Source organism: Notechis scutatus, chromosome 6 (genome assembly GCF_049901735.1).
Source record: "Notechis scutatus isolate UNSWTSFEM ecotype Mainland chromosome 6, rNotScu1.2, whole genome shotgun sequence".
Classification (NCBI taxonomy): domain Eukaryota; kingdom Metazoa; phylum Chordata; class Lepidosauria; order Squamata; family Elapidae; genus Notechis; species Notechis scutatus.
This window is the reverse complement of record NC_142014.1, coordinates 58,208,169-58,323,575: the sequence shown is the minus strand read 5'-3', so window position 1 is coordinate 58,323,575 and position 115,407 is coordinate 58,208,169. Positions and strand designations below refer to the sequence as shown.

Sequence of the window (115,407 nt, the reverse complement as noted above, 5' to 3'; positions counted from 1 at the left end):
GTGTCTCATTATTGACTCAGAAGGATTAAAAGCACCATCATCTAAGACTAATACCAGTGAGTTAAGTGTTTGAGAACCAAGAAAGGTTATGTTAAAATTGTAGCTTTTACCATTTTAAGAAATACAGTTCCATGTTTTCCCCATTGTACTGAACCATAGTTTATTAAATAAGCCACAACTGGTCCAATTTGCTCATTGCCAACACATTAAAGTATGGTTTCAAACCAATAACTAAGTCTGCAAAATACTTCCATGCAGAATCAAGCAAACTGTATTATGGTTACTATGCAAATTGATCTATTTATAGATGCAGTTTCTTCATCTATCCTTTGTTTCTATTATTTTTTAGCTTTTCATTTTTAGTATTACTAACACCGTTTCCAAGTGGCACTCAATTAGCCTGGATAATAGCCTCATGTAATATTCTCCCACTGTGCGATATAAACACCACACAACTGAAATAGCTGATGCACTTATAATGTTATCCAGTTTGGTAATGAAACGTCTGCAAGAAAACTATCAGAGAACATCAAGGACCCCATGGCTAACACTCAGCCACACATGCTCTAGCCACATGCAAGATTCAACAATAGGACTTACTTTCAATTGCAGGCTAATTTAAATATATATATAATTCAGCTAAACAAAAAAGTTGAAAGAACAGAGGATCCTAAATCATTGCTTTTTATTTTTAGATTTCTCCACTGTTTCCTATATGTAATAGCCATTGCTTTCATGGGTATCCATGAGGGACAATAAAAACCATCAAAATAGTGGCAAACACGTTCTATTTAAAAAGGAGTCTAGTTTCCGCCACCTTCCTAAATCCTGCCCCCTCTCCCATGCTATATGGATATTTTGTAGGAAGTTACTATTCCTAATTTAAAATATATACTTTATATATTTGCCAAACAAATCAGTTTGTTGTAGTGGTTAAAAATGTTGGGTCAAATCAACCATCAACCATGGAAGTTCAGACTGGATAGCTTCATTTTGAATTCCTAGAAAAATTGCAAAATATACCGAAAGAAACTTCAGTCGTCAGAATTGTTTTAGAACCGAGATAATGGATTTGGGAAAACTTGCATTTTACACCTAGAATGATTTTCTTCAGGAAGTATGAATATTCTTTCTTCATAGGAAGCATGGTGGCGCAGTGGTTAGAAGGTAGCGTTGCAGGCTAACTCTGCCCATAGCCAGTTCAATCTTCACTGGTTCAAGGTTGACTCAGCCTTTCATCCTTCCAAAGTGGGTAAAATGAGGACCCAAATTGTTGGGGGAAATATGCTGACTCTGTAAACTGTTTAGAGGGGGCTGTAAAGCACTTTGAAGTGGTATATAAGTCTATGTGCTATTGCTATCTCCAGTGCCAAACAGTAGCTGGAGAAAGTGTATTTGCCCACTCAAGAAAAACGAGTAAGACAGGTTAATGGAAACAAACCCAGAATAAGAACTCCCCAAAGCTGCACATAAATTAACACAAGTATAAAAGCACGGGTATCAGAAGAATTGCATTTTTGTGGTTGTTGCTGCACCTAATCTCTGCAAGTAGTCTTTAAAACAGAATGTTTATCCACACTCGTATCTCCACTCAAAACAATGTATGTTTTAATAGTATTCTCGAGTAGAAATCTGAGGATGGGTAAGCTTTTAATCTGAAATGTTAGTCCCAGAATTTAGATATCTCAGCATGTAGTTTTAGTTGCAGGAAGTATGGCCGTGCAAAATGTTAGTAAATATGTATTTTAAAATACTTGATAGCATTCGGTTTCATTTTACAATAATGCAGATTTAGGCAGAGCAGGTAGGAATGGCTTATGGGTTAAACCAGGGGTTTCCAAACTTGGGAATTTTAAGACTTGGGGACTTCAATTCCCAGGGCTAGAGAATTCTGGGAGTTGAAGTCCACAAGCATAGCTGGCTGGAGAGTTCTGGGAGTTGAAGTCCACAAGTCTTAAAGTTGCCAAGTTTGGAGACCTCTGAGTTAAACCCATGCAGGGAACTAAAATAGGAGGATTCTGCTGTCCTGCTCCTGTTGGACAGTTCCCCCAGCCTGCGATACCAATGAAGCAACGATGTGTGGATACAGTGCTGCTCTTCCCATGTCCTTTCAACCCACAATTATGAAAAAAATACGGTCTGGGGTTTTCCAAGGAAAGAGAATTATCAATGGTATCTTTTGTTCCTTTTGGGTAACGGACAATAAAACCTTACAGAAGCAAAAAGAGAATCCAAGGTTGGTCCTGGCTCCTCCCCACCAAACATTACACATGCAGCCATGGTTTACTACAAAATGTGTACAGGTAGTCCTTGACTTACAACCGTTTGTTGAAGTTGCAACAACACTGAAAAGTGACTTATGACCGTTTTTCACAATTACGATTGCTGCAGCATCCCCGTGGTCACGTGATCAAAATTCAGAGGCTAGGGCCGCTACGCAACTGGTTCATGTTTATGATGGTTGCAATATCCCAGGGTCATTGATCACTTTTGCAATCTTCTGACAAGCAAATTCAATAGGGAAGTCACGTTCACTTAACCATGTTACTAACTTAGCTGCAGTGAATCACTTAACTGTTGTTGCAAGAAAGATTGTTAAATGGGACAAAATTCCCTTAACAGCTGTTTCACTTAGCAACAGAAATTTTGGGCTCAGTTATGGTCATAAAGTCAAGGAATAGCTGTATTTTAAATACTGGAATGCAGAATACAATAATTCCTCTTTAGCTAAATGAAAGATGTTCTATGAGTGGCTGGTATCCAGGGAAAAATATCTGGATTCACATTTCTTATTAAGTCAGGTTTTATTCTAAGCAGTTTTAAATAAGCCAAGGAGACCTCATTCACACACTGAGCCATAAACTATGGTTCAAATGCATAATATGTTCACCAAACATATAAAACTAAAGTTTTAAAAATATGTCATAGTTTAGCTCAATGTGTGAACTGCCTTGAACTGATCTTCTGTATTTCATTACCCTCTTTACTAGCTAACTAATCCATCCCATGACTAGAGATATAAAATACTTTATATTCTAATATATTACATTCTATTTATTTTCTCAGAATAATAATCCTGCAGTCTAATGCAATCTATTCTTGTAGTATAAAAATGCTACTGTTGGGTTTAGCTGTATGTGATGCTGCTTTGCAGACAAATAACGTAAAAAAAATGATGAGTAGGAATAGATGTATGAATCCCAACGTAGTCCGTGACAGTTTAAATAGTAGCAGCTATTTAGTAAGCAAAACTTAAGGACTCAAATAAATTAATACAAATTATTACGTCTGTTTTGACCCTTATCTAATTACTGTTTTTTTCAAAACTACAAAAAATTGGTTGACTGCAACCAGAATAAGTATTTATTTATTCAAATTACACATACCAAGAAAGTTATTTCACAGCCAACTACAGTCATTCAAGATCCACAAAAAAGACAATAAAAGCACTCCCAAAAAATAATGATCTCAATACAAGGCATAGTTCTGGTTTTTAAGGCATTTTATCTCTACAGAAGCAGTTATTGAATACACTGCTTATGTTATAAATGGCTACTGTACACCTTCCTTCATGAGGATTACCTGTTACATCTACTACTGATGCTGCAAGCATTCTTTGTACAGTCATCTTCTGTTTATCTTTCTCAACAATTATGTATAAAACAACAGAAGAACCAGAGTGATATTTTCTAAAGAAGATAAACAAGAATCTACCCAACTGTAAAACTCAGTGGTTCTGTAAAATGAACATTATGAATATCTCTTCTTTGAAGAATTACTCAAATCCAAAGGTAGTTTTTAATTTATTGTGGACTTTTTAAATAATCAATCTTAAGTCTAATTTTGTTTCATCCAAGTCAATAATAGGAAAACCGTAAGGCACTTAACACTGGATGTCACAGTTGCATGTTATATCATAAGAAAAATGTTATATGCAGTGAACAATTCTGTTTTTATTGCCCTTTGTTCTGGGTGGGGTATGGTCTATGCTTATCTTTCCTCCTGTTTTTATTATTTCCCTACCTTGACCCCATACATCTTTGCACCAATGAATTAGGCAGAAATAGTAAATGCAAATTCAGTTGACATCACAGTAAACTGTCCCAAAAGAAGGCACTACTATAATGGCAAAGTTCTATCCAATATTGCCTGTTTACTGCCTCTGGACACATCAAAAGCACCTTTGGTTTGTTGTGGAATGGTTACATTTTGTTGTGGAATGGCTATGTTGACGAGCATGGAATATGGAAGAATCCAAACTCAAATGTAATTATTCCATACAATAATTTTCATATGAATACTCTATATATTATATATAATTACACCCCTTTGTGTATTTTAATACATAGAACCTTCTATGATTGCCTGCTTTATTTCAATGGTAGAAGACTGATGTATGCAATATAATGCATATGTATATCAGTTTTCAAAGGAATGGGACAGCTTTTGAGTATGATGGAGTCCCATGTTTGTTAAATTAAGAGGACAATGGCCATCATAATTTGCTTCTTGGGTTCACACCCTCACCCAGTGCACTACAGATTAAGCTGCATAAACAAATTAATTTGTCCTAGCAATTAAAGTAGTAGAAATAATAGGACCTACCAAACTGGATTGTTTTAACATTTTTTCCAGAGACATCAATAAGCTCCTTTTCCATTCCACCAACTTCCCCAACAACAAAACAACAAAGCTCCTTTGGATAGGAAAATAATTTCTTTTCTTTTTTTTTTTTGGTAATTCAGAGTTAAAACAAGCTCAATACTCAAACTATATCATGTATATCTTCCATTTTCACAAACAACCTATCCAAGTCATTCCTTATGTCATCTAAGGAATCCTTCATTGTCTGCACATTGTTCTCGTTGGTTTCGATTTTCACTGAGTAAGCAACTAAACTGTCAACTGCCGTCCTAAGCATTTTTAAGTCAGATTCTACCTGACCAAGAGAAGATCGCACTTCATCAACAGAATCTTTAACAGAAGAGAGTTCTGCCTTATTATCTCCAGACTGCCCTACATTAACTGAAGACTTTTCTTGGTCCAGCAAAGCAAGAACTTGTTTCTGGATATGATCGAGTGCATCAGCATTATTTGGTAGATCATTCAGACTTCTCCTTAGTTCATCAACATCACCATAGATTGAGAGCTGTGCTTCCCCAAGACTCCTCACAGTATCGGTCAATGATCGTATATCGTTTTCTATAGTACTCTGGACAGAACCTAGACCTTCTTCCAACGCAGCTAGCTTTGTGTCATATTTGAAAATAGAAGGTTCTGTTCCTTCTGTGCTCTGTGCAAATGATGATGTTGGAGCTTGAACATTCTCTTCTATAGATCTGAGCCTGGATTCCAATTCTTTATTGCTCTTCTGCAGACTTTCTATGTCATCTTTGGAGAATGCATAGCTGTCTTCTATACCACCAGAAGACTTGATGTGCATCAAGTCATCACTGAGTTTCTTCAGCTCCAATGGAAGATGAGAAAGAGATTCTTCTGCTTTAAGAACTTTCTCTTCTAAAGCCTGTAACGAAAGGTGCTCTGTATCAGCTACTTCTTTAAACTTCTCATGTTCCTGTTTAAGGCTGAGAAGTGCTTTAACTTCAGACAGAACATCAGATTCCATCCAATCTAAGGCACTTTGCAAGGTTTCTATAGTTTTCCCATTGGCTTTCAAGGATCTCTGCATCTCATCAACAGTGCCTTTCAAGATCTGAAGGTCATGTTTGTATGTTTCTGTTTCACCAAGTGAAGCCACCTTTTTTTTAACTTCATTGATTTCGTCTTGGCTCTGTTTCTGGATATGTGTGAATTCAGCAATATTATCGTTTATAGATTTTGTGAGCTCTGTCAGCCTTTCTTCCACAGTGTTTTCTAGTGATGTGAAGTCTCTTTCTCTGGTATCTTTTACAACATGAATACCATCTGATAAATCTTTAAGGATTTCATTTTGTAGTTTCTGGAGAACTTCACCAATGCGATTGATTTCACTCGCCCCTTGTCTGACGGTCTTCTCGGTGATCTCTTGTTTTTGCTGAGCATTTTTCAGTGTCAGTTCAAAGCCACCCAAAGAAGACTGTAAAGACTGCATCTACAGAAGAAATTGAAAGATAGAAATACATTTAAGGTTAGCCTAGTGAAATGGATCATGTTCTACATAGGAAGATCAGTAACTAACAGCAGAAGAATCAGACAACATGATGCATAATTGACTTAAATACATATATAATAATATTTATTGTATAAGATGGTTTAGTGATCTGATTAAAAGTTTTGGTAACTTTCTACTTGTGATATTATTATTTCTTACCAATCTTGTATTTTTTATACGAAGCAGCTTCCATTATCAAACATTTTGATGGAAATAAAAAGAAGAATTTAAAAAACTGCAGTTTTTGAAATGGAGTCTAACATGTTTGTAATCCAATTTTGTACCAATAGCTAGATTTTATGCTGCAGATTCACATGGAATATGCATGAAAAGCACATACTACAATACAATGAAAGTATTTCAACATTAGGATTACCAGATCTGGGCTGAAAAAACATAACCACCTCTAGATGGCAGCACTGGGACACAGGAAACTAACTTTTCCTCCTACTTGCTGGTTGTCGATATTATTAGATATGGTATCCCTTTAATTATGCAACTATTGCATTTGTAATTTCAAATAAATTGCCACATGTATATATGTGCTCAGGATGCTTTTCTGTTGCAGAACATAAATATTATGCAAACTACAAATCTTATTTTCCGAGTAGTATAAATTAATCCACTGAATTATGTGTTCTGTACTTAAGCACTCTACTCTCCAATAGCTGTATATATACGGTAGCAAAGCATAGTTTTAATTTGTTTTTGATTTATCATTAGATTTATATGCAGACTTTCTGCTCATCCAACAACCAAGATGGTATTTAGTATTGTGGCCAATGTCTTTCCTTTATTAAAGAGCAAAGGGATATGCTATAGACTTCCCTGTTGTAAGGCTTCTAGCTTCTAGTACATTAGTTCCAACAACATTATGGCTGATATCAATTACAAACATATTGCTTTGTAGGAGATAAATATAGAAGGTAAATACATTCACATTCACTTTCACAGCCAATATAAACCCATTCTGTACAGAAAATTTGGGCCGTGTCAAACTTTGCCTATGGGGGCAGGGGTTGTACGCATTTCCTTTAACCATTGCAGATTCTAAATACAATCTAACCCAAAGGGCAATTTCAACCACAGAGACACAAGCAGAATGGTATACCTTGGTGCTACTGAAAAACCTTATATTTGCTTTATCTATTTAGTACATACACCACAAATCTGGGCACATAATTCTTAAATTAAAACCCTCTGTCACACAGATTAATCACCACAGATTAATCACAGAGCACCCCATTTCAAATCTACCTGTGTCATAAATTCACTAAACCAGTGTTTCCGCAACTTCAGCAGCTTTAATATGTACTGTGTGGACTGCCCAGGGAATTGTGGGAGTTGGAAGTCCATAGTAGGTTAAGAAACTCTGTACTAGATAGAATTTAAGAGAGTTTTCAAGCCATGGAAGTATCAGGTAAAAAAAATTCTTGGAACTCCTCATTAATAAGAGATAGAAAATTGGCTCTGTTTAAGTGAACTTTTAAAAAATGATCTTACAGAAGGGTATAATGGAATCTTAAAATTCTAAAAACATTAAAAGAAGTAGTTTGGAAAAAACCCTAGGAACTTTGATTTTCTAAGTCTTATACCTTAGTTGCAAACAGAACAGATTGAAAGATAATTCTATGATTACATAAAATAACTGTCCTCAACTATATGAAGCTATGCCCTCCTCATCCCAAAACTACAATTCCCAGTGACCTTTGAGCAGAAGTTTAAGAAGCCAATTACTGAAAATCCAGCACCTCAAAAGAACCACTGATTTAGATTACTTAAAGATGAAACTTTACTGAACAGAGCAATCTGTGCCCCACAAACTTCCTCTATAGGTTTGCTGAGCAATCTGCAATTTGTTCATAGAAATCTTGGAGACTTGTTCTTAAAAAAAAGTCAAATGTGTAATTAAATATCCAAATACTTAAGAGATAATTCATATTCTAATCCACTTTAGACAAAATGGGTCACTCCCTAGTTAATGGATTTCAATTTATTCCTCAATAAATCTAAGTATTGGAATTGGTCCAATAACTCCCAAGGGCACCATTTTGGGAAAAGCCGGAATAAGCATTCAATTATTTTATGAATGCATCTTCACCCAACCGAAAGTACTTATTGCAAACACTGCAACATTAACTTTTGTAGTTAAGATTCAAGTATGACTCACAAAAACTTAGGTACATTGGGTGGTTGCAACTCTGAGGGCAATTCCGAAAGAGTAAATACTACTTGACTGGCTCTGAGAAAACTTGTAAATTTTTTACTACCCGATTTTTTACGACAAACGGGAAAAACTAGAAAAGCCAGCGACCCCCAACTGCGCAAGGCTCTGGCATCCACTCTCTCTCGCTCTCGGCCATACTGTCTGGCGAAGACTAAAAAGATATTCCAAATTATCAGAAAACAATCCGTTGTTAATCCTCAGTAGTTGTTTTTCTCTCCCCGAAAACTTCAACTTTATTGGCCAGCTATTCTCTGCAACGCCATGCTGGGCATAGCGCGCGGCGCATGGACCACACGTGCTAAAACGTGGCTTGCAAGAAAAAAAAAAGATCACTGGGAGGAAAATATGCTTTTTTTTTTTTTAACTGGCAAAAGCGAATTCCGCCACTCTCAACCCAAGTAACAAGAGGGAGCCCATCAGCAGCCTCCTCCGCGGAAAGACAACACTCAAGTGCCACCCGCTTGGAGATACAAAAAGCCTTCCTCTTCGGCGCTGTTGCGTCAGGCGAGCAAATTTGGCGGCGTTTCAAGCAAGGCGAAATATCGCCACACAGTTCGGTGCAATCAAAACGGGGGCATAATGGTGGACGGCTTCCGACTCCCCACCACCCACTCACCCGGTGGCCTTGAAAGGGCTGCACTCGGCCCTCCGTAGGGTAATAATGTTTATTTCTTTATTATCCTCCCCAAGTACCTTTTGCACGGCGCCTTCAAAGGAACGGGTCAGCTCTTCCCGCTGCCTGGTGCAGCTTTCCTGCCTCAGGCTGATCTGGTTGACTTCCCCCAGAAGGTGGTGGATGTAATAGCCCGAGGCTGCAGCGGCTGCCAAGAAAGTCGCGGACAGGAGAAAGTTCAGGATGGCGCCGCAGCTGCAGAACGAGGCAGCTTTGCCCCCGCCAGACGGCGGAGAGCCCCCTTTGCTGCCTTTGGAGTGGGCCGGGGGCTGCGGTGGCGGCGACTGCTTCTTTGCCACGTCATCGGGTTGGTTGGAATGGGCCCCCTTTTCGGGGTTGCCGCTGTTCTTGCTGCTCCTTTGTTTGGCCGCGGAGGATGACATGCTTAAGCTGAGCGAGGCGCCCTTGACCCCCTTGGACTCTGAAAGCGTCGGAGCGAGATGGAGTCTTCACTGTGGCGCGCTTGGAGGCCGCCCGAGGAGAAAAGCGGCTGGAGCTGGGAGAAGGGTCTGCTTCCCCATTCAATTTCGGCACGGAGAGACGGGAGGGAAGGCACGGAATTCAGGCGGGCTTCATCTCAGCCCTGCCCAACGGCGAGCGCCGCCTCCCGAGTTCCATAATGCAGGGGTGGGAAGGGTGACTGCCACGCACGCTGATCGAGGAGGAAAAGGATGGCCCGACAGCGCAGAGAGAAATGCGGGGTGGGGTGGGGAGCTACATTTCCTGCCCCTGGCGCTTTGGCAAAAGTTTGCTTCGAGGTCGGGCAAAGTGCTGTGGAATCTCCCCAAAAAAAAACAAAAAAAAAAAAAAACACCAAACTTCACCTACGTTTCTGGAGTTACTAACATGTTCCAGCCTTACAAGTCTCTTCGTTGCCTTGAAAGCAGCCGCTTAGATGTTTATTTGGGGAAAACCCTTCAAATCCAACAATTTTGAACTTGAATGATATCTAAGCGAGAACCTGTTAAAATTTGGCCCAAATGACTGCTTCTTTTGTTCTTGTTTAAATGTTGCTTTTAAGATGAATAAAATGAATATAATTAATATTAGAATTGCAGGCTACAGGCCTTTTCCCATTGGTACCTAGTCATGCCATAAACAAGCCTTGGTAGCATTTTTTTTGTCATAAATTTTACTATTTTGCTAATGCATCCTTCTCCATCACATCACTTTCTTCCTTCTCAAGCCCAACAGGTTTTACATACCTTGAGGTTGCACTTGAACCCTGTTAGAATAAGGAAGAAAATGCTAACAATAGTTTAACTCCAGAACAGTTAAGAGTGTCTTGAGCCTTTCTGATTTGTGGGATAAGATGAAAGTAATGTCAAGGAGACTGGACCCCCCAAAAATGTGTGGTTTTTGTGCTGTGATTAGGTGCAATTTGGGGAAAGACTTACTCAGCAGGAATAATCGCTTATACAAGGAAATCTTTGCTGAATTGGTGCATGTACAGTAAAAAGAAATCCTGTTAATTTCTGTGGTATGATCTGCTAGTGCAATTCATGGGTTTTCAAGAAAAAGCCCCACCTTTTGTAGAAGTGGGGAAGAGATCATATATGGCCGTGATGGCGAACCTATGGCAGCCATTTGTGCTGGCACGCAAGCCACAGGTAAACTTACCTCACTGCGCATGTGCGCGCTTCCCAGCTGATTTTTGGCCCATTTGAGGCCTTTTTCGTCCTCCCAGAGGCTTGAGGACAGCTTCTGCAGTCTTTGCAGGTCGAAAAATAGGCCCATTTTGCTTCTGCAGTCTTTGCAGGCCGAAAAATAGGCCCATTTTGTCGAAATGGGCCTATTTTTCGGCCTGCAAAGGCTGCAGAAGCTGTCCTCAAGCCTCTGGGAGGCCAAAAATCAGCTGGGAGGCACAGTGCAGGTAAGGGGGCGGTGGGGGGGGGATTGTGCACAACTGTGCAGGGGGCGTGCACATTGCCTTCTGAGTGCCGGCACGTGAGCATGTGTGCGGAAGCGCGCGCACAATTTTTGGCACAGGAGCCCAAAAAGGTTAGCCACCAGTGATATATGGAATATGTACGGGCAAATTGTCTTCCTGAAGCTGTAGCTTTGCCTGTCTGCATGTAATACTATTTCATAGGACTACAGTTTAAACATTCTTGGTCGTAGGAATAATGATACTCTATAATGGAAAGTGCTGAATCCTAGTCACTCATAAAGGTCAGATTTCAGCAAAACTATAGAGAAGGTCAGATCTAAAGAAGCTGCAGATCTATACTAGAACCAAATTGACACCTCTGCCATCAATCAGGTTGATGCCAATGTTGGGTGCTTTCCATGTGCTAGGTTCAAACACCCTCCTGCACTGAGGGCATAGTTTTGTGCACCCAAGATAGTAAGGCTCTGTTCATACAAAATCTTGTTATTTCAGCATGAAGCAACTGGAATTTGTTGCAATGAATGTGCCTAGTGATGCAATTGATCTTATTACTGGAAAGTTTGATCTACTTCCTACTCAAACCTGAAGCTGTATACAATAATGCTTTCAGATATTTTCCATTTGTATCCTAATGTTTTACTACTGCTTTTTCTACTTTTTTCAGAAAAAAGGTTGTAAGGAAGGAAAAGATAGCACAGCTGCACAACAGCTTTTGACAGGAACATTAGAAGTTTTTCATGTGGAAGCAGTTGAGTCTTTAAACAAAAACAATTTATAGAATGGAGGAGGGTTTTTGTGAAATGATGAGAGTGATACACAGCAATTGTGCAATGAAAAAAAAACTAAGCATTTCTTAAACTTATTAAAAACTTTTTTCACATATAAAGTTTGTTAAGGAGGGATAAGAATTTGATTCAGTGATCCAGCTGCAAACTGCAGTAGTGTAATTATATTATTGTCATTGCACTCTTTAAGTGGTAACTTTGCTACAATAGAAAAAAAAGGCCAACGTTGCTATTTCCGACTGCTGTGGCAATAAGATAGGTGAATATAGATGTTTCACCAAATACTTCTTTTTCTCTAAAAGCAAAATATGTTGAGTCTGTTCAATTCTTCGCTGCTAAAATGTAAATGTCTCATGTTGTTCCCTCCTCCGCTGCTCATTTCTCAGCTGCCCAACTTATTTCTGAACTTGGACTAGTTTTCCATTTTTAGATAACTGTTTTCCTTTCCATTTCCATAGATAACTAATTTTAAATTACCTTGCCCAAATAGACTGGTCTGCATAAGAAAATGGGATATATGATATAATTCAGATATTATTGAAGGATGAATACACTAGAATAGAATTCTTTATTGGCCAAGTGTGATTGGACACACAAGGAATTAGTCTTTGGTGCATAAAAATATTATAAATGCAAAAGTAAAGGCTGTTCCCAGTGCTGAAGAGAGAAAGACATAATAGTACCTGAACTGCATGGCAAACACTTGGCTGGGAACTCAATATTGCAGTTCCAAAATATGTCTTTGTTCCTGGAGCCCAGGTATAGTATCCTTAATACAGATGAGCCTCTGAACAATTCTCCATTTATTTATTGAGAAATAAATCCCACTGAGTTTGATCAAACTTATTCGCAGAGATATGCAGAATTAAAAACCTTAGTTTCTAACTTTGAGATTGAGTCAATCTCAAAGTTCTCCAACTTTCCAGCTTTGTGGACTAGCAGGGGTTATGGAAGAGGGGATAGTTCCGGCTGGCAATCCACACTCATGCAAATGGAGCATGCATGCACGCACTCACCCACTGCTTGTGCAAGTGGAGGTACATATGTGCTCGTCCACTGTTTCCATGGCCTGGATGCAAACAAATCGCAGCCCAGAGGTTGGGGATCCATGGTCTAGATGGCAACCTTCCCAGCAATTTCTAACAGGAGAAGTTTGCATGGTGTAAATTCGACCTTCATCTGTATAATCCTTATGCACCGAATAGGTTTTGTAAAGTTTTTAGATAACTAAAAAGACATGGCACCAGCCTAGCATTTGGAAATGGATTCAAATAATCCCCATGAACTGTGATTGACCTTTGTAAGGGCAGAATTCAAAGAAAAATCTGAATATAAACTTGAAATACTTCTGTGAAAAATGTGTTACTTAGATAATATTTAGACTTTTACCTTGATCAAGGACTATGTCTTCCAAGTTTCGAATTCTAATTTCTAACTTCCCATTTGCTGTTAATGTACCATTACATGGAATTTGATGCATCCGCAAAAGAGTAATTATCCAGGGGTGTCTAGATAGAATGAATACACCAATGAAATCAAAATTTACAGGCAGTACACAACTTACAACTGTGTTTAGTGACCAGTTACAATGGCAATGAAAAAGTGACATGACCATTTGTCACATGACTGTTGCAGTCATGTGATTAAAATTTGGATGCTTACTGACACATGATATGCAGTGTCCCAAGGTTATGAGATCACCTTTTGTGACCTGACAAGTCATTAGGGTAGCCATATTACTAACTTAACAGCAGTGATTCACATGACAACTGTGGAAACAAAGGTGGTAAAATGGGGCAAAACTCACCAAACCATCTTGCTCAGCAACTGAAATTTTGGGTTCAACTATGGTCATAAGTCAAGGACTACCTGTGCATATCTCCCTTTGAATAAAGATCTTTGAGCTGTACCGTTGGATAGAGAGTGCTTAACACTTGTTGCCGAACTGTTTATATATTATGGGCAACATAAAATTTGCAATCAGAATCTTTACAGGTTTGACTCCATATGAGCTTTATTGGATCCACATAGCTAGAACATCAACTTAGAAAAAATGTAATTGGATACTAGGGATCATTCTGGCAGAAGTAAAGGGGAGCTTAAAGGAGCAACCACTTTCTCTTTTAATAAATGGCGGTTACTGGCCACACCTACCATTGCAATTGTTGTATGAATGCACTAATTATATCCTCTCACATTTCCAAATGTACTTTCTTAAGCAAAAGAATTTTCTTGTGGCATATTTTTATAACTACAGTCCATTTAATGAATTGTATGTTCTACGGTGCCAGGACCATGTTAACAATATCCAAGAAAAACTATTTGACAACAGACTGAACATGTTTGAAGAAGTCAACAGTAATCTTGCTTTGTCTTTGTGCCTAAACAGAGTGTATTTTTTTTGGCAGCCTGAGGCAGACATTTCCTAAGGGCCTTCCTTCAGCGATATTGCTTTTTTCCATCGGGATATTATGCCCTGCTGCCCTATTTCCTCTCCAGAAGTCAGCTATGTCAAAGAGAAAATGATGTATCCTATACAGCCTTATTCAAATAAGAAATAAACAGCTCACTGACCAATGACACTTAGATTGTATTTGGCCACCTTAGAAGTCAAACCCAATCTCAAATTCTGACAGATGATAGTTATAAAAATAAAGGCTGGGAAAAGGATAATAAAACAGCATTCCTAAATCAAATGTTCAGCCTATATGTCCCAGAATCCCCAGGCAGCTTATTGTTGTGTGGGAATTGTAAGAGTAACAGACCTAAAACATTTGAAGCCAGACTGGGCACAGCTGGAAGAAACTAAAAATACTGGGAAATGGCATGCTGAAATCATTTTGTCAGCTGGTAAAAGATGCTTTCAATTCTCTGCTGGTGGGATAACTAAAACAAATATTTTATATTTTATTTGTATTTATAGAACTAAACAAAACCTATATCTTTGTATTGTTAGTAGAACTTGAAGAACTCCAGTCTTCCACAATTACTGTAGCTTCATTTTAAAGATTTTCTGAATAATATATTGAAAAGATAACAAAAATCAGTTATGAATTTCTGATTAAAGTGAAATTTTGTGTGCTTCTGTTTCCTTCTCATTTTTCTCATTGCTGCTATGATAAAATGTAAACAAGGATAAATGTAGATCTGTAAGTAGGGTTGCCAACTACTTTTGCTGCTGGTGATCCTGATCCTGCTGACTTTAATGAAGAGTTGGAAGAACTGAGCTTTGCCAGGAGAAAAACAGTTGGTATAAGTACATACCCATCACACCGTTCACATTTAGCAACCAGGTTAAATTCATTTCTGCCTTGCAAACTGTAATTTCTCCTATCATAACCATATCTCACTTTGTATATTGATCTTTGTTCTTTAGACTTATCTCCACTTTTTCAGGATCTTGTCAAATCCACCCAACCAGGAATCAAACTACATTCAATCAAACTACATTCATTACTGTACAATATAATATGACAAAAGTATCCCAAGGTATTTCTTTTGCACTGCTCACTCATGCATTTGGTCAATTCTCATTTATTCAACCCAATCATTCTTGACCCTACCTATTTTATTCCACACCTATGTATCCTATTTCCACTGCATTTAAATTATGGTATGTTTCTTCTACCATAACCAATTTTCACTTCTTTATAAAAGAAACATGATCTTACACACACCCTTAATTTCTTTTATCAAGCATTCATTCCTCACAATAGACTATAGTTGGCAACTGTCAACTGTATTATATGAAGCCATGGCAATTTTTCTATATTTGGAGAATTACTTTACACTCTAGACTGAACAATGATATTTCTTCAGCTTCTAAGAGAACTGGGCAAATAGATTTTGTATCAGTGTGTGGATGTGAGTGTTTAGTCATGGGGAAGAAGAAAAAATAATGACTACTTAGTATGGGAGTGGCTTGACTTTATAAAGCTGGGAAAAGTGTAGCATCACCTGCCCTCCTAACAGGTGGAGTTCCATATGATTCAGAGTTGGTTCTCCCAAGAAATGGGGTGGGTCAGTTTAACAAATACAAATATGTACCTTAGTCTCTTCAAGATTTATTAACCTTTAAATCATTAATGGAAGAAACTGCAGTATACATTTTGAAATAGCTTGGCTAGAATTTAAATTTAACATTGACTTTCAAAATTTTAATCTTTTCAAGCCAATTTTGGGGGCTAAACGAATTGTGATCCACTTTAAGACAGATCATTTTGTTACTGTAAAAACTGGTTTTGGGAAGAACTTAAAATATACTTTTTATTATCTGCCATCAAGTTGTGTTTGACTCCTAGTGACCACATAGATTCACATAGATTTTTTTTTCATGACAATCTGACTCTAACCAGATCCTTCAGGTCTTCTAATGGTGCACTCATCACCACCACATCGGAGTCTATCAAACTTAACTGTTAGTTATCCTCTTCTCTTTCCTTCAACCTTTCCAACATTAGAGCCTTTTCCAGAGAGTTGAGTCTTCATGTGTCCAAATTAGGATAATTTGAGCCTGGTCATTTGTGCCTCCCAATGAGAGCTCTGTTAATGATTCATTTTCTTGCCTGTCCACAGTATTCTCAGGAGTCTTCTCCAACACCAACTTTCAAAAGTGTCAATACTTTCTTACTTGTTCCATAGTGTCTCACAGTAAAACAGTATTGCTAAATAAAATTAATATGCAACTGTATATTGTTCACCTTATTTTCCATAACAATTATGTCTCCAATAACTACCAAGTAGATCACAGGACAGCATTCCTTTATAATTGTTACCTCCAACTGCTTTTCAGTTGCCTTTGAAAATGGAAATTTCCCCTAATGTCAAGGTTTGTAAAGTGCCCCAAGGGATGATACCCACCAAATGAAGGAACAAAACCAGCTTTAAGGCAAACCCTTCCATGAATTTGTCTAATTCATCTCTGAATGAATGGAACCCCGTACAAAGTAATTTAAATTTACCACCCTGAGGCGAATAATTTACTAGTGAGAGCTTCGTGACTCTTGCCTTCTTTTCGCTTCTCTTCTACGAACCCCCCTCCTGCTCCCATCTTCCACCGTCAACGAGAAGCTATTTTATCACATACAGGTGGACAACTCACGCAGGCAAGTATTATGACAAAGTCGGGGCAGAATCGACAATCTACATTCCTGCAGCAACGTAAACCAACCGCCTGAGAGGGCAGGAAAGAGCCTTGTTTTGGCCCCAGCGCTGGCGCGTCCAACCACGTGATCCTCCAGAGGAGGCAACCTCCGACCCGAGCAAGCGGGGAGAACTGGGGACACCCGCTCGCTTCCGTAAACATCGCTCAGCCCCGCCCCTCCAGCCGGGAGAGAGCATTCGTACCCAGGGAAAGGGGAGCAAGGCTCCTGTCATGGAAGGACGGATTTGCCTCCCTTTTTTGGAAAAGTACCGGGCAGCCAGCTTCGACCTGTCCGGGCTAAAACTTGTCGCTTCGCACTCCGAGTGTCGTTTCCCTTGCCTGTCGTGTTGGTTAACATAGGAACGAAACGTTTCCCCCCCCTCTCCTCACAGAGAAGTGGGAGCGTCCAGGCAGCTGCTAATAGACGGCCCAAGACTATGTATAACCAAACGGGGGAGGCGGATGGAGAGTTAAAGCCCGAGTGACAACAGCTGAGGGGCAGCCAAGGCAGAACCGGTGAGGGGGAACCGAGGACTCCTCTGCTTGGAAAGGGCTATCTTGCGGTGAGTGGCTCTCGGCTTCCCTTCCTCCTCCTCATGAGAAAGAAGCGCGCTTCCCCAACCCCGAGAATCATACCGACGATTGAACCCCGGATTGCCTCGGGAGCCCCCTTTTAAAGGCTCGCTTGCACTGGGGGAGAAGAACCCCGGGAGCGCGGGGAAAGCGGGGCGGGTGGGTGTCATTCTGGGGCCGGATCCTGACGAGAAGCAAAGCCCGTGTCGGACTCTGCGGTTCGGATTGCAAACAATGGCTAATGGCTTACGCCGTCTGTCGCACAAGTTGGCTTGTTTAGCCCCCCTGGTTAAACAAACATAAGGCTCGATCTCAAGGTGACTCCTCTCGTCTCTCGACCACAAAGCGCGCTTTTGCGGTCGGGCAAAGCTGAGGTGGGGGGCGGTAAGCAGCAATAATTCCCTTTTGGGGGGACGTGGGAGGGGGGGGAAGGAATCTGTCGACAATCCAAATTATTTTGTCCTTCCCTTTTTTTTTATAAACGACCCCCCCTTCCCCGTAACTTCTCGGATGCGGTTAAAGATCCGGAAGCGTTGATAGAAATTGCAGAGATCGTGAGGCGAGAAGCGATCTGTTGTTTGGAGATTTTCCTTGGAAACGCTGGTTTTGTTTGGACCGGAGGGTGCTAGGAGGCTTGAGCCGCTGAGACGGCGCCAAAAATACATCTGCTGGGAAGGGAATCGGCCAAAGCGAGGAGGAGCTGCTGTTTTCGCCCTCCGAGGAGGGGCGTCGGGTTACTCGTTTGCTCTTTCTTGCAAATCTGGGACGGTACAGCGAGTCGGCGGAGGACGCTGCTCTCGTATTGACTGCTAGTAGAGGTAGTCCTCGACTTACGAGCACAATGGAGCCCAGGATTTATGTTGCTGAGTGAAACCTTTTGCGACCTTTTTTGCCACGGTTGTTAAGTGACTCTCTGCAGTTGTTAACTTAGTGACGTGGTTGTTAAGTGAATCTGGCTCCCCCATTGACTTGGCTTGTCAGGAGGTCGCAAAAGGCGATCACATGACTCCCGGACACTGCAACCATGGTAAATATGAGTCAGTTGCCAGGTGTCTGAATATTGATCATAGGGATGCTGCAACTGTCATAAGTGTGAAAAAAAATCATAAGTCACTGTTTTCAATGCTGTTGTAACTTCCAGTGGTCATTAAATGAACAGTTGTAAGTCAAGGATTATCTGTCCGTCCTCTTACTCTGCCAATTGCATTTAGGCTTATGGAAATTAAGTCTCAGGTGTGACCACCAGAAAAATCTGGGTAACCACTACATAGGAGCCTACATAGGAAAGAGTTCTGTATGTTGGCATTGCATTTTTATTATTATTTTAGTCAATTTCCTTATAACTACATTTGAAAATTAAAAAGCAAAACTTCTATATGGCGGCTGTCTAGATTTCTCCAGCTTAGATCAGGTAGCATATGGTTCAGATGTTCATAAACATTATTGTACTTAAATCATCTTAATTAACTGTTGGTTTTTCCCCTAATTTGACAAATAGAAAATTACTTAAATGTTTCTAAATGTACATTAAAATCAATAATAATTAACTGTCAAATCATGTCTATTAGCACAGAATACACTGTAACACTTGCACATCTCATCATTTCTATTTCTGCACAGATTCTCTTGATTTTTCAGCATTTTTCCATGAGATCATGTGAAACCACCTTCAAATCATAGCACGCATTTGCCAGCATTCAATGAGGCTTTTTAGTCATGAGTCCTTTTGATCCCATTGCAGTACTAAAACATAATTTGAAACCTGGATCTTTACATGGAACCTATATGAAATCATCAAGAAATAAATCATACTTGTCAGATCCATACAATTGGACAATCATGGATCTCACCACTTTTGGCTCTCACATGACACAAAAATTGGATTGGGGAAGAGATAATTTGATTTTGCATCATTTTTAAAGGGAGTCACATGAAATCATTCTAAAGTCACAGAATACTTTTGTCTATATACAGTGAATTATCACAATATATCTATTCAACTGATTGGATACTTGGATTCAAGGCATGAATCTGTGTCATTTTATTTTACCTTGGCTCCAGTTGAGATAATTGTCAAAACACTGATCACAGATTTCTGCATAAAGCTAAACATCAAAACTACAGATCTGAGGATCTGGGACATAATGCAACAAACTTCTGTTTGAAACAAGAATCGTCATGAATATTCATGATTTTTACACACAGTGTGTCTGAAACCTAAAGTGATAAATTGTTTCTACTAAATAGGCAAAAAAACCCACAAAACTAGTAATTTTTTGCTCCAGTGTATTACAAAAACAAAAAGAACGTACTTTACATTTTACCTAGCAATAACTCACTTATAAAATTCAAACAGGCAACATTAATCTGGAAGTAAACCTACAGAGGACAATAGAACAATATTTGTAGCTCAGGGTAGAATTGTAGACTCTTTGGTGCTCTCTGAGCATGACTGTTTGCAGATGTTTCATTATTCAGTAAGAAAACAACCAAGGTCAGAGAGTAACAAGGATGCACAATACAGAGAACATACCATCCACAATAGTGATGATAGGTAGATAGATAGATAGATAGATAGGTAGGTAGGTAGGTAGGTAGGTAGATAGATATAGATAGATAGATAGATAGATAGATAGATAGATAGATAGATAGATAGATAGATAGATAGATGATAGAAGATAGATAGAAGATAGATAGATAGATAGATAGATAGATAGATAGATAGATAGATAGATAGATAGATGATAGATAGATAGATAGATAGATAGATATTCTATGAGTAGATACAAAAATCCAAGGGAAGTGCATAAAAGTGATGACAGGTATAAGAAATATTTCCTACAAATTCTCAGAAATGATAACACCTGCACCATGATAGGAAAGGAAAATTATATTTAATAAATGACTCACTTTAAAGGGATGGCAGAGTAGACTGTCTACTGTGGCACTTCAATGCAGATGAATTAGAAATGGAAGTCAGAAATGCTCACCATCTTTCCTCACTAACCCCTTTGACTTAAGTTCTGTGAATTCTAACTTTGCAGTATTTTAAGAATCCTAACATTGATAGAATTGTGGCGCAACCATATTTTTTCACTAATATATTTTCTTAAGTTTTATTTTATATAGATGTGCAATAACATTGCCACCATTTTGTTCAATACCAGGAAAGAAACCTCCAGGAAGAAGACTTGCATTAAATAAACCTGCAATAAATATGGATGATTAAATGAATAATATTTTCTTCAGGGAGGGGGAGAGACTCTGCATTCTGAAGACTTCTGTAAATTCTGTCAGCTTTTGTCTCTTCATCTTAGTAATGGACTGTAATTTAACTGAGATGCACTTTCTCTTTTCCCTTTGGGGAAATTCACTTTAGTTTTAAAGGAGTAACTTAAATGTGGAAAGCAATATTCTGAGAGAGTTCAAGCTGCTACTTCATAGACTAGCATTTAGCCTCTTAAATTAATAAGCTAGGTGTGAAATACAGATACTGCGGGAGGGGGAAGAAGAGAGTCCATTTATGGATTTTCCAGGTCATGTTTGTCTTAGTCTTAAAGAAAATGCTAGGAGAGCTGAAGCATTTAGTAAAAATGCAAGGGTAGGAAAGAACAATAGGTTGAAAGGTCACTAAAGCACTCGTAATTCTTGGTAAAAATTATGCAATCTAAATGGTTAGCTAATGCTAGAGTCTATGCAGAACCTACCTCTGTAAGTATTTATTCTTCTCCACTTGATCTCTGAAGAGAGTTGTCTGCCCCTTTCCTACTAGCATGCAGGGAAAAAACAAAAGAAAAAGGTTGCTGCTCCAAAGACTGAATTTAGTTCACAGCAGGAGAAAAACAACGAGTTTCTGTCTTCTGGATTAATGTTTGCAATAAGTCATACATAAAATGAAATTCATGCATGAGTTAATGTTATGTTGGCCCTTGCCACGCTACAAAATTGCTCAAAAATGAAATTGCAGGAGTTTGACAACTATGTAAATGTTGACCGTAATGGAGAGTGAAGAATCTAAACTGCTATGCAAACTCCGTTTTATTTCATTTTTTCTACCCCAAATAGGCACAATCGGGTGGGATTCAAATTTTTTAACAACCAGTTCTGTGGGCGTGGCTTAGTTGTTTGGCATGGCTTAGTTGTTGGGCATGGCTTGGTGGTCATGTGACTGGCTGGGTGTGGTCAACTCAACATCACTTACATCGAGGCATGCATCTCCTCACCTGGCCTCTCATGACTGTGAGGATGCTACAACAGTCGTAAGTGTGAAAAATGGTCTTAAGTCACTTTTTTCAGTGCCATTGTAACTTTGAATGGTCACTCCACACAAGCAAAGTACCAGCAAAGGAGGAAAAAAAACTCCAGAGAAGTTCCAGAGACAGGAAGTCTAGTCCTGCCAAGAATGTAATAAGGGTTAACGGAGAGGCAGTTTCTGTAAGCAAAACCAGAATGTTTCCTTCCTGCCTTCCTTACAGGATTAGGCCAGTAATTTCTTCTAACAACCGGTTCTCCGAACTGCTTAGAATGTTAACAATCGGTTCTAGCGAATAGGTGCGAACCTGTAGAATCCCACCCCTGGGCACAATACATACTGATATGTTGGCAACATGCTATACAATTATATTGGTTTTACTCAAATGTCTTCTTTTCTGTGTCCCAGTCTGCAGATCTGCTACATAGTTCTTAAATGATCTTCAGAATACATGTTGAAAGTGTAACTGCCAATGAACTGCATCAAATCCCATATAGGGAGCAACTCTTAAACAGGTAAGGATTGACCAGGATAGGAAAATCTAAAAGTAGTGGAGTAAACATGGTAAGCAGGGTGTTAATAGGTCACATATATGCATTTTATTTTTAAGATTCTTTGAAGCATTTAAATACTATCTCACGTTTTCTTATCCAGTGTCATTTGTAATGAAGCTTATTTTCCATCCAAAATAAGGCTGTGGAGTTCTATTTTATGTTCTGCTTTTATTTGTTGTATATGCATGTACTATATAGTTGCACTTAGGACAGATAGATTTACTATGTGCTTTTCAGAGGAGTAAGTGAAGTGTGTAGCGGTCTTCATATTTATTTTTATTTATTGTCTTTTCCTATCAGGCTAATAGTAGTAGCTTTTCAGTTCCCCAAGATAGCATAAAATATGCAGACTGCAACTTTATCCACTCCACAATCCTGTCCACTCCAGTGATGCATGGATTCTATCACTCGATTTCTGGTTGGTTGCATCTATATATAGTTGCATACCTACTGACTGTCCTTAATTTTCTGAGACCTACATGTTTTTCACATGGTCCTGCAGCAAAAAGTTACAATGAAAACCTTACACCAAAATATCTGAACATCAAAAATTTTCTACCAGCAGCTCGTTCCATTCTTTTCAGTTTCTTATTGATTTAATTTGGCTTTTGTCAGCATGCTCATTTAATGTCTGCTTTATCAGTGGAAGGGTTGTATTCTTATAAACATGAACTTTTAACAGTCAGTTAAGGGAAAACCCCTTTTATAACGTGAAATGACAAATTAACAACATTATCCAAATGCTTCCTATTTGCAATTTAGGGCTGGTGAAACCTTAGAAATGTATTATTTGTTTAAGCAGTGGAAGAAGTAGAGGAGAGAGAATAGTGAATGAGTCTAACTCACTTTAGTAAATTTCTTAAGTATGCAACTTGAAGAATAAATTAAAAAATATTTTTCTTCATGCTTTGTATCTATATTCTGAGTAGGCTGATAAGAAAACTATTTGCAACTACTACCCTTCCTTGCTTCTGAATGTGATATAAAATCAGTATCTAGATAGGTGGCTTGGCTTGATCTATGTAAAGATCATCCCTTTAAGTTTGAGAATCAGAATATATCCTGGGAATAATAGCACACAAAATAACCATATCCTCCTCTCTACTATATTAGTAAGTGGTTAATTGGTCTTTAGTATATCCGGGTTCTGCATTGATGTACAATGTACACTCTGTCTGCATTGTATGCACAAACATCTTTGATGTGTGCATTTTTAAACTGCAACTTTCTGTAGCTGATTTATTTTTATATAGGATTATTTTCCTAAAACTTTTTCTAGAAAATGGAAAAGCGTACTTTGATGATTGCTACATCACAAAGTCAGAAAGAACATCCATTTCTAAATGTCAGTACGGTAATATCTGAGAAGCAGAATGTACTTGGAAAGGAAGCCTACTTATATTAGCTATTTTAAAAAGACCACAGATGAGAGAGTCCAAAGAAAGAAAATATCTTATTTAATTGCCTGGATCAATGACTCATCTTCTTGTGTACTTTATGCAATATGACATAAAGTTTCAAAATTTTAAAGTATGTGTCATTATTGTGTCAGTTTTCTTCATTGGGTCTGATATTTGTAATTAGGTAAATTGTTCCTAGACTGTGTCATTCGTATTTTATTCACATGTCAAGCTGAACAATAGTGTAATTTATTTGATTTTGGCTTAGTGAGCTAGGTAAACTCAGTCATTGTCATTGATACACAATAGTTTATAGTCTAACTTGTTCTTCAAATACACACCAGAGTGTTTTTATTTGCTGTTTTTGAGACTATGCCTTTGTTTATCTTGTCATATGTTTTCTATAACTGCCCAAGAATAAAATGTTTTAGGGTCTTTGATATCATGATCATCAAGATTACTGTATAGCACAAGGAGCTTCACTTGCAAATCAAGGGTTGGCGACTACAATGCTACTGCTGTATAGTATCTTGCACTTTTGAGGACAAATATTTTTAGTTGACTTTGAATGGAATCATTCAAACAAATGACAGCTGTGTTGTGACTTACCCTTTTGATATTAAAAAGTAAAGAATGCCTGTTACATGCAATTATGTTTTAGTCCCTTTTCCCAAAAATCTGTCCTTTTGGTTAAAAAAAATGGTTTCTATAATTCCTTGCCATATGCTAACACATCTTAAGGACACAAAGTTAGGATGGCTAGTTTCATTCTATTTATTCATTATTCATTCTTGTATGTAAACTTAATAAGTTTACATACAAGAGGAGGAATGAAGGCTAGCATACTAATCTCTCTCTCCTTCACCAGCTGTAGAGCTAATTCTCAAGTCCACAAAGTGGGCACCTTCTCTACAATTAATTGGCTTTCAATTCATTGATAATTTTGATTAAGAAGATTCCTATGGAATCAACGAACATCTGGAAAATGTTCATGTTGTAAACAAGAGATTCATGCTTGCATGAAGTACTTGTTGACTCATTACCAGAGCAGTTTAATAATTGCATGACTGTAAATTCCAACTATAGTTTTTAAACTGTATGATATCATGTTTATTTCCTGTTCTGCACATGTGCCTAGATATGATTGGTGGGATTATTAATCTATCTGACCAACATTAGAAATGGTTGTTGGCACAGGAAGTATTTAATTGCATTAAATCATGAGAATTATTGATGGTTCACTACAAGAGGTGTTATATGTTAATAATGGATTTTCAGTTATGAATTTTTCAAAAGTGAATAGGGGTATTAGCATAATAATGGATAAAGTATATGAATTGGGTAATGACTGGTTTAAATCTCTTATCACACTGACCTCAGTGTTAGGTTTCATATTGCATAAATTGGCACATTATTTAATCCACTAGACAAATATTCTAAGTTGATCAGTTGGATGATCGCCAATTATTTAACTGGTTAAATATTATTGAATATTCCAAGAAATCAAAGTGATTGTTTCTCTTTTTGTTTTAGTAACTCTTTATTAACAAGAATAGAGTAAGGATAATTTGTCCTAGAAAATGAAGTAAAACTTCTCTAATTTTTCTAGTAGTAGGTAATAGAATCCATATCCAAAAGAGAACCCTCCCCACTTAAAATTACAGTGAAAAATGGAACTTCAGTTATGCAGAGTTTAGATAATTAGCATCTTGATAAGGACGAGCATATCAGTTTCTAAGGAATCCAGTGGTCCATAAAATGCTATCCTACATTTTATAGCCTAAAATGATTTCCATTATTTAACATTAAACATTAAATACCCAGACTAGGTTTTTATCTTAGAATATGAATCTGTCTTATACAATTCCTATAAAGACTGATAAAATTATATATGTGGAAAATCCTTTGAAGTATTAGCTAAATTCTAAGTGTTAAATTAAATATCTGTCTTTTTAATTTTCAAGAGGACTGCATCTAGACTACCTCTAGACAATTCTCATAACTTCATTTGGTGCTTGCTTACACAGGTTAGTATACAGTTTTGACTAACATTCAGTAATTTACTTGTCCACAGTTTTTCATGATCATCAGCTAGGAAAATGGCCACATCTGGAGGTCACTAGGGTTGGGAATAGTTTTAATAAAATTGTATCATAGAAAGAACATAATCTGTGATTATGAATAAACATGTCTAGGTTCGGTGTCTTACTTTAATTATTTTTCCCAAACTCTCGGCATTACTCTGTACACCATACAGCTTAAGCCAGGTTGGTATAAAATCCAAAGACATTTAATAATACTGTCTAATTCCATTTTAAATGTACAATAAAATGGATGTTGTATTTAAGATAGGCAATATTTGTATATCAGATTTATCCAAAGGCCAGATGACACCATCCCTCTAAGGAAGCTTATAGGGAAAAAACCCTCACCTACTTCCCATATGTTCATTGAATCTATGGATATCCTTCCATTTTAAAGATAAATTATTTGGAATAAACACTACTCTTCATTTCAATTCAGTATTATTGCTCTTCAGTCAGTGGTAACATTTTTAAAGACTTTCTTACAGCTGTAACAAGCAGATTTTAATAAACCCCTTTTTAAAAATTTGGTAGGTTCTATTTACTGGATCAACAGAAGTGATCCAAAATGCCTTTCACTGATGAGCAGAGCAGTGACTGTGATTCTTCTAGATCTTCAGAAAGTGCAACTTCTTCATCTAGTGACTCTGAATACTCAAGGCAGAGTTTTACCAGTGATTCTTCAAGCAAACCCAGTTCTCCAGCCTGTAAGTAAGAAGCACATACCAGGGATATGTGCCTCTGAATTGCCAAAAGGGTCTGGGATAATTTCAGATTGAATATGCAGATCATCCTCCACTTTGAGGAAGATGCGGATCTTCCAGCCTTAATTGGGCATTTGTAGGATTTTTGTCAAGGAGGACAGTGTAATGTCCCTGACGCTTCTAGATTGTGTCCTCAGAACAGTCAAAGTAACTTCCCAAATTGTGCAAAATTTCAGTAGTTTCCTGTGGCAGTTGAGGCCGGCCACATTTTAGAAGGTTTTTTTTAGCTATCTTCCATAACATCATGCCAAATCTTGTGGGTGAAAGAGATTGCCAGAATATGAGATTATTGTTAATTTATGACCAACACAGGTTTGGATCCTAGCAGTTGCCCATCTATTGATGGTAGGCATTAGTAAAAATATCATGAAATACTTCCTTGAATTATGTTTATAATTGCTGTCTGCAGAGATATGCCAGCCATATCCTTAGGTACCTTCTGAAATTTTACAGAATGCTTGTGTTGTCCTCCGGCTGAACTAAATGATCACCTTAGAACAGGTCCAGAACATTCTATAATTTATGGGTGTGCTGGAAATGTAATTTTGTGCAAAAACATTTCACTAAGATGCTTGAAATTTTTTACTTTGAATAGAATGTGTAATTTCCTCATTTTAATTCACTTCTGCTTAGTATTTATTTACTCACTGATTTTATTAATACATTCTCAGTTGGATTTCTCTAATAAAATATCTTGCAATTGAGTAAAAGAGGAAATAATAACTGTTGTAAAAATAGAAACAAATAGCATGCCAATAAATAGAAAACATTCAGTATCAAACACCTATATTTAGATACATTTTTAAAGAGATTTTATTAATTGACTTCAAAGAGCAAGCAATTTCTGATGTCCAGAAATCAGAGTTGGCCTTTTCACTAGACAGAATGGGCCAACTGAGGATAAAACTTGATGCAGTAAAAAGCATCTTGAATCTCTGATTTCCCAAAGGTGCTTTTTCAAGAGGCAACTGTGCAACTGAACTTTCTTGTAACAAGAAAATCCAGTTGCTTCTTGAAAAAGTACATTTGGGAGAACTATGACCTGGATGACTGAGGATCTTTATTTGATCTTTACTTGAATCTCTGGTGTTAATCTGCTTCCTTCAAGTAAAGTTACCATTCTTGTTTTATTTTTGTTGTCAAAATAAAGTACAAATGCCAGTTTGATTAGCTTTTGTATAAAAGCTCAAGGAGAAAGGAGAAAGGAGGATTTTTCTGGGCAGCACATATTAACCAGGGCTTGCTGAATAAGGTACAGTTGGCTGATTGATTCCATAAACCATGGTTTCAGCCACAGTAGGATACCAACTGAACATGCAGGCCAAAACAAAGTGTACTATGACTGAGTATGGTATATGAACCCAGCTATAGGATGGTGGGGAGGCTCAATTAATTTGTCCTAAAGTTAATTTCTAAGTTAGCCTGTTGCTCAGGAATAAGCACTAACGTCCTGTGATAGGAACAACGATAGAGCAACAAGGACTGACAATTTTTGAATTGTATTTTGGGTAACAAAATCTCCTGGCTTGGAATTTGCAAAAAAAAAAAAAAAAGATATTTAGTGAAAATACAGATTCAAGGTAAACTTTTTTTTAAACACTAAGTAAAGAACCCGCTCATAAATGTAAAATATTTATCGGTTTGCATGTCAAGTCAATGTGTCATATGTTTTATTTCTTGATTCCAGCAACAAGCCCTCCCAAAATGGTTACGTTTGATGAAATGATGGCAGCTGCAAGGAATCTGTCAAACCTGACTCTGGCTCATGAAATTGCTGTAAATGAGAATTTTCATTTGGAACGCGTAGAACACCCGCAGAACAGGTAGGCTCAGGTTTTTAAAAAGAGGGGGGGAAAGGGGAGCCAGTTTTTAAACAGATCAACAAGCATTCACAGATGTTTTGCATAGTTTCAGGGGTCCTTTAAAATGTTCATCTTTTGGTACAGAATGTGTTCTCAAAAAACTAAGCAAGGTTGTTTTTTTTTTCAGGCTAAGCTTGTGAATCAAACTGATAAGCCCATGAGACTTAAACATTGCTACTTAAAAAAGAACTTGAATTAACAATATTCCTGTAAATACTGGCTAAGGTTACATATAACATAAATCATGGCCTCTGTAACAACTGCAATGGCCCATTTCACAAATAATTGAGCCCTGATCTTTCATTTATAAACTGTTATGGCTAGGATCAGGGGTGGGATTCTACCAGTTCGGACTGGTTTGGGCGAACTGGATGTTAAATTTGATATTTGAACCAACTGGCTGGCCCCGCCCACCCCTCCCCTCCCAGGAGTCTCCACGTGGCCCATTTTCGGTGCAGGGTCCACACGGAGGCTCTGGGAGGGGGGAAAACGGGCCTTCTGGAAGTACCGGAAGTCTGGAAACGGGCCTGTTTCCAGCTTCCGGAGGGTCTCCAGAGCCCAGGGGAGGCTGTTTTCGTCCTCCCAGAGGCCCAAAGGAAGCCTCCAGACCCCTAGGAAGGCGAAAACAGGCCCTCCTGGAAGTACCGGTAGGCCACACCCACCATGGCCATGCCCACCCAGCAACTGGGCAGTGAACCGGTTGCTGGGATTTTTGAATCCCACCCCTAGCTAGGATCTTTCTAGTAATGAAATGATAAGTCATTTCCTCTTAAGCAGGAACTAGATTTGACTTTTGTAGTTTTAGCGCTTTGCTTTCTTTGAATGCTTATACCTTCCTGTCTTTCCCATCTCACATTTGACAGCTTGCCTGGAAGGGTTAAACAAATTGTACATAAAGCATTCTGGGATCGCCTGGAAGAAGATTTGAATGAAGACCCTCCAGAGTATGAGCATGCAATCAAACTGTTTGACGAAATTAAAGAGGTGGGTTTTTGATCCTGCTCTCTCAAGCTAAGTTTGTTTTTGTCTTGTTGATAAGCAACCATGGAGCAGGTTCTGTACCTTGGCATTCTGCAAATCAAAGCTGTAGATATAAAATGCACAGCCTCTCAAGCTATCCCTGGTCTAATTGTCCTTCAGGTGTCTTGACCATGATGGTTGGGAGAATGGTAAAGTTGAGTTTGAGCACACCCGAGAATGCAACCAGAGTGGGGAAGTCTGCTGAAAAGTTTTATAACAGACGGAAAGAAATGATAAGAAAATTTTGTATGTAGATACATTGAAGCTTGGCGTGTTTTTTTCTTTTTGTTTATGATGGCGGCCAGAGGCAGAATTATACAAAGATTGATGGCATTCGTTGTAGCACTTCTTCTCTAATACTTGTTCTTATATACAAGGAGGCATGGTAGGGACCAGCATTAATGACTAGCAACTGTTAAATATTTCAGTAGTCCAGCTCTCAGATGAAAAATGATGATTTGGCCAACTCTTTCAATATTTCCCTACAGTGATGTTAGACTCTGATGTAGCATTGGGATATATTCAAATAACTGCTCAGCTTATCCTGTCAGTGCTGAAAACCAGTTAAAAATGTGTTTGCCTGGCAGGCTTTGCCTGAAAGTTATGTGTGTGAATATTTGTATGCTGAGTACTTAAACAGGGCCTGCTGATATGACTACAACATTTTACCATAACATTAGATAATATCATAACATTATTTTGTAGTTTTTAAAGGTTTTGCAGTGGGTGGAGATGGGGTGTCTGTGTACGAATGCATATCTTTGATTCAGTGTTGCCTCCTGGCAACTGCCTGGGTTACTCCTTGTAGTTTTGTTGGCAAGGTTTTTCAGAAGTGGTTTGTCATTGTCTGGGAGAGAGTGACCAGCCCAAGGTCACCCAGCTGACTTTGTCCCTAAGAAGTAGAACTCATGGTCTCCCCATTTCTATCCTGATGCCTTAACCACTACACCTAACTAACTCTCTTGTTGTTAGTAGAACTTGGATGTATTAATTTGTTACATTTTTGAACTTCCAAATAGTTCAAAATTGCCTCCATTGTGTCCCCCCCCCCCCACCATGAATTAGGTGGCGGGCAGAAAAAACTGAACCAAAATCACTTTGTTGTTAGCTTTGTGGCCACTTAGCTCCTCCAAACAACTCATTTGTGAAATAATCTAGATGTAGAATAGCATGTACTTGTTTTGCATCTAGGTATAGCATCCCCCATCATTTGAATTAATAAGTGTATAGAGTGACTTCAAGTGGCAAGATGGGCAGGACTCATAATTGCTCTTTAAGAGGGAAGTTTGGCATGTGCAACATAAAGCCACAGTTGTTGAAATTCCTCCTAACTTATAGTATCAATTGGTTCTTTCCATATGTTTCTTTGGCCACATGATGGGTCATTAATTGCAATTTAGTTGACTCCTGGTTTTAATCTTGCAGATCCTTCTTTCTTTTTTGAACCCGGGGGCTAACAGGATGCGCAACCAAATTTGTGAAGTCCTCGACACGGACCTTATAAGGCAGCAGGCTGAGCACAATGCTGTTGATATCCAGGGTCTTGCAAACTATGTCATTAGCACCATGGGGAAGCTGTGTGCTCCAGTAAGGGACAATGATATCAACCAGTTAAAGCCCACTGGGAATATTGTAGCATTGTTGAGGTTGGTATGTGATTTGCTTTTTAACATTATGTGGTGGTTAAAAGAATGATCTGAATCAATCCTTCCCAAAATTTCAGGTGTCTTTTATACCATTTAGAATTTCCAGCTAACATGGCTGTAGAGTCTTTCCATTTGTCTTTTACTGTGGATAGTCAGAAATCAATAATACCTACCATTGACTAAAGCATTGCTAGTTGAGGAATTATGGGAGTTGAAGCCCACCCAACCTAAAGTTGCTGAGGTTGAGAAGCCCTGGACTAAAACATCCCAAAGGTGCTTTTTCAAGAGACAACTGGATCAGGTAAATGGCTATGGAGATTCTCAGTCATCCAGGTCATGGTTGTGCCAAAGATGCTTTTTCAAGAGGCAACTGGACTTCCTTGTTTTTCTTTGAAGATGTTTTGCTTCTCATCCAAGAAACTTCTTCAGTTCTGAAAGCCCAGTTGCCTTTGAATGAATCTCCATAGATACTTACCTGGACTAAAACATTCCAAATGCTCTCACTATCTTGAGTCTGACTTTAAACTGTGAATCTTTGGCCGTTTTTTAAATTTTGTTTTTTCCCTATCCCCTACCTTTTGTAAAAACAACCATTCACTTCCATATTACTTTGGCTCTTGTAAAAGAAGCACCCTTTCATTATATTCAACTCAGCTGTCAGTGTTGTTGTTTTAATTCCAGTGGGTATCTATTCCAGCTTGATGGCTATTTGCTTGCTTAAGAGCTTAAAAAATGACTCTTGACACTGCCAGTTTTCCACAGGCATCTTTGCGTTTGCAATAGCTATAAGTCATATAAAGATGTAACTACAGGAACATTGCAAAACAGCTGAAATTCTGCTCAGTAGCTGTATGATGTCATGCCTTATCTTTGAAGCTTGGAATTGGATGTAGTTTTTGATGAAAACTAAACTCTTGGGAAATTATCATAAAAGTACATATTGTGTTCACGTTGTGAGAAAGGATGACCGATTAAAAGTATGTAAGTAACAATGTTTGAACATACTGCAAATTTGTCATTTCTGTATTCTTTCAGGCAAATATTCCATGTTCTGGATCTCATGACAATGGATATGGTTAATTTTACTATCCAGAGTCTTAGACCTCACGTTCAGCGCAACTTGATAGATTATGAAAGAGCAAAATTCCAAGATATACTTGAAGAAACTCCAAGTATGTTCTTTGCTTACATAAAAGGGAATAGACAATGAAGTGGCAACAAAGGCAATTGTATGAGATCTGAAGCAGTTGAGCAAAAAGCTGCAACAGATTTGGGGAAGGGAGATAAATATTCTAAAACTTTTTGATGATTACTATCAGGTAAAAAATCTTGAGTTGCAAAAATATTCTGGCTTACATGTTTTACTGTCTGGATATTTTTTTACACTGTATGCTTATGCATAATTATATGTTATTTTGTCATGTTGTAAGCTTAGTTTTTAAAAACTTTCTCTAGTTTTCAATATTTAACTGTTTTATTTTCTTTTGGTGATTAGGTCCTTGAGTTATTCTCTTCCATAGCTTATTTACTGAACTGTGTACATGCCTTTGTAAAACTAGCAGTGCAAATCTGGTCTCTCTTATCTCTTCTCCAAATGTTCAGGTGCCCTAGACTTGACAACCGAATGGATAAAGGAATCAATACAAGATGAGTTGTCTTCTATTTCTTGTGAAATGTCATCATCTCCTGGTGCTAATGGGATCTCAAAACCAAATGTTAGTCCGATTGTGGTGTTAACAAACAGCTACCTGAAACTGTTAGAGTGGGATTATCAGAAAAAAACAATTCCAGAGGTAATTTGCTTTCTATTTCAGAACTTCTAAATTTTTTATTCTCCTTTTTCTATAATCCATAGTGGATAGCAATTTACATTTAAATCATGGTTGGCTTTATGGAATAAAGCAGAACACACTAATAAAAAAACAAGTCATATTATAGGTTAGCATGTTGCCTGATTCTGGGCCAATAGATTTTTCAACAGTTATTAACCATCCACAATGTCATACTTTTTCAAGAACAAGCTTGAATAAAGATTGACTCCCTGTTATGATGTGAACAGATGGCTTGACAGCCATGTATTTCATTGTGTTATAATTTTATGTCTTGTATTCATTGAGGCCCTGACTCTGTGATAACCTACTTACTTTGTCCTATAGGAATTAATGGAACAACTAACTCTGCAGAATATGCTGCCATCAGATGTAATGACAATCATTGTTTTAATAATTTTAAGACACAGAAGAAAGTCAAAGATTATATTACCTAATCTTAAATACTGTTTAGCACCTCCAGGCTCTTAAAATTTTACTTTAAATAGCAGTTATTGGGGAGCAACAGCAAAAGAAGAGTAGATCCTCCTAGTCACATTTGAGAGCTTCTAAACGAATCTGATTGGTTAATGTGTGATATAGAAAGCTGGGATCAGCCTTGGGCTTTAACCAGTACCTATGCAAGCTCCATTTGCTCTTTAATCTAATTTACACTTAAATGTTTACAAATATTTATAAAGAAATTGAGTGTGGACATTTTGCATTTGTATTACCAGCAGTATTGAATATAATGAAAATATGGTGGTGATTACATTTCTCAGGAGACTTTTTTCTATCCTGGAGCGGATGAAAAAAATGTTAAGTATGGTCAGATATTTGATGATTGTCCATAAATGTTTCTCTTCCAATTGTTTCAGACATTAATGACAGATGAAACTCGCCTTCAAGAATTATCCAAGAAATTGAATCAGTTGAAGATTGTAGCATGTATTTCTCTCATAACAAGCAACATGCTGCCTGCAGTTATTGAGGATATTCCAGACTTCGTTGAGAAACAAAAAAGGATTTCTTTTGTTCTGCTCGAAGGAATGCATAAGGAGTAAGTAAACACATGAATTACTGAAAAATGATTTTTAAAAAGGCAAAAGCATTATGTGATAGCATTTTGTTTCTAATCTCCTCCCCTCTTTCTTGCAGGACTTTTGATTTAAAAGAAGCTCTTAATGCAGTAGGTATTCAAACATGTAGTACAATAAATGAATCACTCACAAAGAGAGGCGTTCAGCTCTTAAATAAAGAAGTTCAAGCAAATGTGGTAGGTCAGCTCTGCAACATTGTTGAAGAAGACAATGCTGTCATCACCTTAATTGGTTAGTGATAAATTACTTGACATATCCTTAATATGAAATGTATATTTGGTTCTTACATTTAATAGTACATTACTGATTTTAGATTTAGATTTCAGTTGCAGAATCCAGAAATCCTAGCTTCACTAAATAAAGGTCCCATTTTTTAGCCAGATTGTTATTTGAAAAGAGCACAAGTTCAGGAGGTCAGCTAGTTTTGTCTCTCCTATTTAAAATCTGCATGAACCTCGTCACTAGTTTGCAATAGTTTATGCAGATAGTTCTTCCAATTGAATATTTGTGACCTTAACTGTTGAATAAATCAGTTGACTGGGTTTATCACATATTTTACAAATCAGTGCTGAAGTTCGCTAAACAAATTACTGTAAACCAAGCAAACATTATGATTTGTGAATCTTGGCAGATATGGCTGTAACTGGAGACCTGTAGTTTGCTAAGGCATTGGGAGCAGGAATTGGAAACCTATGGCTCTTAAAGTATTACTAAATTATAACTCTCATATTGTCCACACTGAATATGACTGCCTTGTAGACTTCCCTGAAAGAGAAAATATTTCCTCTGAATAGATTTCCAATGCATTTTGCAGTCTATGTGCCAAATCTTTCATAGATTAGATGTCAACTTCTAATGCATCAGTTATCAGTCAGGATGCTATCTGTATAGCTATACTGCCTTTTTTGATGTGTGAATGCTTTGCAGTTAATCAGCATGTTAGTTGATCAGTTTTCATTCATCATGAGAAATTAATGCTGTCCTAAATAATGACAGGAAGTCTAACTGTATATGTATGTGTGGGTATTTCTTTTTCTTTTTCAGGTAAACGAATTCATTTGTACATGAAAAGCTTGCTTGCTTCTCCATGCTTTCAAAAATCTATGCCTACAGTTCCTGGAGGTCTTGGTGTGATTCAAAAAGAGATAGAGACTATTGGATCTCAGTATGCTAGCATTGTTAACCTTAATAAACAGGTTTATGGACCATTCTATGCAAGTATCTTTCGAAAACTGCTATTCAATGAGACAGAAACAAACAAAGCAGAACTTGAGACTTCTACCAACTGAAATATGTACAGCTTCTTTTTTGGTCCCTCCTTTTCACAATATTTACATTGTGATTGGCATTCTTCTTTTGACTATGCATAGTTTGCAGTGATGACTGTTAATGGGAGACAGAGAGAAATGTGTTTATATTATACAGATTACAGTCAAATAAATAAAAGTTCCCTCCAAATTAAAGCAATTACTACATTTTAAAAAGGTAACTTTTGAAAGGATTAATTATGTTTGTAGCAATTGATTATAATATGTGGCACTTATTTACTGTAATTTTCTTTTTCTTACACAAATATTTCAGACATGTATGATAAATGCCCACAGTAATATAAATCTTCTAAATGTTTAATATGCTTATGTGAATGACTATGGTGCAATAATATAAAAAGTATATTTCAGATTTAATCTGAAATAATTGTAGGGCTTTTGCCTTTACCCAAAATGGATTGCTCAAGGAAGCCCTGTCCTCCACCCCATTTCTCTCTTCTCACAAGTGAGATAATAAGGGAAGATCATGTGTCAAATTTGTTCAAGAGTGTTTCCTTTTTTGAGCTTTTAACGTATGCAGTCTTCATAATGATCTAGTACAAGTTGCTTAGAATTTAGTAGCTTCTGATTTCATCTGGAAGAATAGTTCCTTTTTTAAAAAGGTAATTCATGATAGTTTAACTCACTTGCTTAATAACTTGCTATATTATATACAAGCTGTTTATTTTTATTTTTCTCAATTTATGGAAGGGCTAAAATACATTGAACATATAATTCTCTGTTTACTATCAACAAGAATCAGAATTTGAAAATGGAAAGCTCAAGAAGACAAATATATGGTATTAAGCAGCAAATGCTGAACATGCTTAGTTGGACACCTATTGCAAGGTGCCACTAAATAGTCCCAATTGATATTTTACTTGCTTTTTTCCTAATAAATAATGAGAGATCATCATTTTGGGATTACATCTCTTACCTAGGATGTAAAATATCCGGAAATTTTAAAGCCATGAGAAAAAACTTTTTTCCCTGTTTTTTTCTGGAAAAAATAGAAATTTTGGGAAAATTGAAAAAAAAAGTTCAGTGTGGAGTAGTTTTACAAATTTAATGAATTGATGTGTGTATAAATGTATTATGCTTGCAATAAAACAGGTAACCAACCCCTTTCCCCTCAAAAGCAACAAAAAAGCAAGAAACCATCAACATAAAAAATAATCAGATTTGCTCCTTAGCCAATAGCAAATAAAGTTAAGGTTCACCTCGATATTTAACCTCCATAGAAGGTTAACCTTTTCAATACTTAAAAAAAGAAACAGAGGACAAAACATATATATGCAGTTTATTCTATCTCATTTTCTGAACCACTATCATTTTCCATTTTTTCTTCCTCTTCTTCTTTGTCCTTTTTCTCATGGACTTCTAAAATCTTTAGGGTTGCACGATTGAAACAAGCTTTTCTACCCTTCAACAGGTCAGTTTGTTTCTTGATTTCTTGGTATGAATATTACCATAGACCAGATTTTTTCACATGCAGCAGAAGATACAGGAATATGCAGTAAGCGAGCTACAAGAGCTGCCAGAGGTTGTGTGGTGCAGAAACCTTGCTACCATGTTTCAGGAGGGATATGTTTTGTAGAATCCCAGGATGCATTTCTGGCCCAAATCCCTGAGGATGTTCTATTCTGCAACATTTGAAAGTACTTTTCCAACATCAAGTCCTAAGTGCCTAGCTTGTTTCAAAATCCAGTCAAATGCAGCAGCTGTGTTCTCATCACTGACACCACACTGCCTTTGAATCTTGGATCCAGTAGATTTGTAGCAGCATATATTGGATGGTAACAAAAATATTCCCGTTTCTTAATAAAACCTTTCACTTTATTTTTTTCAGCAGTTGTAAGTTTTTCAAAAATGGATGTTTTTATCATAGCCATGTGGTTAGGAATTTTTGACAAAAGTGCAGTGTCTGATGTATGGATTGCTGAAAAAAATGGCATTAACATATGTAAGGAGTTCTGCAGGTGAACCCAAAATACATCCTCATCAAGCACAGTATTCCTTATATTTCTGGAATTTTAAGATCCCCAAATATTACTGTTGCTTGAAGAGCTTCTTTATCTTTTAGTAAACTTTCACTCCAACCCAATGTGTTTTACTAGAGCTTCAGCGTCACTATTTTATTCTGTGCATTTTCTTGTAGACTAGTGACAACATGAGTAGCTTTTACATATTTGAGAACTTCAGCGCTTCTATAAATCCTTTGAAGGGTGTCCAATTTCATGAAGTCAGTAAGGAGTAAGTTTAGTCCATGAAATGAACATCCTATTGCAGTAATATGTGGATACTTGTCCATTATGATTTCCCCATGCAGCTTTCATATTGCTCGCATTGTCAAGTCAGCAAAGCAAATACTTTATCACTCCCAATTTTCTCTAAAATGCACATATTTCACTGCTGATACACTCTGCAGTATGTCTGTTCTCTTCAGTTTCAATGCTTCTATAAAAGACTGGTTGAGATGTTGTTAATCACAAAGTTGATGATTACTTCTCCCCAAACATTTGTCCATCCATCTGTAAGTTCTGCAAGACATAGTACTTCACTGATTTTTCCTTGTACAGATTCCATCACATGCTCATATTCTGATTCCAAAAGAGGCTTGCTCAAGGAATGTCTGCTTGGCAAATGGTATGGTTGTAATAATGTAAAAGTTTCCTGCCATTTTCAGTTATTGACAAAGCTGATCCAGAGGCATATATTGAGCTTGCAAGAACATGATCAATTTTCTCCTGATTTTCAGGTGTCATTTTATCTATAAATGAAGGTATTGTGTATTTTTGTGAGGCAGTGGTTTGCAACACTTCCTTACTTGATGCTACTGGTGAAGAAATACTTTGTGATGATCCAGAAGCAGCAGAATGAATGTTTCTGTAATTAGAACTCTGGAAGGAAAAACAGTATGTACTTTCATTCTGGTCCTCACCATTTAATTCCATAAAGTATTCTTTAATATTTTTATGGCACCTCTGTCATGCACAGATGTGTTTTGTCATCCTTGTAGCATTTGGAAAAGTATATTTCTTCCCATAATATTTGCAAATTGCAGCTTTGCTTTCACCAGAAATTGCATGGTGGAAATGTTTCCAAACTCTCACCATTTTACTGAGAGGAGGAAAAGAAAAACCAATTTACTGACTAGACTATAGGTAAACATTATGTTGTGTTGGTGGAGAACATTAATAGGAATCATTTAAGGGTTACAAAAGAGAAATGAATTTGTCAGACAATTTTTTCCTCTGATCTGTCAGTTAAGGCCCAAAAGGAGGACAAAAACTATCATCTATGTACACCCAAAATTATTCAACTGAAGGAGGTCTGCTCTCTTAGTGGCACAAATGCATATTTTTCTTGTTTCAGAACTGCATTGAGAAATACCGCATTACTTGCATTGTATTCTAGAATTTACTTGTCTTCAACTGAGAGAACTTGCAAAAGGTCTCAGAAAACTTTTATTAAGGTCTCAATGTTATATAGTTTGAATACCATGTGATATAGTTTGAATACTATGTCATAGAGATATTATTTATCATTGGAAAATAACATATTCCACACTCCTTTTTTTCAAATTTTCTGGAAAAAATGGCTTTGGAAAAAAACTGTTTTGTTCCCCATTTTTACAGTTTTTATTCTGGGCCTTCCCATCTCTACCCTTACCATATGATGCTTCTAAAGTGATTGTCACAAAGACTTTCAAGAAGGAACCATCAACCTGGTGACAAGGAGTTCTGAAAGTTAGAATCTCTACAAAATCAAAGAGATTTCAGATTAAGGAAAATTGATATGAATTCTTTTTGTAAAAAAATCTCTATGATGCTATTTTAGGAGAGAATCATCTTGTGTCAATTCCACATGGAATCGAACAGAAAATTTCTTTGTGATATTTGTTCAGCAATCCAGAGGTGCTTATAACAGCCACTTTTAATTTTACAAAGCAGTTTTCTTAAATTGCTCAGTATCTTAATGTTTTTAGAAGATCTTCCTTGTTCTGGTATCCCTTGCTCTAAATATTCAACTTTCATTCTTCTAAATAAATTTTAGCAGGTTTGAGAAGACAGGATGTGAGAGAAAATTGTGGTAGCTATCAAAATATGTATATAGCTAAAGGAAATATGTATTGAGACACAATATTTGTTGACACTAGTGACTTGTATCAAGAAATAAATATGTGAATACCTAATATAGTGAATAAAGTTTGGCCCTCTTGATATAGCACTATAATTTCTAGCATTCTATATGTTGGTCATATTAACTCAGGCTGTTAAAAACTATAGCTCAACAAATGGAGGACTATACTTTACTAACCCATGCCATGTACTGAAAATGCAATTATCTAATTCTTAACCTAGAAATTTAAAAAGTGTAAAATATTTTGGACCTATAACTTTGATAAGTTTGTGAAGTTATAATATCTACTAAAAAACTTTCTGTAATCATGTTATGGTGTATATATATTCTGTTTTTAAGTATTTTTCATTATGCATGGTGATCAAGTGGTGAATATATCGCCTCAAATTTTTAATTTACCTAGAGGATTAAATCTAAATTAGTTTAATCTGGATACCACTGAAAACAATGGAAAAATTTAAACAAGTCCCATTTATTTCTGTGGGTGTTAATTGCAGTTAAGTGTATGAATCCAGCCTATATATATTGTACAATGTTCATGCAGAAGATACTGTTGTGCTTTTTTTATAAATGACTAAAAGGGGCATTTTAATATAGCATGATATGTCCATTCAACAGTTTTTGACTATCTTAAAACTAACCTTCATAATCTCTTTAATGTTCAGAATGCTTGGCTAAAAACAGTTGTTCCTCTTGCATGTTAGTTACTGATATTATTGAAGTACATTTACTTCGTTTGGCTATGTATGTAATTGGTTTATTAAGTGGTTTTTGTCTTAAATGTTTTGAATAAATGTATTCATTAAATTTGGTTTCATTTAAAATGTGCTCAGATTCTCTCTCCTTTTAATCTATAAACACAAAAACATGAAGACAGCAGTATAGATGGTTGCTGGATCTACAGTAATTTTTGGTATTTTGAGTGGATAGTTTAAGGGTAACAACAATCCTTAGTGGCGAGGGGAAATGGGGAGGAAGAAAAACAAGTGAAATGGCAATAAAAGTATGCTATATCAGAGCCACTAAATTAGGCTGTACTGTTGTATGTATGTATGTATGTATGTATGTATGTATGTATGTATGTATGTATGTAATTTATTTATTGCATTTATGTTGCTGCCTATTCGCCCATGATGACTCAAGGCGGCTTACAGAATATAAAACCATATTTAAAACAATAAAAACTAACAAAAATAATCAAATAAATTAATATAGTACAATATAACAAAATCACTCTCCAACTCCCATCCCTGCCCTGATGACAGATCACATGAGCCATTTAATAGGTTCCATCCCACTCTGGGTTCCCAAGGCCCACTGGCAGAACCAGGTCTCCAGTGCCTTCTGGAAGAGTATTAGACTGAGGGCCATTCTACTCTCTGGGGGAATGATGATCCAGAGAGGGAGCCACCGCTAAGAAGGCCCTTCTGAGTCGCACCAGGTGTATCTCGGGTATGGGACCCACAACATTCCCTGCCTCCACGCTCTGATGGGTCAGGTAGATGTGACTGGCAAGAGACGGTCCCTCAGATAACCTGGTCCCAAGCCATGAAGGGCTTTAAAGGTGACAACCAGCACCTTGAATTGCACCTGAAGGAAATCGGCAACCAATGCAGCTCACACAGGAGAGGTGATACATGTGCACACCGGGGTCTGCATAAAACCATGCAGGGCCGCTGCGTTTTGCACCAACTGAAACTTCCGGATGCTCTTCAAGGGCAGCCCCATGTAGAGCGCATTACAATAGTCAAGACAGGAAGTGACTAGGGCATGGGTGACTCTGAGTAGGGATTGTTGGTCCAGGAAAGGGCGTAACTGGTGCACAACCCGCAGTTGCGCAAAGATCCTCCTGGCCATGACCATTACCTGCTCATCGATCAGGAGTCATGAGTCCAGGAAAACCTCTAGATTATGTACAGGGTTTGTTTGGGGTAGTGCCACCCCATCCAAGACCAAAGATGGTAATTCTCCCTGAGCCAACAAACCCCAAACCCAGAGCCACTCGGTCTTGCAAGGGTTTAGTTTCAACCTATTGCTCCCCATCCAGCCCCTAACAGCTTTCAGGCACTGCAAGAGGGAGGACACGGCATCACTTAACTTACCACAGGCCAAGACATACATCAGCATATTGGTGATACCTCAGTCCATGGTGACGGATGATCTCACCCCAGCAGCTTCATATAAATGTTGAACAGGAGCAGAGAGAGTACTGAGCCCTACGGAAGCTGGTAAAGCAGTGGGCGAGGGCTGGATCTCACCCCTCCTATCAACACTGACTGAGGGTAGCTGCAGAGGAAGGAAATGAACCAGGACAGCACACTTCCATCCCCCGAAGCCGCCTCAGGAGAATACCATGGTCGATATTTAGTCAGCACCTAGAGCATGTTGAGATGCACTGGTGTTGCTATGTATATGGCAATTGACATAAACCCTTAACATAAATATCCAACATATTTCAGGCTACATTATCTGCTTCTTTATGCCAGGCCCAGCTGCCCATTTCAAGCTTAAACCTCTTTTTGTTTTTGCTTACCTGATACCATCAGACAAACTGCCTCTATATAATACACTCAACCAGAAAAGTTGAAGACTTGGCTGTGAAGGAAACAGGGAACTTGATGGATTGCAGAGGCTCAGATTCAATTGTATCTGCTTAGCTATGGATGCTTGGCAGATGATTTGAGCCAATCATTTTCAGACCTATTTCACAGGGTTGTTACTGAGGGGGAAAATAGAGGATGGAGTACTATTATAGCTGCTTTAAGATCCTGGAGAAAAAGCAAAATACAAAACTTGCAAGTAAAAAATAAACTTGAAATTACCACATTGAGACTGAAACTAGAGGTAAGTCAACTGCAGATTGCAGACAATAGAACTTCTATTTTATTATTATAAAAATTTGTATAAAATATATATTTACATACCTGTGTCCAAAGAGATACTTAAGAGGATTTTGCAAATATAAATGTATTACTAAGCATAAACATAAAAAGATACCACTGCTACTTTAAAAATGGGATTTTTTGATTCTCTGAAACCTTGCAGCTCCTTTAAAATGTCTGAATCTGTCCACACTTAATCCATACACAAATTATTTCAATGGGTTTAGAGTAGGCTTTGAAATAAATGTGCCAGCTATTTTAATAGTTATATTTTAATCTATAAAAGAAATGTACAACTTTATAAAGTGGATAAAAATGCTGAACTTTACTTATGCATACACCAAGGAATATGGATTTGCTACTGTTGAAAGGCTTGGAAAATGCCTTTCTTCTGAGGATTCGATTTTCCTCCTGGGAGAGCTCCGGTGCAAGGATACAGACAACTGCTTGAAAGCTGGATCTTTTTATTTTCAGGAAGGCGAGAGATAGCAAGAAGTCTGCGTTCCTGGGGCTAGCTAGCGCTGTATGATAAGCCCCTGATTTTTTTATACCTTTTCTCCTTTTGTGTGTGTGTGCTTGTGTTTGTATTTCTTAATGTTTTAAATCCTGTCAGGGGTTGTCTTCATTTCCGCCGGAGGATAAACTCCGCAGGGTGGTTTGATTGGATTATCAGTTTCGTCCTAGTCTTTTTTTTTTTTTTTGCTTAATGGTTTCTTATGTTTGTTTTGTGGCAATCTCCTGTCTGTCTCCTTTGCAATATATTTTGTGTCTTTTGTCTGTTTGTTTTGCTGATTTGGCATGTCTTGTGTTTGTAAGGGTTTTCTTTTCTTGTTTCCTTAGTTTTCTTAATTATTTGGGCTTTTGTCTAAGGGGCTTCTTTAATACCTTTTATTTGATTCCTTTTCCTATGCAAGTTTGTTTTATGGCTGGCTTGATGTTCCCTTTGGGCTTTTCCTGCTTGGGTGACACCACTGTCCTTGTGAAGTTCCCTTTCCACACTACTATATGCCACATGATGATAGAAATGGGACAGGCACAGCACATTGTGCAACTCAATCCCTGGGTACCTTTTGCTAATCATTGTAAGTTATTTGCAGGGTTATGCACTTTATATGCATTATATAACTGAGCTTCAACAATCTGGGCAACCATCTGATAGCACATAGAAACACAGAATATGCTTAACTTTCTGCTAATGATTCTTCAGATTTTTGCATTCAGACATTCAGGCATGATCTAGTGGTACATCTTTTTATACTTCTGAAGGAAGCCTATAGACTCTTAATATTTATGAAATAAACAAACCCTGGCTATTACGTGTCACATAGAGCTGGCACATACATTTTAAACCCTAAAGCAGTGTTTGTCAAACTTAGCAACTTTTAAGATATGTGGACTTTAACTGCCAGAATTCCCCAGCCAAACTGAATCAAAATCAACACAATTGAAAGTTGCCAAGTTTGAGAGACACTGCCCTAAAGGATGTTCTGTACCAAGCAGTTTCTAATTATTTTGACTTATCTATTTAATTTCTTTACAATGAAAAATAGTGAGCTGGGAGGATTAATATGAGGTAAATGAGCTTTGCTCTGGGTGAAAGAGTTTTGTCCAAGGAGCCTGAATTACACCCACGCACAACAGCAGACATCTAACTCTGATCAAGTGGTTACATTTTCTAACGACATATAAGCTTTTTAGTAGAGCACTGAATGGAACTTCTTTTCAGTTGGTGAGTTGCAGGAAGGACAGATTTCAAGGATACACGCATGCGCTATACTCAGGAAACGCTGGGTCTGCAAGGGGAACGTTGTGCAGCATGAATGCAGCAGAGTTGGGAGCTTTTACTCCCGAACAAGCGGCGGCTCCGGTAAATACGGTGGAGGTGAGTCAAAGCAGCGGGACCAAAACAGAAAGCGATTGTAGAACCTGAAGCTTTTTAAACTTGCTGACAAAAAAAAAAAAGAGAGTGTAAATCTAGTTTCAGAGGCTTCTGATTACAGTTTCATTATATTAGTCCTTTTCTAACCCTCTTTTTACTATTGGAGGTTATAAAAGAGCATTAATCTCTCTGTAAGATGAAGCATAGAATAAGAAGTTAGAGTGTTCCGGTATGTATATATAGTATGTATAATACTACATTCCCAAAGCAGTAGTTTTTAATTCATCTCTGCTTTTGACCGTACTTGTGGGAACCAGGTGCTATTCTTGTCTCCCATATTTCTCTTTTGAGAGATCAGAAGCTCTGGAAACTTGACGTTGTTGGAGCTTGAGGAAGCCCAGATAAACCAGCTGTTGCTCCAGCCCGTTTCGCTATTTTCTGTTTGATCGAAGCAGCTTTGTTCCACCACTGTAGAAATATGCTGATGGGTGCTTCAATAAATTTAGATGCTTGTGCATCTCTCACATACATGCACTTTACCTATGACCTTTTTTGACAAATTCCTACCAAAACAAAAAAAACTTAAATGGTATAGTACAGGGGTCAGCAACCTTAAACACTCAAAAGAGCCATTTGGACCCGTTTCCCACAGAAAAGAAAATACTGGGAGCCACAAAATGGCTTTTGACATCTAAAATGAAGATAACACTGCACATATAGTCTTTTACCTTTATGCTATGTATAAAAAATATAGTGTGCTGCATTTATAAAATGAATGAACTGCTACAGAGAAAACAAATTTTTATTTCTGCATGCAACAAAAACATTTTGAACTCCGAAAAAAAAGAAGGGTTGAAAAGCTCAATAAATCGCATGCTGGCAGGTGTCGCATATTGGAGGTTGTGACGCATGTTTGAGTAATAAGGAGCCGCAGCACAGGGATGAAAGAGCCACATGTGGCTCCAGAGCCATGGGTTGCTGACCTCTGGTATAGTAGAGCATTATTACTTCTATTAATGGAAGAACCTAATGGGAGACTTGATATGCCAAAGTAGGCCAATATTTCCAAGAATTTTGGTTTAAATGAGTCAGTATGTTGCTTAATCACTTCTGCTTGATTTTAGGTTTCTGATTCTAACCAGAATTTTTGGTTGACAGTTCATGATATCTTCATGTTTTATTTAGCCCTCTGTTTGACAGTAGGAGCCATTTAGAAATAACTAAGAATTTGAGTTCAACATGCTGGCTCATTTAGAGACAGAAACTTTATTTCAGCCATTGGCCAATAAAAATCATTCAGTAAAACAAAACCTTTAACATCCATGAGTATGGCAACAATTTGTGAGTCCCAGTATGCTAGCTTATTCACAATAAACTGTTAGCTATGTATATAAACAAGATCATCTTATATTTACATTGGCTTTAAGGTCATGATTTAACCAGTTTGCTAAAGTAGCCAGGTTTTGAAGATCCCTACCCACCATACTAAATAGGGAATTCTAAATTTGTGGGAAATCTGAATGAGAGACCTATTAGGAAGTCCAGTTCTTCTTAAATTATGTGAAATAAGAATTAAATAATAAATGAGCTAAACTTGCAATCTTATGTACTAGTATTCATCTAAATCAAATCAAAAGTTCTAGTAGACTGTCTAAATACATGTAGTAATAAATATATCTTAGTACATATTACTATGGATAAAACAATAATTATAAAACTTGATTTTTAAAAAATAAAATATTTTTCTTGAACTTGTGTTCCATATATTTTACTGTTTTGATCTACTTTTGTTTTCAGGAAAAATGGAGACTACTTCCAGCTTTTTTGAAGGTTAGTATAAGTGCAACCAGATTGGAGAAATCTTTTCCCCTTTTTTCACAAAGTAATTACATAAAGTTGCTGGTTTTACTCCGATGTTGTCTACAATAATGAGAAAATACATTGAACATAGTATATTCTTGGTGTGCATTTTGTTATTTTTTTCATCTGGACTACTAATTTTTCTTTCTGTAATATTTTGCATAATTACATCTTCTCTCAAATATATTTTGGAATTAAAATTAGAATGAGTTTGTGTGGGCTGAAAGGTAATTTAACTGCAGCCAATAGAAATAATGTAGTTTGGGTACCTTCCTAGTTTGCATTATTTGTTTATATTATTAGCCATATCTGTATTTTAAAATATTTATTGGTTCAGAAGGAAGATCCATTTTATCCTCTTTTTTGGGGCCAACTAGTTCATTATAAGCAGGGCTTGAGCATACTGTAAATCTTTTCATGTTATTGTACCTTAATAAACAATGTTACTACTCTCCCTGACTCTGGAAGATACATTCAAGTTTTCTTTAAGAAAGGTTTATTATACTTATATGTTGTCCTCAACTTTTATATTTTAAATGTATACAAAGAAACCTAGTATGTGAAGTAATCTAATATGTAATTGTACATAATAGAGGTAAAAATCCATATACTATAATGTACACTATAAAACTAATCTTTACATTGTCAGGATGGCGGAACTATTTATGCAAAACCAAATTCATTTTTTAAGTAAGACATTACGGAAATCCTTCAAGTAAAACTTCAAAGTATTAAATGAGTTTATGCAATTCAAAAGTCCTATATTTTCCTTCACTGAAGGTAATCTTCCTATTTTAGGTAAAAGGACTTGTAAAGCAACATATAGATTCATTCAATTATTTCATCAATGTAGAGGTAAGCAATTTTGTTTTACTGAATATTAAAGCCTATAATATATAGTAGTTCTTGACCTACAGCCACAATTGGAGCTGAGTTTGTTATAAATCATTGGCGTCATAAGTCAGGTTAGATCCAATTTTACAGTGTTTATTGTGGGGTTTAAATGAATCACATTGTTGTTAGAGCCGTGGTGGCACAGTGGTTTATAATGCAGTACTGCATGCTACTTCTGCTACCTACCTGCTGTCTGCAATTTGGCAGATCGAATCTCACCAGGCTCAAGGTTGACTCAGCCTTTCATCCTTCTGAGGTGGGTGAAATGACCCAAATTGTTGGGGGCAATATGTTGACTCTGTAAACCGCTTAGAGAGGGCTGTAAAAGCACTGAAGCGGTATATAAGTCTAAGTGCTTAAGTGCTATTAAGTGAATCCATATTCCCCAATGGGTATTTTTTTGCCAGAAATTGACAAAAGTCTCAAATCATAATCATGTGACCATAGGATGCTACAATTGGTTGTAAATGTGAGCCAATTGCCAAATGCCCAAATTGCAATCACATGACAGCAAGCATGTCGAAACAGTTGTAACTCCAAGTACAGGTTGGAAGTCACTTTTTTAAAGACTGTTGTAACTTTGATTTTACAATCATAAGTCAAGGACTACCTGTTAAGCATATCCTTCAACCTTCTTTCATTCTCAGATAAAGAAAATAATGAAAGCCAATGAAAAAATTACAAGTGATGCTGATCCAATGTGGTATTTAAAGTAAGCCTAAATTTTATTCTGGTTGTAGCTTGAATATCCAACTTCCATGGAAGCTTTTGTTTTATCCATAAAGTCTGCTATGAAATGCTGCAGATGTACAGATGTAATATAATATAATTGATTGAGCTAGGATGGATTAAATGGCAATATGGTTTTCCTACAAATAATGGGTTTTATAAAAAACAGCTTTTTTCTTGCAATTTATAATTTATAAATTTCTTTAAATATTCATAATTAGTTTTACTAAATAGAAATATAATAACATAAAAACATGAACTATATATTTGGCAATTGATTCATATTCTATTTATAATTATTTTTATTGGGTCTTACCTTGCAGATATCTCAATATTTATGTGGGTACTCCAGATGTTGAAGAAAGCTTCAATGTAACAAGACCGGTTTCTCCTCATGAGGTATGTAGTTCTATTCCACACTTTACTTTGGAAATTTTTTGACAACTAGCAAATTAGAGTGAGTTTACAATAAGTTCTCAGTTAAGGGGGTTTGTCTATTAAAGTAGAATGATAGTGTACATAAATGTATGTAACATATTTTTATGCATATATTTCCACAGATTTTAACCATTACGTCTGATATCCGCTAAACCAATTCTACTATAATACTTAGTTTAGTATAATAGTATGGATAGCAATATAGCTATCTATTTTGCTATATAGCAATATAGCTATCTAAATCAATATAGATTATCTATAACTATAGATAAAATCCTAGCCCTTAAAATATGTCTCTGAGAAAAGCTTTGAAGGAGTGTTGAAGACTTTCACATATGGAACATTTATTTATTTTTCTTTTAAGTGTCGCCTGAGAGACATGACTTACTCTGCCCCAATTACAGTGGACATTGAATATACTCGAGGCAGCCAAAGAATTATTCGTAATGCATTACCTGTTGGCAGGTAAGTAACTAATATTTAGTCTTACATAACACATAACAGAAAATAGTTAGGAACTCTGCTGGATAATGCGCACGGCCTTGATCTGAACAGCCATCAAGATTATAACTAGCACGTTTATGGACAAGTACTGTAATACTAGTCATTTTCACCTGAATGTAAAGCAGAGGCATTATATTAGTGTAGCACTTTGAATTTAATCTATCTTAGCATTAGAACACTCAGAATAAATCTATCAGATGAAACTTCTGTCTGTGGATGGGGGTAGTAGGTTGAATCTGGCAAGAAATGCAATGGTGGGTCTCTACCCCCAGGAATAGAATCCCATAGCTAAGGCCGTCTGTAGGCTTGAACTATTCTTTGTGACTATCTTCTTAATCACAGAAACAGTTGTATTGAGCCAGGTTTTTTTTAGAAGTTGGTTACCTTGTGGATGACAGATCCTTCTCAGCCTGACTTTATGTTGAAGCCAAGTACCAACTATAGGCTCTGTTTCTGCTATAAAGAAGTTAGATTTTATATGGGTAGATTTGAATTCATATGGCATGCCGAAAAAGAAAGGGAAAGAGAACCAGTGTGGTGTAGTGATTAAGGTGCTCTCCTAGAAACCAGGAGAGTGCGTTCTAGTTCCACCTGTGACATGAAAGCCAGCTGAGTGACTTTAGGCCAGTCATTCTCTCAGCAAAACTTGCTTCACAGATTTGTGGGAAAAGTAGCAACAAGAAGCAATATTATGTATGTGTACAGCCTTGAGTTACCTATAAAGTAATAAAGGCAATACAGAAAGTGATTAAATAAATGAAAAAGGTGTGAATGTTTCACACACAAATTTGGTGAAATTTTGGTAGTAGATTCATAGACTACTAGTTATTGGCCAGTATGTTATCTATTCAAAAGTTCTTCTCTAAGCTAATTTTGGTGAGCTTTTATACTATTAATGTGGATCTTATGCATTTTAAAAGGCAAAAAAGACTATGCTGGTTTGGTCCTTGGTCTTGTTAGGCTTCAAGGCATACAGTATCTAAAGAACTAAAAGAGTATGCCAGTTTGTACATAGTGTGTTGCCTATTGTGTTTTGTTGATGAGCTGCTAGTACATTTAAAAGCGATATTTATTATACTGGAAAAATACTGGTATTGAGTGGTGGTCAGAATTTTTCATTTTGCTTTTGTAATGCTAATTTATCCTATTCATGCAATTAAGCAGCAGTAGCAGCCCTTCCTTGTTTGCAACCAGCAGCCGCCTTAATGCAATCAGAAAATCAAGGGGCAACAAAGCACAGCTTAGACACTCACTTTTTGTTGGGTCTTACGCATAGTAGAGAGGTAACAAAATCCTCATGTCTATCTGCTATACAAGATTGATAGTGATTGGCTGTGCAACCCAATTTGCATATCTTGTGCATAGTACTTTTGCATCATGTGGTTTGATTGCAAGCAGCAATTGGAGTAATAGGTCTCAAGCTGGAGATCATATCCCAGTCTAGTATGCATTAACATCAGTGGAGAAGAAACAAAATACAATTTGAAAACTTTAGCATGAGTAGGGTTCTCTGATTTGATTAGCATTTTTGGATCTTGAGCTTATGTGAATTGATGGGTAGATAATTAGACCTAGAAATACAATTAAAATTTTTCCTGCAACGTCAATTCTAATATCAATTTACCATGTAGCATTACAAATTTGTTTATCATCAAATCAAGAGTAAATGATTACTCTTGATTCCTACAAATTACTTGCATTTTCTTTCTAATTTTCATATCAGGCAATTTAGGTTAATTAGGTTAATTAATTACTTACACAGCTTTGAATGTAAATAATTTTTTTAAATTGCATATAAAAACAGTTTTTTCTGCTTTCTCTAACTTGTTTCTCTGACATTCTAGTGCCAGATTTGCATATACATAATTTGATTTTTCTGTATTAATTGAATGAATCTTCTAAATTAGCAACTCACTAATTAGGTTACAGATAATCTCATTTATCAGTTGCCTCATTTATTGATCATTTGCAGTTATGACAGTGATGAAAATTTACCTCCATGATGAATCCTTGTGTTTATTACCTTTGTGGATCTATAAAGGAAAGGATAGCTGAAGTAAGATCACAAGCAAAGTTATGATTTCACTTAGTGACTGCTTCACTTGGTGGCCCCAATTGTCACTAAACAAGCACTACCTTTAATTATGTTGCTTCTCTAAGATGATTGGCAATTAAGCTATTTATCTCCAGCAAATAAATAACCATGCTGTCTCAAGGGACATCGTTGAATACCTGAACTGAATTGCAAAGATACATTTAAGATGTAGAAATCAATTCCATAAAGGGTTTTAGGCATACTAACAAATATTTTTAAACTGCAAATAATTATTTTTTAAAACATAAAGTGGTTGACACAGCATATAAAACAACTCCTGCAATTAATGTTAGCAAGTTAATTCAGGTTTTATGATGTGGTAATTTTTTGTATTACTATTGGTGGCGTTACAGGTAAATAGAAACCATACTTGACCCTTGCTTACTTGGCTAAAGAAATTCCTATATTTGCACCAGTGGTAGGATTCAACTGGTGTTACTACCAGTTCATTGACTATGTTTTGCTATGATTGGCTGCCCACTAACATACATAATGTAAACGTAATCCAAGTCATAGCTGATCTATGATAGTTCTTTGCCTTGGCAATAAAATAGAGGGTGTCTCTGTTCATATATAAAAACAAAAATGTTTGTTTATTATCTGTAACTATCAAAAAAGACATTGGTTACCACCATTACTATCTGGCTTACTATTTTTCCAGTGGTATTTAGGTAACCTGTCTGCAAGACGAGCTGATAGACTGTTTAACCTATGCTATTTTTCTTCCTATAGGATGCCAATAATGTTACGTAGTTCCAATTGTGTTCTCACTGGGAAGACTCCAGCAGAATTTGCAAAGCTTAATGAGTGTCCTTTAGATCCAGGTTCCAAATTTATTTTCTAATATTCTTTGCTATTTTGATTAAGCATTGATTCATTTTAAGATAGTAATTACTAAGATTTTGCAATTATGAATTAATGAGTAATCTGAGATTTTGCAACTCAATGTTCTGACCCATGCCCTTTTCCAAAAACTCAAACACAATCCAAAAGGAACAGAAACCTTGTAATGCTTTTGAAAAATAATTAGCTGTGATAAGCACAAGCCTTGTCAACTGTGCAAGATTTGCCAAAAGATAACAGACAAGAAATAATTTGCAATACAAAAATCTTCAAATACGAATTCAGGATACTGGAATGTCCACAAGGCTGGAGTTTTAAAACGTCTTTGCCTTCTGCAAAGTACGTTCGTTTCACAGCTGGCTTTTATCTTCTTGAAAGAGGGGCCATTACCTTGCAGCCTTATTCCTGAGTCGCCCGTGCTGTTGTAACTGCTCTTTCCTACGAGCAATCCTGCGCACACGCGCGTTTGGCAAAGGCTCCTTGGGAACCTCCTCATCACTGCTGCCAGCCCCCACAATCTCTGAAGGCAGCAGTCCACTCCCTAATGGTCCTGGTCCCTCATCTGAGTCCTCGCTTTCCTTAGCCGTCCGCACCTACTGCCGGTTAACCACAACACTCAAAGCTGCAGTAAAAACAAGTATTAAGTCTCCCTTCAAGGAAAAAGCAGCATCATTGGTAGTGGTATTTCATGCGTTTTGCTTGACTGAATAGATTCTGAATCTGAACAGATTCCTGATATTCCTTAAATTTTAATTAGCATATTTATACAGCTGTTCAATCTCACAAACATGTGACTCTGGGCAGCATACAATACAACAATAGTGGGCTCATGTAGGTGTTAAATAGAAATGAAGAGGGTATTGAACCCTGCAGAATCCCATAAAATAAGGGTTAAGGATGGGACCTCTCACTCCCAATTGATTGACTGATACTGACCCCACAGAGAAAGTAAGCGAACCAGCACAATACTCTGTCACCCATTCCCAACCCATGGAGTTGGCCCAGAAGGATACCATGGTAAACCCATGATAAATGCCACCAGTCAAGTCAAGAAGAGACTCTAAAAGAGTGACCAACACTATCTCCATCTCATATCCATATCCCGACTGAAAGGAGTCCAGGTTTATCCAGGGATTTATTATCTTGCTGAGGGTTCAGGAAATTCCAAATGCATATTTCAAAATTGTACAAATCTTAATTAGAATTCAGCAACTGAATAAATGTTCATCTTCTATTTGGTAGGTGGCTACTTCATTGTCAAAGGAGTGGAAAAGGTCATTCTTATTCAAGAGCAGTTATCGAAAAACCGAATAATAGTGGAAGCTGACAGAAAAGGAACAGTTGGCGCATCAGTTACCAGGTAGATAAAAGAATGACTGAATAACTGTCTCTTAAGCTTGATTGGAATTCAGAAAGTTGTTTAAGAATTATTCAAGAACTTGGATATGTTGGGGAGGGTTCTTTTCAAATACTTCCCAACATAATATCCTGTCAAAACTGATAATCCTCAATGTCTTTCATATCCACTTTCATCCTTCAACCCCCCATTTAACATTCACTCACATTTCTCTCTCTGCACTCAATCCACTATCTCTGTCCCTCATTCACTTTTCTTCTCTTCTTCACCACCATTCTCTTTCCTGTTCTAATCAACAAAGATCAGTCCCCTCCATCATCCAACCTCCGGCATGATTATTTCAAAATCCAATTTCGTCACATAGTCTGCCACCAGCTTCTGTTGCTTGGCTTCTTTTTCTGGCTAACCACTGGCCAGTCTCTGGCTGACTATGATTTTTCCTGCTTCCAATCAGTCTTTTTGGCTATTCTTGGCCTGGCAGCTATAGTCAGGAATAGATGCTTGATATGTCCTCTGACTGGGTCATCCTGTCATTGAGCACAGCCAAAAAGAGAGAAATGTAGCTAATTTTCAACAAGAACATATTCTGGGGCTATGAAATTCCAAATACAAGAGGTCTTGACAAGTTTTCCTCTCTCTGAATAAAAAGTATAAATATTAATGCTATATTCCTTTTTTTCTAACCAATACCTAGCTCTACGCATGAAAAGAAGAGCAGAACAAATATAACTGTGAAGCAAGGAAGGTTTTATCTGAAGCACAACACCCTTTCAGAAGATATTCCAATAGCAATAATCTTTAAGGTATTCTTAATAAACACCATAGTAATAATGTTACTGTTAAAAGAACTTCAGAAATTTGATTCTGACTGCAGTTTTCAAAAAAAAATCTGGAGAATGCCTGGATGGAAAGGCTTTCTTAGCAGTGTACTCCATATTGTAGAGTTTGCAAAAAAAACTTTTGTTTCATTGGTTTTGAACACTTTGTACTGTATTTGGACATTGTCAAAATGTTTTCTCCTTTTGTTTCTATAAGAGGAGAACGAAAGTGCAACTGAAAGAAAAAATATCTTGGGTAGATGGAAAAAAAGATGTGAGTGAGAAAGGAGAAAAAATGTAAAGGGATGTGGCATAAGAGTGGGAAATATGATACTCTGATATCTTCCTTGTTGCTTGCCTATGTGTCTTAAAAGTTGACTTACTAAAGCACCAGATCTATTTGCGGTCCTAAAAAGGTGGTAGAGAGTACTACTGGCCTCTGTTACAAGGGTAATTTTTGCCTTTTGACCCATCGGGGCATCCATTTTATGAAGAGTAAAGTCTCCATTTTGTGAATCAGAACAAAAAGGGTTTCCTTTTTCTATTAGAGCAAATAATGACACAGAGGATAACAAATGTTGCGAATGCCAGTACACATTGACCAGATTTTTCAACCCTTTGATTGGAAATTTGTTATTCACTGTTTCTGAGAGAGTTTTAATACTGTTCTCCATTAAAAATGCACCTAAAAGTATATCTTCTGGAATAAAATATATACAAAAAATATTTGAAAGAAAATGAGTATTTTTGTAAATATTTTAAAGGCAGCCTCTCAATTAAATTGAACTTTTGTGGAGCAGCTGCTGGCCACTGGATCCTTCTTAAGTTCATTTATTGTGCCTTGGGAATTCTATAAGGCTTATAGAAATATAAGAAAATTATAGAAATCTTCCATAATCTTATATCCTTTAGATGTGTTCAGATCTGAAAATCATTGCCAGAAGAGGGCAGTGCTTGATTGCAATACAACAACCAAAAATGGATTGGAGTTTGGGAATGCTTTGAAAAGTTATCTTTAGGGATTAAGACTTTTATATGTTTTCTGGTTTTAATACTACACAATTCATTCCTGATAAGAAAAATCTTCCAATTCATTTTGCCAGATCGATTATTTGTTCATATCAGAGAAGGAAATCACATGTTTTGAAAAACATGTAACTTCTTTGTCTCATGTGTCAGTAACTATGAATTTAAATTTTACTTTTGTGCCACATGCTTTATTTTTCATGAAATAAAACATTTCTTAGAGTAGTGTACATGCTTAGAGGATCAAACTCTAGCTGTCTGGATAGCATTTTTAATATAGGAAATTGATATTTTGCTGGCAATAAGTATTAAGACAAGAGCAAGTTGACTGTAGCGTTTGAATGGTACATTATAATAATATAATCCTAGTTATACTGTCATGCTTTGGGTTTGACTTTGCAACACATTTGCCAAGAAATTAATTGTCATTACATTCAGTAATTATTTGAAATAAACGTTGCTGTTTATATTTATATGTGAACTAGAACTAACCTTTAGATAGTAATATTTTTGTATATGGTGATTTGCAGACAAGTCTGTCTGTTTGTCTCTGTTGATTTGTTGATGTAGTGTAAAAACAGGTTACTTGTACTCATAAAATCTCAAACAATCCTGAGCTCTTTGGGGAAATTTGTTAGCAACAGCCCATGTTTTTTGGATGAGTATGAGATACAAATGCTCTACCAGCAAATAAGGATGAAATAATGTATGATAAAATAATTTACTCAAAATTACTGTTACCTGGCACTCAATATGTAGGATTTTTTTAAAAAGAACAATAATACACCTTGATAACTCTTAGAAATTCTTTGAACAATTGGAAGTATTCTCTCTCATACCAGATATTCGCTAATAGTTTGTTGGGGACTAGATAAAAATAACTTTCCATGTTAGGGAGTTTATTTTTAATATGAGCTCTGCCATATTTATTTATTTTATTTATTTTATTTTTATTTATTTGATTTGCCAATTGTTTACAAGATAATAAGTATAAGTGTATACATAGTTGTGAATACATGAAATGGGTACATATAAGAAAAATAAAAGAAGAATAAGAGAAACAATAGGACAGGGACGGTAGGCACGTTGGTGCGCTTATGCACGCCCCCTACAGACCTCTTAGGAAAGGGGTGAGGTCAATAGTAGACAGTCTAAGGTTAAAGTTTTTGGGGTTTGGGGAAGAAACTACAGAGTCGGGTAGAGTATTCCAGACATTGACCACTCTATTGCTGAAGTCGTATTTCCTGCAATCAAGTTTGGTGCAGTTAACTTTGAGTTTGTATCTATTGTGTGCTCTTGTGTTGTTATGGTTGAAGCTGAAGTATTCATTGACAGGTAGGACATTGCAATGTATGATTTTATATACCATGCTTAAATCAGACCGAAGACGGCGTAATTCAAGGTTTTCTAGTTCTAGAATTTCAAGTCTGGTGGCATAAGGTATTCTACAACGAGTAGAGGAGTGGAGAACTCTTCTTGTGAAATATTTCTGGACTTTCTCAATTGTGCTAATATCAGATACGTAATGTGGGTTCCAGACTGATGAACTGTATTCGAGTATTGGTCTAGCAAATGTTTTGTATGCTCTGGTTAGTAGTGTGATATTACCAGAGAAAAAGCTACGTAGGATTAGGTTAACAACTCTTAATGCCTTTTTGGCTATGTAGTTGCAGTGGGCTCTAGCACTTAGATCATTAGAGGTGAGTATTCCAAGGTTAGAGCTTGGGTCTTCAACAAGATCTTGACTATTCAGCTTGTATTTTATTTTCTGATTTTTTTTTGCCAATATGTAAGACAGAGCATTTATTTGTTGAGATTTGAAGTTGCCATTTGTTTGACCATTCTGATACATAGTCAAGATCTTTTTGTAGGGTAGCAGTATTGTCTGTGGTATTGAACAGCTTTACATCATCAGCGAAAAGAACGCAATTGCTCTTAATATGATCACAGAGGTCATTTATGTAGAGTATGAAGAGAGTTGGTCCTAGAACACTGCCTTGGGGGACACCACTATTGACAGGTACAGAATTTGATAGGACGCTCCCAATTTTGACCATTTGTTGTCTGTTTGCCAGGAATGCTTCTATCCAGTTATTCAGTTGTCCAGAGATACCATAGGATTTTATTTTTAGGAGTAGTTTGTCGTGTACCACTGAATCAAAGGCTTTACAGAAGTCTATGTAGATTGCGTCTATTGCTTTGCCCTGGTCGAGTTGTGTTCGCTAGCAAATCATATGAATCATGGCTTGGTGGGTTTTCAGCTACAGGCTGTCCTGAGAGTAGCAGATTATCATGACCATTTCAAACTAGCTTTAGAACAGACTCCAAAGTTGACATTACCTAGGTCAGCTTGATCTTTGAGGATCAATAATGAGAATCTGTTGCTTCTCATAACTCTTTTAATAGCTTTGGGTAGTATTTTTTTCTGGATAGACTGAGACAATTGGAAATGGAAATTGGAAATGAATGGCTTTGTAGTTATTCCATTCCTATCTCACAGGTAAATTTTAGATGGTGTTCCTTAGAGATAGTTGTTCTTCTAAATGGAAGCTATTATATGGTTTGTGGTAATCTCTTCTGTTGCCAGTGCTTTTCAAAATAACACTGCTGGGTATGATCAACATGACACCGAAATCTATTTCTCTGTAACAAGAAATGATTTAGCTCCTCTAAATGCCTATCTGTAGTTACTAATGTGCTGGGCGAGGGATAACAAATTAAAATGGAATCCAGACAAAATGTTGCAAGGAGCCATAATTGTAGGGGCAGGGTGTAGATCTGCTTGTAACTGGGTACATACTTTGGGTTGCTTCTGGATGCAACTCTCCCTGGTTTCCCTGATTGATGAAATACAGATGTAAGATAATTTTTACTGTACCCTGCCAAGAAATAAATATTTTCTAAATTCTGAAGTCTAGCCTACATTGTCAGCAACAATTCAATATTTCAGAGGCTAAATGTAAACCTGCAGGAAAAGAGAAATACAGCTCAGAAGTCCTCAAATGCTAGAGGCTATTATCTCCCAGCCCATGTGGTGGCAACAAACAAAGTAAAACCTAACAGCCTGTAAAAGGAAATCATAGCAGAATCAAATACATTTTAAAGAGAAGTAAACAACAGCATCTAATATCTTGAGGTAGGTGGTTCTACTTACTCAATTGCCACCAAGAAAGCCCATTTCTTATATTACTATTTGAAGTCAATGCTGCAAACAAGAGGGACTCTTAAGTGAACAGCTCCAAAATATTTAGACCCCCTCAATGTTGTTGAATCCTAACTATTGTTGTGTTTTTAATATGCATTTTGATAGGGTGTAATTCCAAGAAGATAGGTGAAAGCAGAAGCTTTAACATTATCTGCAATTCACAAAGATCTGCACTGTTGTCTGCCAGTTTAAAGCACTATTTATAGAGAGATTGGGGATATTTAAAACCTGAAAAGCTCATTTATATTGTAAGCCCTTTTTTCACTATAAAATATAATCCAGTGCTTACGAACATTGGGGGGGGGGGGTTAAAATAACACAATTCTAAGGATAGCACTATGTGTGATATCCCAACCATATATTTTTATAAGATTTGACTCATTACCAATACTCATTACCAATACTCATTAATATTGCATCACAAAGAAGTAAAGCCGACTCCACAATACATAAACATGGCAGGCGACAGTAAAGAGGGCAGGTTATAGTTCACTATCTTAATTTCCTACCATACTGTGGAATGTTTTTAAAGTTTCTGGTTTGGGGGCTGGGTTTTTTTTTTTGTGGTTTCCCATGTGTATCCTGCATTCTTCATGGGAGCAGGTCTGTGCTTGTTAAATGCCGGTTGTGGTATTTGTATGCTATGCACCTACACCAGGGGAGACAAACTCAATTTCATTGAGAGCCGCATCAGGGTTGTGTTTGACCTTGGGGGGCGGGGCTGAGGGGGCATGGCACAAGTGGGCATGGCCAGCTTGACGTCACTTGTGTCGGGGGGTTGTGCCTGTGGTGGCCCCCAGCAAAAACAGGTTCCCAAGCTCTGTTTTTGGCTGCAATGGTCTCCTGCAACCCTCTGCCAGCGAAAATGGTGCTTGGGGGACTGCACACAGCCCTCGTGAGTTCCATTTTTTGCTGGAACAGCCTTCTGCAACCCTCTGCCAGTGAAAGCAAGCTTGTGGGGGGCATGCGTAGCCCTCCTGAGCTCCATTTTTCCTGGCAGAGGCACTGCAGGCTGGTCCTTTGCTATTTCCAGGTCGGCCCTGTGGGCCGGATCCAGCCCGCAGACCTTGAGTTTGACACCCCTGACCTACACAGTGCTGTGTAACAGTCCAGGTTCCTCTTCTAATATGCAGCATGGTCAGAGACAAAATTTGAAAGTCTTCAGTAATCCCACCTTAAATGCAGCTACTCTTGAGAAAAGGAGGTGCATATTGAGAACTTGATCAGTGATAACATTATACAGCTTTACTGGATTGTGTATATACAAGCCCCAATTCCTGTAGCATTTCAGCTAGTTTATTCTGCTGCAGTTGTCAGTTGCTATTTATTGAGAAAATGCATGAAGTTTCTTCTTTATACATCAGCCAATAACTTTGTAGTAAAAAATATACTGTCTTGCCATTCATCCTTCTTGCTTTCGGTGCTGCTCATCAAGATTTCCCTTTGATGAGGAGGTGCTGCTGCCAATGCCAGATGGTCCTATTTCTGAGCGAACTCGCTTTTGCTTAAGAGTTTACTGACTACAATACCAAATTAGCATAAGCAAATGTCAGCGAGTTAACAGAAAGCCAACATTCTTTCTCTCCCTTTTCTACCTTTTATTTCTCTTCCTCCCTCTATTATAGGCCATGGGGGTTGAGAGTGACCAAGAGATTGTGCAGATGATTGGAACAGAGGAGCATGTGATGGCTGCCTTTGGCCCCAGCTTGGAGGAATGCCAAAAAGCTCAGATTTTCACACAGATGCAGGTGTGTGATACTCAAGCATCCATCTATAGCGCATTTGTAATGAAACTGGGCCTTTTACCATTTTAGAAAACAGTGAGTAGCAAGAAGATGCACCAGTATATCTTTTACTTGTCACCCTTTTTTGCTTAATTAGATCAGGAGAGTAAGCCCATATCCAAGTAATAAAACTCTGGATTGCTCCACTAGATGGCTAATGAAGTTTATACTTTGTTCTAGAATAGTAACATATTAAAGTTGTATCATATAAGTGGTAGTAGGGAAAACATTTTAAAATATTGTACCAAAATTTGAAGGAGCACAGTACATAATTGCCAAAGCATTTGTCCCATCAAATTACTTTGATGGGTAGGACAAACCTAGCTCTTATATAGCATTTTGATCACAATGGGACTTTTAGCAAATTTACTGAAATATATCTGAAATGAAATCAGACAAGCAAAATAAAAGCAAATATTCTGGTGTTGCCTTATATTTCAGATTGCAATTTTTTAATATCAGAAAGAGCCAAATTAAAATGAGCCTTTTTAAACAGAAGCCATCTATTGCATAGCTAGAAAAAGAGGTGCTTACCCATTCAGTGTCATATAAGTGGTTGATATAGCTGATATATTTTCTTAGTTGTAAGGGATTAATTTGAAATAACAAAGAGTGTAACAGAGTAATTGACCCATTACCTGTTTAAAATAACCTTGTCCTGCTCTCTGATTTCGCTTTTAAGCCAATCATGTTCTGGTTTGTTGGCTTCCTTGTAAAATAAAATCTCAGTAAATACTGAACTTCTCCAACTGGAAGAAGTACATTGACAATGATTTGTGACAATAATGATGAGAATACTGATTTTCAGTACACAGTCTTTTCACTTTGCTTTGCAGGCATTGAAATATTTGGGAAATAAAGTCCGAAGGCAGCGAATGTGGGGAGGTCCAAAGAAAACCAAGATGGAGGAAGCAAGAGAGTTGTTGGCAACGACTATTCTTGCCCATGTGCCGGTAAGTGTTTGGGTCTTAAACTACCAGATGCTGTTCCTACTTTGCAGGAATAACTACAGAATCATAGATGAAATTGAATGCAGGAAAAACTGCTGCTCAATTTATTATTATTAGTTTCTGGTGATAGTTTATATATACAACCACTTATATGCTACCTTGCTTTATAAAATTCAACACAATATCAACTATTGTCAGGCATAAATAATAAGAAATAGGTGTTGAGTTCAAAGCACTGAAAGTTTATTCTTATCATCTCTACCCAAGACTCTGAGTAGCTAACAGTCCAAGCTAAATTGGCGATAAACGTAAATGGAATTCATGGGTGGGGGGGACTGGACCTTGGCCTCTTGTGGCTGCGCAATGACTCCAAACTCATACATTTAGCCCTGCCCTCCAGAACAGCCTGTTCACTCCTACATCTATAAATCAACACGGCAAAAAGTAATTAAAATAAATTTTATGTAATTTTAAGCAGGAGTAACATTTAAATTATATTAATTTTCCATTATTCATTCAATGTCAGTATTAATTGGTATCCTCATTTATAAATGCATGCAACAACCTTATTGCTTTACATGCCTATGCAGATGAATTTGTAGTCTATCCTGCAGAATAGATTATTGATCCTGGGTGAGACACAAGGCAGTCCTACTCAAAATGTTTGAGATTATATATATATATTTGCCCATTAAATAAAAACTATTTGCCCATTAAATAAAACAGTATTCTCCTTCCCATATTATATGCAGTAACCACTAAATTGTTATTTCCAGCAATAGCAATAAAACCATTCATTGGTTCATTGGAATGGTTTTACTTTAATGATACACTGATCTCATAGCTGAGCTCTTTTCCCTCTCTGTCTCTTGTGGCTTAGATATTTTGAATCCAGAATCAGCACTATGCTCTGCAAAACGTTAGATATATTGTACTGTAAAAAGATATAATTGGCCATATGTAATAACAGAGTTAAGCTAAGTTAGCCATAAGTTAATGATAAGGCAGTTATCTAGTTGGTAGTTTACATAACAATGAGTGTATTGCTCTGAGATGGCGTTTTCTCCAGTACTCTTATCTAGCTATGGATAATATTGAGAAGTAATATGGAGCTTTATCCAGAATAGTTGAAAGAGAGTTTCCAGACATGTTCTGTGTGCTGTCAGACCCATTCCCAGAAATCAGAAGCTCAGGCAAACTGGTACCAGAAAACATGATGAAGGTAGGTCATGACGGGAAAGGAAGAGAGAAGGCATTTAAAAAGAGATCAGCTACAATCAAAGTGGCATCCAAGCATTTGATGCATGGTGAATCAATTATGAAATCCAAGGCCTTTGTAGAGTGGAGACGCTGTAATGATAAATGCAGTTTATCCCAGTACTGTTCATTCCTTCAGTTTGCATGACCCTTTACTTATCATGCCCAAGAGGGTTAGAAACATCAAAGTGGAGACATTTCCATGCAAGGTACTGTCACTTAAGTTAACGTTCTTATTTTTGATATTTCAGGTAAAAGAATTCAACTTCCGCTCCAAGTGCATCTATACAGCTGTGATGGTCCGCAGGGTGATTCTAGCTCAGGGAGATAATAAAGTGGATGACAGAGATTATTATGGAAATAAGAGGCTGGAACTTGCAGGACAGGTAGGTGCACCTCGAAGCTTAGTAAAATTTGACTCCATTATATTGCCTAATGTGTCAGTCAAATGTACATAGTCATTTAATTTAAAATGTTAGTAATACAGTTGCGATAATTTCTTTATAATATCATTTTTATTAATTTCTAATATGACATATGAAGAGAATGCAAAAGTAAATATTAGGAAAATTAGGAAAGGAAAAAGTGGATAGTGGGGGAAAGTGAGAGGGGGGGAAGGCATTGACGTCTGACTCCTTTGGTGCAGTAAAATAAGGCATTAACACCTATCCTCAACTGTTTACTTTTTCTTAATATAAACTAGCCATTTCTATAACAACAAATCTATCTAATCGGTAAAACTCAAAATCAAAGTTTCATTTTTTCCACCTCAAGCACAAAGTCCAGAAGTGGTTTCCAAGTAGAAATGAAACTATTTATTTATTTATTTATTTAATCAAAACAGTCATAATCCTGAATTTAAGGTGATCCCTCTTCCCCAAAGTATGAACCCACACCTACAAATCCTACAGAGTCCAGTTTCCCCAATTTATCATTCTAAACTTTCAAATTCATTTGAAATAAATTCTAGATATTTTTCAAGTCGCTCTATTTGTGTGGGGGGGGAGGGGTTCCATGTTTTTGCATATATGTACACTGACAGAAGCCACAGGAAAAAAGAGAAAAATGAGCAGGGCTAGGATTTTAAAAAGAGGGAATGAATAACAACTGGTTGAAATTAATTCCCTATAAAACAAGGTGCCCTGTTATATTTGCATATTCAAACCATTCTCAAACACAGCATTTTTGTAACACATATAAACAAACTTCAGATTTCAGGAAGGAAGGAAAGAAGGAAGACACAATTTTGAGATTTTAATGAGAAGCCCTATGGAATTGACATTAATGAGGACAGCTTGCCTCATGTAGCACAATGAGGCAGGAGAGGGAAAAGCACTAACTGCCGTTGTTGTTGTTTCCCTGAGCGGAAGATACAGAAGGATATGCATGGAATCCCAGCATACACAAGAATCTCCATCCACAGACATCTGAAGGATTTTTCTAGAGTCTTCTGTTGGAGTGAGGCAGAAGCAGCTTTCTTCTTTTAAATAATATCTGCTTTTTAAAACAATACCTACCCTATTCTGGGAATATATGACACCTTTCCATTACACAGATAGGTAGTGCAATGCTCCTGCTCTTTTTAATATACTCTAAGATTTTTATTATCTCTTTTCCAGATGACTAATAGCCATAATTAAGTATGGACAGTTACTGCTATTGAGCCTGGTTTCACCCAGTCTATATGTGTACTTTTGGGGTGATGCTCATTTTCATTTCAAAGCTATTGAGCCAGCACTGTCCAAAGACATTTCTGTGGTCATGTGGCCAGCATGATGTCACAGAGTGTGGTTACCTTCCCGCCAAAATGGCACCTATTTATCGACTCATGTGCATGTTTTCAAATTGCTAGGTTGGCAGGAGCTAGGGCAAGAATGTGTTCACTCTGTGGCACGCAGGTCTAGAATCTGGGCCAAAGAAGACACATTTAATTTGGCTACTTCCCCCTTGCTCACAAATAGGGCATAGCCATAGAGTCCTAAAAATTGCCAATTCCTCCGGTGTGGAATGCAGAGATAGGTACTGCAATAGGATGTTTATCTAAGTGCAATAGGATGTTGATCCAAGTGCAGAGTGGAGAGAACCTTAGCATAACATATACTGAGGTGGCTCTGGAATTCAGCAGAAAAGAAATGACAAATATAAAAAGGACAAAACTGCCTTTCATATTCTTTAAGGGCAGGAGTGAGAGGAAGGACAACTCAAATGTGAGCAAGTGCACTTAAAAGTAAAAGTTTACACATATATTAATGTGGATAAAATTATATCTATTTCATGATTGTTGAAAGAAGGAAGGTTACCGTATATACTCGAGTATAAGCCGAGTTTTTCAGCCTATTTTTTGTGCTGAAAAAACCCCCCTCGGCTTATACTCGAGTCAGATTCCCCTCTGAAAAAAAAATGGTGTGGAGCTCCGGAGCTGGGCAGGCGCTTCCCTGCTTCCGTGTTTCCTTTGCAACTTTTAAGCATGGGGGTAATCGGAAGCAGAAAGGTTCTTGCATGAGGATATATTTTTTCTTTTTTTAACTGTTTTTAGGGGGGGGAAAAGACCCACCGTCATGTGAGAATGCTCAGACACGAAATCTATCCGCCTGAAAATAAGTGTGTGTGTGTGTGGGGGGGAATTTTAACAGAGGGAAGATGTAGGGAGAAGGCAAAAGCGACGGAAGATCCTTCAGGGGAAACTGAGGGGGAGACTCACCCTTGGTCCAGATGAGCTCCCTTCCCCGCCCCTAAGGAAGCAGAGGCAGCCAGCAAGGGCAGGCAAGCCCCACTTCACGGACTCCGTCCGTCCTCGCTCCCACCCACCCAAAGCCACGAAGTCCCCCAATCGCGCAGCCCAGAATCGCCCTCCCCTCAGGGGGCAGCAACGACGCCCGGTTTTTCCCGAGACAAGAAGCTCCGCCGTGCAATGAAAGCGCCCTGGCTCTAGGCTCACGGGCTCAGAAAACAACGCGAGCCGAGGTGGCTTCGGCCCGCCGGCTTCTCCAACATCCGGCACCGCCCTGTTCTATGTGCCGGGCCCGGCAAGTCCGAGCAGCCAGCGCGTGGAGCAGGGCGGCGCCGGAGATCGTTGGCTGCCTCTTTCGCAGCACGGAGGCCTCCCCAGCTGGCCAGCTGCTCTTCTCCTTCTCTGCCTGGGGAGGCTTCTTGTGCTGCAAAAGAGGCGGCTAATGATCCCGGCTCCGCTCGGCTTCTCCAACATCCGGCGCCGCCCTGTTATATGTGCCGGGCCCGGCAAGTCCGAGCAGCCAGTGCGTGGAGCAGGGCGGCGCCGGAGATCGTTGGCTGCCTCTTTCGCAGCATCGGAGGCCTCCCCCAGCTGGCCAGCTGCTCTCCTTCTCTGCCTGTTTGTTCTGTGTGGCCGAGGAGGAGGAGACCGGCCGGCTGGTTGGGGAGGCTTTCTGCGCCGAGGAGGCGGCTGCTGGTCTCCGGCTTTGCTCCGCTTCTCCGATGGTCCGCGCCGCCTGTTCTTTACTTGGGCAGCCGGCGCCACGGCGGCAACAGGCAGTTCCGCCCGGGCTCCGCTCAGGTGTCCGGCTGGGGCTGTCGGGAGTTGCTGCCGCCGGTATGGCTCCGGTCCCGTTGCCTTGGGAAGGGTGGGGCAAAACCAGGAGCCGCTGAGCCTGAGCCTCCGGTGCCGCTGCTGCCGTTGCAAGCGCTGCCGCGGCTCTTCCTTTTGCCTTTCCCTTCCCGAGGCGATGCGGGACTGGGGCCGCACCGGCGGCAGCAACTCCCGACAGACCCAGCCAGACACCTGAGCAGAGCCCGGGCGGAACTGCCTGTTGCTGCCGTGGGCGCCGCTGCGGCGCCCGGCTGCCCAAGTAAAGAACAGGGCGGCGGCGGACCATCGGGAAGCGGAGCAAAGCCGGAGACCAGCAGCCGCCTGCCTCGGCAGAAAGCCTCCCCAACCAGCCGGCCGGTCTCCTCCTCCTCGGCCACACAGAACAAACAGGCAGAGAAGGAGGAGAGCAGCTGGCCAGCCGGGAGGCCTCCCGTGCTGCGAAAGAGGCAGCCAACGATCTCCGGCGCCGCCTGCTCCACACGCTGGCTGCTCGGACTTGCCGGGCCCGGCACATAGAACAGGGCGGCGCCGGATGTTGGAGAAGCCGAGTGGAGCCGCCACCTCGGCTCGCGTTGTTTTCTGAGCCCGCGAGCCTAGAGCCAGGGCGCTTTCATTGCACGGCGGAGCTTCTTGTCTCGGGAAAAACCGGGCGTCGTTGCTGCCCCCTGAGGAGAGGGCGATTCTGGGCTGCGCGATTGGGGGACTTCGTGGCTTTGGGTGGGTGGGAGCGAGGACGGACAGAGTCTGTGAAGTGGGGCTTGCCTGCCCTTGCTGGCTGCCTCTGCTTCCTTAGGGGCGGGGAAGGGGGCTCATCTGGACCGAGGGTGAGTCTCCCCCTCAGTTTCCCCTGAAGGATCTTCCGTCGCTTTTGCCTTCTCCCTACATCTCCGCTCAGGTGTCCGGCTGGGGCTGTCAGGAGTTGCTGCCGCCGGTGCGGCTCCGGTCCCGCGTTGCCTTGGGAAGGGTGGGGCAAAACCAGGAGCCGCTGAGCCTGAGCCTCCGGTGCCGCTGCTGCTGTTGCAAAGCGCTGCCGCGGCTCTTCCTTTCCCTTCCCGAGGCGACGTGGGACTGGGGCTGCGCCGGCGGTAGCGACTCCTGACTCAGGGGGCTTCCGAGGGGAGGGGAAGAGAGTGACTCCTGCCTCCCGCTGTCATCATCTTCTTTTGGGTTAGTGAATCAATTAAACCTTTCATGATAGTGAGATCGTTTCCCAAATTAATTATTTTTATTTTTTAAATTTACCAGTAGCTGCTGCATTTCCCACCCTCGGCTTATACTCGAGTCAATAAGTTTTCCCAGTTTTTTTGTGGTAAAATTAGGTGCCTCGGCTTATATTCGGGTCGACTTATACTCGAGTATATACGGTAACTTTTTAGCAGTGCTGAATGGTGAATTCTGCGTTATTTACCTTTCATGTAGTAACTTCTAATTTTTTAGAAACATACTATAAAATTCTTTACTATTTATTATATTTTAAAAAATATACTAGTCAAAAAGTACAATTCTATGTGTTTAATTGATTAATCCTCCACTTTATAGCAAATTAATCAACTGTAATTTGCTTTCATTAGATTATTCTTGTGATATTGCTTAGCTACAAATCATTATAGCAGTTTCAATTTTTAACTTGCCACAATTATGTTCAAATACAATGATTTTAAGTTAGAGTCTTATAAATAGTTAAGTATGTCTATTGCCTTATTATTTTAATATTTATGATACTTTTGTAACTTAAAAATGTATCTTGCAGATGTTTTTCTGCTATTATTAACATAATGTCTACATTATATCTGCAAAATAATGAAGCACCTTACTTTAAGCCTGTTACTCAGTGTTTTCAGTTAATGTTTCTGTCTAAATGGCTTTCATCCTTTAAAAAGCTGGCAGTGTTTCTGGGCTAAAAATTCAGTTGCTTAAAAATTTGAATGAAAAGGGATTGATCCTGTATTAGGAGAAAAGCAGAGCAGCCTGCACAATGTGAAGACATAAAAGGTATTGTGTCTATAAAAATGTGTGAAAACAATAGTAGCTAATTTCACAGCCCATGGGACAAGGGAGCACGAAATGTGCTTTAGCTTTAGATAACAGTCGTTTCCACTAGCCAAGCTGGTTTACAGAGCTTTTTCTTCATTTTTTCAGCCCACAAGAGGCTTGGTAGGCCAGGTGCCAGCAGAGGTGTTAGCAAAACCTACCGACTCCAAGCTTAATCTTTTCACCTACCTTTTCTCTTTCCTTAATGTGTTCATTATTTGCTGAGCATTTCCCTCCTCTTTGTCCTCAGGGTTTGTTTGGCATTTTTTTTTTCTCTCTCTCTCTTTCTAATTCAGCTTGCTTTGTATGGGTGAGATATGGAACAGCACCAAAATCCGGCACCCTGGAAAGGAAAGGATTTCTACCCTATGACAAAAGAAAACCGTCTTGACTTCAGAGATTGACTAATCCCAGCTGTTCTGATAATATAATTAAGGCTGCCTAATGTCTTTAATTTTGCAACCAGTTTGTGTGAAAAGGAGAATTTGGCACTCGAAAGCCTTAAACAGTAAATGGCAATCTCAAGGAGCCTAATTAGAATTCTCTGACATTAAGCTAATTGGTGAAATTCTATTTCAGCAGCTTAACTTCTTTATTAATTTTTTTTCCTCAGGATTTTCCGTGGAAATCAATTGATGAACTGTCACTTCTTTCCCTTATACCCTCAACCACATTTGGGTATAATTTACTTCCCAGTCCTCTTTTTGAAAGGCCTTATGCTTGCAATGAAAATTTAATGCTTATTATTGCTGGGATTCCATTCCATTCAGTGTTTAATCATTTACGCTCGATCCAAAAATAGGCTATCATGAATCTTTGCCATGCCCTTAGGAATAAACCCCTTTAGAACAAACAAAAGTCAAAAAAAGTTACTCTTAGAATAGATTAGAACAGAAAGAAAATACTACTGATTATTGGAAACCTTTTCAAAGTCAGTAAAATGTATAGAGTGTTTATTATATATTCTATATAGTGGATGATATATCTTCAAGTGGGACTGGGAAATAGTTCTGTCTGAAATCCTGGATATTACAGCCACTTAAGTGACTGAATTCACTGTAAAACATGAAAAGTTTCGTTCTGCTAATATATTGTATGATGCCATTACGATTATAAATAATCACTTATAGTTTATTGTCATTTATATTGTGATATCCAGACTTGGAAGTTACGAGAAACTCAAAGTAATAACAGCCTGCAACAGTTGTTTCTTTAAAGTTATACTTTAGAGTGCAGTTTATAAAATCTAGAATATGCACCATTAATAGTAAAGCATTTCAGTTACTGTGTGTTCAAAATGATCTAGATTTTGAACCAAAAGAAACTTTATCAGCTAGTGTTTTCTATAATAAACTATTAGGGATACAATGATGGAAACATGATGAATATAATCAGTGTAAATGTTAATTTGGACAGCAAAGTAGATGCTTGGCCTTTTGCCAAAAGGGGCAGAGTTCTGCTAATACTTCTAAGAAAATGGAGACAGTTTTAAAACAGACTCATTCCCTGCAGGAATTACATTATGCAATAGATTCCAGAATGTCTTAACAGGGACTGTTTAAATACTTAGCTTGTTTGGTTCTTAGCAATGTATTGTATACTGGGAACTTGCATTTTTGGCATGCACTAGCAACTGTATTTTAGTCTTCCTGACAATTAGAATTGTAAAAAATAAAGTTTGAAATGGAGCTGTTTTCTAGAGACAAGAAAAGAAGCTGAGAATGAAAAGCAGTGTTTAATCTCTGGCTACCTTGCTGGGAAACATGTTAGATAGCTTTAAATAAAAATACACCCCCCCCCCCAAAAAAAAAAAGTATCAGTAGAAAAATCACTGCATGTGAATGGGCAAACTAGTGAACAAACTAAAAAAGTGAAAATCAAATTTTAAAAAGTAAAATGAGTTGGAAGGAATTTATTAGATATGGAATAATTAAAACTCCACAGAATTGGAAGGACCCTCTGTTTTCTCCTTTCCTAAATATTGGATAAACAATATTATAGCAACATCGCTCTATTTTAACATTTCCTGGATTGTAAATTAATTATTTTAAATTTTGTTGCAGCTTCTGTCCCTTCTATTTGAAGACTTGTTCAAAAAATTCAACTCTGAGTTGAAGAAAATTGCTGACCAAGTAATTCCCAAGCAAAGAGCGGCCCAGTTTGATGTAGTTAAGCACATGCGGCAAGATCAAATCACCAACGGTATGGTGAATGCCATCTCGACCGTAAGTGTTTCATGTGGATGGACAGCCTTGAGATACCATGAACCAAGTGATAGGATTAAGTGCAAATTACAGGTTGTCATATCGCATAGTGCTTCTTTTTCCAATTTTAATTCAAAATTTTCCTTGGATTTGTTTAGAGAAGAATTGTTAGTAACTTGCTGTGTTATATGTGTAAGTTATTTTACAGTTCATCCATTTTTGGTTTCTATCATCTGGAAAGTACAGTATATGAAGGGCCCTTGGTGCTCTCTAAGCTTGGTTGTTTTCCTGCAGACATTTCATTATACAAACTAGGTAATATCATCACCGATGCTGTTACCTAGTTTGAGTAATGAAATGTTTGCAAGAAAGCACCAAGGACCCATCATTTCAGCCCTGAGCTAAAAATATTCTCCTTTATCAGTACAGTATATTTCTGTCAGTTGATGGAGGTGTTTAAAGCATTGTCTCTATTTTGTTTGATGTCCTTCTTGAGAATGTGAGCAAAGAACCAGATCCAGTTAATTTCTTGATTTAAGTAAAAAGGATCTTTTTAGGTGTGGCAACATAATTGTTAAATGTTCACTCCAAACAGAACAACTTAGCATCTAGATTATTATCTTTCTGCTATCAGAAAAGATTTGTGATTAGTGTCTGTTTTCAAACTTCTTAATTTACGTTATAACACTTAAAAAAAAAAGTCTGTCTTTAACTACTTTGGTTTATTTGGTGTGTTCTTATATTATTGCAATAACTGTTCTTCATAACAGTGTACCGGACTTAATATTATAGTTTTAAGTTGAGTGACATTTTTTTTAAATGTTTCTGAAGTTAAGTACAGTTTAACGATGGTACCAGTTATCAAGAAAAGGGAAGTGTATTGTTCATGTTTTAATTTGGATTCTTGCACTAAGTAGGGAACTGGATTCAATGGTTTTAAAAGACCCTTTCCAACTTTACGATTCTGTGATTTAAATCTGGATCCTGTCCAGGAAATGTATTATTATAATGCATCCTAAAATAAATAAATAATGTATTGGGCTGTTCCAACCATTCCAGTTGTTTACCAACAGAGAAATGTCTTGCTTATGTATCTCTTCACCTTAGTACTTGTATCAAAATGCCAAATACAAATTGAAATGGACTTTAAGCAATTGAGAAATTTCCCTGTAACAAACAATTGATCAAAAAATGCAGCAAAATCTTGGCATGTTGAAATTCAACACATGAATGACAGCATGATTATTATCATTTATACAAATAGGTTCCCTAGATTTTCCTGATAGATGAATATCTGGAGCTGTTTTACCATATTTTCCAAACTGATACTGTTTAGAAATGTAAAAGGTTGTTTTAAGCGTTGACCAGTTTTACACGGTTCTTTATCTTTAGGGGAATTGGTCACTGAAGAGATTCAAGATGGATCGACAGGGTGTGACTCAAGTTTTGTCACGCTTGTCCTATATCTCTGCTTTGGGGATGATGACAAGGATTTCTTCTCAGTTTGAAAAGACCAGGAAAGTGAGTGGGCCCCGATCTCTGCAGCCATCTCAGTGGGGAATGCTGTGCCCATCAGATACTCCTGAAGGAGAGGTAAGTTCCATTGGGTTAATGTACTTCCCCTTGTCATATTATGTTATAATTTATAGGTTGTTATATGGATGTACTGCCTTTGTCTTTTCTCATCTTAAAATTGCAAACATAAATATTGACATTATATACTGCACAAAATCACATACTAATATATCTGATACATGATAACATATTTGTTTGTTAAATTTATCTCTTAGTATTTTAGTGATATGAATTGATTTTATATACTTGTTTTCCTTTTTAATTTTTTAATTGATTTCTGTTTTCGTCAGGCCTGTGGCTTGGTTAAAAACCTAGCATTGATGACTCACATTACTACTGACATGGAAGATGGCCCTATTATTAAATTAGCTGGTAACCTTGGAGTGGAAGATGTAAACCTTCTGTGTGGAGAGGAACTTTCATATCCAAACGTGTTTCTTGTTTTCCTTAATGGTATGTTACTGCTTTTAATCCAAGTGAAACAGGTTACTAGAAGTTTAAACATTGGTATAAATGGTATGTCCTTCTCATAATAATCAAGACTTGATCAGGTAATTTTTCAGAAAATGAGATTTTTTAATGTGTGATTGTATATGTTAACAGTGCAGTTAAAGGTTCGCAAACTTTGTCATTTCAGTTAGAATCTCAGTAATTTTTTCACAACACTGCTAAGCCAAAACTGAACTGTTCCAAGCTAGTAGTTCTTGTGGTATCTGACCAATGTTGAATATCACTGTTTCCCTTGAGAATTTAAAATATCCCATGGTGCCTCTTGTGAGTACACTGCATTATGCAAAGTTTGAGAACTGTAGAATGCATGTGTGCCAAATAGAATACTACTTGCATTTTTTTTTGATGATTCATCATGGCATAAATGCAACATTTAAAGTTACATGTAAGTGTTGATTGGGGAAGCCAATTTTTATAAATCTGTAATATACAGTATTTCATTATAGAGATATGATTTTCATACAATGGGGATGATTGTAAAGCTTTTATGTTAATTAAGACATGAGACAAAGCTTTAGAAACCCAACTTCCACATTTAAAAAGTACCTAAATGCAGTTATGGCAGGAAATAATCCCATAACCCTGTTGAGAAATCAGGAGCAAGATGTGAGATAGTAAAATCTGTCTCTGCACAATTGTTGTGCATTGTTCCCAATACTGCTGTTTCTCATGCAAAATGTTCCCAGGTAATATTCAATAAATGTTTAAAATGCATTTGATACAGTGTGAAATTGTTTTTAGAAAAATATACATACATGATTGGGAATGTTAAAAGTTACTATCCCTCATATCTGGAAAATACCAATTGGGGGGAAATGTGTAGAAATAATAGAAGGGTAAAATAAAGCTTTTTCTCTCCTATAATTATGAGAGTTCCAACCCAGCAAGATTTTACCAGGAAACATAATTTTTAACTTTTAAGAGAGACCATAAGTAATAATGATATCAACAAAAGGATAATAAAATTGCTTTTGTTGGAACATGAAAATTGTTCTTTTTTAGGTTTGCATCACTTTATTTCAGTGCTTTAAATGTTACTACCGTTTCATTTTTAGGAATTACTGATCCAAATCCAAATTATAGCAGAAATCCAGTGGAATTACCTACTATAATTTCTTGAAAAATGCATTGACTTTGCTATTAATTGTTGCATGTTTATGTCCCAGGACAGAATAGAAATTGATCAAATATTTCATAACTATGCTGATGACAACTTGGATTGTTATTCCATAGAGCAGGGGTCCCCAACCGCCGGTCCGCGGACCGGTACCGGGCCGCGGAACAAGCCTTACCGGGCCGCTGGTTGCTGGGCGCCGCCATCTTTTTTTGGTAAAAAAAGCAATTTTTCGTCAAAAAAGATGGCGGCGCCAGCGCTTCCGTGAGCTTTTCCGGGTAGAAAGCCGGAAAAGCCGAAAAAGCTCACCGGAAAAAGCTCACCGGAGCGCTGGCGCCGCCATTTTTTAAAAATCACTTCCGGTGACGTCACCGAAAGTGATTTTTCGTCAAAAAAAGATGGCGGCGCCCAGCTGACGCCGGAACCGGGCCGCGGCGCCCAGCTGACGCCGGAACCGGGCCGCGGCGTCGAAAAGGTTGGGGATCCCTGCCATAGAGAGCCAACATTTGGCTTTATCCATTGAAATGATGGTAACATTTACAGAATCGTTTAATTGTTTGCTTGAACAGGTAACATCCTTGGTGTCATTCGAGATCATCAGAAACTGGTCTATACATTCCGACTAATGCGTAGAGCAGGCTATATCAATGAATTTGTTTCAATCTCCACAAATCTTGCAGACAGATGTGTCTATATTTCTAGTGATGGTGGAAGATTATGTAGGTAAGAATTTTGAATATGCTTTTCCCAGACCATGGCACCAGAATATTCCACTCCAAATAAGTTGTTCAGTTCACTCATAAAAAAAAGTTTTAGACACACGTGCACTCCACAAGTTGATTGGCAAGCAGTTGGCTCTTCACCAACAAGCCTGTCATATAAATTGGAACTCAAGGGATGCACATGTCAGCAGTTAAAAGTATCCATCATGTTGTATGATTAGTGTTATTTAATTTTTCAATGTTTCTGTGATTTTATTCTTTAATCCTTTTGTAGTTATTGGGATCTCCATTTCAACCTTGAAAGCAGGAATTAGCTCTTAAACTGATTTCTTAAACTGGAATATTGTGGTTATACTGGGAATTAGGTCATACTGGAAATTATATGCAAATAGTAACAACTCTTGATGTCTATCTAACTGGGCATGCCATTCTTTGTAACTTTGCTTATATGTTTATGATAAAAAGGCTTTTGAAAGGTTAGGTTGCTGATTTAAAGCATTAATTTTAATTTTTTAAAAATCAGAAATGATTAAAAAATCAACTTTAAAAAATAATGCAATAATTTATTTTTTCCAAGCTATTTTTTAGCTTTGAAAACTGCAGAATTTATTTTGGTTCCGTGGCATGGTAGGTTTAATATTGTTATCATGTAAGCTAAATAAATGTGTTTCCACCAAGCAGCAAATTGGTATGAATTAACTGAATATATCATTCAGTTAGCATTTTAATCAATAGCTTAGCATATCGATTAAATCAAGTTGTAATCTGAAATTAGAAATTGCCCCCTGTTGAGGAAGTTCAAACACCTGAACCTGAGTTCATGAGGGGCTTATCAGTAGGTAAATCACAGTGGAAGTTCAGTTCTGGGTTTTCTGGAACCAATTTTGAATAGGTATTTTTTTTCTTTCAAGTTTGTTTGGAATCAGCATAAAACATATAGTCCCTTATACAAAGACAAACCAATAGCTCTGCTAAGAAATGAGACAAGCTTTATTAATACTGAAAGATGTGGTTCCCCAAATTTCAAGCAGGATCTTTCAGAGATATGGAACTGGTAGTGATATAAAATAATTGGCTTCCATGTGCTCTGTTCTGAACTACGTCCCATAGAGTGCTCTACATTATGTTGTTTCCTTTTTTTAAAAAAACACTACTCTTTCCTTCAAGAGACATCCACTCACATTTAATTTATACTTTTAAAATTTATAAAGTTAATTTATTAAATGTAGAAATAAGTGACAGTAAAATGGGTTATAGCCATTCCCTCTTTAAAATATATAATTTTTCTACTTAATGTTAAAAAAAATTGCAGTCATTGATAAAAAGGCTAAATGGAGACGTATTATGCATTCCCTAGCCATAATACAGTATATGCTAGCCATATATATTAGAAAAGAAGCACAAAACATTGTCAGAATGGTATATATAGCCCACCTGCTGTTAAATTGTTAGAGCACATTAATACAGAATAATACAGATGTTACATTGTGTCATATTCTCATAATTTACATACACATTAGTGGGTGAGAAGGGCAATTTTTCTACTTTTACACAGTTGTGTGGTTTGTCCTGAATTGTGTTTTTAGGTACATTGATCACCAGTGATGCCTCCTGGTGATCTCTGTAACCGAAAATAAATGCCAATAACTGAGTTGCAGGTACAGCCTTCTAAGTTCATCTACCTTTCAAACTTTATAGCCTAATATGAAGCACCATACAGATGAATATAATTCCTGTGTGATATTTCCTGTTTTATATTGGGAATATCTTTGTAGAGGCAATGGAAAGTACGTGCAGATCTAATAAAATACATAACGTTTTAACTTTCTTACGATCTAGACCCTATATTATTGTGAAGAAGCAAAAGCCTGCTGTAACAGAAAAGCATATGGAAGAACTTGCACAAGGTTATAGGTAAACAAACTCAGCAAATTATTCTGGTTTCTTTATCAGGATCCATCTGTTCATAAAAATAAGAATAAACAGTATTTCCTATGTTTGCAATCCAGTATTTAAGCATAGATACTTCTATACTCTTCATCAACAAGCTACTGTTCAGTGTCTGGGCCTCCAAACTGACTCATGAAATGATATTAGTTGGAACCAGTAAATTTTCCCTCCACCAAATTATTTTTATATGTCATTAATTAAGAATAATTAAATAAATGAGAAGCAGGGCTGATGTAAGCATTTGCAGTGTTTTCAACTGCATTGGATCTCTGTACAGAGCTAGTGATCTGAGGATGAGAAAACAAAGAGGCGCCTGGTTATTTTGTCCCACCGCGGAGAACATGCCTTGTGTTTGCTTCAGTTTGGGAGGGTTGGGGTGGCAAGTTTCCCCCACCCCCACCCCCACCCCCCAAAAAATAAGCTAACAGCATGTCATGTTAGCCAATATATAGACTGAGGCAGTGGGGTTTTCAATCAGGCCATGTATGTACTGGCTATTGCAGCTCCGTGTTAGCCAGCAGGTAGATTAGACTAAAGGGGTTTTCAGGAGGGGTTGGTTCACACATTGGCTAATCAAGCTCTTTGTTAGCAAAAACGTGGGTTTGATTGACAGGCTTTTTGTATAGGCTATTCTGCTCATTAGCTAGTGCAGCTGTGTGTGCTAGCTAATAGGTTGATGGTGCCAAACATTTCATTCTTTGAAGTAAAAAATTATAGTGGTTAGATGATGCAGTTGTGTTCTGAGATCATTTTTCAATACAGAGGGGCTATTTCCTGTAATGAACACTTTCTCATCCTTCTCCATCTCTTTAAGAAATTACATGGTGGGTAGTTGCAATCCAATACTTTGTTTGCCATTCAGTATATGGGTGCCTTATGATCACCATACCCACTATTCCATTAGCGTGGTAAGAGTGCCCATTTCAAATGTATTCATTGGCACCACAAAAGTTAAAGAAGGAAGCACCTGGCTAAATGAGTAAGGCACATAACCTTGAGGAAACCAAATCTGGTTCAGTCCTTAGCATCTCCAGGACAGTCAATTCTCTACCTCATGGGTGTCAAACTCAATAGTGTCACATGACATATTGTGACGTATCATGTTTGCGGAGCTGGGGTGGGCGTGGCCTGTGTGTGAGACGCATCCAGCCCACAGGCCGCCAGTTTGACAGGTCTGCTCTACCTGAACCTCTGGAGAGCTACTGCAAGTCAGAGTCTTTAGTTAAATGGGTCAATTATTCTGGACTCTATTTAAGGTAGAAATCTGTGTGCAAATTCATTTATATAAAAATCCTGTTTTCACTTTGTATTAGAATATGTTGGTTATCTTTTATGCACATTTGCACATGGAATTATGTGACCATATACATTGTTCTAGAAAAATATTTTATATTCAGGAACTTTGAAGACTTTTTACATGAAAGCCTTGTTGAATATTTGGATGTGAATGAGGAAAATGATTGCAACATTGCACTCTATGAACATACAATCAATAAGTAAGTATTCTGGCATCATTAAAACCTAATTTTTGTATTGTAACACTGAAATTGGATCAAGAAGACATTTAATATTCTTGGGAATATATTCTAATAATAAAAAAGATGAAATTTTGTATGCACAGATGTCATATAAAAAGAAGTTTCTTTTCTTTATTAACATTTGTTTTCAAGAACGTTTATGTGACTTGGTAACATAATTAATTAAAACAGTAAAATCCAAAATCTTATTTCTTCATTTGGTAGTACAATTGATGAACTCATTGTTTGTTTAGTACGGTACCATTGGATCTAATTAATGTCCAAAGGTCTTTCAGAACAGCTCGGTTTTCACCTACTTCTAGAAAGCCATGGGGGCATTCTTACTTCACAGGTCCAGCTTTTCAGTATGTAACCATGTGATTTTAACTAGCTATATATTTTTCCTTTTATTAGAGAGACAACACACTTGGAGATTGAACCTTTTACTCTTCTTGGAGTCTGTGCTGGTCTCATTCCATATCCCCATCATAACCAGTCTCCAAGAAACACTTACCAGTGTGCTATGGGAAAGCAAGCTATGGGTAAGACTTCTGTGCCTTCAGATCAGAATAGTTATTTCATTCATCCCAGATGCAGTTCCCCTCAGCTTTGTTAAATATTTTCTGATACCCTGATTTGAAAACGTGTGCCTTCTCCTTTTATCCATAATTTTTGGCACAACTTTCTATATGCTTTCCTATTTTGAAAAACAAAATTAGAAATGTACTCAGAGACTAAGATAAAAAATGGATGAAATATATTTTGTGACATGCTGTTTACATTTATCAACATTAAATTATCAATATTATTTTTAGGGCAATGTAGTTATAACTTCCTTTTCAAAAAAACAGGAAATCCCCAATTCATCAACTATTATTTCTTAACAGAGATTATTAAGCTTTATTATTAAAACTGGATTCCAGAATTCAGGACTAAGAAATAAATTCACATAGCCCTGTTGTACTTTCTACAAATATATATATTATAATTTGTTCAGTGGTTCAAACTTTTCCTAATATGTATTTATTAATCTATATTAATAGGTTGGACTAAAAAATACTGGGGAAAACTGTGTGTATATATATATATGTATAAAATGTATAAGTGAACACACAAATAACTAGTCATCTATTTTGATGGTTTTGATTGTTTTGCTTCATTTTGTTTCAATTTAGCAATGATTTCCTTGCTCCTTGCCACTTTTAAATAAGCATAAGAGAGGGTCACTTGCACAAATCTATATATTGCTGGCCCCTACGGCCCATATACATTACAACTAATATGGACATATACCTGTTAATTTACATTAAGACACTGTAAAGCATTTGAATTGGGGCTTTGTAAACCATTTTGCCAAAAACAAAGCATCTCCTTTTGAAGTTTTGAGGACACCCCCCTGTCATGCAGGGCTTTGAAATCTTTTCCCATGAGTCTTTTGTCTCTGTGCACATGTGGGCACATAACTGCTTCACATCGCCAGCAGAAACATTAGCTGGGCATGGGACTTCTGTACACAAGGCTTTGTGGGAATGCTGCAGTCTCAGAATTGGATGACCAATACTTTACTTGTTTGAGCTTGTGTGGCTCAAATATTTTGCACAACATTTATTTATACGTTACACATTTGTGTAAAACATGGATTTCCAGTTCTTCACCAGGGCAAGCAAATTATCACGTACAATTTGTTATTTGCAAATTACATGTTGCCATGTAGCTTTAACCTGGCTTGTTCTCCATCTCCCGAAATAAATGCTTTATGAAGACATTTCACCGGTCCTTAAATAACACCTGCAGCAATTGCAACTGATGGCAGAGAACCTTCTCACCGCCATCCATTTATTTCAGTGAGGCTTTTCTCAGTGGACCTAAGCTGTCATTACAATTTGCTTAAAACATTAACTGTGAAATTCAGTTAGGGTGTCATTCCTGGTGGTCATATAAATTCAGGGACTATAATAGATAGCCAAATAATGCTGCTTCTCTGTTGAAGGGGGGGGGGGGAGGGGGAATAAAAGTATCTTAGATAATATTTTTTTACATAGGCAAAACTTCTATCTAATACATTTTCTTTCCCTTCAGCACATTAGAAGCATCTTAAAAATATTTTACACACCATCCCTTTCTTTTAATTGCATCCTGTTTCTTTGTCATGCTTTCTTTTTCCAGGAGAATCTATTTTAGGACTATTAGCCTCAGAAGGTTTGGTTAGTTACCACACACAGTTAAGCAGGATCAGTGTGTACAGAAAGCCAATTCAGAATCTGTAGAGTTCTTTTGTACTTTTCTGTGTGAAGGTCTTTTTTTCTCATTTTGTTTTCAGTGTCATTTGCAATTCATTGTCTGTGTTTTCTGAGGTTGGTGTATTCAGCTGCTTTGACCCAGGGTCTTGCACATTTAGCTCCTTGGATACAATCCTCTGACGTTGCTGCTGACGATGGGAATACAAAAGCTGCTGAATATCTTTAGTAATTATTGTTAAAGCCTTTGTTTCTGTGTGCTACTGCAAGCACCTGAGGAATGAGCAAGGAGATAAAAGTACAGTCCTAAAGCTGAGACGTAATAAGACTATTTAAAAAAAAAAACATGCACGCTTTAAACATCTAGTTGTGTGCTGTATATTTGCTAATAGTGGCTAGACTGTTTTTCCCTTCTGAACATCTTCCCTTCGGTGCCCTGTAGATGTGTGGGACTGCAGTTCCTATAAACACCAGCTGGCTAGGGTAAAAGAAGTTGCAATCCAAAGCTCCAGTGTAAAAAAAAAAATACAGATATAGACATAGTGACTATGGAAAGCTCAATTTGTATAATCCTAGATTGGCTACAAATTAACTTCAGACATATCTGTACGGTTTACATTTGCTGCTGTTAACTTATGAGTTGGCTATTTTGAATCTGTCTGGACAGTGATTCATCACAACACACTTTTGTTCTTTAAAAGTGTCAGTCCTCCCTTATGGTTGTCTCTGCCTGTCCCTCCTCACCCGCTGCCACTAACAGTCTTTGTATTGTCCTCTGGGAGATACATGTTCAAGTCCATTTAGTCACTTCCTGGGCTGTCAAGAATTTGGGATTATTGAGATAGTCTTTTGGCTCCCTGCCGAGAAGAAAGGACTTGTTACTCAGCATTGCCCCATTCTGATTATTTGAATACTTCCATTGCTTGAGAAATGCCTTTCTTGAGGCTTAGCAAAAATTAGGCGGATCAGTGGATCTTAAATAACAGCGAGATTACCAGATGAACTGAAAGTCTGATGATACATGTTGGAAGGTGTACAATAGGTATAAATACAAATAAAATCATATTTGTAGATGGTATTTTGAGAAGTTAGAAGATCACTTAAGTACTTTTTTATTAGACTTTTCTTTCAACAAGTCTCGGGCAGCTTATCTGAGTAATCAGATAGGTAGTAATGAGGCTGAGATAATACGAATCATATTCCAGATACACAGAAATTATTTGCCTGTTTAGTTAGTACCTCTTGTTTATCAATTTATGGAGCCTCAAGAATTACTTTCTGCTCAAGGCTGTAAGAAGGAATCTCAATATTACGGTCATTATATTTTGGCTGGTACACTGAAGCAATAATTGTATTTATAACTAGATTACTACAGATCTCAAAAGCATCTAGTAAAAAAAAACCTATAGCAATTGCAATCTAACTCTAGAATAATTTATAGACGAATTGATTTTTTAAATAAAACTTGTAGAGGCTCAAAACTGCTTGAGGCCTACACTGAAAACAATTTACATTCCATGTAAAAAGTGTGTGGAGAAAGTTGGGTATTGCACATTCTCACTTAATTAGCTCTGCTAAAATGAACGCCAAGGAAATAATTGGCATAAAATATTTGCTCTATTTCTGTTGATTTTTCCACATTTTTGTAGCTAATGTTGTAAATAGCAGGTAGAATCAAGCATTCACCAAACTTGCTTAAGATATTTTGTTTTGTTTATAATTGCAGGTACCATTGGCTACAATCAGAGGAACAGGATTGATACCCTTATGTATCTGTTAGCATATCCACAAAGACCAATGGTTAAGACAAAAACAATAGAACTCATCGAGTTTGAAAAACTGCCGGCTGGACAGAATGCCACGGTTGCTGTGATGAGTTACAGTGGTTATGACATTGAGGATGCTCTGGTTTTAAACAAGGCTTCTTTAGACAGAGGTAAGAAGTCTCTATTTAATAGGATAGTTATTTCTCTTGCTTCAGCTCAATACAAACAATTCACATCTATGAATAAATAAAAATAATCACAATTTTGATGTTTAAATTGACAAGCCATGATTCATTAGGTGTATTTGTTCACTACAGTATGTTAAAAACTGATTTGGTGTGATATCTAAATTGATAAACCACACTTGTGATATTTGAAATAATAGACCACATTTGCTGACATACCGCATCACAAAAAAGAACACTGGGGTGATGGAAAAAGCAGGTAGCTCAAAATCTGATTGTCTTGTATTTTTGTGGGCTCACTTTATGGGTAGAGTTTGAAAATCTGTTTTTAACATAATAATGGATTATAGTTACATCTCAACTGAACTCTAGTATAACAATTTTTCAAGAATTAGAGTGAATGAGAAATTACTGCTGAAAATGCTTCTTAAAGGCAACTTCAAATAAACTATTGTAATGGAAATAATTTAACCATCTGACTTTGAAACATTTACATTTGGCTTAATTGTGCTTTACAAAATACTGCTTTTTCATTAATAATGAAAACCAGTACCACTTGAACTCTAGATATTTCAGTAGAGATGAATACAGGTAGTCCCCCATTTACAATCACAATTGAGCCCAAATTTCTGTCACCAAGTGAGCCGTTGGCTAAGTGAGTTTTGCCCCATTTTATGATCCTTCTTGCCCCAGTTGTTAAGTGAATCAGGGAAGTAACATGTTTGTTAAATGAATCTGGCTTCCCCGTTGACTTTGCTCGTAGAAGGTCACAAAAGGGGGTCACATGAACTCCAGGACACTGCAGCCGTCATCAATACGAGTCAGCTGCCAAGCATCTGGATTTTGATCATGTGACCATGGGGATGCTACAACAGTCCTAAGTGTGAAAAATGGCCAGAAGTCGCTTTTTTCAGTGCTGTTGTAGCTTCAAACTAAATGAACTGTTCTAAGTCGAAGACTAACTGCATTCCTTGAATACCATCAGGACTTATGATGATACTTGGGGAAAAATTAGTTGGACCAAAAAAAATGTTTTATTCGTGTTAAATTGCCTAGCAAATAAATGAGGTTAATAAGAAATTTGCTACCTGTTTTTAAGAAAGCGAAAATCTTTGCAGTTTATCATTAGGCTGCAATGCCAATCAGGGCCTATTAAATCTTTTTCGGGAAAAGCATATCCAGTGTTTTTCAAAGAGTATTCCTTGCATTCATTTCAAACAAACTTGTCTGGATGTTACGCTTTTTAGTGTTGCCTCATCAATCATATTTAAAACACAGTTCCTCTGCTTGAGGCATAATATTGTGGGTGCCTGAGTTTACTTTGTGTGGTCAGACTGCTTGCGTATTGCAGTACATTCTACTACACTCGCCCATCCTTAAGAGCCCTTTTGCCAGTTGCCAGGCAGCACTAGTAGTATTGCTGGACATGTATCTTTGGCATTAATGTCTGCACACTTAATTTATTCTTTTTTGCTTAAAACAATAGCAGACATGATTTAAAGCAAAATGTTTTCTTTCTGGTAGACTAGTAACATTAGGGGGGAAATCAAATACTCTCCAGAATTACGTCGTACGGCCAAATGGTACAGATATACTATGCATAACTTCAACTGAAAAAACACTTTCAGAGAGTAAATTTTATGAAGAAGCATTCTTCCAAATTTAGGAATTATTAAGCCAGTGAGGGCTAATGAAAGAAATGCAGCACTTTTATTTGTTTTTATTTTGGAATCTTGCAACCAAAAATTATTACGGGTAATTAATTTTTTTTGTTTGATATTTTTACAAAATAGTCCAGATCATTCTTTAATTAAATTATGGTCTTTTTAAACAAATCTGGAACTTAGATATCAGCTACATTTTATTGTTCTTTAAACCTGTTAAATTACATGATAGTTTGTTCTAAAATCTAGATGCTTTATTCTAAAAACTCCAATGCTGTTCTTTCAGAAATATTCATGTAATTTAATTCTCCTATTATAACAAATTCGTGTTTTTAAGCTCTTTTGAAATGTAGCTATAACAAAGATTTGACCCCTTTGAAATTACAATTTTAATGAAAGATTATAAATGTCTTGTGACACCTTAAAGTTACTATTATGACATAGTATTTCATTGTCATAAGCCACTGCATTTCTAACTACATTTTGGTTCATGTCTGATTAAAATTATTATGAAATCAGTATAATTGAATAGCTTGAAAAGGGTCCATTGGACTGCAGCCATATTAAGTGCATTGTTTCATAAATAACTATCCAAGCAACTCTTTTCTGTACTATGGATTTGTGCAGTATATTTAATAAATGGATGTCTTGATTCTCATTTTAGATAACCCTAACAGTAGTTTTGATTAATATTTTTGTTCTCTTTGAGGCTTTGGAAGGTGCCTTGTATACAAAAATGCTAAGTGTACTCTCAAGCGTTACACAAATCAAACATTTGATAAAGTAATGGGGCCCATGCTAGATGCGGGAACACGCAAACCAATTTGGCGGCATGAAATTTTAGATGCTGATGGCATTTGCTCTCCAGGTATATATTGTTTTCTTTATTATTATAAGAATTATTAGTTTGAACTACTGTTTTGTTCATTTGCTATTTTCAAACTCAATCGCAAATCTGTAGCCTTTGTCTCATAGCTTAAGGAATAATAGTAAGCGGATTCAGTGGAAAGCTTTGTTGTTTAATTATGTACATTCATGGAATATACCAAATGGTTTAGCAACCTCTCGAAAATCAGACCCTCATTTTTTCAGTGCTTTGCTGCCAAATTTTGGTGACATGATCTTGGTTGATTCCAAGGAGCATAAATAAGGCACTTGGATGAGTGCCACCCCCACCCCGCTTTCACCATTTGAAGATAATGAAGATAATTCAAACAGGCAGTAAACATGTTATTTCCTCATATACTTACAGGTGAAAAAGTAGAAAACAAGCAAGTGCTTGTGAATAAATCAATGCCCACGGTGACCCAAACTCCTTTGGAAGGGAGCAGCGTATCTCAACAATCTCAGTATAAAGATGTGCCAGTAATGTATGACTTGCTACCTTATTTTATGTTTAAAAAGCAACAGAAAACAAAGAGCCAATAGAAAATGTTTAGTTCTGGAAAAGAAAATAGAAATTGGCCATGTCAGGCATACTAGTTACTAAAAGGGTTTGAATGTCTAGTCTTCTTGGTAATATCACATTATATATATATTATAAAGAAGCTGGATTTCAACTTGTTTCAGCCTTTTGTAACATTCAAGTTCCTCATGGATTCTTTTTGTTCATTCTTAAACTAAATGGGCAAAGAAACTTTTCTTCATTTACTATTCCTATTGTTACTGAGTTCCTATAGCTGTTTTGCAGTTGCTTTCACTATTGAAACTTTGCATGATAAAATTGTCATTTGAAATTGAAATTTGTAAACTGTTGTTTTGTAGATGTCTAGTATTAATTAAACTCAGCTGCCTTTTTTTCTTGAATTAAACTATGTACATTTTCTGTTCATTAGTTACAAAGGTGCAACAGATTCGTACATTGAAAAGGTCATGATATCTTCCAATGCAGAAGATGCTTTTTTAATCAAAATATTGCTAAGACAAACTAGGCGCCCAGAAATTGGAGACAAGTTTAGCAGTCGTCATGGGCAAAAAGGTACATTTTACTATGTTTTAATGGTTTCGATTTAATCAAAACATATTTCCAGTTGTTCTTGGCATAACAGCAGAGCAGAGTAAATAAAATAATATAATTATTATAAGTGCCTGATTTGGATTCAACTAGAATTTGAATCTTCTGCCTCTGGAAAGAGTAAATCCAGTTGCATAAATGCTGCCTCTGCTGCTTTAGAAGTTTAAAACTGAATGGCTGCTGCTCTCATGAAAAAAAATGCAATTCAATGCAAGTTACTATATTTTGAAATGAATGGGTAATACTGCGGATAAATTCACATGCAGTCATTAAAAATATTTGTGTTTTTTTCCTCTATTCAGTAATACATGACGGAGGCATGAGAAATCACTAACAAAAACTGTAATTCTAATAGTTAATTAGGCGTATTTGAAAAAATATGAAAAATGGTCAAATTTTTAATTATCTGATCTAACACTGACATTTCTTTTTTAAAATCCATCCCCGCTTCTTTAAGGTGTGTGTGTGTGTGTGCATGTGTCTGTCTGTCTGTCTGTCTGTCTATCTATCTATCTATCTATCTATCTATCTATCTATCTATCTATCATCTATAGAACTACTGAATGCTATTTTTGCAAGTAGAAAAATTCTAAAGTAGAAAGAACTCACTGTCCCTACACAACTGGCCTGAACTATTCTATTCCATTTTTATGGCTGATGCATACTCAATTGAGATGGATACAGTGTTACTTGATTACTTTAACGAGATATACTCATCCCTTTCCCCAAATATTTTAGATAATAGTTTCCACAATATAATAGCAGAGACTTGTAAAGTAGACATCATCATATTGATATCCCTGCCTTAAAGAATTATTGGATTGAGAAAAAATTAACTCAACTCAATACTTCCCTATATTTTGGTATATTGCTCCATTGGAAGGTAAGCTGCAAGTGTTATGAACTATCTGCTCAGTAACTTCATTTAGGGTCAATCAACATCTCTCAGTGTAGCTTAGTGTAGTTGGAAAGATAAAATGCAATAAAATACTAATAATTAAATCAGAATAGGCGGCATAAATAGTGGGAGATGGGCAAGTGGAGGAATTTGTAAATGCTGGCAGGCTGCCAAGTGCCTGAATTTTGATTGTGTGACTATGGGGTGTGATGCAATAACCATAATTTTAGGCACAATTTGTAAGTCTATTTTTTTCACCACCATTCTAACTTTAACTGGTAAGAAATAAATTGTCATAAGTGAAGGACTCCCTATAAAGACCACTACTGAACAAGGGTTGGATTTTTTTTTAAAAAAATTCCTCATTGCTTTTAGATATCAGGTAGGTAGTTGCAAATAGTTGAAGGCAGATTGAGCAGTGATCCTCTAAGTGCCTTATGAACTTTGATTTGTGCATTAACATATTTATATACAATGAACCATTCACATACAATGAAATGTGCGCAGCCAGAAGTGGAGAAGTCTTCAGTGCTTTTCATAAAAGGATTTGGGGTTTTATATGGTTTCCAGGATCGTCAATGTTTCACATATTATTTTCAGTGCAATTGAAATTGTGTATTTGGGTATCTTAATCATAGAACCATGGAAATAGCATTAATAAGATATATCTAGGTTTATGACTCATAGCTCTTGAGCAATAAATGTCCACAGCCCATCCCTTCAATTTACTTTTTTAGGTTCTTCCAACTTGGATATGTCAAAGTTGTTGACAAAGAATGTCAACAAAATATAAATTCCTGCCAATTAAATCAGTTGTCCTCAGAAAATAACTAATCTTTTTTTTTCTATCAGGACTTAGAGGTTCTTTAACTTCTTCCTTCCAGTGCTTTTTCAGCTGAATTTTAGTTTTTGTGTGTTGATAACAATCTCCACAATTCAGGAAGTGCTATACATGAACTGGACACATGTTGAAATGTACCTCTAAAAGGAAACAGCAACTAAATTTCTGACTACAATTGATAGTGTGCTTTGGGAAATATGTTCCCTACAGTTAGAAAGTTGGAGCAAGTCAAAATGGATAAGTTCAAAATGTGTAAGTTCTAAACTTCGGAATTTAAGACTTATGCAATCTTTGACATTTCACAAGATTTAGTGTAACATGTATATTAGTGAATATTAATGTCCAGATTTATAAGTGGTTTGGTTGACTTAAATTTTCATTAGTGTTTCCAGATAATTTGGGAAAAGCTGTCACCTTTCAGATCTGTTGACCGTTGTTATTAAACCTTGGCAATTTTAACTTTCAGCCAGCACACATCTTAAAATTATTAAGATTGGGAAAACACTATAGATCTCAGATTTGTCAGATGATTTGGGACTGCAATTTCCAGTAATCTCAGCCAGCATATTTAAAGAAGTTAACAACCCAACACATTCTGGAAAAATATTGGCATAGGAGAACAATTTGGTAGACAATCATACTTATTTTTTTTTAAATCACCCAAATTTGAATCATTCTTAGTTCCAGACGAGACTGAGAGATAATTTCAGGCTTTCATATTTCTTGCATCTCTCTGTATTTCCAGACTTTCTTTTCCTTCTGCAGGAATCCCAGTGAAAGGGAAAAGTTAGAGTCCTTTGATGTGAAAAAGCAATCTATCACTTTTCTGAAAGACCGGTCTCAGTCTCTCATGTGAAAAAGGATTAACACTACTGACAAAGGTCGTGCAAATCACAGAACTAAACAGTAGTACTGAGCAGTATTCTTCAAGTGGAAGAACTGTATTTAAGCAATGAGGATAGGAATGGCAAACAGAACCTGTTTTAATAGCCAAAGAGCCCAGATAAAGGCTTAAACCTTTCTTGAGTATCCACAATAAAAATACTTCTAGAAACAAGGAAATGATTTTACATTCATTGATATTATATTTATGAAAACGTTCTGTTGCAAAATGATGTGTTTATTTTAGTGCAGAATATACTTTATTTGCAATACTGATTACCTCTTACTATTAATGAATAATATAAAAGCACATTTATAAATTAACTTTAAGGCCTGGTCTGGACATAGACATGTTTCTTAAATCTACATGGCTTTTCTTCCTTGAACTGGACACCTCTGAATACCTCTAAAGTAGTTGATTGAATGTTTTTAATGTTCCTTTTCAACCAACAGACTCCCAAAACAGTTTAAATAAAACAAGCCAATTAACACAATCCTACAAATATCAAAATGAGTTACATTTAAATTGATGCTTTACTAAGTTTCTCCCAGATAAATGCATAAAGAATGCATCCTGGGGAAAAAGAAAAGGACTAGACTTCAAATGCCATTAGAAGCATGCATCAAGCAATAGATAAAATCAAGCTTCATCCGAACTAGTAAAAATCATACCAGTTGATTATTATCATAAATGTTCTAATAAATGCAGTTTTCTATAAACAAAATCAGAAGGCACCACTACCAATGACTGGCATTTAATGATTAGCCACTCTTACTCTATAAATTCTTGGTTTAATCTAATATGGACCCTTTATTCTTGTGACATGTGTGGATTTCTTGTTTAAATGATTGGAATTATACTTCATAAATAAAATACTACAAAGAGCAACGTTGGATTAAACCAATCTTTATAAGCTAACAGCCTGTTTTCAAAAGAAATTGGGTGCTAGAAAGACATGACTATAAGTATGCAATATACACTATATTACCCATATGGTCTCTGACATTACAGTTAACATGTACTAATCCTAACAGAAGCTACTGATAACCTTATTTTCCCTGATTTACTTTATTCTATACTGGTAGACATAATTACATCTTTTCACAGTTTAACAATGCATGCAAGTGAAGAAATGATGAACAAATAGTTTTAACTACATTCACAGAAAGATGCAATTCTATTTTGGTTCTTGGCTACCCAAGATCATTCCAAAATCTTGAATCGGGTTACATTTCATAAAGGCCTTACAAAATCATACTGAATTAATATGTAACCAAATATCATTCATTCTTTTTAATTTACTCTTTGCCAATTTAAAGCAAGTCCACTTTAAAAAACAACAGCCCAAAACCTTCAAGCTTTTTGTTATGTTTTCTTTAACAAGGTATTTAACTTATTATTCTAACATCAAATGAGCATTTTGACTAAAGAAGCAAACAGGTAACCTTGTGATCCTTTTCAGTAATTACCCCCTCTACTTTTCCCCTTCCTACAATTTATTTTAGGATAAAAAGCTCATACTTTTGCTTAAATTTTAAAACCAATTTTTTCTGAAGGCTCATGATTAAGTTCCATATATATATATATATTAAAGTACCTCTACTGTTTTACATATAGTAACTGCTTCTATAGGAGCATTGTAAAATTTTCAGTTAATCAGTTCTTTTTGTCCTTCAGACTATGCAAATTTATCACATTAGACCATTCAGCAGCTCATGGGAAACCAAACTATAAGAGGTATTGTCTTTTAGCGCCGCCTCTAACTTGGAATGGTTTTAATAAAGAGGCTAATCAAGTTGCTTATGTATTTATTGGTTAAATTTTGTTCTGTTTATCTAAAATCTGCCCAATGAGATGACAGAACTGCAAATTATTCACTATTGGATATCAATTGTTTTCTGTTAGGGGAATTTATCCATATTGGCAAAAAGTTTCCACTACCTGGAAAACCATTCCCCCACTCAATATGGCAATAAACTGTATTCCATAAATACATCTATACTGCTCTAAATTAATGGAAGTAAAAAAGGGAGAGTAGTTATTAAGATTATCATGAACTTAATACTAATTGGAATTAATAAATTACTAAGAAATATGTTTTAAAATATTTTAAAATATATGAATATCTGCATATTAAGTTAAAAGCATTTGAGGATCTCATGCTGCAGAATTTTAAGAACAGAATAGTGTGAGATGCAGTGTAAATTCCATGTAATAAAAGATCTTCTGTTGAAGATGGTACATAAAGTTTTAAAATTACACTAAATATCTAGAAGATACTGTCCTAATGGCAAGTTCTATTTTTAATCTTTTCAGTAGAAACTGATAATACTGCAGCTGTGGCTTCTGATCTTTTAATTGTGGCCTGGCCTACATTCTTTATACTGTGGGGCTTAATCAGGGTTTAAATGTCATAGGATTATTTGTCTTTCTGAATTTTAAGTACCCTACTATTTAGTTCCATGGGTATCAGTTTGTTCTTGCTGCCTTTTTGCATGGTTACAGGGTAGTACAGATTTTAACAGCTAAAAAAGAAACATTATAAACATTAACTAATTTTGGATTTTACACATGGGAAAAATTACAAACCTTTTGCAGAACATCAGAATATTTAGGCTTGAAAAACCAGAACTTCACATACACTATCCCAAACCAGACTCTGAATTAACAACTTTGTATGAGTAATGATGTGCAGCTTTTCTGATGCAGAACAGAAAAGGTACTTTGAAGAGGGGTCATTTTTTCTGTACCTTTCTTTAAAAAGAACTACTTTTTTTCCAAGAACTACATAATTCCAGTAAGGTGTACCTTTGAAAAATGGAGAGGCTGTCAGAGTATGACAAGATCAAGGCATCTTCGTGCCATCTCTTATGATAGTGTGTCTACAGACCAGGAAAAGAGATGGTTTCCTTAAGCTACATCACCTTTGAAAATATCTCTTCTGTATTGGATCTGAAGAGCAGCACATTTAAATATAGGGGATTGTTTAATAAGACAATTATCCTAGCCACATATTCACCAATGTCAGTTCAGAAGTTCCAAGATTGATGATTGTCCTTGATTTAAATAACTTTTCCCTATGAGTCAGGATAATGTTTCAAATCTCTGTGAGTTACTATTTAATTGCACAAAATCATCTATCCTTGAGAGCAGTAAAAAGGACAAATGAAGAACCCTCTTCATAAAAAAATGTCAAAATATTCTTAATTTAAAAGTGTGTTTCAAATTTTGCTATTTTGTGTTAATAGTCAAATAACCTGTTCTGATTTTCATCAGTACTCCTTTGTTGAAATAGTTGGAATGGGGGCAAATATTCATAAAGTTTGTTACACGAAGATTTATTTGTCAAAACATAGATCTTAATTCTGTGCTCCTGGAAAAAAGTAGGTACCTTCATCAGAAATCAGGGGCATGCAAAATATATAAGATCTATTGATATGGTACTCTAGTCTATAACAAGCATTATATTGAAATAGAAATGTGGTGTACCTTCATATAAACCTGATTTTATTTTTGATTGTATGCATGTGTGCTTAAAATTACATGCCATTGGTTTTGAAAAGAATTTACTTCCAAAACACTGAAAGGTAGTGTTGCAATCTAAAACTTTGTTTTTGAAATATAATAGTTGTCTCCTTTAGCTATTTTTTGTACATATTCAAAGGTCTGTATGTATGTATATTTATTTAGGTAGTGGAATAATTCTTTAAACACTCATATGCACAGAGTAGTTTTTGTGTCTCAACACCTTTGACTTTTGTTGTAGAATTTGAAAAGGATGTATTATTTTGCTGTATTAGAAAGCCTTTAGTATAAAGTAACATGTAAACCCAGTAGTTTAAAATAACATTTTAACTTAATATTGAAGTAAACATTGTTAACATTCTAGAAACAAAAATATTGTTAACATTCTAGAAACAAAAAAGCAGAAGTGCTGTTGCTCAGTTCTTTATAAATATGTATGTTTTGTTACGTTTCAATGGATCAGCTTTTTAGAGTTTGATTAGAATTAAGAATTTTAACTTGATTCTGGAAATAGGAACTTTTAAAGATGTCTTGTAAAAGTAGTGGTTTCTTTTCTGCCGCAAGACTTTCTAAATATTTTGTTTTAACGTCTAATCTCATTATGCTTTCTTTGTGTTTAACTTGTATTAAAATCTGTCAGCTATGACTGGTCTCATAAGCACAGTCAGCGGACCAGAATAAGTTAATTATTTACTTGTGTCACTAGTGCTCTTCATCTAATGAAATGCACAGCTGTGTTAGATCTGCAGTTGGACGTCTCGATTCCATTGTTATACAAGTCAGCAAAGGGTAGAAGCTGCTATGATGGAGAGGCCTCTGTTCTTTCTGCTGTTCTGCCTTTCTGTGTCGATTTCATGGATCTTTTATCATTCACTTTCACACAAAACAAACAACACAGTGGATGTCTGCTATGGGAACCGTCTTGGCATATAAAAGGGTTTCAGTGCCTGAAGTAATTTTAAGTTAGCCCAGATTTAATTTTTGCCTTCTAGGTGCCCTTTCAGCATAATAACACCAAGCAAGTTCCTAGAGGAGGGAAACGTGTAGATTTGACCAAAGCTTGACCAATCTATGTGTTAAAAATAAATAAATAGTGGGTGTGTGAAGCAGGTGTTGAATACTTGATATACATAAGAACCAATTATCTTGGTAAACATCCCCTGTATCTATGTGTATGTGTGTGTGCATAATACTTTGTATGTTTGCTGGAAATAGCCAGTTTCCTATCATGGACTACATGCATTTTCTCCATGGCCAGTTATTTTTATACACTAACCATTTATCTATTTGTACTTATTAAACCTCATGGTAGCTCAGTTGCTCCTTTTGAAATATGGGTTCCAACTATTTTGACAATTCAATCTTACCAAACTAAAGTGTGAATCACTACTTATGAATTAAATTGTGCAGATTGCATAGACAGGTTAAGGTATTAGAGAAGAACTGGGTGACCTTGGTTCCAAGTTCACTCTTAAGCATGGAAGCCCACTGGGTGTCTTAAGGCCAGTCACAGTCTCTATTGGGAGGTTAAAAATGAAGGAAAATAACCATATAAGCTGCCTTGAGTAAAAAAGACAGGCTATCAATCTAACCACTAAATATTTTTTTTAATCTTGTTTCGATCTATTCTCCCTACTCCCTGTGAGCTTAGTTCTTTGGTTTATGTTCTGACCAAGCTCCATGATCACTATACTATCCTTCTTTCCCTTCAAAAGTAAGGCAGTTAGTTGACTTAGTCAGCTCATTATGACTACTGTTTTCTCTAGGTCCGTGATGGCAAACCTATGGCACACGTGCCACAGGTGGCACACAGAGCCATTTGTGCAGGCACGCGAGCCCCAGCCAAACTTACCTGCATTGCGTATGTGCGTGCGTCCCAGCTGATTTTCAGCCCGTTTGAGGCCTTTTTCACCCTCCCAGGGGCTCAAGGGAAGCCTCTGCAACCTTTGGAGGCTGAAAAACAGGCCCATTTCATCACTTCCGGTTTCGGCCTCCAAACAGGCTGAAAATCAGCTGGGAGGTGTGCACATGTGCAGTGCAGGTAAGGGTTGTGCACATGTGTGGGGAGGTGCATTGCATTGTGGGTGCCGGTACATGTGCACTATCGCACGTGCACGTGCTTTCAGCACACCACAACAAAAAGGTTCCATCACTGCTCTAGGTTACGCAGACTTCATGTGCGTAAGAGTATTTTTGTAAGAAATATTTTAACACTATTTTCCAACATAAAACTTAACATTCGTCCAGTAATTCTTCATTCAGGATAGGAATTGGACTACATAAAAACATAATATATGCTATTGATCTGATGTACAGTATGAATTCTTTGCTTTACTTTGAAAAATGCACTCTGTTCTAGGAGTCTGTGGACTGATTGTACCTCAGGAAGACATGCCATTTTGTGATTCAGGAATCTGTCCTGATATCATTATGAATCCCCATGGCTTCCCGTCACGTATGACGGTATGTAACAGCATACATTTATATGCATTTCATTTTAATGGATTTTTTTAATGCTAAGATTTTATCTTTTTTAATAGATTTGTCTATTGGCAATGACAATTCCCAAATTCTACATAATTCTTCATAGGGTAGAACAAATATGCGGTCCATTATATATCTTGAAAGCCTCTGCTTTCCTATACGCTGAAAGAAACTGGCTTGCCGAATATTTTCCAGGTTTATGCTTATCTATTGGGTCCTTTTTATTCATTATTTATCAGTAGTGTATATCCTCATAAAACAGTGGGAAGCTGCTTTAGTGAAGAATCTGGTATAAATGAATCTGTGCTTCTCTTAGTTACTGCCAGCATGATCAAACATAAATGTGTTGGACTCTGCATTACATAGCCTTTGTTAATTGTCTTCTACCTAATTCAATTTGTTGCTTATAAAACATTGGTTTCTTGTTGCCTGTCTTGGTTGATCAACCCCGGTTCATAATTTTGCTTTAGCTCACTGATTCTATACTCCTTTTCTTAAAATGATAAAGAAATATAACTATTTGTACATCATCATCATCATCAACTTGTAGCAAGCTCAGGAAAGAAACTTCCTTAGTTATATTGCCCAAGGAGAATGGATAAAACTATGTGGAAATAGAATAAAAGAATACAAGATGATGAATTAATTAGTTAAATAGAACAGTGTAGTCTGTCAGCACCACCTTGGTCAGACCAAATGTTCTCTCTGGCATTGACTAAACATACACCAAGAGCTAAGCTACCTTAAATTCAACACTTCCGTTCTTCTGTTGTACCTTAAGAACAACACTTCGCTTCCTTATCACAGATTGCTTGTGGTGAGACATTATCACTGTGTTGCCCAGGTAGGAAAGCTCATTGAACTTCTGGCAGGAAAAGCTGGAGTCCTAGATGGCAGATTTCATTACGGAACAGCATTCGGTGGCAGTAAAGTTAAAGATGTATGTGAAGATCTTGTTCGTTATGGCTATAACTATTTGGGGAAGGATTACGTAACATCTGGCATCACAGGGTAAGAGGACCTTAAAAGGGTATTGGGAAACATAGCAGTTCCAGTTTTTAATGCATATTCGTGTGTTGAAAATATATGTAATGATAATGTGTACTAAATTTTATATGAATGATTTCAAAAAGGGTTTTTTTAACCCCTTAATCCCCAAATCATCCCAGAAACAAAACAGAAAACAATTTTCCCTTGTTGGAAAGTCTTGTTTGCTAATAATATTTTGCTAATGATATCTTTTAAGGCCCTAGGCAGACATTTTGTGTGCTCATAGAAGGCGTTTAGTAGCCTTCTATTGTATAAAGTCATATAAAATACAGTATTGGAGGCAGGTGTTAATCAACTGGGGCTTTTTTTCTCTGGAGCTTTTGTCAATTATTGAGTCAGTCTGGCAGAGCTGACTGATCTCTGAGATTCCTGCTGTGTTGATTAAACTATCTTCAGAGATGTGGTGTTCAAAGGAATATGAGATGACTTAAGAACAGGATAGACCCATATGACAATGTGTCTTTATCTTAATTCTGATTTTTAATTTCTTATTCCCTCCTATCCCAAAACCAACATACCATTGACACTAACTTATTCCAAGTATGGAGGATTTTTTTTATCTTAAATCAAATTTAAGGAAAATAAACATTTTTTTTCAACAACAACAAAAAAGCTGACATGATTTTCCAGACCCAGTGCATTGAGATGCTCAACATATTTAACGAACGTCTGTAATTTGCCTTTGTTTGTTAAAGACTGCTAGTTCTCCCTCTTACGTTAGCAATTTTCAGTCCCCAGCAGCAGGTGGCTTCCTTTTAGTTAAACAAAATTCTATTTTAAGGCCTTAAGCTACATTTTTGTGTGATTCCTACCATAGAAGGGTGCCACTGATTTGCAGTAAGGTTGATCAGGAGGTTGAATATTAGATGCTTCCCTCAGAGCTCAGGTTGTCCACCGCTATATTATACTTCTGTGTGCAAGTCAGTAAAACAGATCCCTTTTAAAAAAATAAATAAACTTTTTAAGAAAATAGAAGACTTGGTGGTCACAAAAAGGGAGGGAGGGAATTTGCACCGCATCCCATAGTCATGGGAAGAAGGAAGAGGGACAATTGAATTTGTCCCCATTGCTGCTTCTGTTGTTACTTAACATTGTTTGCCATCACCTCTGCTACATTTCTCCACTTCTTTTTACTTCTGGTGGCCCCATTTTCAGGCCCTCCACCTTGGTAGCTACACTAAATGTCCTTTTCCAGGAATTTCCTTCATGTAAAAAAAAAAGAAAGAAAAAGGAACTGAACTAGTCTTTTTCTTTCTTTTTTTTTCAGATAACGATATTCACCTTTTATCAGATACTTGGTTTTTTTTTTCTCAGTTGAGTAACAGTTATAGTTTTGGCTTCTGTGAGGATGGGATTTTGCTAAGAATGAAGAAAAAAACCAAGTTGTCTACTATGCAATTTTTCCATATGTAACACCATTATTCTGTATTCTGGTTATATGAAAGTCATGTATTTTTTTTTTTTTTAATGGAAATTAGGAAAAGAATGAGGGAATATGTAAATGTACATGGAGAAGATTGAGATGTAAGGATAAAAGAAATTGATTTATAGTAAGAGTAAGATGTAATGGTAAAGGAATAAGTAAATACATATACTGAAAAATGTGAGGAGATGCAAAAGATGTCTTGATGTTGATAACAATGTATAAAGTTTTATTTTATGTTTTTAAAATTTGGAAACTTAATAAAATTTATTAAAAAAAAGAAAGTCATGTATTTTTATTAAAAAAATGTAATTCTGATATGTATATTTTTACAGTTTTCTCTGCTTTTATTTAATTTCCTTCTCAGAGAACCCTTAGAAGCCTATATCTATTTTGGCCCTGTGTATTATCAGAAACTGAAGCACATGGTGCTGGATAAGATGCATGCAAGAGCTAGAGGACCCAGAGCAGTTCTTACCAGGTATGAGGGAAACAAGGACACAATTGTACAAAATGAATAATATCTAATGATGTAAAGAAAGCCACTGAATTGAGATTGCTACTGTGTTTCAGCTGTTATACCAGTGCACATTTTTCACATATATTCCAAATTGTTTTCAATTATATTGGAGGTGGTTACTATTATTTCTTAGATTCATGTCTTCTACTTCCACTTAAGCTTAATTCCAGTTTCCTTCAGAGCAAATGTCTGTTACAAAAGAAGAGCTCAGAGTGGTATAATTGACCAAGTGCCATCCAGGAAGCTTCAAACTGAGGTTGGACTTGAAGTTGGTTCTCCTCACTCTTAAAAACTAAATATTACATTATATTCTAGTTGCTTTAAATAATATATACACTGAATGAATCATAATCATCATCTTTTAATAACCCCATAATCCCTGCAGAGTGGAGTCTGGGTAACTGAATGGAGCTAGCAGAGTGTTTACTAGCTGGATGCCCTTCCTGTCACCAATGCGGAGTTTTTGTTCAGCAGATACATTCTCATTGTGCCCAGAGAGAGAAATATCTACCTCTACCTAGGATCGAACTCACAGCCTCCTGATTGTGGGCGAGAGCTCCACCTCTAAGCCACTGCACCACTCCAATATACACTGATTGAATATTTCAAATAAATAATGCAGAAGAACGTATTCTGTTTTGCATTGTATGTAGACGATCAGATGCTTCTTCTATTTCTACTGCTGGATCCTTAGCTAATTGAAGGAAAGAGGCAATTTATAAAGGTAATCCTCAACTTACAACCACAGTTGAGCCCAAAATTTCCATTGCTAAGCATGGAAGTTGTTAACTGTTTCCCATTTTACAATCTTTCTGCCACCTTTGTTAAGGAAATCATTGCAGTTCTTAAGTGAATCATGGGGTCATTAAGCAAATCTGGCTTCCCCTATTGACTTTGCTTGCCAGAAGCCTGCTGGAATGCATTGCTTGAAATCATAAGCCTCTCCAGCAACAGGTTACGAATGGTGATCACACGATCCCAGGATAGTGTGACTGTCAAAAATGCATGCCAGTTGCCAAGCAGCCAAATTCTGATCACGTGGCCATGGTTCATAAGTGTGAAAAACAGTCGTAGATCACTTTTTTCACTGCCGTTGTAACTTCAAATAGTCACTAAAAGAATGGTTGCAAGTCGAGAGCTACCTTTATACTCACTACTGAATCGTAACTGCACGTGTAACTGCACAAATAAAATAATTACAAACTTCTTGATTTAAAGGCAGCCCACTGAAGGCCGATCCCGTGATGGAGGACTGCGTCTGGGAGAAATGGAAAGAGATTGCTTGATAGGATATGGAGCCAGCATGCTGTTGTTGGAGAGGCTTATGATTTCAAGCGATGCATTCGAAGTAGATGTATGCGGCCAGTGTGGATTACTGGGCTACTCTGGCTGGTAAGTAGACATTTGTTTGATAGTGTATTTTCTTTTTTTTATACAGTTTATTTATATATTTTTCTCTTTACATACATAAGTGCTTCATGAACAGTGTCTTATCTGTGTCGATTGTTTATATAATACTATTTTCCCAGTTCCCGATTTCTACCTGTTAGCCAACCATTGGTAAAATAAGTCCCATGTTCAAAAATATTTTGCGTCTTCTTTTTCTTTTATCTTCAGTGTCAATCTGTCCATTTCTGCACAGTCTAGTATTTTTTTGTAATTATATCTTCTGTAGGTGTTTCCTTATTTTTCCAGTGCTGTGCAAATATAATTTTTGCTGCTGTCAAAACATGTAATATTAAATATACATTTCATTTATCATATTTTTCTGATAATATGCCTAACAAAAATAATTCTGGTTTATAATCTGTGATGACCTAGGGCATGGCACAAAGGCAACACAGCCAGAAAATAAGTAGAGGCCCCTTTATTAGCTCCAACTTTGCCCCTAATGACTGGTTACCTTCGAGTCTAGAGAAAAACTCTCCCACGAACCTGCACCAACCTTTGGCTGCAGATATTCCAGTTCAAATGTTGTAAACTGAAAACGTTAAACTATAAATCCAACAAGGCAAAAGAAGGTAATAAATCCAGCAGAACAAGATACGAAGTTCCAGAAATGAAGTAACAAGGTAGTAAATCAAACCAGTTGGGAGGATGCCAGGAACTCATAACAGCAGCCAACACAAGAAAAACTCAATGTTTGTTCTTGACAAACACCCCTCCCAACTGGTTCTCCTTTAAACTCCCTTCCCAGGTGTGCCTTGTGAAGGGAATCAGGGCCCTTTCCTTTCTCGTAAGCCATGCAACCCACGTTGCTCTCTTCTCCGTTCTTCCCTGCGTGCCCTAGGATGAAGAGGGGGTGGGCCTTGGTCTTCCTTTGAATTCCCTCTCCCTTGTTCTACCTCTTCCCTGCTCTGCCCAGCCTGACTTTGCCCTTCCCCGGTTTCCTCCATAGCCAATGGAGCCACTCCCTCGCTCTCTGATGGCTGTTTGTCTTCCTACTCAGATTCAATGGGGGCATGACATAATCTATATGTTGTTTTAACATTTTTCTAATCACGTATGCATTTTCATCCAATTTCTTTTGCTTTTGGACATGTCCACCACATGTGATAATACGTGCCTGGTATTTGATTACATTTCCAACATTTGGCAGGCATGTTTTTAAACACCTTTGCTTACCTTGCCGGTGGCAGGTGCCCCATTGTTCCTCATTCATAGCATGTGGCTGCTTGTCTTTAGGATGCACATAACATAATAATAATTTGATCTTTGGTGCAGGAAGTGGTTGGGAACTAGAATTTCCCAAGGCAGGAATAATGAAAATATAAACAACTACTTGTAGTTGAAGACCCTGAAGACCCTGCGGAAGCTGCTATCACAACAGCAATAATAATCTAGCATTGAGCATTAGCCTTATTGCCTGAAAAATATGTGGATTGTTAAGCATATTTCTAACCATCAGAGTTAACTATGTATATTTATGAGACCACAAGATTGTCCCATCATTGAGCCAGGGTAGACTTCTTTATAAGGTTTGTGATTAGGGGATAATCAAGTGGATAGTTCTCTGACTGACCTAGGCTGATCCTTACTTGGATAGCTGCTAAATTCATGGCTCAACAGAAAGTTAATTTGGAGGATTCTATCTTCCAAGTGACACCTGTGAGATCCATCAGCAATGGCACGGCAAGCATTGACTGTAAGTGTACACTGCATGGTTCCAGGGACTGGTAGAAAGTAAGAGTAAGCTTTCGGGTACTGGATGGAATGAGAGTAGTTTAAAGAATGAGGGCAGTGAGTTATGGGACAAGCACAGCTGAAGTCTACCTAGAAACCGATGGAGTTATGGGCTTGAGTAGGTGAAGAGACATAATTATTCACTCCTTATTCTGAAGGCCGACAAAACTCCATCCTTCGTAATGAAGAGTAGCATAATTACACATTGAGCATTTGCTTACCATGCAGAGTCTGGTATTTCACAGAAGTACTCAGATAAAATGGTTTCCTCCCGAAACATCAGTACAATACCAAAATCATGGGGCAGTTTGCCAGCAAAAGTCCTGACTCCTCCTGAACAGAATCCATGCCAGGAAATGATGCAGTTATTATTGTCATCATCAAGAGCTCTCAAGGAGGGCTGACAGGAAATGAAGCAGAGCCCAGATTTGCAGTGTAACTCACCAATATTTAGGCATTCTGATAGTGCTGAAAAATCCACACTGGTTTCAGAATCCTGATACAGACTGGATATTTCTAAAGTTCAATCATGGAGTGCCCAGAACCACTGACATTCCTTCCAGGCAAAATGAAACTTGTTTGCGTCAACAGTCCTAGGTATGGTGTTGGTTTCAAGCTCAAAATCCACATATTTATGGGACCATCATGGTGATCACTTTTGTCTCCCCTGGCTATATCCTCTGCCAGACAGTGCAAAACAAAATACCAGGCAATTACAGGTTTGAAAGGCTTTACTGCCATGTTATAAACTTCCTGATAACAGCTGGTAACTGAGTGAGCGATTTGCCAGAGCCCAATGTCTCGCCTTCAGATTTCAGTTGTCAGCAGGACAAAGGCAGAGGTTGAAATACAAATGTTGTCTCTTACAGTTCAGGGTAGGAACACCAGAGAATTCAACCAGCCAATTGAAATGTCGGGCCATGGATTTAAATATAGGGCAAGGAACAAGACTAGCAAAAACCCAGGGCTGAAAGTTATTTCAACAGAGGACAACAGAGGAGGTGGTGATCAACTTGATTAAAGGTGTTGCTATCCTCTCCTCTCATGTGGTGTGTTGATCTCTGTGTCTCAGCCTTTGTTGCTTCTAATAGGTTCTTGGACTAGCGTCCTCCCAAAATCTAGCCCCTCATTATGTAAGTGAGATTTCAGCTGCTTAGTCTCAGTGACTACAGGTGTCTCATTGACTGCTGACATTTCAGGCTGCCAGTCTGTCAGGTCTGCCTCTTCCACTTCTGATTTAAGGATTCAGTTGGGAGACCATAACACGGGTAGGCATTGGGCAATTAATTTTCCCAAGGGCCATATGATAAACCATGACTGTTGACATAAGGCTGTGAAGGTGCATAGCCATATATGCGTATGCCTAAATTGTGGTGGGGGAGCCACTTTCAAAATAAAAGCACTGCAGTTGTATTGCATTCACTTATTTATGCTTGATTTCCAATTTCTGATTTACCTAGTTGAATGTAGGAGTAATATTATAATGAGATTGCCTGTATTGCCTGTGTTACAAATAGATTTTTTTTTCTGAGAAAAAATAGGAGAAGCTAGATCAATGTTCTTTTCTATCTAAAACTTACTTTATTTATTTGTTTGTTTGTTTGTTTAACTTTATTTATTTATTTAAAGCAATGGTCACCAACCAGTGAGCTGGTGGTCCGCGAGAAAATTTTGGTGGTCCGCAGAGAAATGTCACCCCAAAGTACTTCCCAAAGCAATTAATCCAGGCTGTGCGGGAACACAAGGCTGCGCTGCCCACATGAAGTAGTGAGGGGAAAGGGCGGAGGGGGAAACTTGCCCCACGCGCCTGGCCTGGCCACTGTGCTGCTTCTTTCCACTTCTTTCTTCTTCTGCTTTTGGCTGCATGCAAGGAAAGTAGCAACAGTCTGTCTCTCTCTCCCCCAAACTCCACCAGAAAAGAGTCTTTGGGACCCTGCAAGCCATCCTGCTCCAAGAGGCTGTGCCGGCAAAGACTCATTTCTGGCAGAGTTTGAGGGAGAGAAAGAAAGACTTCTGTTGCTTCTGCTACTTTCCTTGCATGAAGCCAAAGGTGTGTGTGTGTGTGTGTGTGTGTCTCTCTCTCTCTCCCCTCCCCCCCACCCTCTGAGAGAATGGAGCTGGAGATGGTACCCTTCGATCCCAAATAAAGAATGATCAATTGGTAGGAAAATGGGGTGGGGCATTTTCTGCAGACTTTTGGGGGGATTTTCCCAAGGTCTCTGGTCCACGGGATTTAAAATTATGAGTTTGGTGGTCCCTGAGGTCCAAAACGTTGGCAACCCCTGATTTAAAGATCAATATAACTACCTTTCTTGCATATCATAACCCAGAGTGGTTTACAAACAATAAGCAAAAAAAAAGCAAAAAAACAACATAAAAACTCTCAGTGTTCTCATATCCAATAGACAATTTTCTTGGCTTCTAGCCGCATACTCTCAGTGTTTGGGGGAAAAGTCAGATCTTCAAGGCTTTTTTTGGAAAGGTAACGTTCTGCCTGACCTTGAGTAAGAATGTTCCAAACAGTAGGGACTACTGCCAAGAAGGCAGGCTGCCTGAGTTCCACTTGATGGCAATTCAGATTAGATTAGATCCCACGAAGAAGGTTGGTTTAATACAAATTATATCTTTTAGTTGGAGCAGGGTGATGGGTATAAAATTTTAGAGGAAAACTTTTCCCCCTAATGTAAGTGTGGAATCAGTTTTTCTTTACTGACCTTACTGTTTCCATGATTCCTTTTTTATCTGCATTTTACCAATAGGTAGAAAGGGACTTTAAGGACAGTTCTTTGCAGGAGGAAAGGACAATGTCTTTGAAAAAAAATTAGGAGGGGTAAGAAGAGAAGCTTTTGAAGCAAATTTTTGAAAAATGGAGAATTCCTAGGCTCTTCATCTGAAAGGATATAATAGTTAGCTTGGGGGAAAATAAGAATAGAGATATTAATATCCTTTTCATCCAATTCCATCAGGCTTCCTGAAAATAATACAAATAGTATACTTTATTATTTCATGTTGTTTCAAGGGAATTGAATAGAGAAGCACTGAGCTGTTATTAGCCCTCTAAGGCTGAAGCTTCAAGTGATGCTATATCCATGAAAATGCCAAACTTGGGAATCAGAAGCAGCTCTCTGGCCAGGGAATCTGACAGGAACTCTGGTTGTAAGAAAGAAAAAACTTCTTCCCTTCTCCTAAACACCATCATTTCTAAACAGATTTTGTCAATTGGATTAAATTTTGGCCTGAGCCATGAATATGATCTCTTTCAATTTCTTCACCCTGTTTTGAGAACTGATCCTTGCCTGCTTCTACTGTGCCATTTCCTTAGGCCCTTTTAAAATTAACTATGTCCCATTGGTTGGTTCTGTTGTCCCTTACTTAGCTATTTTACTGATACCTTGATACTCATCGTTAACTAGTTCCAGGAGGTGCAATGAGTACCAAAATCGATGGGTAACAATTTCCCCTCCCCCATAAAGAGTAATATAGTGAGTCACAAGACAGCAGCACCAAAAAGTTCTAGCTTGTGCGTTGAGTACCAAACAACTGATACTGGGACAAAATGTTCAAGTCAGAATGTGTTGAGTACCAAATTCAATGAGTTTCAAAGCAGTTGAGTACCAAGATACCACTGTATAGTGCAGGGGTCCCCAAACTTGGCAACTTTAAGACTTCTGGACTTCAGTTTCCAGAATTCTCCAGCCAACATAGCTTTTAACACAGCATAGTCTTATAGTTGCCACGTTTGGAGACCTCTGTTATAGTGCCTTGTTCTCAGTTGCAAAAATAAAATCAGGAGGAAACGTCTCATAATGAAATGAAACTCTCCTTTGACAGGCAGATGCCAAATCAGACTAAGTAAGGGATAGCATGGCTGCTGACAAGGGACAAAGCCCAAAGTTTATTTTTTGCTTGATTAGAAACCTATCTATTTATTTTGATCCTTTTCATAATGGGCATAAAATATTCAGGCTTATGGGAAACTGAAATTGGCAAAGAAGCTATTATATATAAGCTTTTACGTAGTTCCATACCATTAGTACCAATCTGAACAGCCTAAATTGTCCTATACAAGCATATTTAAATATTTTAAAAGGGCAATCACCTTCAAATTGACCCCTGATGACTTCATAGGCATATTGATGCAATTTTTTTTGGCAATTGTATAGAAGTGGTTTCCCTTTGCTTCTTCCATGATATTATTTTGAAATACTGGAATAGTCCAACATTCAGTTCCAATTAGTTTTGGGAAATATAAATTTAGCTTCTAGCTACGTTCCAACCTGCTTACCATCTGAAAGTCATGCAACTATAATAAAAAGTTAACTATGGCACAGATTAAGTGTGCTTCTCTTATGTAAAAAGATAACTGAGGAATTATTGAAAGAGATATGAGACATTAACAAATGAAAATACAAGTATATTCCTATAACTTGAAAGGGGAAGTCAACAATTGCCTTTCAGAGCCAAGTATTATCATGCCAAAGAAATAGCCAATATAAAAACCTTGGGCAACAAGAAAGATATGCAATAATGCAAGGAACAAGGAAAGATGATCTCTGTCAAAAATATTAACAAATGGAGGAACCTTAGAAGAAAATAAAAATAGGTAATGTTTGAATGAGTTTAGAGAAATCTTAGGAAATTTGGTCATTTAAGAGGGAGGTATATTCAAGAGTAATCTTATGTGAGAGAGGTAATAAAAGCAAATGAGATTAAAAAATTATGGAAATAACAGACACCTGCTGAGAAAACTATGAATGTAAGAAAAAAATAGTTAATTGTCCCTGGACCAACTAAACAGGAAGTAGAAAGTCATGTGCTTTGGATATGTGATGGGAACAGATCATGGATTTTTTTGAGGGAAGTTTTAGGGAAGGAGGAGGCGACAGATTGGATTGATGAATGAGATCAAAGAAATTACAGGAAAGTCATTCAAAAAACCACCCTGCAAATTAGAGCCAAGTCAGGATGGTGAATGTTCATCCCTATGGTCATTTGGAGCCAAACCTACCTGTTGGCACTAATTAGCTCTTTTATAAAGCCTAAGATCTTCAATTTTGATTCTAGTTTTTATTTGTGATGGTGAGAAATAATTATAGTACTACAATGAGAAGTTGCATTGAATTAGGGAATAACAGTGAACATTGCATATGATTTGCATATACAGTTATTTTGAAGAAATGTCTGCATCGCAGCACACAAAATACAATATCAGAAAAGTTACCCAGCAAAAGTGAGTCATAAAAGTTCTCAATTTGCCCCTCATAATGCTGTGATTATGGTGGTTAAAGAGATGACTAGTAGAACTAATGTAAAAAGGTTACACTGCGTAAATGTGGAAAATATGTTTCAAAGGAAGTAACTCTGGTCTTACGCTATCTGATGGTGATCATAACCTATCATAACCTATAATGGGTTTGTTATCCAGTTATTAGGTGATTATGTGTTCCGTCTGTCAATAGTAGGAGCCAAGCAGCCCTTTAATGAGCAACACAATAGAAGCTAGGCGATTATAGCAACGCCAGACCTTTGCCAGTAAGTCCAGCTTTAGTGAGGAATTGCTGTATAAATTAGCATGCCTTGGAAAAATGGTAGGGAAGGTAGAAAACAAAAATATTGGATGTAGGGGTATAGTCTGGAATTAGGAATCAGAAAAGTATTTCATGTAAAGGTGGTATTTGATGCTTCTAGCGGTACTTGGATTGAATGGCACTCAGATTGAAACTGTCAAGGAAATGACAACAGAATATTGAAAATTCAGCAAATGTCATAATAGCATAGATTTAATTTTATTGCTAAATTACAAAAGAAAAGTTACTTCTAGTGTTGAAGTCCTTCTTCAAAATATGTTGTTTATCCAAAGAATGCTCCTTTAAAGATACAGCCACAGTATAAATACTTTCTGCTTGGGGGTTCTGAATGCATTAGTTATTTGGAACATTATACCATAAGAGATTGAAACTGTATGTTCAGTTTAGAGTTTATCAGATGTCTGCACGTATCATGGCAGTAAAAGCAATAGAATTGTAATGTGTTAAGTGGAGTTCTAGTATTTCAATTACAGTGAATCTTTAAACATTACACAAATTGGGGTGGTGTCTTTTCAAATGTTGGATTCTTGTGTCATCCGAGCTTGGTTGTTTTCCTATGGACATTTCACTATCATCATTATCACTGCACTAAGAACCCAAAAACTCCTCAAATTCCCAGCAAATCAATTCAGTGCTAACTAAAGACTGGGTGCTATAGTCTATTCATGTAGAAGAGAACAATTTGAGGAAAGTTGTTTTATTGTAACCAAGCTAAACAATGTATGCTAAATAAACATTCATCCTTTGCTCATTCCGCAACCATTTCCTTCTTTCTTTGACACACGCGAAACTTATATGTGGAGCTCTTTGAGGCTTCTGTTTGTGTTAAAGTAAATTTACAAAATAGGCGTATTTTGTAAAAATTCAGAAATAGATTTTCTACTTTTTAAAATTGATGTAGTCCTTTATAGTTAATTATAGAATAATAGGGTTGCAATTCAACTGGTGTAACAACTGGTTTGGTGAATGCACGCAAAGCATTTGAAAAATGTTGCTTTTTTTAGCTCTAAAACTTATCTTCTGCTGCAGTCCTGGTGAGTAAATCAGCTGAAGTATGCCAAACAACTGAAATGGAAAACTAGGAAATAAAGGACAGAATAGGGCAGAGGTGGGTGGGCAGGGCCAAGTTATCACCGTAACTACTGGTTCGTCCCAACTGGGCTGAACCAGTAGAATCCCATCCCTGATTTTAAATGAACAATAGGTGTCAAGAGAACATCTCAGCCCTTTGTAGTCATCTCATATGCAAAATTTATCAGTAAGAATAATATATAGAAAGATCATCTTGGAATTTGTCCTGCCATGAACAAAATCCCTTCCAACATAGTTTTGTGTCTCTACACATTTTCTAGAAAAGTAACAAAATGAATGCTTGTGGCAAAGACAGTTTGCACGTTTAAAAATTTGCTTCAGTTTATATTTTTCTTAACAAGTATATTGACAACTTGTAAGTTAAGATTAAGCCATCTCATGTTGCAAACCCTCATGGGATCCCCAGCCCTTTGGGAGAAGGTGAACCTACAACTACCTCTTATTGCCTAAGATCAATCACATAATTTCTGTTCATTTTGAATTAGGAAACTTTTAAAAATGGTGGCTAGGTTGTAGCATGGGCTTAATGTAGTTTTAAGTAAGGACAAAAACGGGGGTGGAGGAGAGAATAAGGGGGAAAATCCAGAAAATCCTGGTTTTGCCCATTTTTTATTGCCCCACCTACAAAATGTGACCTCTAGTTTTCAAGAAAGTGCTCATTCCTGTTCTATTAAGAAAAGAAGCATTTTTACCACCTCTCTTTACCAGGTTCTTAATTGTTGATTAATTTTGGCCTTGGTTTCAACTTAGGTGTTTTTCACTTTCAGTATTTTGTATTTTAGTAATTGTTAGCTGTTTTGAAGCATAACTGTGCCATCCCTGTAGGCAGTGCTCTCTGAGATTATTTTTTAGATTGTCACTTTCTATGCCTTCCTATTGTGTCAGTAATTTTAATCTCGTTGTACACATTGGTGAATAACATTCAAGAAATCTTCCTTCTCGCCTTAAACTTTTGTTTTGAAAATGTCTCTAAAAATGATGAGTGAAACCCCGGTGGCTGAATTAGTGAGCTTTTTGGATAGGCATTATCGGGGGTGGGTGGGATATTGTTATTGTTGATGGGTTTCAGGTTATTGTTCTTTCCTCTCTGCTCTAGCAAGTACAGGTTGGGCCATTCATTGGTGCACAAATTAAGATTGAAGGGAAATCTCATTCTTCACCCCTAAATTGGAATACTATAATTAACATTTCTGTGCCACTGACTGAGAGTTTCCTTGGTAATGGAGAACTGCAGCTGAGACTCTCATAGCACTTAAAGGACGCCACCAATATGTTAGCACATCCGTGTCCATTAAATGTTACCATAGGTTGATTAACAGTAGAAGTGAAGGGGAGGAGAAGCGAGTTCAACATTCAAAGTGGTCCATCCTAAAAGTTAGAACTGGCTAATTGGGAATCACACTTTCATCCATCATGTATTTAAATGTACAGAAATTGCACATACCTTCAATATTTCACTTGCATCATAGATAGCATGATTTGATCCCAAATTCACCATATACAATACACAATGTACAATAAATATACACAATATACAGGAGAACTATTTCAACTATATACACCAAGTATACAAGAGGACTACCTCAACATCTGAGATTATCAGACATATTTTTTCAAGCCACATAATGTCATAATGTTCATCATTGCAATATCCATTTGGCCCACCAAGTCTTAAAACTCCTGTCTAAATTTGCTGAATGTACTGGACTGTAATAGCATTGCTTCAAATTCTGGGTGAAATTTAAAATGGCGGAGTTACTGGAATGCTACCATTAGAGTTTATGAGGATGATCCCAGAGTACAAAGGTGCCCACAGTCAGTCCAAAAATTAGTCAGCCTTGACAATACATCAATATCTAACTTCTATTGCCTACTAATATTGTGTTATTTATAGATGAACCTCTGTTTTTTCTCTTTTTTAACTTCTCATGGTCTAAACTAATATATAAACATACGTTTTGAGTGAATCTCAGTAATCATCCCAAGGAGGCTTTTTCCAAAAGGCAACTGGAGTTTATTGTTGTTTTTTCCTTTGGAAACATTTTTCTTCTCATCCAAGAAACTTCTTCAGCTCTTGGATGACAAGCAAAACATTTTCAAAGCAAAAACCAAGAAAATCCAGTTGCCTTTTGGAAAAAGCACCTTTGGGACAACCAAGACTTGGATGATTGAGAATCTCTATTGACATTTCACTAATAACTGATTTTGTGTAATGTACAGATTGTGCACTGTTACATCCCATTGTCTGTTCTTATGTTAAAAGGATGTAGAATTTAATCTCACTGAGACAATATCTCGGTGTTCTATTTGTTCCTTGGGATGTGGGAGAGTAGCTAGAATGTCTCACTTGGAAGAATGTGGGAGATAACATTTGGGATGGAAAGCTTGAACTTCATATATTGTTGAACTAGTCTAATAAATAAGTATCTAGTTAAATAAATTAGCATGCTCCTTTGTCTCTAATAATTTTAGAGTGGTTTTAGGAGTGAAAGACTGCTAAGGCCAGGCAACTTTACTATGGCTAGCAATTGCAACTACCATTCTTTTTACCAACACATAAGAACCACTGTAAGATCAAAGAAATCATGCTGGTATGTTTGAGGATTATGATTTTTGGTGTGGGATTTTTGAGAAGGGATAAGAATTAATTTCATTTTTTAAGCTTAAAACTTAAATCATAGGACATTAAAGTAACCTTTTAGGCAGCAGGAAATTATAATATTGACTTGGGGAGAAGATTCTGCAAGGGCTTCTAGCGGTTTAGACACCATTTTGTCTTTTTTTAGAAGTTGGAAGGGTCTGTGGAGGTCTTCTAGTCCAATACTTACCCAGAACAGAACTCCTTATTCTACCTTTGACAAATGGTTGTCCAGTCTTTCCTTGAAAACCTCCAGCAATGGAGCACCCACAACTTTGGGACACAAGCTGCTCCATTGACTTAATTTTTCACATGGGTGTAATGTTCCATAGATCAGAGGTCCCCAACCCCATCCGTAGACTGACACTGTCCTGCGGCATGCCAGAAACTGGGCTGCACAAACAACCGAAGCCCCGTCTGTGGGATGCAGGCAGCACACGAAGTCACGTCCCTTCCAGTCTGCGGAAAAAACTCTCTCCATGGAACCAATTCCTGGTGCCCAAAAGGTTGGGGGCCGCCGCCATAGATAGTCTGTCCTCTGCTACTAAATTGTCTGTTCTGCGAAATATTTACATAACTGGTGCATCTTGTAAGGTTTTTATGTAAATTCTAAAAAGAGAATCTTATTATTATTTAACAAGCGAGCCAGTTTGGGGAGCCAAGAATGAAAAAAGGTCTTTTATGGAATGGAGCCCAAAATTTACAGAATTCTTTCTCTACTTTCTTTAGAAATGGAGGCAGACTTTATTTTTTAAAACTTTTGTGGAAAATTCTTGTACTTGTTGATTTATGGGTACATTTATTAAGGCCACTGTGCCCCATGTAACTTGCCTTTTATTGCTATTGTGCTGGGAATCGTGGGACATAAAAGGATGGTAATTTTAAAGAAATGTGAAATGGCTGTGGTACTCGTGAGGTGTTTGTATGATGTGTGAGGAAAATAACTCTTTTCCTATCTTTTAGGTGCCATTACTGCAAATCTTCATGCCATGTCTCTTCTCTGCGTATACCATATGCATGTAAGCTTCTCTTCCAAGAACTTCAATCTATGAATATTATACCCAGATTAAAATTGTCCAAGTACAATGAATAAACGAATGACAAACAAAGAAAGAAGAAGCTGGCGGGAATGTAATCAGAGCAAGTTCAAGTGGAAGTGCTAAACCACATAAGCCACAAGTTCCTCTTGGTTTTCTTTTCCCTCTTTGGCTGGGAAACAGTCCTCAAGAGAATGTTAGACGCTGCAAGGGCAAGACTCAAGCTGTGTTTATCTGTGACAAACAACAAGAGGTTTTGTATAGAAGATAGAAAAGGAAATAGATGCAGCAATCTGGTATCCTTTGAACTGAGGGAAAGCCCTACAGATCAGCCATTTGTAACAGAACAAGCAACATAAACACAAGCATAAATAAATAAACAAACATTTGGAATAGCAATACACTGTTAAAATCAATGAAGTTTAAAGGACCAACTTTTGATGTTTTGGTGACTTGAAGTGTAATTTTTAATAACTGGAGGTTCTTTTCCCATGCCAAGTATAGTGTTTTTTTTAATGTTATTCACTGAGATTGGAAATTAATAAAAACTTAAAAGATATTGTCCAATGTTGGTTTTGGTGGCCAAATATCTTATGTATCTACATGGCACAACAATATTACTAATAGTAGTAAACATGATTGAGGCAGCCACCTGTTGTAAAGTAGGCTGCCCTTTCTTTTCTGTGATGTTCTATAGAATAGGTATTCGGGGATTCAGAGATGTATAGCCATAGAATTCAAATCCTAAGGGAATCCTAAGATAGCCTGAATCAGACGGTGCTTCCAATTGCACTTGCAATTTTGGGAGGCTGGAGGGGATAGGAGAGTTCCAAATAAGCATGGGCTATAAGAGTTCAGCCACTGTAGCAAACATTTGACTTGGGAGACAGCATTGAACAAACCTATCAGAAAATAGTCCTGGAGAAACATGTTATTTTCTGTTTTCTGATTTAGAGCACTGGGCCAAGAGGTTTTGCTATGCAAAATTAAAACTGCAAGTAATTTACATTTCCAGGCACTTTTTAAACAGTTCGTTAGTTTTTTTTTGAATGGCATCTGTTGTTAGGACTTCTAACTGTCCATCTTTAAAATTCCCTTTTCACATCCCTGTAGTTCCTATTTGGGATAAAGTCAGGATAACTGGATGGAGCTGAGCATTTACTGGCTGGATACCCTTCCTGATGCCTTCACACAGATCGCAGTATATATATTTTCTTTGTGGCCTAGGAGAAAAACATCTGTTCTACTTAGGATTGAACTCCCAACCTGTTGAAGTCTGCCAGCAGCCTGCGGAGACGGCAGCAGAGTCAGACAATGGGGAGGAATATGGGCCAGTCTGGGAGTCTGGGGAGGACTCAGACAAGGATCCTTCATCCGATACAGAGATGGGGCCAGGACCATCTGGGAGTTATGTGCTGACTCTGGAGCCTCCAGAATCTGACAGCAGCGAGGCAGAGGAACAAGGGTAGCCTGTTCCCAGTGTGTGCGTATGCAGAGCTGCCAGAAGGCAAGATCAGTTAAGACAAAAGGGGCAACTTGGGAGTAAGGCTTGGAGGTGATTGGCCCTCCCATAAGACATAAAGGAGGACCAAAGGGACAGGAACCTTTGCAGGAAGCAACTTTGTTTGTACTGGTGGCTTTGAAACCTGAAGCTCTGTTGAATTTGTGTTTCGTTTTGCCTTGTATAACTAATTCGAAATTTAGTCGTTGGCAGCATTTCAAGGAAGATAAAGGTGTGTGTTTATCAAACTTATCGTGAAGGACTTTGGCAGGCTTCCTATTTACAAACTGTTTGAGACTCATTATAATGACAAAAATTCTCAGCCATTGAAATAAAGAAGGGTTTGGGATTGTGTTTGTTAGTGTCTCAATAAGCCTTGGTCAGAACACAACCTTATGTGAGGTCAACATCTTCGCCACTAGGCCACCACATCACTAACTGTCCATCTTTAAATGTTATATTAATTCTAAGGAATAACTGCATTCCTGGCACAAAAAATGACAATTATTTGTTGATAACAAAATACTTTTCCTTTTTGAGATAGTAGTTTGCAGTTCACAATCACAGTGTGGATTGTTATTCCTTAAAGTAGTAGCATCAGAAATACTACTCACTTTCTCCAGTTGCTAGTGATGTCAGGAGCAAAATATAGAATTATACGGCTGGAAGGGATCTGGAGGTCATGCTCAGGACAGAAGACCATTTCAACAGCTTGGTCAAATGATTGCTTGGTCTATTTATAAAAACCTCCAGTGATGGAGCACCCATAACTCTGAGAGGCAAACTATTCCTTGGATCAATAGTTCTCACTATCAGAAAATTTCTCCTCCTATATTAGATCTCTCTTTAACAAGCTTCCGCTCATTACTTCTTGTCCTGCCCTCTGGTGCATTGAAGAATACATAAATTTCCTCTTCTCTGTGACAACCCGTCAAGTCCTGGAAGATAGTTATCATGTCCCCTCTAATCCTTCTCCTTCATAGGATAGGCTAGACAAACCTAGCTCCCTGAACAGTTCATCATAAAATGCATAAACAGTAGCATCAAAATACATCCAATATTTCATCTGCTCCCAATCCACAAGGCAAATATGTCCCTTACGTGTTTTATTAGTAAATTTGTGCTCTAGCAGAGCAGTTGAAAGAATTTGTGTATGAACCATAAAGAATGCTAAAGATTTTGCCCATCATTTGGGCAAAGTCAACATCTGAAGAAATTCGTCTGGTTGTATTATTGATTTTAATAAACGTAGAGCAATGTTAAGATTCAAAAGCTGAAAAAGCTAATGAGAAGTGAAAGCCTCGATGGGTGGTTTTTCCTAAAAACAACAACAACAAACAAACAGGTGATATTGCAAGTATAAGTGCAAACAATTCTCATGAGGAAAGAATCCAGAAAGGAAAAAAGCCACAGTAAGTATGTGAAGCTTTGTGAAGCTTTGAAAATAAGTGAGATAGGAAAGGTGGAAAGATGGGCAAGACATCAAGAAGGATAAGGAAAGCTGGAATGGTAGCAATGATATCAGGACAGATTAAGCTTAGAAAGAGCTGAAGTGGACAATGATGTTAAGAACAAGTTAGGGATATCATGCAGAGCATACCGCAGTTTTTGGAATTCTTTCTGACCCCTTAATAGAAGCTCTGCAGTGACGAGGAGGGTAGATGGAGGGGGCTTAAACTGTCAGGTTTTTGAGCCACTGCCTAATTATTTTTCCCTTAGGAGTGGCTTTTTTTTCTCCTGGATTTATTTCTTCGAATCCTTAGCTGGATCTGATCCATTTTCAAACTCAATGCCACTTTTTTGGTTACACCGGTTTTGGCTTTGTTCTGTTTTCTCCAATGAAGACAGCTAACTGTTACCCAACTCTACAGTGATTCGAGAAGGAGAAATGCCCCTATGTTTAAAAGAACGTGGATTCTGGAAATTGCATATTTGCCAGTTTGTAGGATTATTCTAGAGAACATTAACCAGACCTATAAGCACTTAGAAATGACAATTCCATAATTATAATAATTGAATTGAACAATAATCCAATAATCCAGAATGGATTTGTCAAGCCCAAGTCTTGCATACTGGACTTTTTTTTAAAAAAAAAAAAAATGGTATTCTCTATTCCTTATAGATCATGGGAATTCTACAGGTGTAATAGATCTTGATTTCAACAAAGCATTTGTCATAGTACTTGTGACATTTTGATTAGCATGCCAGGTAAATGTGAGATAAATAGCATGACAAATATATGAAAAATCGTCTTGGAAGACTTCATGTCTACTTGGAAACCACTTTTGGACTTTGCTTGAAATTGAGAAACAAAGTTCTAACCTTGGGATTAGAATTGTGTATGATTGCAGAAGTACTGTGTACTATGGTTACTCTAATTCAAGGAGTCTTTTAATTTCATGCTTGCATTTGTATTAAAGAAAGTCTGAACTTACTTTTTTCTATAGTTTTTTCTCTCTTCTTATCTCCACCTCCTTATTTTGTTTTTCCTTGCACCTCCTTTTTTTCTTTCCAACTTTTTTCCTTTGAACCTTTCTTGTATTTTATATTCTTATGAAATTCAATAAAAGTTTTGTGGAAAAGAAGGAAAAATTATCTTGAAAGAGAATTCATTAATGGTTCCATATCACAGAAGTTTTGAGTATGTCCCCCCCACACAAAATTTCTGTTTGGGATTTTATATTGTGGAATATTTGTGGTTTGTTGCTTGGATGAGGAAGTGGAGAGGATGATTATGAACTTTGTAGATGACAGAAAATTGGGTAGAATACCTAATAACCTATATATCCTGCCAATTTTGGTAATTTGCAGGTGTGTGGACTTTTAACTAGATTTCTTAGCAATAGTCCAGCTAACTGGGGAATTCTGAGAGTTGAAATCCACAAATCCAGAAGTTTCTAGGGCTAGAAATTGCCCTAGAAAATAGAAATGAATTACAAGTTATTATTGATAACATGAGAAAAATAACTGAAAATTACAGAATGAAATTTAATATAGAGAAATGCAAAGTTATGTATGTAGGAAACAAGAATAAAACATGGGTATACCATAGGAGACACTTGAGTTGACAATCTTTATGGGAAAATATCTTAAAATAGTAGCTGGCTATAAAATGAATCAGGATGATGTAATAATTAAAGTTTGAACTAGGAGTGGTGCCATGTTTGTTCAAATCTACTCCCAGACACAAAAGCATACTGGGTGACTGGGCGAGTCACACACTCAACGTACTTCATAAAGTTGCTGTAGGTGGAAATAGAAAAGGGAACTAGTGTGCTTTGTCTTGAGCAAGTGAACAAAAGATGGGACATAGAACCAATAAATAATGCATATGTAGGAAAAGAAATGTGACATGATTGAAAAAAGGCAAATGTAATTTTAGACTGCATCAACAGAAGCAGAATTTCCAAATTGGATGGAATTCTACAAAACCCCACTTTGAGTCTTGTGTCCAATTCTGTTCCTACTTTAAGAAAGATTCAGAGAAGCTGGAACAGCTTCACAAAAGGATAAAAAGGAGGACTAAGGGACTAGGAATTTAAGTCCTCCGCAGAACCAAGGGTATTTAGCTTTGAGAAGACAGAAGGAGGTACCACTCTTTAGATATGGAGTGGGGGTGGGAAATGCCTCCTAGAAGGCCTTCTTCATTGTTCCAGAGTGCAGAAATAGGAATGTTCCTAACAACAACAACAAGAGCCGTTAGATATCAGAATCAATTCCACAGGGAGATAGATGACGGCTCTCCTTTTTATTGGATGTATTCAGGCAGAAGCGAGACTCCATCTC

General features: G+C 37.2%; 3 protein-coding genes across 5 annotated transcripts; 2 read left to right on the top strand and 1 right to left on the bottom strand.

The window, feature by feature from the left end:
• Positions 1-3,340: 3,340 nt before the first annotated feature.
• Positions 3,341-9,723, bottom strand: CKAP4 (cytoskeleton associated protein 4). The gene is made up of 2 exons (XM_026694986.2): positions 9,072-9,723; positions 3,341-6,091 (listed from the first exon to the last, which is right to left on the bottom strand). Exons 1-2 carry the CDS (start codon positions 9,432-9,434, stop codon positions 4,766-4,768), a joined length of 1,689 nt encoding a protein of 562 aa, XP_026550771.1. The 5' UTR covers positions 9,435-9,723; the 3' UTR covers positions 3,341-4,765.
• A 12,379-nt stretch (positions 9,724-22,102) lies between these two features.
• On the top strand, positions 22,103-40,211 carry TCP11L2 (t-complex 11 like 2). The gene is made up of 11 exons (XM_026694985.2): positions 22,103-22,210; positions 25,614-25,676; positions 26,268-26,440; positions 28,185-28,320; positions 29,223-29,343; positions 30,805-31,025; positions 32,061-32,197; positions 32,628-32,818; positions 33,712-33,893; positions 33,992-34,164; positions 34,978-40,211. The coding sequence occupies exons 3-11, from the start codon at positions 26,302-26,304 to the stop codon at positions 35,220-35,222; spliced, it is 1,545 nt and encodes a 514-aa protein (XP_026550770.1). The 5' UTR covers positions 22,103-22,210; positions 25,614-25,676; positions 26,268-26,301; the 3' UTR covers positions 35,223-40,211.
• A 3,838-nt stretch (positions 40,212-44,049) lies between these two features.
• On the top strand, positions 44,050-110,682 carry POLR3B (RNA polymerase III subunit B). 3 transcript variants are annotated; one of them, XR_015750130.1, is made up of 28 exons: positions 44,050-44,147; positions 45,942-45,974; positions 46,803-46,859; positions 47,546-47,610; positions 47,951-48,026; positions 48,430-48,530; positions 51,397-51,488; positions 52,750-52,867; positions 53,559-53,667; positions 59,539-59,661; positions 60,534-60,650; positions 62,156-62,290; positions 69,564-69,725; positions 71,097-71,297; positions 71,570-71,732; positions 73,473-73,626; positions 75,465-75,539; positions 76,973-77,071; positions 77,507-77,634; positions 81,056-81,265; positions 83,654-83,812; positions 84,197-84,314; positions 84,780-84,922; positions 93,465-93,568; positions 94,397-94,600; positions 96,430-96,543; positions 97,801-97,974; positions 110,047-110,682. XR_015750130.1 is itself a non-coding variant. In XM_026694980.2 (28 exons), the coding sequence occupies exons 1-28, from the start codon at positions 44,082-44,084 to the stop codon at positions 110,174-110,176; spliced, it is 3,393 nt and encodes a 1,130-aa protein (XP_026550765.1). In that variant the 5' UTR covers positions 44,050-44,081; the 3' UTR covers positions 110,177-110,682. The 3 variants fall into 3 exon arrangements, 2 of the variants coding, with proteins under 2 accessions (XP_026550765.1, XP_087824536.1); XM_026694980.2 differs by having other exon boundaries at positions 94,434-94,600; XM_087968410.1 differs by lacking the exon at positions 97,801-97,974 and having other exon boundaries at positions 94,434-94,600.
• The last annotated feature ends 4,725 nt before the right edge of the window (positions 110,683-115,407 follow it).

Bases quoted from the DNA above. Each gene is read 5' to 3' on its own strand.
- POLR3B (XM_026694980.2), top strand. From the start codon at position 44,082: ATGAATGCAGCAGAGTTGGGAGCTTTTACTCCCGAACAAGCGGCGGCT. The intron at 52,868-53,558 runs GTAGATAAAAGA...ACCAATACCTAG, and splicing joins GTTGGCGCATCAGTTACCAG to CTCTACGCATGAAAAGAAGA. The intron at 94,601-96,429 runs GTAAGAGGACCT...TTTCCTTCTCAG, and splicing joins GTAACATCTGGCATCACAGG to AGAACCCTTAGAAGCCTATA.
- TCP11L2 (XM_026694985.2), top strand. From the start codon at position 26,302: ATGCCTTTCACTGATGAGCAGAGCAGTGACTGTGATTCTTCTAGATCT. The intron at 26,441-28,184 runs GTAAGTAAGAAG...TCTTGATTCCAG, and splicing joins CAAACCCAGTTCTCCAGCCT to CAACAAGCCCTCCCAAAATG. The intron at 33,894-33,991 runs GTAAGTAAACAC...TCTTTCTTGCAG, and splicing joins CTCGAAGGAATGCATAAGGA to GACTTTTGATTTAAAAGAAG.
- CKAP4 (XM_026694986.2), bottom strand. From the start codon at position 9,434: ATGTCATCCTCCGCGGCCAAACAAAGGAGCAGCAAGAACAGCGGCAAC. The intron at 6,092-9,071 runs GTACTTGGGGAG...TTTCTTCTGTAG, and splicing joins TTGAAGGCGCCGTGCAAAAG to ATGCAGTCTTTACAGTCTTC.